Genomic DNA, 135962 nt, shown 5'->3' with positions numbered 1-135962 from the left:
GCTTATTCATACTGCATGACTCCGAAGACCCAATCCTGTTCTTATTGAAGCTAGAGAGACATTTGCCACACATTTCAGAGAGAACAAAACCAGCCCTTCAGTCACAGCACCTCTACCAGACACTGTTTCACACCCTGCCAAAAATGTCAGAGCTTGAATCACTTCAGTAGCTTGAGCCATTTAAAACTGGACTGAACAAAGCCCTGGAGAATGAACTGCACAGCAAAACCTTCCCCTGTTCCTTTCCTTATCTCTGCTTCTGTCTCACTGGGTTACATGGGTAGCAACCAAAAACTGCAGAGCACTGACAGACATGGAGTTGGTGGATGATCCGTAGCGATGCTTCATAAGGAAGCTGTGAAAATATGAAAGTAACATTCTCCATTCCTACCTATTTGCATAATGTCCAAGAGGAATTAAGTGAATCGTAACACAAAGATTATAGAGCAGCTGCCTGAAATGTTTAGGAAAAAATATGCAGAGTTTTGAACTATTTCATGCCAGCTTTGAACAACAGTGCATTTAAAGTACAAAGTTAAAGGTCTTCAGCAACATAATTTGTGTAGGTGTGCAGTAAAATTAGATCACCAAGAATGCTGAGCTGGAATGCCCATTTTGAGAGCTGCTTCCATAGTTAATCCAACAGAGGGAGCTGCAAAAGCTAAGGGGAGGTTTGGCTGGGTACTGTGATGCTGGTAATTCAATTATACTGGTTGGTCACACTAAAACCAAAGTTACTCTGGAGATACAGATCACACTGAGCCTGCCAAGAGAGCTGGCCCTGCAGAATTCCTTTGGTATGATGTACGTCTCAGTGCTCTCCAAACCACCGATGAGTTGCAGATTGGGCTGCAGGACCCAGGAAAACTTCATAAATTGATTGTATTGCATGATGTGGTAAATATAACACATGGAACCAGATATGTTGTCTTAAGTGAGGGAAGTGCAAGTTGTGTAAGTTTTGTCTGTCTTTACATACACATTCCTACACTACCTTTCCACATACTTTTCCTACACTACCTACAGGACTTGCAAAATAACATCACAGCAGCACATGAGCCTTTTCACTGGGCACCATAATCCAAGATAAAACTGAGATTTTAGCCTAAATTTACGGTCAAATACTCTCTGAAATCAGAGAAGAATCACATCACACTTGCTAGGGAAGGATAACTTCAACTAGGATCTCTATTTTAGACAAAATTCACCATTGTAACTGCACCACTTTCTGTGATGAGGTTTCTTGTCCTGAGTCTCAACATCTTGTCTGGTTTGTTAATTAGCAGTTTTGGGGCTGGCTGTTCTGCTTCTCTTTTTGCCACATTTTTCTGGGATATGTTGCAGTTCTTATCAAAGTATTCAATTCTTACCAAGTAATTAAATTCATCAGCATAAATTAATCACCGAAGTACCCTTTGAGCAGTATTACAGATGGGGAAAATGAGATAAGAGCTCACTCAACCAGTAGCCTGAGGCCATGCAGCAAAAAATGACAGCAATTATGCTCCTTGAATTCAGGAGTTGCTGTCTCCCAGCTCTGTTCTCAGACTAGATCATTCCTTTAGACTGTATTTGCGATATGAAAGACAAATCTAATCGAACAGACCTGGCTTAGTATAGACATAGAGATCTAATCTTCAGCAGGCAGGTGAACTACAGGGGAGATCAAACCAGACATGCTGCATATTGCTGTTTGCATCAGGCTGGCAGCCTCTGTCCAAATGCTTTGTATTAAGGGACAGCAATCCCGCATGAAGACATGACACCAAATCTTACTCTGCTGGTAGTGGCCTCGTCCCATCCAGGCTGTACGATGCAAAGGGCTGCATAGAGAAAAAAGGCCTAGAGATGTAAGGTAAGTCATTTTCAAAGGGCTGTTGCAGAAATTGAGCCAACTGCTGATGTATGTGGATTGTGTGAGAAAGTGTGGGGAAGCTCCTTGCTCGCAGGGAATTGCAGTTGGAAACATTCAGGTTAAGCAGCGGACAATGTTGTGTTGTGCAATCTCTGCATGGAGGATTTTTTGTTTAGAGCACACATGCCTAGATTTCTGGGAAGAGCACATCTAAGAAAATCATATTCAGGAGGACCAAGCTAAAGCAAGTGCTTTTCCCCTTTAATTTTTAAGTGGTTACAAAACAATGAAGCCCTCAGTTCTTTACACTTCACAGGGAAGAATGTACAAAGAGCTACTTAATGTCTTTCAGTTCAGCTCTTTCATTCTCAAGAGTATCCAGTTGCAAGGTATCTGTATCAGTCTCCCAACTCTCCACCAATCCCTGAAGCAAAGTCTGCCCAACTGTAAGCTCTTGTTCTAACACGCTGTTTCAGACTGACCAGGTTTCAGCATGCAAGGCTTGTTCTGCTTGAACCTGTTCGACATTGGCAGACAAGTGGGATCACAAAATCCAGCAGTACTCCTTCTACACTGAAACCTCGAGTAAGCACTTTCACAGTGCCAAGCTAATCTTATCCCTGATGTCTAAGATCTAGACGGAAACAAGCAACACAACTAAAGAAGTCCACGTCACCAAGGAAAATTTGAATGCTTCCTGATTGGTCTTCCAAATAATTATTTCATGTGCTTCTAACAGAAACCGGCTTGCAGTTCAAGCATTATACAGTTTTCTTCATCACTGCAAACTGCAATTAAGGAATCAGATGGCAAGATATAAATCACATCACAGGATCAGCTTGGAAACAATAGTGAAAGCAGACAGTGCTGGGGATTCTATTTTTGTTGCCCGATTATTGCTAGGCAGTCTCAAATACAAATAGATATAAAAAAAGAAGAAAATAAACATATTTATAGCTAAGGTAATAACACCTGTACACTAAATTAACTAGTGAAACGTGCAAAATTAAAATGCCACATTTAGCTCAGTCACTTAGCAACAGCTGCTTCAGTTTAAGATGCAATCATTCTGCAGCTGTTAGCTGTCACCTAGGGCTGGGGCTCCCATCCCTCTAGCAAAGTCAGCAGGAGAAAATGTGTCCCTGCATTTTAGCTGCTCCTCTTCACAATCCAATGTCTTGACTCAAACATGTTGATATCCACCATCTGCAAGCTGGGCTTTGTTGTCAGGCAGGAGCCCAGCACACTGACACTCACTCTGACAGCTCCCCTGTGAGGTAGTTACCCACATCAGAGAGGCAATGCAAACAGTGATGTCTTAAACTGCCCCAGCAGCACACACTACAGTGTATCCACTGATACCTTAAGGTCAGGCAAGATCAGAATTGTGAGTAAATACTACAGTGTCCAAGAAAATTAGAGTGAGAAAAGTTCTACTGAGTTTTTACCACAGTGTAGTAAAACATTTAGGGATTATTAGGCCAAAATGAAGACTGAGACAACATAGCCTAAGGGCTAGGGCACAGCCCAGGGAAAGGGAGCTGAGTAGTTTTGGGCTAAGCAATCTGACTACTTACATGCAATGCTGCTCCACACCCTGGGTTATTTTCTTGTTTCCTGATGCATAACTGTGTTTGTTGGGCGTGTGTTCAAATCAGCTCTATCCTTTGTAGGGCAGGTGTGCTTGGGGCAGGAGCCTTCAGTGGATGCAGACAAAGGAACATCTGCTCCAGTCTCCTGAGTTAAGAGCAATACAGGAGCCAGAGCTGCTTGCACTTGCTGAGAAAGCATCCAGCCCAATGTGCAGAAGGAAAGCCTGGAGTGCACACATGTGGTCTTTTCCAACCTTGATAATTCTGTGATTCTGTGATTCTATGTAAAGACCGAGATCAAGGCTCTCATCTGAAGATTTTAACCAGTACTCAAAGTGGCACCATTATAGCTCATAGGTACCACCAGCACACTTAATTACAGAGGCCTGATTATCTTCTGCCCTTCATAATCATTTATGACACAGAGTAGAATGTCAAGAGTTCATCACCTTTTTACTTAATCTCTATTTTGTTCTGCACCAAATGCACACATGCGTTTCAGAGGAATTAAAATCATTTGCAGATTACATGCCACCATATTCAAACCACTAGTGAGAACACTTAAGCTTTCACGAGCCGAAAAAAGAAATGTGTGTGGTTCACCCCCATCTACAGGAGGTAAATTTCCTTCAGCAGACAGTTTTCATACATAGTAAGTAGATGCAGAACAGAATATTTGTGGGGGAAAATGAAAAAGGAAAGAGGATGCTCAGATCAGAGATTGCCAGTGGCTACACATTTTCCTTTTTTTTTCCTCCCCAAACCCTGTGAGGTAAGATTATGACTAATAAGATCACAATCATGAGCTGTAAGGCCCACTTAGTAAGGCAAAATACATTTAAAAGCATAAACCTAAATGGCTTGAAAATAAATTGGGTCACAAAGCAACCCCAACCCTCAGAAACTGCATGGGAAATGTTCCTTTTCAAGCTGTTCTCCTTTTTTTTAGCCTTCTGGGTTTTTGTTTTGTTTTGTTTAATTAACTGAAATTTCACAGGTGTTCAAGGTGAACAAAAACACAGATGAAATTACTTCTTTGCAAGAGGTGAGGGACACTGCTAGCAGATTCCTGCTATAGAACAAGTCTCCTTGCTGGTCAGTCACTGTCAAATGAAAACCTGGTTTTGTCTGGTAAACTTCATTGAACTGCTGCCAAAATTTAGTTCTCTTCTTGGCAAAGGCTGCTCAGGGAAGTGATGGAGTCATCATTCCTGGAGGTGCTCAAGAAACGTGTAGATGTGGCCCTCAGGAACATGGTTAGTGAGCTCGGTGGGGATAGGTCAATAGGAATAGGTTATCTTAGTGGTCTTTTCCAACCTGAATGATTCCATGATTCTTAACATACTGAACCTTTCCCTTTTGACTGTCCCAGCCTACCTGTCTGATTTTTAACACACTCCAAAGACTGGAAGGGAACCCACACAGTCCAAACAAGGAACTTGTATTTTCTGTCTATATCCCAGGGTATTTTAAAAATATATCTATCTAGTGGTATATAAACTCAGTAGATAAATCCAAACCTGACAGAAAAACTTCTCTCTTCAATCCATTACACAAAGTATTCCCAAACAAACTCATGAAGTCTTACTCTACTTGTAATAGAAAACTGACCTTTTGTAGGCATTATATAGGCAGTGCAATTTGCATTTGCCAAAGACCATATTCAGCAGACACTGAGCAAGTACTCATTCACTTATTCAATCACAGTCAATTCTGCACATCCAAACAACACAGATCTGCAAAGCCATGCAGAACCTACATGTGCACAGTGACTATATCCCTGCACCTTCAAGTCAGCAGCCTGGATGGAGCTTGGCAATCCCAGGATATGGTACAGCATCTTTGCTATTTAGCTATGTTTTTTCCATATGTCTCTCCTTTTCAACCTGTTAGTTTGACCTTGGTAACATGTGGCACACAATTAGCAGTTTAATAGGGACACAGTCATGAAAAATCCCCAAAAAGTAGGGAAATTAGAACTTGTTTTTGTCACTATTCTTGATGTAATCCTCACTAAAAGCTGACTCAGTTTTCTTTCTGGCAGTGTATCAACTATTACACTGAAGGCCTGAAAGACTCAGTTCTTGTAAAAAAATTAGTTACTTTGTAAAATAAATATACTCCCTTGTGCTGATATTATCTATCTTGGTTTCTTCCTTTTACTTTTTGCCTGATCACCTGACCCTAAATTGCCCAGATTTGCCATAATCCTTCCACTCCCATCAAGGTCAGATTAGTGGGTCTGAGAGGCTTACTCACAAAACTGCAGCTTGCTCTGCAGAGCATCAAAGAAATAACGTGTTTGAGATTTCCACTCCACAGAGAATCAGGTTTTCTTGGAAGTAATTTTCCATTTTGCTTGCAATGTAGTCCCAAATAAAGCGTTATATAACAGTGAGATCACAGCACTGAAGTGTTATTTGCACTTTGCTTGCAAGACAACATTTTTGCTAGCTATGCCCACTGTGTTTGTTTGCTGTGGTGTCACCTACAGCAGGGGGAAGTCATTTCAAACACCAACTCTTGCATTTCTCCTTTGTGTAACTAAGTAATGATTTAAAGTGTGATCACTGGTTCTTAACCGCTGATCAAAAGGCTGCTGACTAAACCGAAGTTTGTCAGAGCGCGTGAGATGACTTGTCTGGTTATTTCAATTGGAATGGAAAGTTTTGATCCTGCAGTTCATCCACATGCCTGCATGCTGGGCCAAATTCCCCTGTCAGTCACAAGCTCACATACATATTCAATCCATCACCCCAGGTGTCATTCTACAACCTTCCACGCAAGCACACGAACCTACCATTATTTTTATTTTAACTCATTTCTTATCCAGGCTTTTAGGATATAGTACTAAACTAAGTGGACATCACAGCCTCTTTATATCAACCACACCAAATAACTTAGGAGGAGAAGGCAGAGCCAGAGCTACTAAGAAATGCACTGACTTTGAAGAGCTGCACCCAGAGACCCAAAGACAGCTATAGCAGAATGATGGCAGGCATCCTCAGGGAGCGAACTCCTCAGACAAGTTCCCTGACCTGAGAAAAACCCTGTTCCCCTAGTTCAATCAGTTGGGACTGCAGCACGAAGAACAAGACAGCCAGACTGTCCTTGACTGCCTGCCTCCCTGACAAGATGAGTGCTGGTCACTCAAGCGTTTTCAAAGGAGATGATTCGAGCTGTTTTCTGTTATAAAACCAGGCAGCTTATCTAATACTGTAAGAAATGCATAGAAGCCAGAAATGTTCACGGTCACTACTGCACGCCCAAATCACTTCAAGCTCTGTGGGAAGAAGAAAGAATGAACGTCTCCAAAACCACAGACATTTAGAATGAAACAAAATGACAATCCCCATTGTCCATTAGCAATAGTCTGCCTGTAGCATCCAGCTGGGGAGCTCTGACTCGAACTGATGGGCCTTAGGGAGTTCAAAAGGTTTTCTATTACAAATTACTACTAACTATCTTTATCACTACAAAGTTTAGAGTCCGAAGGTCATAACACAGCAAAGTACAAAGACAATACGTCTCCTGTTCTGAAAAGCACAGACACGGACAAGTGAGGGGTTACCACCTACTGCTATCAGTGTTCTGAAAACAATGATCACACATCCCAGCCTTTTTCTTTGCTCAACCAAAGACAGTAGTAACTCTGACAGATACTCAGTGTTGTGACTACACAGCCTTACAGTCCTTGCCTAGAGGTTCCGGATTCTGCCACTGTACGCACTGTATCCAACATTAATTAAACGCACAAGAAGAACATTAATGAAATTTGCAAATCTAAGTATTCAAAAGGCAGGAAATGCCAAAGTGAATGTCAGCTGCACCACTTCAATTAGTACTCTTTGCAGATGCCTTATAATGGATTTTAATTATGTGATTTAGTGCTAGTTTTCCACAGAACCCTGCTTCACCTAGTTTACAAAACAACATCACTCACTTAAGGGGATAGGTGCCATTTGTATTCATGCACTGAATTTAGGAGATCTGAACCCTTAGCAAGGTGAATCTCCTTTTGAAATACAAATCTTGCCATGGTGAATGTACAAAATATTAATTTAGGTACCTCAGATGTGGCAGTAATCTGCACTTAATGGAATTAGCAGCTCGAATTCTTTTTCCTCCTTGTTTTTCATGCATATTCCAATGCCTTTTTCATTGTAAGTTGGCCAAACCTGAAGACAGAAAACATTTATTCATTCTACAGCTTTCTACTCTTTACATTATAACCGAACATCAGCATTTCTTAATTTGTTGTAACAACGTGGAAGCAAAAGTGAAATCTCCAGCCCCAGAGGAAACTGCTTTTACTCGGCCTTGATTTCTCACTTCCCATACATCCTGTCATCTCTTTTCTGTTTATCCCATACATTTATCTCCACACACACCAGACTGTTTAGGTAAATGTCTCCACTCCCCCACAGCCATTCCAACACCTTCGTAAGGCCAGTCCCAGTTTCCTGCTTCATGTCCCCTTCCTCCCACTACCTTCTCATCCAGTCTCCATCACTCTCCCACCCACTGTTTTATTTTGCTGTTGAAGTTCAGTACATCTCCCCAGAAGAGAAGAAGTGAGATTCTTTTTCAGAGTCCTGTGACTTGGTCAAATTTGGGTCAACTTTCACAGGCACAAGAGGTACATTCCTGACTCATCGTCTATCCTCTTGCCAAGCTGAAAAAGCATAAAAGCATCTAAGCTTCTCAGATAAGTTGCTGACAGTATTTTAAAGCTAAAAACAACCTATTCACTTTTCATACTGGGAGAGAAATGAACAGCTCTGTTTGAAATTTAAGGAGAAAGTAGGGAGGAAAGAGTCATCTAAGACAAGTATTTGGCTGAAAAACTTCACTGTTAACTAAAACTAAACAAGTGGCCTCAAATGGAGGCCACATTACAACTGGCTAAGGGAAAACAATTAGTATTAGAATACTCTTAGCTTGTAATCAAAGAGAGGGAACTACCTTTTCATGGGTGCTTGCTGAATAACTTGCCCAAAGGGCTCCACTGGTTTATTCAGTATGTTTTGAATACATTGCATCCTTCAGCACCCAAAGGGTACCAGCAGCAGACACTTTCCATGTAGTATCACCAAGGTTCATTTTAAACCTGAATCTTGGAATTTAAAGTCTTTATTATCCTTGTTACTGGTTTGAGACTTCAGAATTAGGTTGGAGCTGAGACTTTTGCAAACACTGCCACAGAACCCTACAGCACCAAGACTTTCTGATGTTCTAGCTGACAAAAACCAGCTCAGATTCTGTCTCATTAACATACACTAAACTTACAGAAGAAAGCACACAACCTTCTGCCTTGGCTGAACTTCATTTCAGTTTTGCTCAACACACAAGCTAGTTCTCTTATATCATTGGACAGTCTCATTGTACCTTTGGGGAGCTGGGCTGAAGATTCTGCCTAGAGCAGACTAACAGACGTTGCACTTCAGAAATCCTCTGGTTGAAATCATCCATAGTAGCCTCATTAAGACTCGGTCTTTCCATTTCTATTTATTGCTTAGGGAAGTCACGCAGGGTTGCACTGGCACAACCCAGAGAACTGAACTAACTGGTAATTTCACTTTAACATTGTTCTCAGATTTCTTGGAGGATGTTACATTTCAGCAGGGAAAAGTATTACTCACAGCAAGTGAGCCTGCAAATATTTTAACTATGATTCTGGAAACATAACTGATAATACGGTGGGAAATGACGCCTTGATTGATGCATTCATGTTCTCTGCTACTACAAGCAAGGGAATCCAAGCTTCAAATAGATGTGTTTGGTTTTTGCTTGGTGATCTGCTTGCATGCCATAGTTCTACTGAGCACTAGCTTCCTCCTTGTTCTTCAAAACAGCAACTAGAGATATAACACTTGATTTGTCTTCATACAGGACATACTTAACTGCTGGCCTCCAGTACACAAGCTGCTGGCAACCATACCCAAATGGTTTCTCTCTACCCTTTCAAAACTCCTCTAACCAACATCTTTTCTTAGTCCACTACACAACTTTGCAATTTGTAACACCAAACTTCACTTGATTCTTATTACTCCAGTCTTTAAGGTTATTTGGTACTTCCTATACAGTGTTCCAGTCTTCCTGTGTCCAAATCCTCAAAGAAATTCCAGTTAAAACGAAGTGACTTTGTTTGTTAAGTTCGAAAATACTGCCTACTGAGAAGAAATGTACCTGTTGTTTATCAGAACTATTTTCCTAAGATTGCTGAAGACTCAATTCAGCACCATAGTGAATCGTTTTTTGAAGTCCTGAGGGGTAGAAATCAGAGCAGGTAGGAGAAATGTGTGTGTAACAGAAGCTTCAGTTCCAGGGAACTTGTGGCATTACAGGAAATTAGCAATTGTCTGTAGTTAGGCTCTGGCTGAATCTGACCCCGGACCAACCTTCAATTAAAGGTGACACGGAAGTTCAGGCTTCAGAGACTTTAACATGGCACCTCTCAACAGGCTGGAACTCATGAAGTAGAAACAGAATAATTGAGAAGTGGCGGGCTTGGCATAGAAAGCTGTTTCAAAGATCCGGTGTCTTAATGTCATCCTTCAAGTTACCTCTTATTATTTGTATTGAAAGTTGATGCCTGGATTTTTAGTGAGGAAAGAAAAATCTCCTGATAGTCAGTGCCCTCAGCTTACCCTCGTGAAAACTTTCAAAGCTCCACTTGGCTCAGATGGAGCTCTGGTCCAGAGCAAACAGCAAAGCTATTGCTCAATTTTAAGGCCAAGAATAGCCGTGCAGCAGCAGATGAACAACAAATTCACACCCACAGCAATGACTGCACTCTCCATTCTTGAGATGGGTTACATCTTCTGATATCACAGCTTTTGGATTGAAGTGGCTGGAGGAAGTATCCGGGGACAAACTTGGGAGCCTGGAGGTTTAGCTGCTGCTTAGTTCCTCCACATAATCCACAGCCTTCCTGTCATCTCAGGCAAAGCAGTTAGTTGTCTGTTGATTTAATAACCAGTAAAACAAGTGATTTTCCGCTGTGTATCATAACAGAGCTGCAAAACATAGTTCTACTGTTTGTGCAATGTTCTAAGATTGCTGTTATTAACAATCATTTGCATTCTACCAGGCTTAGTGATCTTGTCTGAGACCTAACTGTGTCAGATAATCACACTGCAATGATGATCCACACATCCAAATGTTTACACTGCAAACAGACAAGCAGAAGGATAGACATTCAGAGAAGAGATCACATTAAGACAACAACAAAACAGTGCAGAAAAGGACTAGATCACACCTCTGTTGGCTACTTTTGATGCCAATGCTTTTCCACCAGCTTAATTCACCTTTCATATTAAGTTATTCTTTTACATAGAAGTTCTCCATTTGGCAAATCTTCTCGCACTGGAAAAAAATTGATAGTAAAGTATAAAGCAAAAGACATAGTAATCCTAGTAATACTAGTAATAACTCGATGATCTCTAAGGTCCCTTCCAACCCGCACAAGACTGTGATACTGTGATACTGTGATCCCCCACGGATAAATATTGTATCTGGCTGAAATGAAAGAAACGCAGTTGTGTTAATAAAGCTTTAATATTATTAAGCTTTCAAAGCAATTGTGTGAGCAGAATGATAAACAGGCATGATATGCCTCAGTGCTAAGAGCAGCATCGGCATTCACATAATCTTCTGCCACAGGGAGCTACTCACTCAAACTGATCCTCCTGCTTAATGCTGAAGGTTTCCTTTTCTTCAGTTTCACAGCTTCACAAAGAACAAATGTGCCTGATCAGCAGGGAAACCAGAAAAGACGAGCTTACAAAATGCTCTCCCTGAAGGAAACCACAGAGGACATGGTAAAGCTTGAACAGAATATGTAAACACTAACCAGGCATCAAATAAGTCATGTTCCTTTTTCCAAATCTTTCCTTTGGCATCAGCTAAAGACAACATCAGAGCCAACTAAAAGTTGTGATCATTCCCTTTACACGTGTGTCTTCACTCACCCTTGGTCAAACTTGCTGTTGCAGTTGTCTGATTCAAATCCTAAGATGTGTTGTCTCCTCATTTTCTCTTAAAGTCCTCATCTGTTCATAAAGAAAACAGAGTTCCCAGTTGCTTTTTGATCTATTGCTATTGTTTTTGGGAAGGTATAAGCAACACATGAGTCATTAACAATCGGGAGAAGGAGAACAAACGAGTTCACTTCTTTCCCACAAAGCTTTTGCTGCCACGCTTGCTATCACACTGTTTTGGATACATTCTTTCATACTTGTCAAGTGGCCGTGATGTCTGATAGCAGGTTCAGACCGGCACTTGGCAGGTATAGGCTTACATCAGTGAGATAAGTTCTACTAATATAAACAGTTTACCTGTAATTAAACCTTAACTGAAGAACTGCTTTGGCTAAACGAAAACATTACTTTGGTACCAAGAGCACAAGGGAATGCTAATACAAGCCCTGCTGCTCACAGCCCTGACCCACAAAGAAAAAACCCAAACATGGGTATGAATCAGTCTGAAAAGTTCTCACAGGACTTAAGAGCTCTGCTAAAGGACAGCTGGGCTCCAAGTTTTAATTAAGCTCAGAAAACAAAAAAAAAAACAAACAACCAAACCAAACAGAACAAAACCAAAACAAAACAAAAAACACAACAAATGTATATTTAAATATATTTGTACAAAAATACTAATTTAAGCCTCTCTAAATACCAATGGCAATTTATTTGTTGGTTTTGTTCCCGCACACTTTACAGAGTCAGAGAAAGGTAATCATCACTCCTAGCAACTGGAAGTCAATATTGTTTCTATCCCAGTTCAGCAGAATGCTGCATTTCACTTCTACGTATTTATTCCCAGAAACACCCACAGATAAAAATACAACACAGTGATGGCTATTTTGGTTGCTCTGTGGCACTGTGCACGATAAACAGCGGCAGAGAATTCAGCCCAAATGTTGTCTGAGAGATTTTTTTTCCAAACACACTCGAAATTTAATCATTTTGCCTCCGGGCCTTCTACTGGTTCTTCAGCATTTGCAGTTCTTAGAAATGTGTTTCCACGTTATCTTACGTCACTGAGTATGACTGAGTATGAGTACTGACACACTGGAACAGGTTGTCCAAGGAGGCTGTGGATGCCCCATCCCTGCAGGCATTCAAGGCCAGGCTGGATGTGGCTTTGTGCAGCCCAGGCTGGTGGCTGGTGACCCTGCACATAGCAAAGGGTTGAAACAAGATGATCATTGTGGTCCCATAGCAAAGGATTTGTTCCCTCTTATTTCAAATGAAGAAAATCTGGCAAAATAACACATTGCCTCTTGAGAAATGGTCAGCAGTAAGTCCAAGAAATGTAGATTCGTTTAACAGAAGTTCCTATAGAAGCAAAAGCACTGATGTGACAGACATCCCAAATATAACAAGGACACGTACTGTACCTTTTAAGAATGCAGACTTCAGCTAGAACAGGTGTTGGTCTCATTGCATTCCAGAAATAAAACGACCTTCCAAGAGGTCCCAAAATCCTTCCTAGCCTTTGTTAGCAGATATTTCACCCAAACATCCACACTTACAAGTGGGACTCCAAAGAAAGAAGAGAACAAAAGGAAGAAAGAAAAGAAAGCATAAATGGGCTTTAAAAAAACAGCCTTTGCAAAATGTGCCTTCAGCTTTTTGCCTGTTTATTTTCCAGCCTTCTGGCTTCCCAGCTTGTCTTCAAACCCAGGGATGTTAGATCCTTCTGTTCTTAAATGAAACCTGAAAGATACAACCACATTGAATTAGAATCATACAATGGCCTGGGTTGAAAAGGACCACGATGATCATCCAGTTTCAACCTCCCTGCTATGTGCAGGGTCGCCAACCACCAGACCAGGCTGCCTAGAGCCACATCCAGCCTGGCCTTGAATACTTCCAGGGATGGGGCATCCAAAGCCTCCTTGGACAACCTGTTTGTATTTTTCTTGCTGCATCAGAGATTATGAAGACAAGATCAGGGATACTCTTCCTTTCTCACCTAATCTTTCAAATAACATCACGTGTTTTATACTTTCAAGGGCAAAGTGTTTCTCTTCAAAGCAAACAGCACGATCAGAAAACAAAAGCCGCTGGTAGCTCTCATTTATTGAGCAGAGTGGCCAGAAAGGACTGAGGAGCAAATAAACCTTCTGACCCTTTGGTAGGAGGCAGGAACCTCTGGTAGCAGAGGGGAACAGATGGGGATAACAACCCATCAGGTGCTGCTGCCTAAACAACAAGGTTTGCAGAACAGAGAACGCAGGGCACACAAATTCCCCACTGTCTACTTAGCTGAAACACGCATTCAACTCCTCTGCAGTTGTTTATTGGCATTAAAGTGTCTGGGAGACACTTTCTCAGTGTCTGTCAACAATTTCCTGCATTCTAGTGATTTTGCCCTGCAAAACCCATCCAAGAATTTCTGCCATGTCTGTGCCCTGAATGACTCAGCCTCCCATAGGAAAAGGAAGCAGATCAGGGAGTTTTAGGAAGGAAGGGAGCTGACCATACACAGAGCTAAGAACAGTTAATTGCATTACAGCTACAGAAAAAGCAGAAAATGAGGGGAGTTGGGCAGAGAAATAGGGATATGAACAAGGAAAACACAAGCAGGAGAGGAGAGGAGAGGAGAGGAGAGGAGAGGAGAGGAGAGGAGAGGAGAGGAGAGGAGAGGAGAGGAGAGGAGAGGAGAGGAGAGGAGAGGAGAGGAGAGGAGAGGAGAGGAGAGGAGAGGAGAGGAGAGGAGAGGAGAGGAGAGGAGAAGGAATGAGGAAGATCTGGAATGAGATATGGAGCCAGCAGTGCTACAGAGAAGAAGAAACCAATGAGTTCAACTCATTCAGTTTACAGAAATTAAAAGAGAAGTTATAAAATGATCTTTAAAAGATATTCCAGGTGTGAACATGCATTCTTACAGATTATAAACTGAAGGGCTTGCACCTGGTACCTAGAAGGTCCAGATTCTCACCTATCAGTTTCAAGAACGCAAAAGAAAATCGCCATAGGACACCAAAATAACGTTGTTTGGAATGACACCACCATCTGGTGGCCAAACTAAACTCACTGTTCCAGGAGGGTGGAGTACTCCAAGGCTTGTTTGAGAGCAGGCTGTAGATACACGAGGATCTGTAATGACTGGGGGGTGCAGCACCATAGAGTACAGAAGTGAGGGGCTGCAGGGAAGTGACAACAGATAACACAGCTCTTTGCAGCAGTGACATCCATAGGAAACAGAAGCTAGAATAAAGACAACAATTACTGATGTTGCACACAAAGCTACAGAAGACCAAGAGTCACGAATCCTGCACAGAACTTCCCACAGAAGTGTGTCTGAAGCATAAGGAAAGAGGCATTTCAAAGCTGCAGGGGGATGTTTTGATACAGGCTGTCAAAATACATGATTTTCAGATGTTGATACTGCTCAGTATTTGTAGCACAATCATTTTTTTAAGCCTTGAGAATTAATTCCTTCAATAACCACCATTTAGAAACGAGTCCTTGTCTCCCAAAGCTGCATCTGCCACCTCCAAAACAATCACTTTATTATACTGATCCTCTATTCTAATATAGCATTGCTTAATTTCTTCCAAAATCTTGGATATCACTGATTTTTTTCCCCTCTACTACCATTGCAGAGCAGAGAAAGCCATTACTGCAAAAAGCAATTGCTTTTCACAGAAGTGCTTATCAAAGACTTATTGCTGTTGCTATGTCTCCTGCCTTGCTTCATGTTTGTTGACGTCTAATCTCATACAAGTAATAAAAGCCAAACATTAACCACTTATTCCTTTCCCTTCTTTACATTATCACTGCTCAAATGTTGCGGAGATTTTTACCCCTATGGTTTAAAACATACCCATTTCTCATAGCCAAATGATCACCTTGGAAGGTGAGCCCTCTAAATACTCTTTTATCCAAATCTATAAGATGAGATGTCTCAACAGTCTTACATTACATAAACAAGAGTTTGTCATGTGATAATCGACATGACAAACGATACTACATTTTGCAGCTTTGACCTTTATGGTAGACTGACCTTCAACTAAAATTAAGCGTTTGCTTTTGCTGCTTTGAAGCAATTTATCTATGTATTGCTTACCAGAAAGAAATACACTGTGCAGATCTTGGTCAACAGTGATGCCTGTGAGGTGCGCTGAGAGTCCATCTTTGGTGCCACCTTGTGGTAAGAATCATGAAAATACTCCACACTTGCCTCTTCTTGCAGGTCAAAGAATCATCTTCAGAAGGATTCGGATTCAGAAGGATTCAGATTCAGAAGGAACCCTCAAAGGTCATCTGCTCCAACTCCCCTGCAATGAACAGTGACACCTCCAGTTAGACCAGGTGCTCCTCTCTGGACAAACAGTTCCAGTGCCCTATCAATTTTATAGTAAAAACCCTTTCCCTTACATTCAATCTAAATCTCCCCTCTTTTAGTTTGAAACCATGCCCCCTTGTCCTGTCACAATAGATTCTGTTAAAGAATCTACCTTATTTCTTACAGCCCCCCCTTCATATACTGAAAGGCTGCTCTCAGGTCACCTCACAGCCTCCTTCAGCCTTCACAACCTCAGCTCTCAGCCTGTCCTCATAGGAGAGATGTTCCATCCCTTGGATCATTTCTGTGGCCCTTCTCTGGATACACTCCAACAGCTCCATGTCACTCCTGTATTGAGGACTCTACATCTGGATGCAGTGCTCCAGGTGAGGCCTCCCAGTACAGAGCAGAGTGGCAGGATCATCTCCCTCGCCCTACTGGCCACACTGCTTTGGATGCAGCCCAGCATACAGTTGGCTTTCTGGGCTGTGAGGGCACAGTGCTGGTTCATATCCAGCTACCATCCACCAACACTCCCAAGTCATTTCCAGCAGGGCTGTGCTCCATCCTTACATCCCCCAGCTTGTACTGATACTAGATGCAGACCTTGTACTTGGCTTTGTTGAACCTCATGAAGTTCTCCTCACTTGCTCAGTCTGTCTGGGTCTCCTTGCACAGCATCTCATCCCCCAGACATGTCGACTTCACCACACAGCTTGGGGTCATCTGTGAGCTTGTGGTCCATTTAAAGCACTTCTATTCTTTCCACATTGCTGAAAAGTCCTTGTAATTAAAAGCAAACAGCATCTGACATTTGGGTGTTGTGATTCCCTTTGGCCCACAAGAGATCACACTAAAACCTTAAGAATAATTCTGCTAGGTGCAAGAGTCCAGTCAAGAAACTTCTGTGATTATTTTCTTCTCTATTAAGGATGTAAGGACTAAATTTGAGGATGAAACAACAAAGTAAATGAGGCATGCACAGGAGCCCAGCCAACACGCGCTGCATAGAGCAGGAGCTGGCCTTGATGATCCCTATGGATCCTTTCCAACCTGGGATACTATGTTTCTATGATTCTATGACACAAAAACACATCCTAAAGGAGGAAATCTCAACTTCTGGAAAAGCAAATGGGACCCTGGGCTCCGTCAGGAGAGGGGTGGTCAGCAGGGATAGGGAGGTGATTGTCCCTCTCTACTCTGCTCTTGTGAGGCCCCATCTGTCGTACCGTGTCCAGGTGTGGAGCCCTCAGTACAAAATAAGACATGGAGATTTTGGAAAGGGTCCAGAGGAGGGACAGGAAGATGATCAGGGGGCTGGAGCACCTCCCCTATGAGGACAGGCTGAGGGAGTTGGGTTTGTTCAGCCTGGAGAAGAGAAGGTTGCGGGGTGACCTCATTGCAGCCTTTCAATACCTGAAGGGAACTTACTCCCAGGAGGGGAGTAAACTCTTGGAAAGGGCTGACAATAGCAGGACACGGAGAAATGGTTTTAAGTTAAAAGAGGGAAGATTTAGGTTGGATGTTAGGGGGAAATTCTTCACTAGGAGAGTGGTTAGGCCCTGGAACAGGCTGCCCAGGGAGGTTGTGGAAGCCCCGTCCTTGGAGGTGTTCAAGACCAGGTTGGACGGGGCCATGGGCAACCTGATCTATGGGGTCTCTATGGGGATCTATGGGGTCTATGGGGTCTCTATGGGGATCTATGGGGTCAATGGGGTCTCTATGGGGTCAGTGGGGTCTCTATGGGGTCAGTGGGGTCTCTACGGGGATCTATGGGGTCTCTATGGGGATCTATGTGGTCTCCTGGGCAACCTGATGTAGTAAATGTGTATGTTTGGTGGCCCTGCTAGGCAGGGGGGTTGGAATTACATGATCCTTGAGGTCCCTTCCAACCCGGGTCATTCTGTGATTCTGTGGCAAGCAGCGGAGCTGAGTTCGCGCATGCGCAGCACCGCCGGGGGCCGCGGCCGCCCAGCTGAGAGGAGGGCGGGCGGTGTGGAGCGCTGAGGCGGGCGTTGGGTTATTCAGTGATTTATTTACGCTTCCAGACCGGCTGCATAAGGAATCGGCTACATAAGGAATCGGCTTGTCTCTTCTTGTGCTGGTGGCTTTCTCTGAGCGGGTCCTCGCCTCAGAGAGGGCACCCCCCTTCCCCCTTAAACTGAGGGGAGAGAGGTCCTCCTTCCCCCGCCGCTGTGGGGACGGGAGCTCCGTGCCCGCTCCCCTGTCAGGCTGAGCCGAGCTGAGGGCAGAGAACAGCTGGAAGCAGGTGGGGAAAGAAGCCCGTCTTCTACCTCGTAAGGCCAAGTGTTGCTATTTTACCTCCCTCTTTCTTTTTTTCCCTACAGGCTGGAGCAGAGCAAAGTCCTCTTTCGAGTCACTCAGTTAGCAGGACTGTGGCCATGGCTGCTGGTGGCATCTGGACGTCGCTGGGGCTGATGGCGGCTGTAGTGATGGCCGTGGGCCTGTGCCGGAGTTTGGCTCGCCGCCGCTTGCACACCCACCCACAGCTTTGCTCGTTCCTCCTGGAGCTGCTGAGCACTTTCCAGGTGTGCGCCTGCACCAACGAGCTCAGCCTGCTGGGCAACACGGAGCCCAGGCCGCACACCGCCCTCACCCTCACCTATGGCTTCACCGTCTTGCATGGACTAACATTGCCTGGCAGCACATGTAACCCCTGCGGCACCCTGCAACCCCTGTGGGGCAAACAGACCTCGCTCAGGGCAGGGGGAATGAAGATCGGTGCTCAGTTTGCTGCTGCGGTATTGGCCAGGGTCTTTATGCACTTTATCTGGAGGTTGGAGATGGCAGAATCCCATTCGGGAGCGCTGGCTCAGGGTTGTGGCAACCCCATGCAGACGACGGAGGTGCAGGCGTTCTGCATAGAGCTGCTGTTCTCTGTCGTTTTCCAGCTGACCATCCTGCAAGTGGAAAACATTAAGCCCAGCTACAGAGTCCACGCGGTTGCTCTCCTCATCACCATGCTGGTGTTTGCAGGTTAGTCTTTTTTTTTTTTCGCTGTTATTGCAATCAGGTGCTTTAAAGGAAATTTAAGTATCGCAGGATCGAAGGGGTTGAAGATCATCTAGTCCAACTTCCCTATTAAAGCATGAAATCAAGACACAACATTCGTTTTCTTCAATTAGAAAAGAGAAGCATCATAGAAACAGACTTAGGTAGGGGTGCTGGTGGATGGCAACTAGACATGAGCCAGCACTGTGTCCTGGGCTGCATCCAAAGCAGTGTGGCCACTGGGTGAGGGGGTGATACTACCCCTCTACTCTGCACTGTGAGACCTCACCTGGAGTACTGCATCTAGATGTGGAGTCCTCAATACAGGAGAGACATGGAGCTGTTGGAGTGCGTCCAGGGAAGGGCCACAAAGTGATCCAAGGGATGGAACACCTCTCCTATGAGGCTGAGAGCTGAGGCTGTGCAGGCTGGAGAAGAGAAGGCTGTGAGGTGACCTGAGAGCAGCCTGTCAGTATATGAAGGGGGACTAAGAAAGAAGGGGACATACTGGCAGGGTTTGTGGTGATAAGACAAGGAGAAATGGTTTCAAACTAGAAGAGGGTAGATTTAGATTGGATTTGAGGAAGAGGTTTTGTTGTGATAAGAGTTGTGAAGTGATGGCATAGATTACCCAGAGAGGTGATGTCTGCCCCATTCTTGGAGACATTCAAGGTCAGGCTGGATGGGGTTCTGAGCTGTACACGTCCCTCTTGATCATTGCAGGGGAGCTGGACTAGATGGCCTTTACTGATCCCTTCCAACTCAAACGGTTCTGTGATTCTATGAAATGGCCCTACAAATTCTAAGTTCATCTGGAGTTTATATACAAAGTTTAAGTCCTATGGCATGTGTTAAGAATGAAACGAGTCGTGCATGCAAAACATCTAATCCACAAGCAGGTAGTGCTCTGTGAAGCTCTTAACCCTTTGCTAAAATATCTCAGTGAAGGTTTGTTTCATAACCTGACATTATACAGTCTGAGGGTTCCATGTATACAGCACTACTCAGATTTTGAAGAGGCACTGCAGGACAGCACCAGTCAGCAGAAGGGAAAGATGCTGAGCCTGCAGGCCTGCAGAATAGAGGTTCTGCATTAAAATACTGCATAATTCATAACAGTGCAGTGGTTAACTGTTAGAAGGTGTTGGGAGCAGGCATGGTTATTTGTACAGTGTGTGCACAGTTCAAAGTACTTGTGAAACCACATGCCTGTGGTATCATAGCACCTACAGATCTCATGTCCCTGCGGTGCCCTCTGTGTCCCTGTCCTTACTTTAGCTTCTCCCAGCGCTGGGGTTAACCCTTGCACTGTGGGTCAGGGGAAGGAACAGCTGTGGAGTCAGTCAGTCTTTGTGTTCTCCCCAGTGAGATGTCAGAGTTGTGTCACTGGTCACTTGTTTTACAGGGAGATTCTGGGAAGGAGATGCTGTACTTTGGGGCATGGGGAGATGAGACAGAGGTGGTTATGGAGTTCCTCATGCTCACTTTGGCTACAGCCTCCACAGAGGAAGTCATAGAATCACAGAATCATTGGGTTGGAAGAGATATTAAAGCATTAAAGCCCAACCAGTTCCACCCCCTGCCATGAGCTGATTGCCCCCTACCAGAAAGGGGGGGAAAGAAGCCTTACTCATTATGCTGAGCTGAAATTAGCTAATATCTGAAAAATTAAAACCCCGTGGAGAATTTCATTAATTAGCAACTTGAACTACTTCCTAAAATTACTTTTTCAACGTAGAAGCAAAGTGTAGCTGTGTGTTAGCATACTAAGAACGTCCCTGAAATGGAAGGTGAAAGTGCAGCCAAGGATTGTGCTACCTCTTCTCCAGGCATAGAAAGCTGGATTCTTGATTCTTAACATTCCTTTGCCGCTGAGCAAATATACTTGTAAAACAATACGTGCCGCACAGCTTTCTCTTAGCTCATTCAAAGACTTTATGCCCAGTGTTCTGGGCCTGGCTCCTTACAGGTTCTCAGGCCATTCTTCCTGCCCCCTTCCCTCTGCTCATATATACATACAGACATACACATAGATTCACCCCACTCTCCTGCACTGATGGCACACCAAGCAGTAACAGCAGCAATAGCACCTCGGAGACATCCACACTCAGTTTGCCTCTCTGCGTGGCCCCAGCCACCATCTGTCCACCTCTCCTCTCTCCTACGTGATGTGCTAAGTGGACCACGCTTCATTACAGCTCACTGGTGCTGCTTTTTCCCTTTCCCAGGTTAGAATCAGAATACCATTTCTATATATTTCTGTGCCAAATATGGGGCTTCATGCTTTGCGTTGACAACTGTTGCCACCATGGGATGATACGTTCATCCCAGCTCTGCTAAGGAAAGATTTCCTTTCCCCAGTTGGAGGAGCAGTGCTTTGAATGAATGAACCCCTTGTAGATAAGGCCTGCAGCAGGCCAGCTTCTGGTACCCATACTTTGAAGGACAGATACTTAACTTACCTGGATGGGATTATTCTTAGGAAATCTGTGCCTCTCCATTAACTGTGCATAAAGAAGTGAGGGCTTCTTCAAGAGGAGCAGCTCTTTCTTGCTCACCCATCACCAAAGGGCTGGGCAGCCAGCACTGATTTAGACAACCTGCTCCCCAACACCATTTTCCCTGCAAAAAACATCACTTAGTTTAGAATATTGTATGAATGATGATTCTCTAAGACTCCAGTTGGAAAGATGGAGTGATTTAGCTGGGAACTATGAAAGGTGTGTTAAACTTAGTCCAAAATCTCCGTGTTCATGGTTCTTTTTACACTGATTGTGCCCTGAGGACGTGTACACAGCAGTCAGGCATGAATCAGAAATGTTACAAAATGCATCTGGTTGTATTGTATCACATTTCCATGCATGATTTATCTTCTACTGTGAGTCTAAAAGCTGTGTGGATGACTGCTGTCTAAAAAGGGACTGTAAGAAGGAATATCTCTGGCTCTATGTCAGCTTTGGTTTGGATGAAGTATTAAAGTACAGCCATATTTCTCTTGTTTATACCCATCTAAACTAATACACGTGAAGGGCTCCAAAACATGAGCATGTCCTTTTTTTTCCACAAGGGACTGAGTTTTAACTCAGTGGAAATAAGTGTTTGTACATCACTGAGTACACATCTTAGTTACTTAAGCATATCATGCAACTTAATCCAACAAATAACATAAGATTCTATAGTATTTTTGATGACTTAGATGAGGGGATTGAGTGTACCCTCACTAAGTTTGCAGATGACACCAAGTTGGGAAGGTAGTGTTGATCTGCCTGAGGATATAGAGGCCCTCCAGAGGGATCTAGATAAGCTGGATTGCTGGGCTGAGGAGAATGGGATGGTGTTCAACAAGGCCAAGAGCTGGGTCCTGCACTTTGGCCGCAATAACCCCATGAAGCACTATAGGTTTGGGACAGAGTAGCTGGATGACTGTGAAGAGTAAAGGGACCTTGGGGTGTTGGTCGATGCTCGGATGAATGTGAGCCAACAGTGTGCCCAGGTGGCCAAGAGGACCAATGCCATCCTGGCCTGTATAAGAAATAGTGTGGCCAGTAGGAGCAGAGATGCTTCGCTTCCTGCATCACTTAAACATATACAGTAAAAATCTATGGAAGAGTTCATCAGTTCAAATGGTTTCTGCTAATGTATTTTATTGCATTTCTTGTAGTACTGTGCACACGTGTTTCAGTATTTCATTTAGAATAGATAATAAGATTGTTTGACTTCATGTTATTCCTGTTTTGTTTCAGGTGGAAATCTTACAGGAGCAATATTTAACCCAGCGTTGGCTTTTTCATTACATCCACACTGTTTCTATGACAGCTTTCTTACTTATGCACTAGTATACTGGGTAGCACCATGCTTAGGTAAGTTCTTAAAACTTCACGTATTTAAGAAAGTGTTACTTAGGATGTGGTTGAAAAGAGTATTAAAAAAGAGAAGAGGCAACCTGGAAGTAATTCTTAGCCTGATAAGCTCAAGAGAGACAAATGGTTTAGTATTCAGTTTCTGTCTTACTTTGTATACAAGAACATGAGGGCGATTAAATTAAAGATAAATCATACTGGGGCAATATGCTACCTCAGTTATTATCATCAAGCGTCAAATCTTTTTCATCTCCATCATGTCAAAGCTTTACATTTCCCATTTTATGGTTCTCTCCCAGTCACTGTTAGAAACCATCTGTTCTTAGTTTAATAATAAGGAATAGCCATGAGTAACTGGAGCTTTGCTTACTTACATTCTGATTCATCTGGTGCGGATGAGTGTCTCGTGCTGTTGATTGTTTACAGTTTCTCCCTCCAAATCTTGAGCTTTCTGCTTAGGGAATATATAAAGAGACACTCAGCTAATCCCAGGTGCTTTTGTGACTGTTAATCCTATTACAAGGGGCCACTGTGGTACTAAAAACAGGGTGAGTAGTACAATGTGGACTGAAAACATCACAAAAGGCTTCAGTTGTAACAAATAACATGCACAAAGATGGGAAAAAAAGTTATTTTGTGGTGACTTTCAAAAACTGAGGAAGAATATTTTAATTAAGTCTTAACTAAAATGCAGGTTTGTTGTTAAAATTACACATTCAAACAGGATAGCTGCACAACAGAGTAAGCTTGACAACAGCTGTTGCAGTTAATACAGCTAATGAAATGTCCTAGGCAAAGCTGATGAACATCACCTGGTTCTTAGCGGAAGATTCATGAGCAGCAGCTTATTGTCAGCGACATATAGAGAACACATACAGATAATGTCAGATACTGACTCTAGTTTATCAGGGGAAAGAAGTCCAGACCAAGTAGCTGTAAGGATGTGAATCCTGGGGACAAATCACAAAGGTGATTCTTCAGTAGCATTAAAGCAGCTAATGATTGTAGTGAATATCGATATTCGCATACAGGTATTCAAAATATTTACAACTTGAATAGGTACCGTGAATGTAAAAGTACTAGTGGAACAAAGACAGTTGCTGTTTCACTGCCAATGGAATTCATGCCGGTTGACCAGGCATGATTGCACCATTAGAGATGATTGTGACTGAGTTAATGCTCATCTTTCAGTACTAGGGAGATGGCAGGAAGAGCTGGTGACAAGGTACTGGACATGAGAGCAATGAAACAGGGCTCTCTACCCTGCTGAATTTCTAATGCTGTAAGAGAAATGAATCACCTCCACGATCATACTGTCCAGCTGTCCCCCTGCCACCACTATTTCCCCACTAAACCACGTCCCTTAGTACAACAACATCTAAACATTTCTGGAACACAAAGAAATGTGCTCCATCTGTGCACGCTACCCCACTGTGATTCTGTGATTCATGGGCAGGGAAGGGAAACAGGGAGCTGTGCCCTATGCTATCAAGATCCTTGACCATGGGGAAAGAACTCCAGTGCAAGACCAGGGATGAGCCTGTCTGCAAGCTGCTGTATTTAGGTCAGAGGGGAAGTAGTGGGATGTTTTGGTGAAGGACTGTTGTAGACCATATGGACAAGTATAGGTAGCAAATGAGGCTTTCAGCAAACAAGTAGCAGAAGTCTTTTCCCTGATTCCTGTGTCCCCAGGAGTTTTCAGCTATGGAGGCATCACCTGAGAGAGCAGAACTCAAGCATTTGAGTGAGTGCAATCCGGGAGGTGCCTAGAAAACTCATTTGAAGTCTTAATTCAAAACCACATGGGTCAGTGAGTGATTTTGCTCGCAAATTGGGAAGAAGCGGTGGTGAATGTGGCTGTGTGGGCTTGAAGTCCTTACAAGAGTTCAGGGTTCAGATGGCTGGATAGGTAAATAGTGAAGTGGTTTGGACTTCAGAACCAAATTGTGCTTACTTAAGTAATTGTTAGGTAGAATTCCCTGGGAAGCTGCCACAAAGGGATGAAAAGCTTTTTTTTTTCCCCCAAAAAAGCTTGCCGAGAGCTTAGTACCATTCAGATGTGCAGGAACAATCCATCACACAGCCTGAATGTTCTGATAGAAAGCCTTTCCTTGTTGATAAGACACCTCCCTCTGAGCAAAGGAGAGCAGATAAGGCATAGAAACAGGGATAGGCAGCAAAAGAAGCATACACAAGCTTTGCACAGGCACTTTGGAACAGAATCGGGAAGGTCAAAGCTCAACTGAAATATGACTTCGCTGGAACTAAGACACAGCACAGATTATCAAGGGCACAACTGTTTGTTCTGTCTGCAAGTAAGACAAACTACCTGATTTGGATAAGTGGGATATTGCTAACTCCCTCTATTCAAATCTAGAACATGTCTGAGTTGAAATCTGAATCAGAACATACAGATTTTGTCAAGAGAGATAGAAAGGAATCATTCTGTTCTTTTGTATTCAGGTGCCTTTCTTATGAAGAACTTAGAATCTCACTTCTACCAGCTTTCAGCTTCAGAATAAACCCTACTTTGTGACTTTAAAAAAGAAGCCAATCAACCTGTGTCCACATGTAGTGCCCATAGACTCCGCCTTAACCTATCCGCTGAGACTGGGATATTTGTGTATCCTTACTGATCTAGAAAGGGGTCGTGCATGCTTGGACTTCACTTGGCCAACTTGTTCCATCTTTGGTTCATGATCCCACAAACACTGCACTGTTAGCTCCTAAGGGTCACTGGTGTGACCGATAGAAGCTTTCTTTGCAAACAAAGTTTGTGTTTGCAGAAACTGTTGACCGTCTTTTAGCCCTTTCAGCTGAGAATTCCATTCTGCAGCAACCCTTATTTTATGCTGGATGCTCAGATACTTCAACTTAAAATGCTTATTATTCAACTTAATGCTTATTATTAACAACTGTGAAGAACTACATCATCCTCAAAATACATTCAAATAAATGTTGGTTTTGCATTCTGTCTTTTCAGGGACAATACTTGTGGCTTTTGTATGGAAATCCCTTCTCGGCCATCAGAAGACACTAAAATCTGAATTATAGTAGGACTACAGTGAAGGAAGTATTGTCAAAGAAGTTAAGTTAACTTGCAGCCACCCCCAGATGAAACGAGGCTTTCAGAAAAAGCATTGACATCGACTGCCACACCTCTTTGCAACTGTATTTCCAGATTCCATGTATTGAAATTGCACTTTGCTACATACAAATTGCTACAATTGCTTTGTAGTCAAAAACTTCCTTTGTAACACTGGATCAGAGAATATCTACCAGCATTTTCGGTTAAGCCATATGAATGCTAAGGACTGTTAAAACACTGAAACTTTGTCACTTTAGCCATAAGTGCCATTTGCAGACCTGAATTACAGTGACACATAAAACTAAAGTTTAGATAAATACCAGGCCTTTGGGGTTTGATTTTATTGGATTTCTTCCTGTAGATGGCAGCTGCAGAAACAAAACTGAAGCTCTCTCTCTATAGTGACCTCAGCAATCTCTTACGTGCCATGTAGAAACCTCCGAGAGGAAAAAAAGCTGATTTGTTTTCTGATCCCTAGAAGAACTGACACAGCTCTATTCTAGAAGTGACCTACAGCAAAAGTACGAACCTGTAGGACCAGCAGTGTTTTAAAAGTGAAGCGCAGGTAAGTAACCAACCCTTCTCTTCCTTTCAAGAAGGATCTGCCCCACCTTATCTCACTGCAGTCTATTGAATGTTTACCTTGATTGGGAAGAGCAATAATAAAGCAGCAAGTTATGCAGTCACACAGCTAAAAGCACATTTTAAGTAAAAAAATACTTCATCCCAGGTTGTCTTTTGCACACATAGAAACAGAAACTGTGTAGACATGGAATTTGATGCGTCCTTGATGTTATGCAACTGTGAGAAGATGTTCTTGAAATAAATACATTTGCAGTATAGTAAGATAGTAAATAAAAGAGCTAAAATGAAGCTAACTGCTGAATTGGCACAAACATTTCCTTTGTAGCTGAAGAGCACCGGGTAGTACCAGCCTTAAAGCTCTTTTCCAGTGTGAAGCTGCTTCTGGATGCTTCATTTCCGTAGTTGTGAGAGGCAAAATGGTCAACAGGTTGTACAAAGATTCCAGTTCTAAGCCCCTCTGTTCTCTTTGTGTTTGCTTTAGGCATTTGTTTTTTCAGGCTTTGAACATGGTGAACAAAAGAGAACAGAGGGAAGCAGATGAGGTTTTTGCACTGCAGTTGTGAACCAAGTCTTGAGCAGCTGCTGCTGTCAGGTATCTTTTTTGCAAGAGTTTGAGTAGTTTCATTTCATACTTCTTGCAATGACGTTTTTTTCCTTGCTTTAATTTTCCAGGGTTCATTTAGATGACGTTACAAAATTAAATCAACTATTTGGACATGGATTTCTTATAACAGAGTCTTAATCCATATTTCATGTTGGTTTCTCTGTCCTGGGTTTGCCTCTGCTGCTGCACTTAAGCCCAGTTTGTAGCTTCATTTCTTAAGGAAATGGGCCTTACATCATGAATTCATCTGCATGTCTCCTTTGAGCCCATAGGGCCCATAGGATAAAGGTCTCAGAATTAAGACTCAAAAAGTATAAAAGTGAGCAGGAAAAACAGAAAGCAGTGATGCAGACTTAGAAGCAGCCAAATTCTGACAGATTAGAGCCCCTACTTCCACATCATTTTTGAAGGCCTGCAGTCAGAGTCCATAAAGCCAAGATGACAGACCTGTACACCTGTATTATTTTGGCACAGCATATAGTTTAAAAGCAATTAAATTTTGTACAGATGCGAGCAATTAACAAGTGGTTGCTCCGTTTAAAGCCACTGGATTATTTTAAGTTGCATGTATAAGTCATGTGTATCTACACTTCTGTATATGAAGGTGCTAGTAAGGCAGTATGATTAGGAGAATGCAGGTAAGGCCTACATGTACCTTATGCTACATTTTTACTTCAACCAGAATGATTGTTGGACTTGATGATCTTTAAAGCCTTTTCCAACCTGAGCAGTTTTGTTCTATGATTCAGTTCCAGAGCTAAGCTGATGTTGGTCTCTGTTCCATTCAATGCTATTTCTTCTCTGAAAGTCAGCCAAACAGATGCTTGGCCTCATGGCTCCAGTGCACTTAGCTCATCTTTGAGAGGCTCAGCAAAGAACAAAAGATTAAGTGCTAACTGCACAGAACGAAATTTCATTTCCCTTTCAGGTCAGAGTAAAACAGTAGGAAGTGGTAGATGGTATTTCTGCTGCCTCTGTTGATCCCATGCACTGCTGTAACCCAAAGTACAGAGTACAGGTTGCACGTAACAGTGCTGATGACTTTAAAGCTCTGCCGGTCCACGCTGGCTCTACAGGATTGTGACTGTTTACTTTACCCTCAGCCAACATTTCTTCTTTGGACTGCGCAGTCTGGAGTGCTGAACTGCTCACTGCCAGGAGTTCAAAGTATTCCTTCTGTGCTGGAACGCACTACAAAGTATTAAAGTCTACAGAACGTTTGTTCCTCCACATTAAAAAGCAGGAGTAACTGCAGACAAATCAGAATGGCTTGGTTTAGAAGGGACCTCAAGGATCATGAAGCTTCAACACCCCGCCTCAGGCAGGGCCACCAACCTCCACATTTAATACCAGGCCAGGCTGCCCAGGGCCCCATCCAACCTGGCCTTGAACACCTCTAGGGATGGATGGGGCATTCACAGCCTCTCTGGGCAGCTGTTCCAGCATCTCATCACTCTCATAGTAAAGAACTTTCCCTGACATCCAACCTAAACCTTCCTTTAGCTTCAATCCATTTCCCCTTGCCCTGACCATGTTTGTAATGCTTACTGTGCTTTGAATTTCAAAGCTGACTACAGAGTTCTGTGAAGAATGTCTTGTTGCATAACATGCTAAATGTTAGTCAGCAACGTTAAGAGTTCACTTTTCAATCATCAAAAACTGAAATAATCAGCAAATTTTCATCATTGTGGTTGTCATTTTCACATACCTTGAAACCAAATCCAACGTATTGGGCAGGGCAGGACTGCTCAGTGACACCCATAGAGCACAGGACAGGGAAGGAAAACTCTTCATATACCAACTTCGTTATACTGAAAACTACTTTTTAAGTCAGTCAGCTTCAAATCAAAGCAGACAATGTTTAGTATCAAACTTCCATTTGATAATCAAAGAAAATAAATTTGCTGCCGTTGCCCCAGCACAAAAACATCAACAAGCAGAGAGAAGTGAAAACATAAAAGCAGAATGAAGCTCTCAGCACTGTATGAACATTCGGCCCTTATATTCTCACATGTGGGTAAATACTGGAAATGGCTTCACTGATTTCTTTTTCATTATTATTTTAGAGTGCCAACGAGTCAATGGATGCTGATGTCAGAGCTGCCAGAATCTTGCTGAAGCAAAGGACTGAGAACGGCAACGCAGAGTTGACTGTGAGATACAAAAATCTTAAGTTTATTTAACAATGTTGTTAACATTTAATACAAAGACAAAACAGTTCTCATCTGAAGGACTCGAGAGATTTCATTCCATTTCCACTCTGCTACCCAGACTTTGCTCCCAGAGAATTTAGAGGGACAGCAGCGAACCAATAAAACCAGTTACTCGAGGGGGCATTAACTTTAGCTTTGCTTTCAATTCTTGGCTGACCTTATTTCCTCCTGGTCTCACATGGTAACATTGCCATTCTATTCCACATAATGAAGAAAGGTACAAAAATATGGATAATTCCAGGACAAACTACAACTCTGTTCTACTTATACTCTTCTTTCAGAAGTCCCAGAATTCCTACAAAGGCTTCTTTGAAATGAGCCCTGGTTACCCCCCATTCAAGTGTTAGATGGGAGAGAATTCATTTGCTTTGCTTTTTTCTTTGTTTTAAATAACCCCATAGTGGTCACAAATGTCAAACCCTTTTTAAACCATATATAAAAGCGTTTATAGACCTCGATGTCTGAGCTTGAGTCATTAGAGATTAACTGCCAACAGTCACTGCAACGTCTTCAGTTTTGCAGCTTATCCTGGAAGTGCCACATGAAGAATCTGAAAGATAGTAGACACCAGGGTTTATATAATTGGTGTTAAAATAAGAGATTAATAACCTTTACAGTAGAGCAGCAGCTACGCATTGGTTGTAGCCACAGAGGGCATCACTTCACATCAAAATGCATTACTTGTTGGAATGGTTGGGCATCACCTTTGCCTTTGACAGCATCTAAACTCAGGTCAGCTCAGGACAGCGAGCACTTGGGGTCAAGCTGCTGTGTGCCCATGCCCGGGAAGCCCCTCACAGCACAAAGAAACACCACTTGGCTCAGAACAACAGCAACAGCCTCGTGATGTGACAGACAAAACACCTCTTGTTACATGAACTCTGCCCATGTCTCGCATCAGCAAGTCTTCCAGGACCTTCTGCAGGCACTGTCACGTCTCATTTGGGTTACAAGCAGCGACGTGCACCAGGAGCATCCCAGAAGGACACTGCTCTCCAAAGGATCGCCAGCAGGATGTTCTTGCTGATTGTTTCTGCAGTTCAGGAAGCTGAAAGGACTGAGCTGCTCCACAGATTACTGCAAGTAACAGCAGACTCTGCCTGTGTTTTCAGGAGGTAGAACTGAGCAGCTTTCATGCTCAAGCTTGTTAGGATGATGAGCACAGGCCTAGAGCTGTTCCTACGTCACACCTTCTGTTAGTTCTTGCGGCAGTACAGCCTCCAGTTTTGAGCTTCCTTAAATTACACTGCCACAGTGAGGTGGGTGGTTGCATTTAAAAGGCTGTTCAGCTCCTCAGCTGCTGCCTCGTTGTAACACCTGACACAACACATGCAGATCTTGATCCGTCCTGATGGGGATCAGCTCCATCATGAGGTCAGCAGCAGCTTAGCAGCGAGACAAAGAACTCTCCACCCATCCACCTCTGGCAGCGCTGATCTGCAGCCAGCCACCACTCAGGGTAAGCAGCAGGGAGAGTCCCATTGCCCACAGCTACTTGTGACAGTGAACTGTGTGCTCTGCCAGGAGACCAATCCCAACCGCTTCTACCTACGCTGTCAGGCTCCTTAGAGATCTGCTCCCAGCCACAATCCTGAATCTGTTTAACTTTAAACCAGCACAACAAGCACTCAGCTCTGAATTTAAAACAGATGGGTGTTTTTATTTTTAGCTTGAAAAACCTTGGGCAGAAATCATCTTGGAGACAGCCATCGAAACTAAGATTCCCATTCAGTATCTAAGAGTCACAACAACCATAGCTGAAGAGTTCCCTTTATTGAATAAGATAACAGCTCACAGGTAGGGCACCCAGAACTTAGACTTTATTTAGAAGAGCCCCTACACCAAAGAATAAATACTAAATGAGGACCAATGGCAAGGCCTGAGATAAGTGGGTACTAAGAGCCTTTCAGAACCTCATGAGTCCATCAACAAATTAAAATAAGGAACGCAGGAGAGGAGCAGATGCTCAGTCTCCCCACAACAAGCCTTTCAGAGCTGCAGCCTCTTCCTCAGTGCCACTATAATCTCCAACTACTTCTGCCCCATTTTCACTGACCTTTTCCAGCTTCCTGTCTGTGCCCTTTCCTCCTCTACCCCTTTCCTCCTCCCCCCACAGCTTTTCACTGTCTGCCCCACACGTTCTTTCTGGCTATTGAAAGCCCTGGGAAATCTCATAAACTAAGGGTGAAAAGAGGGATACTGAGGACAGTAACTTCCCAGTACTACCTCCAGAATTCATATATCAGCAAAACCACTCAAGATGAGACAAATGTTAAGAGCTGACCCATCTTCCAGACACACATGCCCACAGGGGGTGATGGTTTATACAGGCAGTTTTGGACACCTACGTGACAGATCACTGAGCATCTTCCCATACCTGCAACAACTACAGCCACCTCTTCCTTATCTAAATCCTTCCGATATCACAAGGCATTTCCTGCAGATCTGCAATCACTTGCATTACACAAATTAGAGATGGAACGCTCTGCAAGGATGAAAAGTTTTGCTGTCAGAAGACAGAAGAACTTACAGCAGCATACGTCCTCCTCAGTGATCAACTTCTGCATCTTCAAACTGCCCTGCAACTGTTGGTGCAATGTCCACCTCCATCCCATCTGGAAAGACAACACAGAACGTTACACAAACTGCAGACAGGACAGCAGGTGTTATCACACAGAAGGGAGTGAGTGCCCTCTGCTGACAAGAGATGATCAAAGCATGAATTTGCCAACAAATTCATCAGTTTATGTTTGCAACACCGTTTTCAGTTGATATAAATGCATTACCTGCCAACTGTCAAATGGAACGTATCAAGTTGCAATCAGATGATCAACTCATGCCTCTTCATCAGACTTTCCTAAGACCTATCTTACCACAGTACAATATCCTTTGCTTCAAGCCACGCCAAATTCATGCCATGGCTTTTTGGCAGTGAGCACACAAGGATGAAATACAGCAACCCTCACTGCCCTCAAACAGGCAACGTGCTGCATGTAGGACCACTGCCATCTTTGTAAGACATGGTTGTGAACAACAATAAAACCACTGCTGAGACATCCAGCATGGTTTGCCATCACCCATAGACACAGTAATTCCTCAGTCCTGGTGTTTCTGGACACCAGGGTGGAGAACCACTGCTCTCATGTATTCTTTAGGAAGAGAAAAGAATGTCTTACCTTCAAACTCCCTTATGGAGTCTTCTGTTCTCACACCGGCCATGTTGTACTGACTGCTGACGGACTGGGCCAACATACCCTCTAACCTCTCCAGAGTGGCCTGACCTTCTGCCGTTAGATGCGACAATCCTTCCTCGTATGTGTAAAAGGTCGGGATGTCACCTTGTTCCAGCTCTGTAGGACAAGGGTACGTTTATCAGACCTACACTGAGGAGTCTGGCTCAACAGGACAACGGACACTTGTGCTGGGATGTTCACTGCAAACAGCTTATGAGAATCTGAACTTTTGCTGAATTCCAGCATTAGGCCACAGCTTGATTAGTGATTTTCTGTGGATTTCCATGTTTTATATCGTGCCTGTTGCATTAGAAACGCTTAGGCAAGATGAGTTAATACACAAGGAACAACTCAGGAGATCCAAACATTCTCCTAACAGATAGCGCAGAAGTTGTACCAGGTACACAAGGTGTTTAGAAAGAAACAACTCTTACGAACCACGGGCCTCCACATCATACTCGTCGCCTTCGTAGTCATTGTCTGAATCCTCATCTTCTGGGTCTGGGTGCAGAGCTTGGCATTCACACATTGCTGAAAACATGGCTTCCACTGTACGAACAAAACAGAATCATCTCAGCAAGCAGCCCAAAGGAAAGACACCAGGAGTTATCTTTCAGTTGGCAGCTGTGAAGTGCAAGTGCTCAGTAGGGCTGGCGCCTCTCAGCTGGCGAGCAGGGAACCTGCAGTTCCACCCAGCAGCTGGAAGCACAGCTGGACTTCCAGGAACCACACCTGCAAAATCAGGCTCCCTCCTCAGCTAGGAAGTGGCAACTTCAGCTAAGATGCTGTTAGAAGCAGCTTTTGCACTGTATTTTAATAGTTGCTCTACTTGCAAGGGTTGAAAATCAGAAGTCTGATCTGACATTAGGGCTTGGCACACTTCAAGGTTAGGAAGTCACAACAGGTGGCAACCAGATGTGGCATGACCAGACTCTCCAGATTAACATCAGATTTAATCCAACCTAGTTCTCCACGCATGCTTCCATCATGTCACTGATGACAAAGGTTCAACAGAGGCAACAGCAGCAACTCAGTCAGTGGTTACCCACCTCAGGAGTCCTTGCAGTATCTAATGTGTCAGATGCTTAGAAATTGGATCCAACTGGAAGCTCCCCACAAGACAGGGTATGATTGTTTTCCAGTGGTAGCATCTGAACATTAGCATGTTCCTAATTAAATGCTAAGAAGACACTGAAGGCCTGTGCCATTCACATCAGGTACAGCACCCCTTCCCCATCACTTACAGGCTGATTTGTCGCTAGGCACAAATCTGAACTCTGCAATTGGTTCGATGTCATCATCGCTGTCTTCCTCCTCCCCTTCAGCCATGGGGGCCTCCTTTGTCTCCTCCTCTTCAGGAAATTCAGATTAAAAGAGAAAAATGATTATTTTATCCAAAAAAAGAGACAGCTTTAGCACCTTTAGAACCATAAGCAAATCAGAAACCCGGACAGAGCCTGCAACAAACAAACCTGCTCCCATCCATCTGCAGACACACAGGGTCCTCTCACAGCACCCTGGAGAAGCTTGCAATGCACACAAGAACTCTGCTTTCAATTTGAGGAGCCAAGTTTTCTATAGCATTCATGTAATCCACAATCCTTACTGCTTAACCGCAGAGCGGTTGAGCTACGTATACAATCGTTAACTTAAGAATCTTAGGTATTAGGGATCCCTTGCACTGCTGCCCTGAGATCAGCCAGTTTCCAGTCTGGCCTCCCACATAGGACTGACGTTGACAGGAGGCCATACTCAATTTCTTGTGTTCTTAGCAAACCACTAAAGCAATGAAGCAAAAAGTCTCCCCACAGCCCATGTCAGCTGCGGGTAAAACTTTGCTTCCTGACTACTGTGTACCACATAATTGAATAAGTGAGCAAGAACACGATGTTCTACTTCCGTAAAAACAAAATCCACGCAGGATACAGCTTACAGCTCATCCCTTTGTGGCTGGGGAGGTTGAACTGACAGCTTCAAAACTGCATGGTTACTTTCTACAGCAAAAGAGGACTAGAGTAAAGCTGTATTCACAAAGAGTGGCTTTTATTATGAACAGAACTGGCAACGAGAAGAACACGAAGATGCCAAGAAGCTGCCAGCCAAACAATGATACATCCAAGGAATTCACCCAGTCCCTTTGGAATTGACCTCCCCATGCTCAGTTTGCTGCTGCTGCTACATCCAGCTCTTTGTTTTCAACCAAGTCAACCCCTGCCTGCCTTCCTCTAAAGAAGGCTGAAAATGAGGCAAATATACACACAGAGCACTACTAAAACATCCAAAGAAGAACAAGATGTACTGTGCCCAACTGAAAATCAAGACTCCTGCAGCCAGCAAAGCAGTGATGTTTCCATATAACACTGTTTTAAACAGTTAAAACCATGGGTCGGTCAGGGACAGACATGAGAGCTGAACACTCAGACTCACCCTTAGCTGGGCACCTACTGTGGCCAGAATTCTTTTATGTCGATCTATCGAGGTTTTGAATTCTTTTATGTCAACTCATTGAGGTTTTATTGACTGGAATTATCACAGGAAAGATTTTCAAGTATCACTGTAACAATTAGAAGCTGGAAATAACATCTTTCTTCAAGGCTTAGCACTCACTGCTCTTCAAATGATACAATACAGCAGAGTTGATGAGACTTAAAAGCATTAAAGGGTCTGGCAGGAGTGGGAATGCTATGAATATCTATTAAGCTCAATAACACGAATCACTGTCTTTTAATGAAACTTCAGCCCTACTGTAATTATCCTTCACGGAGATGAAAAGATACTGCTTGAATTAAGGGTTTAGGCTTTAAAAAGCAAAACTAATTCCCTTTTTGAGGGAGGGATGGTGGGCCTTACCTTCAAACCTGGCGTTCACCATGACATACAGGTGCTCCCAGGGGTACGCGTTCAGGTCCCTGGAGACAGCATGTAAACTTATGGTGGGATAATCCAAGGAGAAGCCAACTCCTGAGTTTTCCAGCCATGACAGGCGGCTAAAAAGGGGGTTAAAGAGAAACACACGTAAGAGAGAAGTTAGAAATTAGTACCTGAACCTGGAGAGAAGCAAATCAAATCCAATCGTTCCCCTCAGCGCACCCCCCGCGGCCTACAGCGCACCCACAGCCCTCATAACCGCCCCCATAGACCCCGCTCACCTCTCTGCTATGTAGAGCGTCCCGGCACCCAGACTGCGGCCCGACAGCACCGCCTCCGTGTCGGGCTGCCGGTGCCGGACACCATCGGCCGGCGGCGGGAACCGCTTCAGGAAACTCATGGCGCAGCCAACACCGCCTCCCCCTCCTCCTCCTCCTCTTCCTCCCTCCCACCGCCGCCGGAAAAGGAAATGGCGGCGTTGTCGGGCCGCTCTGGATCCGACTCTATGGTGCGAAACGACCGTGCATCAGCGCTGCCATCTTGTGGCGGGTAGGGTAGGGTAGGGTAGGGTAGAATAGAAGGTGTTAATTGGTAGGGTAGGGTGAGGTAGGGTAGGGTAGGGTAGGAGGTGTTAGGGTAGGGTAGGGTTAGGGTGGGGTAGAGTAGGGTAGGTTGTAGGGTAGGGTAGGTTGTAGGGTAGGGTAGAAGGTGTTAATTGGTAGGGTAGGGTAGGTTGTAGGTAGGGTAGAGTTGGGTAGGGTGGGGTGGGATAGGGTAGGTTGTAGGTAGGGTAGAGTTGGGTAGGGTGGGGTGGGGTAGGGTAGGTTGTAGGTAGGGTAGAGTTGGGTAGGGTGGGGTGGGATAGGGTAGGTTGTAGGTAGGGTAGAGTTGGGTAGGGTGGGGTGGGGTAGGGTAGGGTAGAAGGTGTTAATTGGTTTAGTAGGGTAGGGTGGGGTAGGGTAGGAGGGTAGGGTAGGGTAAGGTAGGTTGTAGGGTAGGGTAGAGTGGGTTGTAGGTAGGGTAGGTTGTAGGTAGGGTAGGAGGGTGGGGTAGGGTAGGGTGGGGTAGGGTAGGGTAGAATGTGTTAATTGGTAGGGTAGGGTAGGGTAGGGTGGTGTGGGGTAGGGGTGGTGTGGGGTAGGGTAGGGTGGGGTAGGGTAGGGTAGAAGGTGTTAATTGGTAGGGTAGGGTGGGGTAGGGAAGGGAAGGGAAGGGAAGGGAAGGGAAGGGAAGGGAAGGGAAGGGAAGGGAAGGGAAGGGAAGGGAAGGGAAGGGAAGGGAAGGGAAAGGTGTTAATTGGAAGGGACCTTCAGGTAGGGAAGGGAAGGCAAGGCAAGGTGTTAATTTGGAAGGGACCTTCAAAGATCAGGGTATGGTAGGGAAGGGAAAGGAAGGGAGGGAAGGGAAAGGTGTTAATTGGAAGGGACCTTCAGGAAGGAAAGGGAAGGCAAGGCAAGGTGTTAATTTGGAAGGAACCTTCAGGTAGAGAAGGGAAGGCAAGGCAAGGTGTTAATTTGGAAGGGACCTTCAAAGATCAGGGTATGGTGGGTAGGGTAGGGAAGGGAAGGCAAGGCAAATTTGGAAGGGACCTTCAAAGCTCATCTATTCCAACAGCCTGGCCCCTTCAAGGCTGATGTAAGTTGAAGCATCCCAGTGAGGGCATTATCCACACACCTCTTGAACACTGACAGAGTTTTCCATCAAAATACCCAACAATTTTCCTTCTCTGGATTTTAGTGGTTGTCATCCTGGATAGAAAAAGGCCTCAGCAGCATAATCTGGGAGAAGGAAATGTTCGAAGAAGCCACGAGCAATGAGGACATAGATTCTGAGTGCTCTGCCACCCCTACCCATTTAGGATTCTAATTAAGCAGATCATTACTCCTCATACAAATAATGACCTTGGCAGAAATCAAAGCAACTTCCACAATGAAGTGATATTTAAACATTGTGAGAATTGAGATGGTAAGAGATGAGGAAGCTGATGCTTCTCAACTGCCTTTATGTCCCAAGACAACACAGAAGTGCTCACCCAGAAACAAAAGGGTACAGTTTGTCCCTGAGTACAGAGCAGACAGCAGAGCTGGTGGGGTGAGATGCAGGTGTATGAAATACCTACACACCACACTTAGTGGTTAGAAATCAGCACTTCTGACCCCTTGTACCCCAACACAGCAAGCCATGTCTGTAGGAGATCTGTAGCTCTTCTGCAGCCAGCTGGAAACTCCTATGGCTCCTTCCCGTGGTTATACATTAACCCTTCTGAATTGCTGCAGCTGAATGAAGCTCCTGTGATGGAGTAACACAGAGTTCATTTCTCCTCCTGCACACAGATGAGTTCTTCATGTGTCTCAGACCACCCTTCCAGAAGAGGGCAGATAAAAGCGTGGTTTAAGCCCAGGTTGGGACTTTGCTTTTGAGGCTAAGGAGGAGAAAGCCACATTCTCCTGGTTTACAAGATCCATCTACTTCATGCCACAGTACTGAGTCTTGAATCTGACAGGAGTCAATGTAAAATTATGGCATTTCGTTTGGAGGATGGAGCTCTTGTCACTACAGGAACTGGGAAAAGAAAAAGGATATACAGCCTTCAGTGGTCAACACTGAGAGAAGTCACACTTTGCCCAGTTCACGCTTCTCTCCCTGATTTCTTCCTGTTGTCTGATGTTGTCAGCGTTCACCGTGTCAGAACGCCTGCATTTTTAGAGCTGCTCTGCATACGTACCGTTAGTCTAAATAAAAGAACCTTGCTCCTCTTCTGGGTACCGCGTGGAAACCTCAGGGATGTCTCCTGGCAAAGCACAGCAGAGGATTCCACTGGCCTTGGAGGGAAGCACTGATAAGTGGTGGATGAGCCCCCACCTGCAAGAATTCACCTCTGCATTCCTATAATAACGCAAGTAAAAAATGTTGTAGTCTCAATCCCATCCTCACTGCTGGCTTTGGTCAACTGGCTGCAACATCACCCTGAAGCCAGATGTTAAATAAAAAACACGCGTTAAAAATCATTAACAACTGCGAAAATAATTCCATCAGGTCTTCGTCGTTGTCAGAGCTGGTCAAGGAGAGGAAAACTCAACCAAATTAATGCCAAATGTGAATTCTCCATTCCCACGGCAGCCATTGAGCTGCTGATGGAAAAACACAGCAGGCATTTCTTGGTGCGTATGGCGAAAGAAATCCCTCCTGGACGGGTGACCGCCACTGAAGAGCACTCGTTGCTTCAACACACATTATACGTTGTACATCAAATTATTTCAGGTTTTTGTTTTTGTTTTTATTATGACAATTTACATGTCATATTTATATGAAAGAAATGACAGTAGATATTATAACAAAAAAACATTATGAAAGAAAAGTTACACAATTAGGCCTACAAGCTATAAAATGGCTTCAGGCCCAGCTTATACACAAAGAGTTCTGACCAGACTGTAGTGAGACAACGCTGAACAATTCATTAACAAAAATATTGGCACCAGCCTTAACATTTGTTTTGTTTTTTTTAACTTCATTTACAAGGAATACAGTATTTAAACAGTTGTGTACTGCAAATCTAAAAACATGAACTGTTATTAAACTGCAGTTAACCCTTTGAGCACTGAGGCCACCGTGACTTCCATTTGCAAAGGTTTTAATGCATCGTGGTTCACATGCACGCGGTATTTCTGGCAAGGGGGGGAAGGACAGTGAAAGCACCACCCCATTTATGTGCAACAATGACAATTCCAGTTTATTCAGCGTCTCTCTCCCCACCTCCCACACACACAGTGTGCGTCCCCTCGCTCCTTTCCCTTTCATATTGTAGCAAGTCACAATGGAAGAGATTTAAAAATCAAGGTTCAGGACTTGGAAATGCACGGGTTCAGCTCTGCAAAGAGCTCGGCTTGCGGGACGTCTAGAGAAGGAAAAGAAAAACGAGGCCAACTGTGAACGAGACTGATGTTCAGGAGCTCCAGATTTCTTTGTGAAGATACAGACAGCACACAGGGGTTAAGACAAGACTGTATTTCATGTACACATATCTGGGATTTTAACCTATCCGGCAGTTTCGATCTAATTGTCACAAAAATTGGAGGGCAGCCATTCTGCTAGCAGTTACCTGGTCCTATGCTATTTGGGGCAGTGAATACACCCAGTGCTTGTCTAGCATCTGACTAAAACCCTGCACCTATCTGAATGCACCATTGTGCATACTGACAACGGTGACATCAAGCGCTTGAATCAGTTGAATGCCATCTCATGGCTGCTGCAGATCTACGAAGCAGGGCAACCAGCAGCCTGACTGGCATGAAAAACAAATTGTTTTCATGCAGGTTAGGGGGAGGAGTACCATGTTAATGGGTATAGCATAGGAATCAGATACTGTACAAGATTTTAGAGTCCGTATGATGAATATGAAATGAAAAACTAAACAAGGTATATTGCTGTATGGTATGGTTTGATTTCCTTTTCTACCACTAACTTGAGTAGCAGATTAGTATCTGTTAAGGACTTTTAACTAATAAATGGCGCACTGGTAACAAGGCCTGTTGTATGTTTTAGAAGAAGGACTTTATCATTTAAGTCAAGTTCTGACAGACTAATCTAAGTATCACTAATCAGTTTAGTCCTGTGGGACATAAAAAGAGGAACAAAGGAACCTGGGTGGACTCCAACCAACATCCCCAAAGGCAAACATAGTCACAGTACTGCACAGACTGATCCTAACCTTCTCCGTGCCCATGCTGTGCTGGTGGAACCGCTCCCTCAAGGAAAGAGACCGTGAACAGCTTTTCCTGTTGCTCTGAAGGTCACGATGAGAAAAGGAGGGTGTCAAGATGATTCTCTTACACGGAGACCTTCCGTTTGAAACACAGTCTTTAAAGGGCAAATCAGAAGCAGTTTTTAGGCCTGTCCAAGACCCATCTTGCAAATTGCATGTGCTTGCATCCACATTTTTCCATTCCGCTTCCCTCTACCCACTCCCCATCTCCTGTTAGTGGAAAGAACATTCCGACAGCAGGAGAAACCAACTCGGTCTGCACCTGGGGAACCAGTGAGACTGACTATACACAAAGTGCTGCCAAGTGCACAAAGTAAACCAACTGAAGGAATAGAAAAGCTCTACCTTTCAGTTTTCCTTAGTAACCTTTGGGGTTATATGTAGCAATAGTAGATCTATTTGCAGACACACCTGCCTTCATTAAGCATGTGTCCTCTCTACCTGCTGTATCATCCCCTGATATCATCATCCTGTGGGGTGCCAGCATTTACAAAATGATAGTCAAAAACCCAAGCTGTAGGACTTGCTTTTAGTCGCAGTTATACCCGGGGCCTTTACACCACATCCTCAACTATAAAAACGTCTCATCTACTCAAGAGTGTCCTATTCTTTCCCCCAGAAGCTGTACACATTTTTAAGTGTCACACTAAGCAATATACATCTTCTGCAATATACAAAATAAGTTAAATTATTCCAAAGCATTGGGACAGACAGCTCCCAGGCACACGCTTTTGCTGTTTGGGACTACCTCATGTAGTTACACCTAACCTAAAATAAGAGCTTGGTAAGTGATGCACATTTTCAGAAGGGACCATTAATCCTCAGCACCCTGAATGCTGCGTATCCAGCTTCAGGTTATAAGTATTTCTGGAGTCAAAGTGTCCCACGAGGTCCCCAACTCACAGCATCACAAAGTGGTCACTGAGAACTGTAATTACTTCAGTATATGCTGGATAATAAGTACTGTTTCTGTTGGTTTTGTTCATTTTCTGTCTTCTGACTTATGAAAGGATACAGCCCCAATCCCTCTCGTTATAGAAGGGGAGGAAGAAAAGTAAGATCCCGGGAAACATGGGCTTCATCCCACACGTCCTCAAAGCTGTGCTCCTTTTGCATGGATTGCTGGAGATTTCCCCACCACATTCAACAGATTTTGTTTTCCAGAAAGGTACAATTTGAAGTTATTTGATATTTTTACATATATTTATACATGAAAGGATTTTATATACCCAGTGAACTGAAAGCAAATGTAAATATGTATCTAGGGTGCACGCTGCACGTTGGATGCTAAACACAAGCCTGTGGATAGCATTCAGTGTGCATGTACCCAATCCAATTCTCCAGGCCTACATGTTGCCATTTGGAATTAGATGATACAAACCCCTTGCCACCAAAATTCCTCATTTACTTTTCAATTATACATATATATACTTATATATATAGAGGTGAAAATAAGTAATTTAAAACAACTTGCTTAAAGTTTCTTAATTCCCCACCCTTCTGGTTGGATTAATGCTCCGCATTCTGTAGTACAGAGTGGCCGTACTTGGCACATCACTCATACTCATGGCAAAGAGACAATCCTTTATCTTTGTGGCACCCAAAACATCCATTCCCCAACTCAGTTTATAGTTCCTTCCCTCCTCCAGCGCTTCTGAAGACTCACACACCCCACAGAAATCAGCTCACTTTCTTCCTCATGTTATACTCTGAAGGATCTGAAGTTAAAGAAGACACAGCTTTTGGTGTCAACCTCTGTGCAAAGAGCAGGAGATGGCCAAATAAACTGCCTCCGTGCTCAGCCAACAGGTGTTCTATTCTGCTGCTTCCATTCAGTCCATCGTGTGATAAACCCCTGGCTGAATGCATTCTGCTCCTTACACACCCTGAATTCCTGTTAGCCCAAAGCCACACCTGAAGATGAGCAGTCAAAGGCATTGTGACTTCTGATCTCACGATGCATACAGTAGAGCTGCTAAGGACACCGCAACACCTGGAGGACATTCCCACTCTGGGATCACATACACATGACACAACAACATGAGCCCCACGTGGCAGCCAGCCAGCCTTGTGTCTGAAAACATCTTTCCAAACAGATTAACATTTCCCACCATGTTGGAAGCCTTAGACAGGAGAAAAAATGGAAGTTTTAAAATCCTGGGTTCTGTAGAACATCTAGGCAGATTTTCCATGCACATTATTCCTACTGGTCTAATGGGACCTTGGGATCCAAGGGATGAAGCCATCCCAGCTACCAGATATGACTCCTGACCAACAGAAAGTAACAACCTCTCTGTCTACATCAGTTAAACTTGATGCTCTTGACATAAAATTCAATGCTCCATTCCTGCTTTCTGGTCTTCTGTTTCACTCCAAAACACAGTGCTCAATTTCTTCCTGGTTGGTGCATTCACTATTTTAACTGCTTTGTATTTTCCTACATTCACAATCGCTCACCCGCCACATCTCCAGCATTTGGGGCAGTCTACAAGCAAGAACGTTTTCTACGGCACTGATCAGACAGGAAAAGGCTCCATCTGGCAGCAAAAAACAGATGATGGCACTGCCAACATAAATGAGAAGTCACTTGTTGCACAGTGTTGCTGCACGGCAATCAAGACAGTTTGCACTGCAAATATTAAAAACGCTTAGCAACTATTAACATTAGAAAGGGGAAGCCAAATGTTCTTGTTTCAAAACACGAGTGTATTAGTAATGTAGTAGCACTACATTTATGCATCACCCAGGCAAATTAAAACAGTGTGGTAGCTAAAATGCTACACACGCTTTTAAGAACGTTCTAAACCCTGTTTTAATACCTGCTCGTGAAATCTGTTAGCAGTTAACATTGATAAGGTGGAAAGATATTTAATATTTAATGGCGTTCAATTCTCATTTAGAAAGAGCATGATTTCTGCTTTTTCTTAATCGCAAGCTTGCTTAGCACAGCAGATAATGAACGAGTTCTATCCTTGCAGCTGTGACGATTCTAGTTCTGGATGTGCACTGCTAGAACCCAATCGAGTAACAGTCACGGAGTGGTTCTGATAGAACTCGTGGAGAGAGGTGGGGGAAACAAAACCAAGACTTGCCAGGCCAGAAGTAGGTATTTTTTTGGATCTAGGTTTTCTAGAGAGGTATTTAGTAAAGGCCTAATGCCGGTTTTAGTATAAGAAAACAGAAGTGCTTCATGACTGACTAGTAAATACAACATAATGGAAGGGAATCAGGTGGGGCAGGAAAGGAGAACTCACTCCTCAGTGGCAGCAGCAGTTTTGGTGCATCCATTGCCGGCAATGGACATCAACACCAGTCAAAAATCCAAATCTCAGAGCAAAAGGAGTAACAAGGTGACCTTTTTGGATTTCAACGTTTGGCAGATCTTTGTCAGCTGTGTGCTACAACACGTACAAACGCTACAGCCTGCATCTTAATTCCAAATGAAGAGAAAACTCAACGCTTCCCAAAGCAAATCTCAGCTCTGCTCTTTCTTATGTGCCCACGTTTGTTGGTTTTGTTTGTAGTCTCCATTTGTTTTAACGACAGCACATATCACTTCAGGCCCTCTCCAAAGTCGATGGGACGTCTTGGAGCCGAGCGTTTTCTCTCAGAAACACTGCCTTCTTGAAATCAGTTTTGGTCACGGGACAATTATTAAAATGTATTTTAAGAAAACTCTAATGGCCAAAGGCCAACACTACATTCAAAACCTGCTAATACATCCAGGCAGATAAGTAAAATCAAAACAAAAAACACACACAAACCCCAAACAGAAAACCTCCAAAAGGAAAACTGTTCCATTTGTTTACTTCAATTTGAAGTAGATACTAAGGACATGAATGGACCAGTCACGGCTTATTGGAAAATCCCTCAATCCTTCGATGCGCTGTAATTCGGCGGTCAGTGCAGTTTGTACAGACACGTTCCATTCAGATACTCCGACAGAAGGTGGAACCCAAGTGGCCAGGCAGATACTGCAGGATTCTTTTGTCTGTATGAGTTTGCAGCACGTCAAGATGCCATCCCGCTTACAGACCAACTTCACATCACTGCGTCCTCCCAGTGGACACCGTGCACAGAAGACCATCTGATGAACTACGCATGAGATAGCTTTGTGTATTCATCACTAGCATGTTTCAACTGTCAAAAACTTCATTACAGTACACTTTACTGTACAAACACTTTAAAGGATGTTTATTAGGAAAGTCTGCAAGTCATAATGGATAGTAGAGTTCTTGTTTATGGTACCTTCTTGGCCTCTAGTAATTCTGTTTGCCTCCGATATTAAAATGAAACTGCTTCCATGAAGGTGATTACTAATGAGCTATGGCATGTTAACCTACAACTCACAAAATGCGACAGTACAGACGTTAAATTGGAGACTGTCTGTTAAGTTGTAATCTAAGTTGTGAACATTTAAATATAATATATATCTCATATGAAAAAGCTAAAGCACAAGTGCTTCTGCACCCCGCCCACCCCTTGAGCCAAACCCACCCCAAATTCCGGTTTGGGCCCTGACCGATTTGGAATGCTTTCTTAGGCCACCCATTTCCACAAATTTGTATGCACTCAGGAAATATAAAGCCAAAAATATACAAATCTCTTGTTGTGATAAGGTTTTTTGTGAGTGAAATTACCCAGGACCGTGGACTTGGAAGGAGAAAGGGGGGTAAGAGAGGGGAATTTACAGCAATTCTTCTTCAAAGTTCAAAACTGGTCACTTCACAGAAAGACTGCAGGACTGGTGAAATTCTTGCTTCTAAAAAGTGATACTGTAGTGGAGAATTTTCTAGGAAAAATAAAACAGCTTTTAATAACTGGCCCGCTGGTATGAGCTACCGTGGAATAAATTAGCACAAAAACGGAAGTCTTATAACTGTTCACTGTTACAGACGTAATCAACAAGGTCAGTCACTCTCAAAAGTTCATCTTCATCTTCCTCTGGCCCTACTGCTTCCTGCCCGCTCCCCGTCCCGTTGGGCGCCAGGCTGGCGCTGGCTGTGCTGTCCTTGGGGGCTTGGGTCTTCTCACTAGGTTTGCCAATCAAGTTCTCAATGGTTTTACCTGGGCTCTGTCCGTTGGTGGAAGGCAAATCCACCAGGCTGTAGTCCAAAGGGCTCTCTACTTTCCCTACGTTATCAAAGTCATCTTCGTCGTCACTCTCTATCCGGTAGCAGTGCTTCTTGATGTTGTCTGGAGGAGCCTGTGGTGCTGGTAGCTTATTTGCAGGGTTTTCTGCCTCCTCGTTAGCATTTTCGCAGTTATCTTCGTCGTCTGTTTCAATTCTGTTGAGCCGTTTGCGGACAGGCCTCTCCTCATCTTCCTCATCCTCTCCTTCCTCAGAGTAGTCGTCCGTACTTCGCCGACGTTTTCGAATCAGCCGCTTCGACTCTTTTGTGGAATCATCATCTTCGGAGTTCTTGGACGCGTAGCTCTCTGGAATAAGCAGCAGACTTAAAGCCGTTAGCAAATGTGAGTGCATGCAAAATAGTTACACTCCTATTTTTTAATGATTTACACTCATCAAAACACCATCTCTCTCTCTGTCTCTCAGCACACACATTTCAGTCTCCTTCCTCAGTCCCCCAACCACGTCAACACACTTGCATACTTCTCCCATTCTAAAGAAGCTGCTGAAACAGCAAAGTGCAGCTATCTGTTGGTATTCTGGTATTTTCAATGTAATTACATTTCCAGTAACTGTTACATACTTTTTACACTGGAAACATGGTAAACTACTAGAATGGTACTAAAAAGTCAGTACCAAAAATGCCTGAGGAAATGGGTTTTCATGTACAAAAGACACCATCAATCCGGCACTGTTTAAAGTCACAAGTGCAGGAAGCAAGGAAAAAGTCTGCCACCATCTAGCAGATCGTGAGCAGGCAGCCTATATATCCTATTTCTGAGAACAGACTGTATATTGAAGAATGAGGTCACATTTTCAAGATACCACATGGCTGTATTACATACTTGTTTCCCTTCATGGAAGAGGATCTTGTAACACTCTACAGACTCAGGCCAGCACTTCCAAAACTTACCTAAAGGTGCCCTGGCACCCAATGCAACCTGTAAAGCTCAGCACATCTCAGTGCCAAACTGACGGTTCTCGTGAGCTGGGCATCAGAATTAAAAGGACCCAAAGCCAGTGGCTGTTTGTACAAGCTGATTTTGTATCTAAATACACATTGATGGCTCATGGAGTGACTGGCATTACTGCGAGCAGGTTTTCTGCAACATCATACACAGCTGCACTGATTGCAGCACCTTCAAACAGGAGACTGCATAGGGACTAGAAAAGGCTGAATGACCACAGAGGAAGGTAGGGCGGAATACCGACCTACACAAAAACAATCACGGCAACAGAAGGCAAAAATAATCTTTGAGCATTTGTGGAAAAGGCTTTGTGGCCTTTTAACCAGAGAAGTGGCAAAACAGTGACATTAATTATAGCTTTGAAATGCCACCACTCATTGCCAGACACAGTCAAGTCAGACCTGTGAGGCCAGAGCAGGGACAGTGACTGAGAGGTAATCACACATCACACAGTACCTGTGGGCTGCTTCACAAGGAAACAGCTTTTGAGAAACATCAAGGAACTCCACAAAGAAAATTTTCTGGGCATCTCTGAATTATATGCACTTTTTTTCCTTAGGCTAATGCAGAAAAGAAACCAGCTCCAGCAAATCAGACTGTGTATTTTACCTTCACTATCTGAAGTGGAGAGCCTGCGTTTATGAACTCTTCTTAACTCCTTTCCATATCGGACACTTTTCTGAGAGCCTTCACTTTCTGAATCCTCCTTGTAGTTAACTTGCCTCTTCTGATTCCTTCTTGATCTTCTCCTCCTGGTTTCCAGGTAATCATCATCACTGTAATCTGTGTAATCACCACTCTCTGTACAGAAGGAAACAGCCGTGTCTGTTATTCCATTGAGACAAAACTACACTATTTAGCTTAGCTTCAGACCAGCACAGATAAAACCAGGCACATTTCCAGCAGAGGAGAGTCTCAGCCATCACACTTCATTAGCCTGACCTACCCCAGGCTCACATATCAGTTCTCCCTTTCACTGCCAGCAGCTTATTGCTTACTTTTAAATAACCTTCTCTCAAATCTTCCTCCATCCAACTCCCCCAGAGCAGGTTTTCTTCACGTGTTTTTGTTCCCTCATATCTACTGGTGCCAAAGATGCTTCCTCTGCACTTCCTGACGGTTGAAGCAACCCGAGTCAATGATGCATACATTACCACTTCCATTGGGAAGCCCCTTCTTTTATTTTTTTTTCAATTTAAATGCATTGCACTCTGCTCAAATAACTCTCAGAACACACAGATGAACAGAAACAACGAAATGAGAATCCAGGTAAGATCTGACTTTGGAGTATTAAATCATTTACAGCAAATCTAGGCTTAAAAGTTCACTTACAGCAGCAACTATGGAGAAGAAACTTACCATCATTCAGGTTCTTCTTGCACCGGACTACTGCACCTATTGGCTTTAAGAATTGGATGTATTTACATTTTCAACAGTTAACGTCAGCTCTGAGTCAACTTCTGCTGCTTTTTCACTGAGCTGTGCCAGAGCGATCATCCTGAGATCACACTGCACTTCTATATGCAACACACATTGTTCTTAACTTACTGACTGACACCAGTGACAGATCAAAGCAGCAATCCTCTTTACCTCCTAAAATGTTACAGAAAGGGTCACAGCCAGGCAACAAAACACTGCCTTCAGAAAAAACACCCATCTCTGGAAACTGAAGACAAAGCTGCTCACAGGGAACGTTACTTCTTTAACTCAGAGCTCAGGCAGGATCCTGAGGACAGCAACAGTTATATATCTAAGGAATAATGCTGGAGTCAGTGGGGCAAGGCTCTACCTTGCTCAGCAGCAGTTTCCTTTAGAACAATCACAACAGAACAAGCAGCAAACAGCTTTACAGACAGGAACCAAGGATGACATTCACTTGACCAAAGGAGCCAAAGCCAGTGGTGTCAATGTCATGACACTAAATTGAGACTTCCACTGTTCTCCCCTCCAGCACAAAATATTCCATACATTAACAAGACCACTTATACTCACCAGATTCTCTGCTTGAATTGTCCTCGGAATCTTCATCTTCATCATCTTCAGAGTATTTTTTCTTGACTGTTTTCCTCCGTAACCGCCTGCTTTGCCTCATGGGCCTGGCGAGGTGCCGCCTGGATATGCGGGCACAGAACTCGGAATCGCTGTCCTCGTTTGATGGTGGATCATCTTCACTCTCGTCCAGATTTTCCTCTGATATAACAAACTCATCCTGAGATCTGTTCAGAGAGAGACCACAGACAACAGACAGATCTGAAACAAAGGATCGAAACATTACCTCCACTTCATGAGCAAGAAATACACGCAAAGCAAGGTACTTAACAAAGCTGCACAAATCTGATAGAAAGGATGTGTACTAAAGATGTGTTACTAAAGGGTAACATTCAGAAGGAATTCAGCAGAGAAACGAGTTGAAAGTGCTTGAGCACATTTTAACAGACCAATGTGCTATTAATTCCATGAGACTTCCAAAAGCTCCCATCACGGGTTGGATATTTTCAACACATTTTGCTCAACTATTCAGTGTGTCACTGAGAATTCCTTAACGTGGTCATATGTAAAAAGCAAAGCTCAAGAGATGTTTCGTATGCTGGACAAATGGAGAAATTTTACTTTTCTGATTTCTAAATAGCAACCAGGCCAAACAAAGATCCCACAGAACAGGACCTATTTTCAGAAGAACCACCCGCCTCACTTTAGCTACACCTTTGTTAAGGTTTTGCTTAAAATGGAGGTTGGGTGACTGCAGCATGTGGATCTGAAGTAGTTTTTCTCCAGCACATCTAAATTGAACTGAATTTTTGCTGGCACTGTGCAGTGGTTGTTCCAGATTCGGACACATTCTCCCAGCGACCATTTTATAAGCACTGCAGAGTCACAGAAACCCAAAGCAGGCAGTGACTTGAGGTAGAAGATAAACTGGAGACCTACCCATCACTGATCTTAAACTCATCCTCACTCTCTTCCTCATCCAGATTACTGTCACTATCCAGGTCGTTTAGTCGCCGTCGTTTCTTGCGCCGTGCTGCAGCTGCCCTTTGGGGTCGCTTATTTTCTTTCCTTTCTTCCTCTAGGATTGTGGAAATGTCTTTTCCACGATGTCCTGTGATGTTAGACATGTCTTTGCCTCTGCCAATGCCTGAATTCAATGATAAAAAAAGGAAAATAAGAACAAGATTATTTTTGCTTAACTTTGCTCAGAAAATACATCTTCTTCCTAAGGCCTTCTTGGGAATTTTGGCAGCGTTTAAGCTGCTGTTGGGCCAATAAGTAGACTTTAAGAAAAGTTGGTTTTACTGTTGAGGATTTAAGTTATATTTATTAATATCTCGTATAACACACCCACAGACACCTGAGTTTCAGATTGCCTGTGTACATCTGCTGGCCTTCTGAAAACTGCTGTCTGTATAGAGATGTCAGAAGTTATATAAGGAATTAATGGTGAATTAATCTTTAAAGATGTCCTGTCATGATTATTTACTGCATTCATGCGTTAAAACATGTACAAGTTGAATTTAACTATCAACACCAAATGCTTTTTGGCATCTTCTGGCAGACTGGCATGGTCATTTCCAAGGGAAATTACTTAGTGTGAGCCTAAAAGTGCAATAATAAGAACTGTAAATTACACTGTGTGAGCAAGAGGACTCCATTCATTGCCTGTTATACCAGAATAGATTCTCAGTCTTCATACCACCATTGGAATGAAGAACAAATATGAGAAACATACCTCCTCCATCTGCTTCCTTGATGTCATCTTCAATTGCCTCGTCAATTGCCTCATCAAATTCATCAAACCTAAAAGCAACAGTTTTCATTTATGATTTTATATGATGTTACAGAAACATACCCCCAAATACAAAGATGCTGTAACCAACCACACTGCATAGGTAAGGCACTGCATAAATGACAAAATGACACAGAAAAAGGGGCAGATACTTGAGAAAACAGGCATTTTCTAAAAGATCCGTTTATTATTTCTATTTGCAAGCAAAGTGTTTATCACTGCCAGACCTCTTGGTACTGAGTTACACGAACAGAAAGGCAGGTTTGTTTTACATGACACATCACTGAATTTAACGATATATAATGTGAAAATATATAAAATATATAATGTGATTTGCAGTGGTATCAGTGGCACTTTTCACACAAGACATAAGCAATTCCTTCACACCTTCTATAGGGATGACATACACACTGCCAATTTGCAAAGCAGGCTTCCTCGAAAGCACCTATTAAAGCCAAGGGATAATTATTCACCCTGTCGAAATTTGCCTTGAGAATTTGTTTCACGTAGCTTCACTTCTGCTTGCAGTAATTACACCTTGCAGACTGGCAGCACTCTAAGCTGAACACATACTGTACAGAGCTCATCGGAGTGACACGCAAATAAACCATAAGGTAACATTACATAACTAAATTAATAAATAAATGTCACATTTAATGCAGCTTTACACAGTAAGGAAGTTACTCTGAAGTTACTCCATCAGTAAGACTTGTCCCACATTACTCAAACACTATTCTCCATCTAGAGCGCTAAGAAAACCCTTTAAAACGGGAGAAATCATTTTAACGCTCTCAAGTCACAACCTGAAATCCAACGTGGGCTGACAACTGCTTGTCAATTAGCTCTAATGGCACATCATTTCTGCTGCTGCTTTATTCAGAAAGCAGGTTGTTGCTAACCTCACAAAAGGAAAGCACAGACAACAAGAAAAGGAACTAACCTGTCTTCAGAGAACAAGAATGCTACACAATACAGATTTGTCTGTAAGCAGAATGAGACGTTTAGCATTTATTTTCCTCCTTGGAAGGAAAGCATGCACAGTTCTCACTGACACTAATAGGACTTCACTGCAGACATACAGATTTGAGGTGACACACTGACGTGTGCAGTACTTTCACCAGCTCAAAGTTATGTGCGTGATGCAGTCTGTGAGACAGACTGTCATTTCCTATCAAAGACTGATTTTCAGGAGCAACATTACAGGAAACATTATTTCCAACAACAGTTATTGCCCCTCTATACCATGTGTCCTGGACATAGCAGCATATCTATATAATTGTGCCTCTGGCGTTGTGTTCCTTATAGAAATACTTAATTTCACAAGCCAGAAATGACATTTTTGTTAGTGTGGCTTCCGCTGTTAACTTTAAAAGTTACAGAAACTCAACATCTAAGTGAGGTCAGCATGAGTTTGCTGAGCAGGCTGAAAACCCAACCCAACACAGACACTTTAATTTGGCCTCTCTTTTAAATGTAGAAATGTGCATGAGAAGCAGGAGGTTGACTGAGAAGGAGAATGATGGTATACTTTGTTTTTGCTTTATAGGCTGTTTAAACAAGCTGCCTACCTGTAGCTTATGCATTTCCGGGTTCTGGTCGACCTCCTTTCAAGCAGCTTTGATTTGTGCTTTTTGGAATCTTTCTTTTTTTCTTCTTGACCTTCAGGGATTTCCGGCTCCTGTCAACATAAGACAGAAGTGTCAAGAAATTCTCTTCACTCCCTCCAGATTTCTCATGCCTGTGCTCACTCCACACAATAACACATGGCTCAAAGGCTGAGGTTCCACTGGACCACTGTGTTAATGCTACAGCAGCCAGGTGATGCTCTCAGCACCTGTAAAAGCAGCAAGCTGAACAAACTGATCAGGAAAGTCTATGTGTATAGTGACTCTGCCCTTGAGCATCTACACTGATCTTTCTTTCTAAGATACTCCCAGCCCTTCTAACACACCATTCAGAACCTCCTTCCTTGAGAAGTGTAGAAAATAAAGAATAATACAACACAGACACAGTAACTCACCTGAGGTGGAATGATGTTCTCAATGCTGATACCAACGTACACCAGTCGCTCTTTTCTTTAGGAGAGAAAAAAGAAAATAAGCTCACAGAAAGACTGGATATCCAAAATAACACTGCAAGCAGCACCATAACCATCCCAGGAGGATGCACCAATTGGAAAGTTATTACTGTTGGAATCACATACTAAATCCCATGTGATTACATTTTCCTGCATGAACAGCATGATTTCCAATGAGTTCTCACAAACAGTGGGGTCTGAAGATGCAGGGTGGCTGAAGAATGTGTGGACAAGAGAACAGCCTGCAGGATAATGAAGACATCCTATGACTAAGCTGATAGGAATTACTGGAGTGCAGGAATAGCTAAGGAAAAGCTGGGACATCTGGTCCCGAGAACCAGGAGAGAGAACAGTGCCCAAATATAGGAAAAACTACTGTAAGGGCAAGTAAGCTTCCCTTATGGTCCACAGCAGGTAAAAGGATTCAATACATTTTATGCATATAGTTCTGGAGAACTATATGCTGAAAGCATCAAGCATCATATTTTTGTATTAAATAACATGAATGTATATAGTTCCTAAAATTATACTGACAGAGAGTACAAATGGATTTTAGGTTATTTTGAAGCCAAAAAGACCATAAGCCTTGACAACTCTGTATTGTATCTGAATAGAAAATACTGGTTTTCTATTAAAGTGAATTGTCTGTGCCTCCTAAAATCAGCTCTCCAAACTGACAAACCAAAAGAAATGGTCTCTCACCATGAGACTGGTTGGATGAGGAGGCAATTCTACCCTTTGCAAAGTCACTATGTTCTATAAATACAACTAAGTAGCATCTTAAAGCAAGGAATACAACTCCTAAAATCAGAAAGGAACTAGAAATAAAAACAGTTTAATACACAGTGAATGTCTTTGATGGTCTCTTCCATTTCTCATTTCTTTTACTGCAAAACATGAACATCTGAGGCACTTAGGGGGTGTGTAAGAACACAGCACTCACTCCTCTCTTTTTAAAGGAAACCTTTCATGGTGTACATCAGAAAACATCAGGTTAATTTGGAATGAGAATCATATTGCAAAATGGTTGTGAAGCATCTGTTTCAGACACCAAAGACTGCTACTGTATTGACTGTGTGCTCTCCTTTAACATTAGAAAGCCATATTCCCATGCAATAACACTGACTGAATGGAAAAAAAACTGCATTCCAAGTAATGGTTGCCAGTATTTACCGAAGTAGGACCAAAAATATTGTTCAATAGCAATGAGACTTCCCAGCATTAAACAGAGCAGCAGACATGGCTCTTCTGTGTCCCACATTCCTGCACAGATGGAGGCTGTGCGTAAGCTCAGCTCACTCACAAAAACAACTAATTGCTTTGTTCCCACAGCTACAAATTCACTAATTGGCAAACCAAGGGTAATGTTACTATAGTGTGATCTAGATCCACACTGAGCAGAAGCTGAGAACAGCTGGTACCTGATCTGCCACTATCACTCATGCTGCTACAACAGCAATCACAAACAGGAGGACTGACAGAGGCTGAACACAAACATGGATGCTGTTCCACTCCCCTGAGCACCAAACCACTGCATCCCATGTGGTGTCAGTGCCATGTTACAAACACAAACCTGCCCAATTACTGTATTTAAAGGGGTCTCATCTTCAGGAGAATTTTGCCTTTTAAGATATAATTCATGCAAAGTTGTGTTTAATAATGCATATAGATGCCTTTAAATGTTGCAGAGCGCTCAACGTACATTCTAACAAGCTGTATATTACACAAACTCTGTTTCACATCCCTCTTTCCCAGATCTGAAAACTGCAGATAAGATGTTCCAAGCAGTAAGGATGCTGCCCACAAACACAGCAGACTCATTTGCACTAAGCCTTTGGAAATGGCTGGAGTGAATGCAAAATGTCAGCCAAAGCTGTGACTCAGATGCACTACAGCAATTGCATCATCTTGCAAAACAGGTGAAGTTTAACAGGATCTAAAGCAACAAGACTCAGAAACCACATTAATCTGGATTACCTTTATACCAAAGGCAGGGGTTAATCTTGCTGTCAGCAGGATATTTACATGTGGATGACAGTATTAATAACATGCAGCTGAACCAGTGCTGAAAATTATTTGAGTACAGCTGTGGGAAAGCCAAAATCACCTCCTGACACCTTGACCCAAGTTCAACGCAAATTTATTTATCTATCTTTTCTAACTATTGGACTTTTTCATCCCTCTTCCAAGCCCTCCCAGCACTGCACCACCAATAACCACTAATTGGTGTGAAGACAAAACTGGGCTCTCAATGTCCCCGGTCTCCAGTTTCCTTGAATGCATGTACAGTCACACTGAGCTGTGAACACAGCCATACAGCAGTACCTGCGTTCTGCACGCTCCTTCTTTTTTAAGACGACATCCAGGTCTTGTAATTGTTCTTCTAATTTCTCACAGAGTAATTTCTAAGGGAATGAAACACAGCATTAGTTTCTTTCGGAACTGTTTCCATCTCCTGTTCAGACACTTCATGCACTATTTCTATACATGTCAACATATGTAACACAAAGCTTTGTTAACAGGGCTATCTGGTATTTATCTTAACCTCTGGAGAGATGTCTATGGACACCACAGCTGAAAGGTATAGGCACGTTCCAGCACCATTTTTAACCCAATATTCCATATCTTAGAACGCCATTCAATGACTCAGGAGCCATGTGTAACAATGACTTTTTATGGACAAGCTGTGCCTTGTTTCATGTCCATGTCCTCATCACACTATTTCCAAGGTTGATCATCACACTTTCACAAATCTGTTGTTTTTCACGTTGAAAATTACTAAACAACAACCAAGCAAGGAGATGCTTTAACTGCAAGAAGCAATATAGAACCGTTTAAGGAAGAAAACATTCTTGTGATTCAAGATCATGACTACTTAACCCAAACTACTTCTCAGAAGATAACTGAAAATCAATGCACAATGCAGCCATGTCACGCCGTGCTCAAGGCAGCAGGCAGTTTGCAGAGCAACAGCCATTTTGACATAGGGTTTTTCTAAAGGAAAGGAAGACCAGAGATCTTCAGGCAGACATGCAAAGGATGGTTCCCCATTCATTTAACAGAAACAGCACTGCACTCTGTCTTAACCTTCCGAGCATCATCGTTGCAATTCCTCTATTTAGATATGCTTAAAATTAAACCAGACGTATGCACAACATTTTTAAGTTGCTCATACTTGTCTGCTACTCAGCAGGGAAAACACTGGGTTTTCTAGGAGATGCTAACCAGAAATGGCAGCTTTTTCTACCAGCTTCTGAGCAAAATGTCTCTGAAGGTGGAACAGTACTTCAGAAACAGCTGCGTGCTTTGGTTCCTCATTATTCCTTGCTGGATGTGATCCTTAAGGCTCCCTTCCAACTTGGGAGAGTCTATGATTCTATGTTTCCCCCACCTAGATACCAATGTGATGCTTCTTTGGGAAAAATTATGGTATTGTACTCTTAACACTATGTTATTCTTGACGTTGTTTAACAAATATAAGAAAAAAACAGCCAGATGTAGTATTCATCACTAACATAAGAAAGAAGGGGAAAGGAAAACCACCTCATAAAGCAGTTTTACTAATGGCTAAGGGGAAAGATCAGCATCCCTACAATGCATCACAGTCTGCTTTGTAACAGAAAAAAATAAGATGAAAGAAAGAAACTGTTAAACTCCCAACAAATCATCACAACCGCAACGTTGAAAGTGAAGTGGAATAGGAACCATACGTGCTGGCAAGGTGGGCAGAACCATTCTCCATCAGGGATTATCATCAAAGGAGGGCGAAGGCAAGCTGTATGGTATCCGCTGTCACAGGAGTCACATAACAAAATCTGTTGAAACAAAACAAATCATGAATATCTTTTGGCATTCGTAATGTGGAACAAGCTCCAGAACTATTTTCCCTGCCAACACAGAAGCGCTTCATAAATACTTTGGACTGTGCCAAAACCAAAAAAATCCTGTATCACTTATCACTGGATGTTTCCAAGGCCAGGGGTGGTTTTTATGAGCAAGTTTATGTATCACAGTTTTCCACTTTAGCACCAGATCTCATCTTGTGTTGTACTCTCAGGCAACTCAGCACTACTGGATTACACAGACTGAGTACATGTACTATGAAATCCTGTAATGCTTTCCAGACCCTGAACTAAGTAGAAAACTACATCTGGACAAGATGTGGTGGGAACTGTTTTCCCTGTGCATTCACATCCACATGAGGGAAAGTTGGCCATGCAGGCCAGAAGGGAAGGAACCACAGCAATCTTAGGCATGATTCTATGATTTTAGGAAAGTTTCCTCAGCTGGGGTGTTCTGTCGAGGGTGGAAGAGATGAACAATCACAGACTAAATGGGGTATACAGAACCAGGCAACTATTGGGATTCCTCCTTAGCTGGGTAAAGCTCTTTCCATTTAAAATAAGCAATAAACTTTGTGAAATAAACTCACATAAACTTTGTGAGCATATTCTGGAATACCCATCTCTAGCATCCTAACATTCAAACTGTCTCAACCATGCTGGGATATCTTTCACACATCTGAGAATATGCTCATTTTGTGGGCTCACAGCAAGGTCGAACATTCCGATTTCTCACCTAATCAGAGGAATCTATGACAGTATGTACTACTGATGAACCAGGACCATGGAATCATAGAATCATAGAATTAACCAGGTTGGAAAAGACCTTGAAGATCATCAAGTCCAACCGCAGCCTAACCATAGTACCCTAACTCTAAAAACCATAAACATTAGAAGTGCTGAAAGCTTGTTGGGCTTCTACACACAGCCACCCCAAAGCATGGTGTACCTTCAGACACTCCTCTGAGCTACCAGAACTGCCCAAATCACTCAAAAGAAGCTTTCCCCCAAAGCCTACCAGCTCAGGGTGGTTGGGAAGGCCACACTTCTTGCATGGTTCATCATCATCAGCTGGTGCAGCTTCTTCTTCCTCCTCTTCTTCTTCTTCCTCCTCTTCATCAGAGTTTTTTTCACTCTCTGAGTCTTCACTATCTTCATTGCTTGAGTATTTCCACCTGCCACGTGTTCGTGTACCCGTCCACCGAACTTTGCTTCTCTGAGTGATACCATTTCAAAGAGAAAACACAAAGGAAACTTACAGTTTCTTCCCAGATCCTACAAGACATTTCTCTCTATAGCAAAGTGATTCATCTCAATCAGAACAGCTGCAATGATTTCACAAGAGAACAGACACCTTCAGTGAGCCCTGAGGTTCAAATGGATACTAAAGGGAGAAAAGACATATCAGTGACTGAGACCCTTCCGCTGTGGAAAAGTAACCTTGTTTGTGAACGTGGAAAATCCCACATTTCACGTTTTTTTATGACGGTTCTCCTCAATCCCAACTGAATAGATGTATATATACAGTTGGCTTTCTTTTCTTTTTTTTATCATACACTAAATCTGTTTCGTTTCGCTTTAGGAAACACATTTACACTCTTAACAAGTACATTAAATCCAGTATTTTCAAAGCTCTCTTCTATGACAGGCACAGTATTCTGAAAGAAAACCAGTGCACCATGTGAGGGCACAGTCTGCTTTCACATTTATACTTCTCCATTCTTTTTCTTAAGTAAAAAAATGATTCATTAGATGCTAACCGGAAAGGGCATTCACCCCTTTATATCATTTCCACCTTAATAAAATAACCACATGTCTTACCAGTGACTTATTTGGACACTTATTTATGTTAAAGAATGGAAAAATGACTTATCTACTACACCAAGTGTTAAGTTTTATCAGAGATTTGTTTAAGATATATTCTGGATGAAAAAGAGAATTCAAATACAACTCAGAATCCCATTTTGTATGACTTAAAACTACTCCCTACAATCAGGATATTTTAACTTCACAATAATACACCAATAATTCACCTTCTCACAAATATTTTTTACCCCCCAAGACACTGAAAAAGGAAAATACCCTTCCTAGGTTTTTCAGCTGAAAACAGTTTCCATTTATGACAAGGTAAATTGCTGATCTGAACCAGCTAAATAAACCAAAATGTACAAAATATTCTGCAGGACACACTCATGCAACAGCAACACGACATACTGGGAAAATTTCATTTCAGGTTCTTATCATCAACTTCTTTCTCTTTAGTGATGTCATTATTCACTAAACCTTAGTGGAAAACTGTTCTTTAAATCCATGAGAGAATTGGTTTAATTTGAGGCTTTCTCATATGTTATTCACTAAACCTTAGTAGAAACTGTACTTTAAATCCATGAGAGAACTGATTTAATTTGAGGCTTCATCATATGCCATCATTATTTCTAATCTGTTTTTAAAGACCCTTCTCAAAAAGAGAACAAATACAAAACACTCAGTAAAACTGTCTGTTTTATGAAGGTTATTCAGAACTTGCTGAATACGTGAGAGCGTTGATAAAACTACAGGACCAATGAGGAAATGCACAGTAGTGAAAAGTGAACAGGATTTCAAGTCGATAGAAAGGAGTGTACTTAAAAACACAGCCTGCTTTTTCCTCCTTGCTTTTCTTTGGCACTGCACATCCAGAAACATAAGGAAGTCAAATGAATAAAGTTGTTTATAATTACATTAATTTACAAGCACTATACAGATGCACATTTAACTTCTGTATTATTTTTACCTTGCATGCTTATAAGATCTACGCTCCATAATCACAAGTTCACACAAAAAAGACACCTCCGCCCAGAGCAAATTGTGTGTCCCATACATATGAAGTTGTAAGATTTGTTTCTTTGCTTATGCTCATTCTCGAATACCCACCTCGAAAACCTACAGGAGACAGAAGTCTCCATTCAGCCACATGGTCAGACTGACTCAGGTCTGATCATGTCATGTTTTAAAGAACTCTTTTGGGTTGATTTGGTCTCCTTTGGTTGGCTTACATGAAAGATGTTAGAAGCTGCAAAGTCAACAGCTATTAGCAGTGTCTTAGGGGGTGCTTTTAATGTGGCTGAGTACACTAACCAGACTGCAAATCTAGCTCCATGCAAAGGCTGACCAAAGGGAATTGAATTAAAAGAATATTAATCCTTAATATTCTTCTGTAAATGCATATACTCCTATTAGGAAAGACTGTGGCAGCCCCAAACAGTAAAACCACATTACCTTATTAACCTTAGAATTTGACTCCTTCTCTTGTTTTTTTGTGTCTTCTTTTCTTTCCTGCTTATGTGCAGTTTTCTCCTCTTCCTCTTCAGTTCGTTTTTTATCAGATTTCTGATCCCGAGTCTCCACAATTTTGGGGGTAGGCTTAGATATTCTTGGGGATCTCCTTAACGTGCGGCCAGCAGTGACATCTTCTGGGGGTGTTTCTGCCTTTCTCTTCCTACTGGAGATCCGGATAGTTAATTTAATCCCTTCCTTCTGTCTTTCAGAAGTTATTTCCTTATTATCTGTTGTGCAGCTTTCTTCTTCAGAAACTAGTTTATACTTAAATTTGCTTTTAGGTGTTGGGGAATCCTTTTTACTCTCGGAGGAGTTCTCTAGATTGGACGCATGGGCATCATCTAATCCCTCTGGCTCTGGCTTGGAAGCTTCAGGCTCTTCCTCTGGTTTTTCAGGGCTGGATTTTTCTTCTATTTGGCTTTCCTCAGGGAGTGCAGGTTTAGCATCAGAACCTTCTGTTTCCAAAACAGGCTTCTCTAAAGTAACAGGAGAAGAAGATGGAGGGGGTGTCTCAGCAGCTTTGGGAGAATCAGGTTTCTCCTCGGGCTCACTTCTGCTTTTCAAGGTCTCTTCCTCAGACGGTGCAGGCTTGGGCAGTTCTGCAGGAGCAGATGTGTCTGTGGGCTTCTCCAGCTTCTCTACACATTCTTTGGGCGGTGGCAGTCTGTCCTTTTTGATTATCGTGGCTAGTTTCTCTTCGGGTTTTTTGGCACAGTCTTCAGAGTTTAAAGATTCTTCCACTACCATTTCAGTAGCCGGACTGTCAAGGTTCTCTTTTTCCACAGGACTAGATTCCTCCTTTAAAGGCACTTTCTGATTGGAAACCTCAGAGACCACAGCCCCTAGCTCTTTCACCACAGTTACTGCATTTCTCTCAACCTCGCATGCTTTTACAATCTTACTAACAGAATTTAGGGAGTCTGATACTTTTTCCCCACTTTTCCCATTTTTCTCTTTTAATGAGCTGCTGTCTTCCTTCGTACTGACAATGTGCTCCGACCTATTATTCTGTATGACACTTGGAGTTATTTTTTCACTGCTAACCTCTCCATTTACCAGCACTTTTCCATCAGGACATAAAGCAGTAATTGTAGGGACTCTCTTAAATGTTTCCTCTTCTGGTTTCCCCTCTTCCTTCAAGACATCCTTTGTTGGAGTCACGCATTTACACAGGGACCCCTTTATAGGACTGTCATAATCATCTGTCAGCTTGATCTCTCGTTTTTTAAGAGGTATTTTTGCCTGCTGGTCATTTTTAAGTTTCTCACTTTCTTCTACAGATTTCTCCACAATTTCCTGGGGCGTTTTGACATTAACACAAAATTCTAACCTCTCAGGCTCATGAACTGCTATTTTGTCAGTCGAACTTTTTACTTCTTTTAAGTCCTTTGGTTCTATTTTGTTTTCCTTCGCCTCTGCTTTAACAGGCTTGACATTTTCTTTAAAGGAGTCACTTTCTTCTTTGACAGTTTGTTTCTCTTCGTTGTATTCCGAAGGCTTCTCTAACTTTACTATTACTGGCAATTTAATAATTTCTTTTTCTTCAACCTTCTCTATTTTTGTCATGTTTTCATCCTCTTTGACCACGGGAAGAGGAAGACTTTCCAATTCCTTTGACTGTTCCTCCACCTCATCTTTTTCTTCTTTGATTTTTAATTGGTTTTCTGTTGACAGAGAAAAACAATGATGAAACAACCAGGGGACCTATAGGATTACAAACAGCATCCATCAAAACGAAGGCGTATCTAAAATATCAACAACCCAAAGCTCCCTGCAAATAAATATTCTCTCCTGGATTTATTAGGAGTCTGGCTTGTCTCAAGCTCTCATTAAACAAGGAGGTTGCCAGTTTTTAGCTACAGAATCACCATTTGGCTTAATCACATACCAAGATAAACCTAAATTTCAGAATCTTTTCGCAGACTTCTATACTTAACTTCCTTTAAACACTTCACCTTCCTCTTCAGCTGTAATACAATACCTTCAAAGAACAGATACAGAAAACCTGAGCACAGCGTGCAAAGAGCATCAGCTTTCAAGAAATCTCACTCGAGTGTCTGATTTTCTTTTTCACAAACCAGACCATGCTGTAAGATCCCACGTTCTTCAAGTCAAATCCCACACACCGAATCATAGGATGGCTTAAGTTGGAAGGGACCGTAAAGATCACAGAGTTCCAACCCCCCGCCATGGGCAGGGTTGCCACACACTATGTCAGGCTGCCCAGGAGACTCAGAGCTCTTCTAGTGCTCACATGAATCAGTTCCCTCTTTATGTACGTTTTTATTTCAAGAAACATCTGACTGTTGTATTTCAACATTTTTTGGGGGGGGGACAACCAGCAGAAATTTCACCTGGATTCTCTATTTCTGTGCAGTGACTACATCTATGTAGAATCAAAATGCATCTAACTAGATCATATTCTACATTCAGTTAATTTGCCATTTCTAAGACAAACACACCAGAAAATCCCGCAGAGCTTAAAAGATCAGATCACGCCTGCTTTGCTTAAGCATTTTTGCATCGATGGGGCTCAAAGTACAAGTTTAAGCATTCAGAAGAAACCATCCATTTATTCTGTTGCTGTGTATTTCAGACAATTGTTTATCATTATTGAAGCTATTTAACATCTCAGGTGTGTTTTCTTTTGCCATGCTTTCTGAGTCAGGTAGGGACAGAGCTAATTAGAAAAAGCAAACATGATATAGTACAGAGAGTGTAACGGCATCTTCTACCATCTGGAAGATGTTACAGAACAGGTGTGATAACACACAACAAAGCCATGTTTTCTTTCTTCTACCTCAGCCCTCTCCCTCCACACTGGTGTGATTCTTTTCCAAGCTGAGAGCTTCCCAAAGTGATTACCAACACGCAGGGCAAGTATGTGAATTAATTACATTTAGAGTAAATAAACATTTTACAAAAGAAAAGAGTGGTGATGAAGTAGCCCTATATTTTAGAACGTTCCTAAATAAGCCTCAGCAAGTAGAAAAGGGTGCAAGATGCATCTCCAGATGCACCAGAAGCAATAACAGCTTGATGGCTGAAGGATGCTTGTTTCTCCCTTCATAGAGGTAATCACTACTCTGAGCTCCTGTAACATTAAAGCCACCTCTCTAAAGACATCTGTCAGTAATTGATAGTGACACATTCAATGTGCACTTATCCTTCCTCCCTCTCTTCCCTTTTTCCTGGATTGACTTAGTTGAACCATTTCTTCCCACCACCAACTGCTTTCTCCCCAACTAACATCACCAGAATCCCCAACACCTCTCCCTGCACTAATAGAACAATGGTTGTTCTAAGATCTACTTTTTTAACTCTCCCTGATGCTAAAAAAGCACTTTGTGTGCCACAATGACTCAGCAGATGCACAAATTATCTTAATGCTTTCTGAGTCAAGCAGATTTGGTTAAAAGCAAGGACTGGATCCATTTATTTTTGAATGAATGACTTTAATGCTATCTGGAAAGCTGTCAAAGCAGCTTCCAGTCCTTCCGATAGATTTTAGTAGTACCTTTGAAGGGCTTTAATATATCCCTAGAATTTGAGGATAGTTTGATGACTAACAGGAAGAATTATTAAACTCAACTGAAATGACTGAAGTGCTGCTCTGTGAGTACATTGGCTGTTAGTAAATCACAGCACATATAAATAGCGACATTAATCATTAGGTCTGTGGGACCAGTGCCTAGAAGTGACCCCAAATGGCAGCAGTGACTTTGTTGACACTGGAGTGTGCAATTGTCCTCAGTGGAGACTTTAGTTAAGATGTTATAAAATGAATTATTTTGATTTCAATAAAATCTCATTCAAAGCGGAGGTCTCAATTACATTATTTAAGCTGACCTGACTAATTCTTAGTGAGACAAAGGCAAGATCAGTACTCTATAAATGAACTCTGCAGTATCAGTAGCTACACAGATTGTGTTGTCACTTACATGCAAAGGCAGATATTGGAAATGTCTTAGATGGAGACAATTCTCCCAGTGTTTGTCACAATCTATTGCAATTTCTGCACTTCTAACACTTCCAAACCCAACTTAATATTGATCTAAATGTTTCATTTATTTCTTCCATTCTACAATGTTTGTTGCATAGAATAGGAATGAGAAGCAAGCGTTTCTCTTTGACACTCAGAACCAGGACAGGTCTTGCTAATTTTGTATATGCAGTTAAACCACAGAATGTAACAGGTTGGAAGGGACCTCAAGAGTTCATTGAGTCCAAGCCCCTACTAAAGCAAGTTCCCTACAACAGCTGGCACAGGCAGGTGTCCAGGTGGGTCTTGAATATCTCCATAGATGGAAACTCCACCACCTCTCTGGACAATCTGCTCCAGGGCTCCATCACCCTCACCGTAAAGTTCTTCCACATGTTAGTATGAAACTCCCTATGTTCAAGTTTTAGGCCCTTACTCCTTGTCCTATTGCTACATACCACCAAGAAGAGGCTGACCTCACCTACTTACCTCCCACCTCCCTTAAGATATTTATAAACATTTATCCGATCTCCTCTCAGTTGTCTTCTGAACAGACCCACATTATTCAGGCTTTCCTCATACGGGAGATGCTCCAGGCCCTGTATTGTCTTTGTGGCCCTCCTTCGGACTCCTTTCCAGTAGATCCCTGACTTTTGAACTGGAAGGCCAGAACTGGACACCATAGTCTAAATCTGGCCTCAGCAAAGCAGAGTAGAGGGGGAAGATCACCTCCTGGTGACCTGCTGGCCACATTCTCTTTAATGCACCCCAGGATCTCATTGGCATTCTTGGCCACAAAGGGTACAATGATGGCTCATGGCCAAGGTCCTCTCCAGCAGGTAACAGATTAATTAAACAGATTTAAAGAAACACACATTAACACACTGGAATCTTAAATCTTGTTTCTGATTGAGCAACACCTTTCCTGTAGTTTAACCAAATGTTAATGTTAGGTAGTAACCAGGGTAAGATTACTTGGGATAACAAGCTTTCAGCTTCCCATAACCTAAGCAAAATCTCATAACAAAACATTTCAGGCTGATACTAAGTAAAACCAATGCACAAACCACCAAGTCAGGCAAGATATTTAATCTGTGCAATGACATGATACTAAGGAAGGAAAATGGGTTCTTTACTAGCAAAAATAATATGGCGGAGGCAGCTCACGACCACTTCACGTATAAATATTTTTGTTATTTCAAATTGCTTCAGCATAAGCTCATGCCTTCTTCAAGATTGTGAGGAAAAAGCCTGTATTTTTGATTCAAACTTAAAAGTAAAAATAAATAACAGACACATATTGTACTGACTTCAATCATGGCATTGCACGAAGAGATATATATTTTTTCTTTTTGAAATTTTAATGTTATTAGAACAGGAATAGTTGGGCAACAGTTGGATACTCCACAAAAACATACAACGACATATTTACAATACTATACAATATGTACAGCATAAATAAAAGGAACTGAAAAACAATTTATACATCTTTCTCTTTTTATAAATATCTCTTGCATCTAAATATGCACTAAAAAAAATCAGTAATATTTATCGGCGTTAACTTGATCTACTATGAACAGAAATGGTCTTTTGTTTGTTTTAAAGAGTCCTAATCTAAAACGAATTTAATCAAGTTGAAAATTCTGACACTGCCACAGCACAACATTTAAAATGTGAGAAAAGGCAGAAAACCTTGTGTAGATGCTTCTTCACCCTTCTTGGTCTCTTCATCTTCTATACTTGGGCTTTCACGTGATGAATTCTCTTGCTGAGAACTGTTGTTTTTCAGCAGGGCAGGATCAATTTGTGCTTTCAAGAGCTCAAGGGTCTCAGCAAGCTCATTTCGGTTTCTGGATGACGGAAGAAAAAACATATTGTCTGATAAGCCACTTACTCACTCACCCCAGAGGGATTCATTAAAAATAAACAAACACCATCTGTTTAAATGAACACTGTCCTGAAAACCTTATACACGAGCATAGTGAAATGCCTGTCCTACTAGAGCGGCTGCAATTCAGCATTCAGAAATCTTCCAACTTAGCCATACCACAATAAAATCACTTTGTTTTGAAGGGCTTTATCTACCCAGACTCAAGTTCTGTTGGTCTGGATCCAAGCTGCTACTATTTATTATTCTTTTATTCATCCTCCTTTTACCAGTTCTCACTGGCTTCTCTTTGCGATTTCTTCTTAACGCATTTAGAAAACAATATCAAGATGTTTAGAGGGCTCTGGCTATTTGTGTATCTCTACGTGCTTGAACATCAGTGCACTTTAACTTCTTACACTGGATATCTAACTAGAAAAACCAAAACCTTAATAGATAAGGAATTTAAGTTGTTGATTAAACAGGTTCTTTATTTTCAAAACAGACTAGAATCGCAAGACACATTTCCTTTTCCAAAGTCAACATTCAACAACAAGATTCAAGGAGTTTTACAGGAAAAAAAAAAAGGCTGGAAGTGCATCAAGCCTGACACAGAGAATGACACAGCTTTAAAAGGATTTCAGATGTCATCATGTATTACTGCGTTTTTCTACAGCAAGTATGAGTGTCAGAACTTGCCCAGAGGAAGTCCCATTTCCTCTGCTTTTGGCATCGATCCCCGGAGTCCAGAACGTAGGAAAAGGATAAATGCTGTACAGCAATTGGTTGGCTTGTTTAGATGCATTTCCTTTATTCACTCTCAACAGCTGTTTCAATTTCATTGGCTTATCACTTTATGGTCTATTGACAGTGGTTTAAAACATTCTGTAGAACTACCCTGATTTACTGAGGTTTGGATATTTAAGTAAGCTACGCAAACGATACGTTATTTATAAACATAAAAATAAAAAAATTGTATTAAAATTACAGAAATTAAAATGTACAAACAGAAAAATAAAAATAATATACATTATTTAACTTCTTAAGATCTATTCTTACATCACTATGTATTAATTTAGATAGAGCTGATGCTGCTGGGCCTAGTTTAAAATCCTCTTGCACTTAATCAGCCAAAAGAAAGATACGTTTACATGGAAATGAACTAAAAACAAATAACTGCTAGATAAGAAAAAATGCGTATATGTAGAACTAATTATTTTTCCATTAAGGTCCATATATCCTGTGCATAAAGAGGGATAGGACAAAGCATGTAACCAAAATCACAAAAATCTGTAATTCTGAGGTTAAAATATCACTAAAATATTATCAGACCAAATATGAAGCAACAGAGACCCAGGGGCACTGAGTCATGCACATGTCACTCTGTATCACCATCATGTACCTCAGCTTCACCTATCTACGAGTTGAATTCTGCTCCAGAAAGGGCTCTGTACCCATCTGGATGATCAGCAATGCTTTTAGGTTCATGCAATGCTTTTAGTTTCATGAGTTCAAATTGCAATGTAATCCTCATAAGAACAAAACTGTCCATTTATAACTGTCTTCTCAGGGCAGAAGTTAAAGAAGGAACAGTTCCCCTCCATCTCCAAAAGGAATAAGCATGTCAGGAGACAACATGGAGGCACAGTCCTCCAGACAGTTTTCTCTTGGTACCCTTTCCATACATCCTTTATAGCCTAATTGAGCATAAAAGTCATTAGCTATCATGGATAAATCTGTGAGATATTTCTGAACTATCACAAATGTGCAGGCAGAAAATCCCACTGTAAGATATCTGTGAGATATGGAGATTGAGCGAAATGAATCCCCAGACCCCTGTCACACATGGCCACAAGAATCCCACCCTATAAAACCTGGGGAAAAAAAGGGGAGAAAAACAAAAGAAGGAATACCTAACAATGCACTTCCATGTGGATCCATCCTGGTCATCCTGTTCTTCTATGTACATCCTGACATTATGCTCTTGATCCAGCTGATACCAATACATCAGTCCATCCTTGTCTCGACCAATAGGCTGAAGGCGCATGGCATCAGCATCCTCCTCGTTAATTATATTTTTGAACTTCAGATTGTCATCAAATTGACATTCACAGAGATACTGGAAAAAAAAAAGAGCAAGTGGAAAGAATGTTAAAACATGAAAACATAAGGAGAAACAATATGTGGAAGTATAAGTAAGAAAAGTATGCATGTAGAGCATGACATTGTTTGGGCCTGTCCCATGACAAAGAACATCCCTGTTCCAAGATCAGCTCTAGATGTAATACATCCAGGTATGGGTCAGCCAAGTGAATGATGCTTCAGTGAGTGACAAAGTCAAATCTCTAGGATATTCAAGCGAGTAAGGAAAAAGACAATTAGAAACTCAGTTGAATGCATACCTTCAGAATCCCCAGTTTGCATTCGACACTCATTTCTAAGTATCCTTTTTTTTCCATCTCCCAAGCCCAAGTGCTGTTGAATTCTTGGCATATCTGTCACAAAGAAAACACTGAGATTAGTACAGTTAGTGGATAAAGGTAACTTTAAACTTTTATATTAATAGTACCTTATTGCACTAAAATTATAATGTGATGTTGTCAGGATTGTAAGTCAGAAAGTCTTGAACAAAAATAAAGGTCAGAGAGAACTGACAAAACTCCATAGAAGAATATATCACTAAGACCCTGATGCCAGCTACCTTATACCTATTACATCTGGCAGCACAACTCTGAATTGTGAAGTTATTCTCATCTTTGCTATGTAAAAACATTCATTTTTCTGTGTATTTAGAAAACAAATTCTCTTGAGTAGATGCGATATCTTAGCGTATCTTTGTAGCACTTAGCACATCAGCTGCTGAGCTCCCTTGGGATCCTGCTGTCCTACAACTGTACTGCAGATAAATTAGACTTACACTCTGTGTCGTGGAGTTATTGGGCATAATAGCTTGGCCCTCGAGTCCTTTGATAAATATTTAAAAATATTTTAAGTACAGCCAGCCTCACTTTACTAAAAGCAAATAAATTCAATGCCTTCAGGAGGAAAAAGAGCACAGAACATGAAAAAAAAGCAGCAAGAAAGGATGAAGACTGAATTGCAGGAACCTACAATAACAGCAGTGCAGAAGGAATTCCCTCTCCTCCCTAAAGAAGTCAAATGTGCTTAAAGAACTCCTAAAAAGGGAAGCATCACAAGCAAAAACACAGCAGAAGCTCTCCATCAAAGCTGCAGCAACTCTAGCCTATTCAGGTGGGAACACCCATTAGAAGCAGGAGTTTAGCACATCTCCAGTTGAGAGTATTTTGAAGAGCCACCCCTCAATCACAGCTGTCCAAATCAGTGCACCCCTGCACTGCAGTCCACAAGGAGCCAAAGCTCTGCTGAACAAACTCAATCAGAACCAGGTAGTGCCCCAGTCACTGAATTATCAAATGCATGATGTTATCATTAAGCTATTGAACAATTTGGAAATCACAAATGAAAGCAGCTTTCTCTGGAAACAGAAGTAACAATGACACTAAATTTCCCCACTATATGTACTGTACTCAATGTGGGCTACAAACTTCTCCCTCCTCTGTCCCCATGGCCATACTACCCCCAGTACTGATGCTGGTTCTTAACTAGCTTACACTTGGGTCAGTGCAGGTAGGTAAAATAGCAGAAAGCTACTTTTTGTTCTGTAGAGCTGCTTTACTGCTGGCTTTGTTGCCTAAACTGGCTCACTCTGAAGTCAGGTTAGGTTCAAGATCACCAAGAAAGGGAGATTTGGGACCATGCTTGTTGGCATCAGCTTGCAATTAGGTTGGCTCAGCCATACTATAAATCACACTCCGACTTTGTGACCTATGGGAATGGAGAAGACGTGCTCCGATAACGAGGAATTCTGCTGAGGAACAGTTTTTCCTGCTCTGAGTCTAGGGCATTAACACAGGTTCTCCTCTGGCACAAAGCTCACAGCAAGAGAAGCAATTGTTCCCCAAGCATTAAATGAGCTTATTCTGCTTTCTCCTTCATTTTCAATACTGGAACACAAAGAACTCTGGGAAACTACATCAAACTCCTGCTCAGGGCAGGTGCCAGTCACTGTTCATTGCTTGCTCATTAAGTATGAAAGCAGTAATGAGAAGTTTCACGTGCTTCAGAAGCATGTGATTGTCAAAGCAACAACTCAAGAGACACCAGAGCTGATAAAGCATCTGTTCAGACTGAAATTTTGACAATCAAAAACCAGATGATCGCGCTTTCTCCTGACAAACGCTGTCACAGCCCTGAACTACAGATGCCACCGACATGGGCTCTATCTCAATATCACTCTCTGACTTCACAGAAAGGACGTTTCACACCAAACAAAAGCCTGCTGCTCGTGGGAACAGCTGCTTTCTGCACACTGGAGAGCAGTCAGTAGCTCCCTACCCTGTGAAAAAGATGTCAGAACGTCTCTCAAACATTTGTAAAGCAGCTACAGTGGCATCCAACACTTCCTATAACCACACTCCACATATCACTTAAGCCAGTGAAGAGAGGAAGGTGACAAACACAGCAGAGGAATCTGCCTGGGTGGGACTACTGAGCCCTTAACTCTAACAACAGGGGCAGAATGGCGTGGTTGGGGCTGAAGGTTCCGGATTCACCAGCCCAGAGAAATTCTATCTATATAAAAACACAAAATACATTTAACAAGAGTCAGTGAAGGTATTTTGTTAGGAGACAGAGCAGTCTGAAAGAATTCAGCTATGTTTCCCAAAGCAGCTAAGCTGGTCAGCTCCTCTCAGCTGTTAAAGACATGCACGACAAACCCCTTCACTCATACACAACCATATAAGTGATTCGTACAGGAAAAATTCACATCTCGGAGCCCTACAGCCATTTGCTTCCAATACTGTGTAGGTTGGTGAGGCAAAATGGGGTGGTTCAGAACAAGTATCAACCAGGATCTCCCAATGGTTCCACATGCTTTCCATTATTCCTGGCTTTCAGGACATTCCCCAGCACTCTTCCTTCTTTTTCTAAACTAATTATACCCTTTTGAAACGGGGGCAATATTAGCATACTTCACTCATTAGTTATATTCAAATTCCTTTGTTCTCAAGATTCCTTTGAACCACTGGCTAGAATAAGTATCAAGTTAAATGAAGTAGAAGTTATTACTGCTTGCTTGGTCTTAACAGGGGCAGGTGGGAAGGTTTCCTTAAGGGCTCTCCTTCCTTGCTGAAGGAAGACTTTCCAGACTATTCCCTCATACACTTGTTTTCTCCCTGTGTTCTTCTTACCATTCAACTGCTTCAGTGGGATTTATACGCCCTCTGCTCAGGGTTAGGTTTCCTCAGCTTGTTGGAACGGCTTTTGGGTATGTGAATGGATTTAATATAATGCAGTAATCACAGTACTTGGCGATACACGAACACACAGAAGGTGCATACATTACATTATTAGCTCAAAACAGCATCGTAAATGCTTTACAGCTGGTGAAGAGGTCAGATCTAACCTTGGGCCCTTCAGCAGGCAATTTCCTGACACAGCCTGATGGTCTCACACACATCATTATCTTAAGACTATACAAACCTCAAGGCAGATTCCTACCTCTGTAAATTTGGTAGATAGCACCGAGGAGGGCAAACTGTGACTGGATCTGCTAACATCATTATTTGTTTTGCTGCTACAATGCTGTATTTCTAAGTAAGATGTAATCATGGCTGTACAGTCAATACTGAGGCCAGGTTGGATGGGGTCCTAGGCAACCTGGCCTAACAGCTGGCAACACTGCCCACGGCAGCAGGGTTGGAACCAGATCATCTCAGAGCTCTTTTCCATCCCAAACCATTCCATGGTTCTGTGATGTTATGTTTTGGCATGTGAAATAAGGTATCTATAGGTGAAACGCCAGACTCCAGATTTTGAGCATTTGTCTGGTTTTATTTTATTTGGTACTTATTTCTCATTTAATATTAGCACATGGTACAAGAGTTCTGTATGGTTACCCCCAACCGACTTATTTTAAAATGAATAGTTACCGTGTTAATTTCTCTGTTCGATGTGGCCTGTTTGCAGGCTACTAAATCTGCTTCTATACCGCAAGTCTTAAAGCTCAAAAAGTTTTTTTCTAGCAAGTTTGGATGTTGTGTTGATGAATATGATTTAGCTGGGAAGAATTGGTAATGGTTGGACTAGATGATCTTGTATGTCTTTTCCAACCTTGATAATTCTGTGATTCTGTGATTCTGTATTTAAGTATGAAGGTGTACACTCTTATATGTGCAAGAGATAACATTTATTTTTAGAGATTTTTGTACAAGTCTAGGCAGCCTGAAAGTTAAGCTGGGATCTTATGCAACCAAAGTCTGGGCACGCACATCAGTGTTGGCCACAGCAGAGCCCAAGGCTCACTATAATTCATACCAGGGATTGCTGACACAACAGCTCATCATAAGCATATTCCAGCAGTGCAGAATAATACAACATGCATATTGTACCTTGATCAAATATTTTTCCCATCTGTCTGCTGTGACAGACTTCCCAATCTTTCTCATCAGTTTCAAGTGAAGCTCCACCAATTCTTTTGGAACTGCAGCATTGAGAGAGAGAGAAAAAAAAGAAGTTATGAAGCCTGGTGTAAATACACTTCAATGCTAAACACTGATAAAACTGTGAAAAAACAGAAATTGTAATAAAACACAGTAACTTCAGGTCTGCTAAGAGCAGCTCTGTAGCTAAAATAACAGCAGCAAGATGAAAACAGTTGCATGGTTCTTTTTGTTTACATGTACATCTACAATGATCATTGACCTTCCTGTGCCCTCCTTTGAAGCAGGAATTACATCTCAGTAATAAGTACCCCAAACTCTTGGTAGTGTAAAGCTATAAACTGCATAGGATCAATGCCAGTCAAACACCTACGGACTCAACACCTCCTGACTGCCAGCAGCACATCTGCAGCTGCTTCCAGAAGTCCAGAAGGTATCTGTGCCATGCCTGGAACATCACTGAATCCCAACTATTTTGGGCTGGGTGCACACTATGGGAGAAGTCTAGATACTTAATCTTCACAGATACAACTTCACTATCTGCTTAAACACTTTTGTGTTGGATGGATGGAGAAAGGGACCCAAGGATGGAGGCCAGAAGTGCTTCTGAGCACAGCTGGATAAGTACAGGCACAAAAGCAATGTTTCCCACCTGAAATTATAGCTTACTACACATTCCCCAAACACAGCTTTGACACCTCGCCTCACATCCGTGATTTGTAAATCAATCTGGCACCACCAAGTGGCAAATCTGCAGAACATCAATTTGATCAGTGGGAAATTTCTCTAACCTGAAAAAAATAGGTAAATGATAATTATGAATGCAACTACACGTACCCAGTGGAGACAGCTGTCTCACAGTCTGTTGAGAAGGGCTTAGAGAAATGAATTTTTTACTCCTTTTATTTAGATACTGTTTGCATACAACTTTATTTTCTGAAAGCGTTTTCATTCGGCTCTGTATACACACCTAAAAAGTTGAATTAAAACCTCTTATGATCGTTATTTATGTTTTTCTGCTCATTCAATAGCACTATTTGACACATGATAAATAGCTGGGACATGAAACTCCTCTGTTCTAAACCAGATATTACTGAGCTACTATTCCTTCTCCTGGTCTATGTGTGGAGTCCCTTTGTGAGTCATTCCATCATTTGACTTGATTTCACCTCAATGATGTCTGCCTTTCAAATGCCTGTTTTCAGGTGAATGTGAGTTGGTAAAACACCAGATTGTTTAAGATGCTTGCTTTATTTCAGATCATCATCACTGCTGGTTCATAGCCAGCAAGTTAACACACAACCACAGTTCCCATTTAAATACAGAAAGAATCAGCCTGGTAGCCACAAAGAGACCTCCTTTAAATCCAAGCAATTCTTAGGCAACAGCTCCAGGCCAGCTCAGACCTCCCCTCTTTCACTCAGTTTCTATTGTTCCCATTACCACTGTATATTGAAGAAACTTCACACATCTCCTCCTTGGTTCTCCCCAAAATTGGTGCATTTAAACCACCACCATGTATCTTAAAAGGAATGAGATCAAAAAGTCTTAACCCCAATAGATGCCGAGCACTTGGAACCAACAAAATTAAGCCCAAAGCACTTTATACACATGAGCAATTCTATCAAAGGCAACTCACACAATTAAACCTCAGCTTGTGTTTGTGTAACATGGAGCTGAGCCAGAATATTCAAACCTCACTGGATCAAAGCTTCTGTTCTCCTTTTTTTCCCCTCTTATTTTTTCTTTTTTTTTTCAATCAAATCTCTCTTCATAGGTATGTACTGATTGGAATCCCGGTGTACTGATTGGAATCCCGGTTTAGAGAATCGCAACTGATTTGTTCTGAATAATCAAATTCCTGGTCACTAAAAAGTCTTTGCTGGATTGTCAGCCTTAGAAGAAATGGGGAATGTTAAAAATTCAGACCCTGGAAAGTGATGTGGCACACTCACCCTTGGGCAGCACTCACACCCATGTGGCAGCACCTACTGACACTTCACTTATTTTCCCAAGGTTGTAGCATTTCAGGTCCTGCACTTCTGGGATATTGGAGATGTACACAGATATTTTCACAAAGAAACTTAACAGCATTTTGAACCCTTTCTACATTTATTTATCATTGCTTTTGTGTGTATTTTGTTTTTAATGCATTGTGACAGTCTTCATGGAGAGATGAGGTGGTAGGAAGGCTGAGCACCCAGCTGGCAATGAGTTGAATCACACCAGCAAACCAGACCCCAATGTCAGTCAGCTCAGCAATGCACTGGACCTGCATAACTTTAAAGCTGCTTCCCCCTGCTTAGAATATGAAGTTCTACGGAGTGAGACATTGATAAGAATCATCCTACTTGGAACAGGTTCAAAATAACAAACATAAGATGCAATTACTCCTCGGCAATCACTCATTCACTTTTCTTAAGTTTCACAGAAGGGAAGGAAAAATTCAGGCAATCTTCCTTGAATAAGTCATTTTTGATAAAGCCATTGATAAAATAGAGTGACAACATTCATCAAAATGTGAATGACATACCCAAATATTCAAGAAGCATTGGTTTCTCTGCAAAGCAATATAGTAGCTCCCTAAAACCACGAGGCCCAACTTCATAGAGTACACTTCAGTGGTGGAAAAGACTTCAGGACTCCATGTGCAAGGCTAAGGAAAAACTGACTTTGCTATTTTAAAAATGGGAAAAAAAAGCCTTTTTTAGGAAAACTAGTAAAATTAAGCTACGGCCATCTGGTAGATATTCAAAAATATAGATTTATCATGGGAAGAAGAAATGAGTCAGAAAAAATGAGTCACTGGGTATAGAATTTTTTGGGCTTCTGGTACAGTTCAGGCAATTCTGTAGATTCCTGGAGGGTTTGCCCCTGTCTGGGTGTCAGCAAACATCCTCTGAACAACATCCACCCCAGCAGTTCAGGGAGTGTTCTTTCCATCTGTTATTGCCAATATATTTGGAAAAGACAAAAGATCTCAGTGGAGAAGAAATAGGAACATATGTAAGACCCGTCACCTGGTTAGAAAAGCCTCAGCTAACTGCACAAAGCTGTGGCTACCCATCAGCACCTTCCCATACACCCAGAACCTCACCTGACCTCCTGTCATTTTCCCTGCCAAAATTAACCTGCTCTTAACTGAACAAAACCAGACAAAATAATGGAGGAAAAAAGAAAAAGCAGCACAAAGCCCTGGGCCTGGAGGAAAGATGATTACAAATAACAACCCTGGCATTAGAGCAGATCTACAATGCAGAGAGGAAGAAGGGAATAATGGTGCACTCAGAGCCCATAGCTCTGAATTCAATTGCAAAGCCTGTGCCTCTGTCAAGGAGGAAAGGAAAAGCACAAGGAACCCCTTGCACTGAGGGGACAGGGGGAAGGGAGCAAGAAGCAACATTTTGGGATGCAAAAGCAGCTGGCAGTTTGCATGCTTTGCAAATACAAACAGGTCCTCCCAGTTACACTAGTAAACCCTTTTACTATGCTAACTTGCTGTGGTATGTGAAGGAAAAGTGAATCCAAAGATAAACTGTGCAAGTATTTCCATTAACAGTTTGCTCCTTTTCATCTTTCTCCTTTGATTGATTTCAGATGACGTGACCACTGTGACCTCAGCCTGGTAGGACTTCCCTGTCAAATTAAACCATGCTAAGCATGTGGGCAGTTGAGATCAATGGGATCATTAATACTTCCCACCTCCTCTTCTACTAGCTCACCCTATTCAACCACTTAGAACCAATACGTGTTATCTACTGGCACCCTATGCTAGGAATTCAATGGCAAGCAAACATCACACAGCTTTCACCATGTTCCAATTTCCTCCATTGCCGCTGCTGGAGGGAGCGGAACCAGAGCCCCCAGAAGAAACTTCTAACAACTTCAATATTTTCTATTTTGTGCACAAATCTGAAGGTCCAATAGCAGTTGGATGTCACAAACACCATGACTTCTATGTTATTTGCAACCAAAGATAAGTTCTCTGTTGGGTTGGCTGGATATTAGGAAAAAAAGTGTTATCAGAAGGAGTGGTGATGCATTGGTAAAGGCTGCTCAGGGAGGTGGTGGAGTCACCATCACTGGAGGTGTTCAAGAAGAGGGTTAATGTGGACATGGACTGAGGGATATGGTTAGTGGGCATGGTGAGGATGGGTCGACGGTTGAACTGGATGATCTCAGGGGCCTTCTCCAACCTTAAGGTTTCTATGAGTCTATGGGAAGAAAAACACTGAGAAGAAGAAAGGGGCTGGGATCTTCAGCAGCAGCACTGGTTTATGCCAAAATAACTATACCTCCCTAGGAACTACTTCACTTGTTTATCAACCCAGCTCTTAGAAGAAGCACACAGGATCCCTGCGGTTGGGATGAGTTATTAAGAACTTCAAGGATGAGACAGAAAAATGATGGTTCTGGTATGAACGTGCAATGCTAAGTAACAGGAAGAACAGAAAACCTCTCCTATGAACCAGGCAAGGAGTTAGTGAGCATCTAAAAAATGGCTACGATAATAGGATTCATTGGGCTCCATTCATGTGCTCATTCAAGCCTGGAATAATAATGAAAAGAAAAAAGATGTATTGGATGCCTGTATCATTTCCCAAGATAAAAAGCAGTAGTTTCTGTTCCAAAGGAGAACCTAAATATCTTATCTTCCAGCTGAGTCACTTGATGAGTACTCCCATCCTACCTCCAAGCTGTGTGCCCATAGAAAAAGAGATGCAGGAAAGGGGGGAAAAAACGTACTCCATCTTCCTAGTGAGAACAAAAGAGCAATCAAACATGCTGTAATTAAACTGAAAATCCAAACAGAAAGAACAAGTCACCAAGTAGATTTTTTTTTTTATATCCTGTTCCTAGAAAGATTTTGGCAGGCATGAACAACAAACCAACCACGCTCACATTTAAATGACACTGCTATCCTAGTGAAGCACTTTGAAATGTGGGTACTCAGCAGCTTTCATACACATAGGAAATAACTTTCTATCTCTTGTCTGTACAAACACCTATTGAAGAAGTCTTTGCTCTCTGGGCTATATAATATGTGCTATTCCGACACCTGCTGACTCCCACCCACCCCACAGATCCCAGGACACACAGTCTCTTTCACCACCACACACAGATGAATCACAACCCACAGGGCCAGTGCTCAGAACATAGACACAGAAGCCTTTCCCCCCTCCCAAGACCTTTGACTAAGCTGTGTCACCAGCCTACAAGGCCTTGCTGTCACAGCCAACCAGGCTATGACCTTAAAATTCAACTCTACATTTAGCAAGGAGATTATTTTCAAATACTTAGAATGTACGACCCATTTGTTACTAGGCACCTTTCCCTCATGTTTTTCTTCCTACCTTCTACTACCCCCTGCAAAGCAATCTCTTGTGCTCTCCAATGCCCACAATACCATCAGTCATGCATCAGGAGTGACATAACTCTGAGAGGTGAAGAAGTGGATTCAGTTCTCACCCACGAGCTGGAACTATCAGAGAACACAGGATTAAGGAAGAAAAGCACATTGCACTATGCAAAGAAAATGACATGGGGATAGAAAAAAAAAAGAAGAAAGGAAAATGACTTTGAAAGCAACGCAAGAAAACGCAGCACACAGTTTATTTTAGAAACTGGAAATTGCCCAGGAAAGGAAAGACAGCAAATAAAAGCCCAGCTTACTGTATCAAAAAGTGTACAAAAAATGGGCCCAAGCCCACACACTGGATACAAGAGGAGAGCTGACAGCATGTAAGCTGACCACACAAAAACACAGGTACTGAAAGCAAATGGAAATTACAACAAATTGCTGTTGTTCAATGGGAAATCATTCCCAATGACCACATCGTGCACTTGAGCAAGTCAAGTGGTCTTGATTTTAAATAACTGATTGTTAATTCATGCACAGGCGAGCACTTGACTCTCTGAAGCTGCTGGGAGCACAGCCTGTAAACGTGAAGACATGGCAAAACAAGCAACTTTCCTTCTGGGTAGTGAAAATCAGCAGGTAAAGGCCTCTCTGGGAGGATATTCCCTGCTGAGGCATCTGGGTCTGTATTGTAAGAGTAGTAACTATCCAAGACTTTCAGACCATGAACAAAAATACCTCCTCATTTCCCTCCTCACCACTCAATACTTCTACAATAAAGAGAACCCACGATAAATGTGAAAGGAAAAACAATGCTGTGCACAAGAACCGCAAGGAACCAGCCTTGGGGGTTACAAGAGGGCTACCAGCTACTAGGATGGATTAATCTCTGTCAGCTGAAATCTCACACTCTCCTTCAGACACAAAATTATCACTGCAAACGTGGCCTTAGTTCATGAGGTTTATCTATGCACAGAAAATTCTGGTAGACAAAAATCAATTCCCTAAGCATGGCAGCATTTAACTTTCAGAATAAGACCACATACCCTGTTATATTAAAATGGAATTGCAGTATTCTCAGTGCAAGGAAGGAAAGCAGGATGAAACAAAATTGTATATTCAGAAGCTGAGAAGCCTCTGGTTTTGTTTTAGAGTCCCCTTTACGCACATAACAAACGTAATAAGTTTGTTTATATACATACTGTTAGAGAAAAAGTCGAATGCAAGTCATTTTTTAGTTCAATATAAGAAAATAAGGACAATCCATACTTTGTTTAGTTACTAGAAATATCTGTCTGGTGTCATTGTAGCTGAATTTCTTAGGTACTGGCCGACAGTTTGCTTCACCATTAACAGAAGGATGCTGATTACAATATAGTCTCACCTTTGCAAACACCTCTTGCTTTAATAACAAGGCAATGTTAAGAGATGCAGAGCAGGCTGAATAAAACCACGTTCCTACATCAAATTCCATGTCCCAGGTTATGTTACCACTCCTCAGTCTTCAGTGGACAACACAGAAAACATTCAGAACTTCCTAGTCAGTTATTCCATATACCCAATGACTTCTACTAAAAAGCTATTTCTGCCCTTTTGAGGGTTCAAAATGGAGGTGTTCAAGAACCACGTCTATGTGGCACTTGAGGGGATGGGCTGATTATTGGACTAGATGACATTAGAGGTCTTGGCAACCTCAATGATTCCATGATTTAGATAAGCAAGTCTTTTCTCTAGTCGTTCTTAATCTCACCTGTATTTATAAGAGTATTTATACACCAGGGGTCACTTAGGCTTAATTTTTCTGTATTGCAGTTCCTGTTAAGCCTTGTTGATTAGAAAACTTGCACCATCTCATCCTTCAATTACACAGCAACGTTATGGAATGATGCTAACAGGTGTAGAGTTTCTTAGCAGGTTCAACGTTTTGAAAAGGTAGATTATAGCAGGACAAGGAGAAATGGTTTTAAGTTGAGGGAGGGAAGATTTAGGTTGGATGTCAGGGGAAGTTCTTTACTATGAGAGTGATGAGGTGCTGGAACAGCTGCCCAGAGAGGCTGTGGATGCCCCATCCATCCCTGGAGGTGTTCAAGGCCAGGTTGGATGGGGCCCTGGGCATCCTGGTCTAGGATTAAATGTGAAGGTTTGCAGCCCTGTTTGATTCTCTGTAACTATCAAATACTGCAGATACCATTTCTGGCAAACTCAGGTGTCACAGCACATAAAACATTGTCAATTGACTGGATCTTAAAGGAATACCGTAATATAACCCATGCCATGAATTTATGATGAATATGTGATAAATACATGTGATGGATTTATGTAGGAAAAGGGAGCACTGCCACTAAGCATTTGGTATTTTACAAACAGCATCATGTGAGACTTCTTTAAGGATGTGCAGAAGCAAACCACGAGGGTGAAACCAACACAAGTTATCCTGCTGCACAGAACACACTTCCCCGTCAGCTGGCAGGGAGCAACTGCACATTTGTTCTGCTTTAAGGTAATGTCAGCTCATGACTTTATCAGCACTTCAAGTGGAGATTTGTAATGTTTTAAAGGAACACAGAGGTCCAGAAAAAGACGAAGCACATGTTGGAACACAAAACACTCACAGAAGTGCAATGTTTGCAGCAGCTGACAAGGAAGGCAGCCATAAAGCTGGATGAAAGTCATCCTGCAGATGAAATCACAAGCATAACATTTTATGAGTTTTATCCAATTAACAAAGAATTTGAGGCTTTTTTAACAATTCTTTCACAGCAAGCAGCAACTTTTCTCCATTATTTCTTAGGAAACCTAGGGAGCAAGTGAGAAGAGAAATGTTTAGAAGTAAAACTGAGATAATTGCCTGACAAAGTGTTAGGAGTAAATAGAAAACAGGTGTGGGGTTTGACCAGCTTTTTAAGCTTAGGTCTAAAGAAAAGGCAATTATTCTACATCTGATAACGTGACTATTTGCAAGGAGCAATTATAAGTTTGGGGCTGTGGCAGCTTCACACGGGGCTGCCTGATTTGGGGTCAGCGTTATCTCTGTTTAGGCAGACCTGAAGCTCACAAAGCTAGAAGGAAAGATGGTTACAGGCTGAAGGGATGCTGGACCTCTAGCTGCTTCATTCTAACATACTGCCATCACTCAGAAGTTGGGTTTGAGATACAAAGCTGTAACACAGCCAAGCACATGGAGGCACTAACAGGAATCGGGAAGAGCTGGGCAGGCTGTGCTGAAGCTCCAAAGAAGGTGTTGCAGTGTAACAGCCACCCTAAATCTTCCCTTCCTACACAGGTAGGCAGTGAGGAGAACAAGCCTTGGCAGTGGAAGTTGTGTTTATACGCAGCACTTGGAACAGAGAATGATGAAACACATCAGAGCCATCATGCACATAACGCAGGTCTTGGTTGGACAGTGACTGCCATCTGCAGCTTCATAATGTGGGCAAAGAAAGCATGTGGCTGAGACTGCCTATTCCCAAGCACCTTTAAATACTCCTTTTATACAAAGTTTGGTTTAACTTAGAAGCAAGAAACTCCATATTCTTGCTTTATTTTTTTCAATATTTGTTACTATTCAGTATCTCTTCTCACCTAAATCTCGCTTGCTCTAACCTCAGTAATAACTTGCAACAATTAACTGCAATTATGCCACATGTGAAAGACATTTCCATTTTAATCAGTTAAATGTTATTCAATATACCACTATGCTGCTTCTACAAGGTGAGAGGGACACCAATCTCTGAGAGCCTTAGTGTACATCTCTGAAGCCATCAGCATCCACTCACCTCATCCCCTGTTTTCTTAGGGAGTAAGGTTAAGTGCCCACGCCACAGAAAATGATAATAATAAAAATATTAAATTCCTCTTTACTTCTACCACAATAAGAACTTCCTTTTCTCCAGCCTGCTTCCCGTTGCTTACTTAGTTTGTGCTCGTGTGATTACCACTTTGAATGCTGATAAGGTTCAGTGCTTGCTGGCTACAAGGGCTGAGTGCCCCACCACATCCCTTCCTCTGCCACGGAGGGTTATCAGCGAGGTGGAGAAAGCACAGATCACTGGCAACACCAGCGTGTGTCACCACGTCAGGCTGCAAACTGTGTGGGCTGACTTTATGCTCCACAGCTCACCTGATTCCTCCTGCCACAAGGAATTGCATCAAGGGTGGGCATGATAGTTCCTATTTTGGATGCATCAGGTAAAGCTGCGGTGGAACACATGTCAAACAGCATAAGCAGTGACCTCCTCGAAAGACTTTCTGCATATATACCCAAGTATTCCATCATCTGTAACCCATATATCCATGCTTAAAAGAAGTCAGGAAAAAACAAAAGTATAATATCTTTTTCCTCAGAGAAGAACTGATGTTACATCAGAAGTATGAAACTACAACTTCATAAAGTTGTATCTTTATGTATCAAAAACAGATGGTAAAGCTTCTTGTGTTTGATCCCCCCCAATCTTTGTTAGGCTCCTTGTTTTCCACTTCTGCATTCTGATTTCAAGCCTGTATATATTTTTACCAGTTGTAGTTCTAAACTCTTGCAGAAATCCAGGCGAGTATCTGAGCCTGGCAAAGCAGTACGCTTTCATACTATTAGCATGTACATCATTTCCTAACACATCAGTTTTATCGTATTTCATCTTCATTGCCAGAAACACAGCAGAACTAGAACGAGGAGATCACAAATTAGCCTAATAATACATTATGCAAATAGGTTACTTAAGTTCTCAGCAGTGTCCTTCTTTTAATTATTGTAGCTAATGATTTCAGACATCCGTTTCCCAGCCTGCTTTCTTTTTCTCTATGCCTTTTCTCTCCAAACCCACCTCAGACTTGCTAGTTTCCTTCTCATCACTGCCAGCTCCCAGTACATCCTCCTGGGCTTTGTCAGGGTTCGATCTGCACCCCCAAAACAGCTTCTGCTTGGCATCAAAACACCCCGCTCTGAAGCTTATCTTCCCTTATCCTGCTTCCATTTTGGCACACACAAATTCAGAGACCTCCTTTAGCTTTGCAAGCAGGCTGCTCCTAGGACACGTTCACCATTTTTCCTCCTTGACTTCCAACCCCTTCGGGGCTCCCTTACCCTACTGTATCAGTATTTCCTACCCACTGTAACCTTTCTGAACCAAAGCAAATTGCTGCTGCATCACTGAGTGGGTCAGAAGTTCACTGCTGAACATCTAAGTCTAAAAACACTTTTTAAAGCACAGCTTCGCCCCTCAATAGCAGCTCCTTCCAATTGCCAGCTCCCTTCCAACAAGCCCTGTAGACAGCCTTGCTCCTCTCCCAGTGCAGGGGAAGCTTTCCAGGTGAGCAACCAATATGCAGTTCTCCACCTTGGATGCCTTCTTGGGGTGTGTTAATAGCATCACACCACAAGCTCTGAGGCCAAACTTGGATTTATACACTTCTACCATCCACTAATTAATATGGCTTTTGTGAACCATCGCCATTTGTTCTCAGGAGGAAACCATTATAATCCTGGTAGTCATTAACACTAAAAGGCAATGAACGTGCCCTGGCACTTCTGTTTATCAGATAGCTGTAGATGAGCTGGAGAGTCGCCAGGTGTACCAGAGGGACACACAGAATGGAGGAGGAAATGAAGTGATTATTCACGTACAAATTCTGTTTAATAACCAACTTCATTCAATACAGCCCTGATTTAGGACTTGGCCAACTAGGACTGACTCCACGGTGAGACAAGTGGCACAGCCTAAGACAACCAAAAGGCAAAAGATTTTTTCTCTAAGGCACTATAAGGCCTCACTGATCATGATGTAAAGGAATCTCACGCTATGGTGCAGCTGCAGAAGCATAAAAACCTTTAGAAATGGGTCCTCCCTTGCTTTGAGAAATGGTTTGTTTTTCCCCCCGACTATTATAGGCCTCAGTAGGGTCATAATTCCTCTTGAAGTCCTCCAGCATCCCAGCTGTAAGAGCTCTGTGTTAATCCTGGGGAGATGACTGCATTATTCTGATGGTAAACTGCAAATGGGAGACTGACATATACTACAGGCTAATAAGTGCTGTAAGGTCCTGAACAGATTTTCAGGTTGAAATGGATCCTTCCATAGAACCCCAAGACAGCTGGCTTTGAGGAACCAATGAGCACACTGACCCAATACTCTTTAGGACCATATATATTCCTCATCCCATCACTTCTTGCCAGCTCAATGGCTCTGGTCCCTCCCTTGCACCACCAACAGGAAGCCTTGCTGTCCATCCAGCCTTCTGCCTCTTATTACCAAGTCACAAAGCACTGAGACCTGCCAAGGTACTCAGGAATATTCTGGGCTACAAACTACTGGGTGCAGGAAAAATACTTGGAGAAACTCTTACAGCTCTTGTCAATGTCTTCAGTTGACCAGTGCCAAGGACACAAGACTGATTGATGGCTTATTCCATCTGGAAGGGTTTTCCTGTTGCTGTCAAAACACATTCTGTAGCTGTTTTCCCACAACACACCCAACTGGGACCATCAGCACCTACCTCTAACAGACTGTACAAACCGTGTGCCAAACATGATATAGTCTGTATTCCTGAAGATTAAGATGAAGTAGTACTCAGTATATTCGGACATGAAAGAACCCTGCTCAAGGTTAAGTTTTCCAGTGGGGATGCTATTTTGAACATGTCAAAATAAGGCCAAGGGTTGGACAATATGTAACTCCTAGCTCCCTTGTGATGGTGTAACTAGAAACTCAGTCTGATGTTTGTGAAGCTCTTTCATGCACGTATCCGACAACAGAGCCCATGAGGCTTCTTTCAGTAAACAATTTCACACTGGCCAGAACTTGCAGTCCTGAATCTCATATATTTGCTTAGAAATAAGCAATCCTTGAGATTCTATGGCTTAGGAGTATCATCACCTTTTCAGAACAGCTTTCCTCCAGCTCTGCACCATCTGAAGCGTGTCTGAATTGAATAAATCCGCCCACCAGAAGCACACCACCCTTCCTCAAGGGAGTCACAGGGCCCAGCAGAACCTGGTCCTCGTAGGGCTGAGTTTTAGCAGGGGGACTCCAGTGTTCTGTCAGGGCAGAAATCAGTGCTCTGAGCTCTTTTTATTCATTCAGTGTGGTATTTTGTGCCCTTCCAATGAGCAATTGGAAGCAATGTGGATGCCCCGTCCTTGGAGGTGTTCAAGACCAGGTTGGACGGGGCCCTGGGCAACCTGATCTAGTAAATGTGTATGTTTGGTGGCCCTGCTAGGCAGGGGGGTTGGAACTACATGATCCTTGAGATCCCTTCCAACCCAGGTCATTCTGTGATTTACCCACAAGTACTGTGCTTGCCCATCTTCCATATGGGATCTGGAGAAACATGGAGCCCAGCTAGAACTCACAGTGGTGCTCCCAGCTGAAGTTCGAGGTGAGATGATGTGCCAGATCAATCTACAGTAATGATAGGACAATTCCCATGGACAACTAGCAGAACAGGAGTAGTTAAAACAATGACAGGCATCCATAGTCTGTTACAAAGCAACCAGGATAAACTTAATTCATAAAGGAAGAAATTAAAAGTGCATGTTGGTAAGACATGTTAATCTTGAAGTCATGCTAACCCAAAATGACTGAAATGTAGATAAGAAAAGTTTATTATATAATAGGTAATAGAGAACAATTATTCTTAGTTCCTACTGCATGCAAGTTTGACCTGTGTTTACATTATAGCTAACTGATTTAAAGTAGCAATTACATGTATTGTTCATATAGGGCATGATAAGGTACAAGCAGAGCTCCACAAAGCTGATAAGAGTAACTTCTGACTACTTGACAGATCCTTACAGCAACAGCAACCCTAAGATATTGTTCTACCCACAATTAACACGTGTGATGATGAATATCCAGCACTACCTGATGTGTGAACAAACTCCTCCCACCCAGCAGAATGAACATCAGCAACAGTAGATGCCAGAACTTCGCCCTCTACATGAGAGGACAGTATATGAATAAATCTTTCTGCATTGAAGCCAGACATAAAGTTTTAAGCACAATATTAGTCACTCAATTAGCATTTGACTACTTCCATACCATGTTTCTTTTCTCCTTTTAACACTAAACAGTTTACCATGGATTCTGAAGGCTATGCAATCTGTCATGACTGACCTGAAGTCACACTGAACCTCATAACTTCTGATCAGCACTGTACAAACAGGCTTGGTCTCAACTATTAAAAGCAAATAGAAACAATCAATCACACCAATGGAACAACATGTTTTCTTCTTCACAATGAACATCCCTGCTCTTGAGCTTGTAAGTCTGTCAGACTCCTTGTCATCAGGTCTTGTTGGCTTTTGTTTGCTGCATTAAACAGCCACAGAGCACCAGGTATGATCCTCCCATACAGGTAATCAACAGCCATATACATCATCATTAATTGTTAATTTCTTCAGAGGATGGTAAGAACCCTTAAGCTTTCCAAAGGTATTGGGATGACAACAGGAAAACTGATATAATCCACTGAAATAAAGAGCTTCAGCCTCCAATGTCCTTAGAAAATAGAAAAGATGTGAGGTGTCTAGAAGACATAGAAAAATAAAGCAGCTTATAAAACTTATTGATCTGAAGTGTGGTAGCTCCAAAGAAAACATACTTTGAGTTCTACAACGTGGTATCAGGTATAAGTTAAAGAATTTAAAGAAACCATAAATGACTTGCATGGGTTTCCCACTGCCTCCAACCTCAGCTCCCATTACAAAGCTAAAAAGGGGGAGGAGAGATTTACTAGAAAGAACCTACTACAGGCCACTTGCATCTCATTGCACTTCTCATTACACCACTGAAATCTGAGCCAGCACATCAAGAGTGCTGTTATTATCGAACTCCAATCTCAACACATTCAGTTGGTAACGGAGAGACAAACATAGAGGCTGGCTCACTCTGTCAGGAGGAGACTGTCAAGGATCTAAGGAGATTCAAGACAACCTCTTGTTGTTCTTGAGATCACCTTTAGGTTGATCATTGCTGGGAAGACCCTGATGAACCTGTTGACTGGAACAGGTTGCCTGTGGATGCCCCATCCCTGGAGGCATTCAAGGTCAGGCTGGATGTGGCTTTGTGCAGCTTGGTCTGGTAGCTGGCAACCCTGCACATAGGGTTGGAACGACATGATCACTGTGGTCCTTTTCAACCCAGGCCATTCTATGATTGTTACCATTTCTATCAAGAACAACTGAAAGCCCACAGTGCTGAGAAGAGCCTGCAAGAAGTGGGGAGCTAACAGAGCCTAACACGCTTTGGGAAAAGCCATTCACCTCAGTGAGAAGTTCTCCCATTCATGCACTAGGGAACCTGGCAAACCAACAAGCCTTCTGAGTAGTCATGTGTAAAATTACATCTCTGTTGTGCAAGCTAACGTTCGACTAATATTTCCATTCACAAGAGACTAAGTGCTTAATTAACATTTATACCAATTCTCAAGCTATTTACAAACACAAAGGAGGTGCTGATTTGATATCATGGTTCCTTAAACACAGCCCTAAATGCAGATATAGCTCTTACTCCCGTCCGTTCATCATATATGTGAGGATATTAAACTGGTAACTGTTCTTCTGTTACAAGTTAAGCCCTTTGAAAAACATCCTAAGTATGTTCATGAGAACAAGGATTGTTTTACTGTGATTATTTGCTCCAAAGTGCAGTTTTGCCCCTGCAAGCAAGCAGATGCAACAGAGATAAGGTACTACTCCGCATCATAGGATGCCCTGTGTTAGTTTTGCATCTAAAAACACAGTAAGGTGGGGGGGATGGGGGAGGGGGGGGGGGGGGTACAACCCTCTGAAAGCTGCTTCCACATTTACCCCATTCCATATGACCACTCAATGATGACCAGCAAAATCAACACCGCGTTAACATGGTGCTAATCAGGCACAATTTACGTTGCCCACCAGATCTCAAAGCACATCTTCTAAGTTGGTTTTGACAAGACCACACCTCCATCCACATAGTTAATACCCAAGCAAGCCAAACAAGTGAGGAAAGATATTCATCCTCCAGCACTGCTGTCACTGTAGCAGAGATGATATGGCACGGTTCAAACACTGAGCATGAATGAAATCTCAAAGTCCTCTATGAAATAGCTGCTGTAATGCCACCTCTGCATCCACGCAGCATCCCTTCCTGCTGGTTATACCTTGTTTCTTTAGGAATTAGAACAAAGAGCTTGTTCATTATTAACAGGAAAATGTAAGGCTGTTATACAACTAATGAACAGTGTTCAAACACGAGCTCCTTGAGGTGCATGGTTGTAAGCTATATGGACATCTTCCAGCATTAAATCTATAGATATGAACTAAAAGAGAATCAAACACAAAGCTATGGAGCAGCTGCCCACCAGAAAACCACAAGCCCTGACCAACACACACCCCAAACTATTCAATTCTCTCCTCCATCACAAAATGAACATGGATAGAAGCTCCACGGAGATGCTGCCCATCAGTTGGGATTTAAAACCCATTCAAGATTCTAAGCTCAGAAGAAAAAACACTCTCAAGTTTTGTGGCTGTTCATGAAGGTTTTTCAATACATATATTTCATTCAGTGTAAGTGCTCTGCCCACTTGGTATCAAAGTGAAACCGTATATAACTGAAACACAAACCTCTTTTGTTCTCCAAAGAAAAACTACATACAGCTGGGAAGCAACGGATGCTCAGAAGAACGTTCCTTCAGTTTTCAAACAACTCTTAGCAACTTTCTGACTTAAACACATAAGAGAAAAGCACTTGGAGAACTAATATATGTCAGAATCACATAGAGAAGTGGAGCCTCCACAACTGTTTGTCCCAAAGCTTAAAATACCGTGGCCAGAAGTTACTGGCCCCGCATCCCTTCCCCATGTTCCCAGCAAGGCAAAGAGTTTAAAGCACCCATAACATCTATAACTCACCCCCCTACCACAAAGTCCATTCAATAGAATAAGCAGAGAAGAGCTGTGTTGTTTTTCTATTGATACCCCACCAAACCCATCAGAAATCATAATATTTGGATTTAATACATACACTTGGAACACAGCTCACTACCTCTGATATAATAATATACCTTTAATATTACTTTATTCTGCAGTCCACACACAAGAAAAATACATGATAATTGACATTTTTTCCATGCACTGAGCTTAGTTATCTTCACAGACATTACTTAACATTAATATTTTCATTGCAAATGCAATTGCAAATATTGAAGCATGTCAATAGCTTTTCTTCATAAGGTCAGCAAAACTTGAACAATACTTCTATGATTTACCTTTTATATAATGTAACAGGTAGAGGAACGCAAGGGAAATGTAAAATAAACGCCTGTGTTTCCATGAGTTAACCCTATTTTTTGGAAGTTAGTGGATCTCATTTTCCCTTTTCATATTCATTATGTATTGGACAGCGTAAGGAGCAGTAAATGAACCGTATTACGTTTTGGCTGGGGTGAACTCACAGATAAAAGCAATCTCATTCCATGGCAAAGCTCCCCCCACACCCATTTATCCCCAAACCCCTACAATGAGGGTGGTATGATGGGGAAGGAGTCAAATCTGGGGGGAATGCTGTGCTATATGGCCCCAAAGCAGCCCTGGGCTGGGATTCTCCAGCAGCAGGAAGTTTCTATGGGGCCTACCGAGCATGCGCTGTGAGCCCAGCAGTCTCCCTATGTGGCAAGAGTGCAGAGGCAACAAGCAAACCAATAATCGAGGCAGAGAGCAACAAGCACCTTCCCCCTCTGGATCCCTGCTGGCATCACTCTCCTAGGCCCCGTGCTGCTGCCCAAGGCCTTCCTGCAGCCATCAGAGGGAGATCGGGGTCTGGCATCCTAAACCTTGCTATGCCGAAGGGAGAGCAGAGGAGGAGCAGACAAGGCATCCTCTGCCTCTACCAGCTCATAGGGTGTCATGGGGGTGAGCGAGGAAGAAGCTCAGAGCCCCCCATCCCAGTTGTGAGAGGAGGAAGGGGGGGAGGAAAGGATGGAGCACAGCACAATGGATTGGGGGGGGGGGGGGGGGGGGGCGAGGGAGGAGGAGATCGCCCACAATAGCAGCGCTTTGGGGTGGGGGGTTGGGGGGGGGGGGGGGAAGGCTTCTGTGTGCCCCCCCAGCACATACACAGAGCGGGGAGGAGACCCCTTTTCTTTCCTCACCCCACATAGAGGAGGAGGGGAGAGGGAGGGGAGAAGGGGAGAGGTAGAAGGCACTGCCCTGTACCCCTCCCCACTCTTTTTGGTTTAGGGAAGAAGTAGAAAGGGACGCAGTCTGGGGGGGGGAGGGGGGGGTGAGGGGAGGGGCACAGCGGCAACCCCCAGGCAGTGGGGAAGAGAGAGAGGGGGGGGAAGAGACCTAATGCAACCATTGGCCTAAACAAACAAACAAAAAAAAATTATTTAAGATAAGCTTAAATAACAGAGAGCTGATGTTGGGGGGGGGGGGGGGAGGCAGAGCACTGAGGGGGGTCACCACCACCTTCCAGCTCCTCAATGAAGGGGTTGGGGGACAGAAAGGCATCACCCCAACCCCTTCAACAACTACCCCTGTATGAGAGGGTATGAGAGGGTAAAAGAGGTTCAATCCTTCCCCCCCCAGCCCCCCCCAGGGCTTCACTCCGGGAATCCCAGGCCCCTCCTCTCCCTCATCGCGCTCCACCCCCGGGGCTGGGAGGAGGCGGGGGGGGAACAGCCCCGGCCCCCCCCTCATACACACAACCCCAGCGCCCCTCACAGCGCGGCCTGCCCCTTCCCTAAAGCGCTGAGACGAAGGAAAGAAGGGAAAAATGAGAGGGAAAAGCTGAAGGAAGGGACCCCCCAGGCCGCTCACCCTGATCTCCAGGTTCCTGTGGAGGCTGCAAGACTCGTTCCAGATCGGGGAAAGGCAACTCGGGGAGATCCAACAAAGCACCGTAACGTTCGAGGAATGAACAAACGACGGCGAAGTTAGGCCAAGAACCCGGACAACACGGGCCGGCTGGAGGAGGGGGAGGCGGCGATGGAGCCGGAGGAGCCGCCGCCGCCATCTTGGAGCCGGGGATGGAGAAGGAGCTGGGGAGGGGGCGGGGAGGGAGGGGGCGCTGCCGAGCTGCGCGCCGCCACGATCCCACAATACACCGCGACACGGGGGGCGGCGGCCAGAGCGAGTCCGGGCGGCTCCGCGTGCGGCACGGGAATGAAAACAAGGCGGGGCGACAGGGGGTATTTATAAGGGGGCGGGGCCTCGGTGTGACGCGACCAATGGGAGGAGGCGTATGAGGTGAGGGGGTGGAGCCTAGAGGCGACGCTGGCCAATGAGGGAGGAGGTGGGCGGGGCTTCGCGCTCTCCCGGCTGTGGTGGTGGTTGCCGGGTTGGGGTCGCGCGGGTGGCGGGTGAGTGAGGCGGGTAACGGTCGTAACGGCTCCACAGAGCTGAGGGGACGGGCGGGAACGGGCGGCAATGAGGGGAGACTATGGGGTGAGAACATGGGGTGAGTAGGGCTGACCGCCGAGCTATGCGAGTTTAGGCCTTGCCTGACTTGTGGAAACAAACTCTATACTTCAGTTCGTGTTCCCGTGGGGTCTCAGCAGCTCTTTTTCCCCGTTTAAGTTGTCTTTCTTCACACCTTTCGCTCTTTTTCCCCGTTTAAGACGCCTTTCTTCACACCTTTCTGGTTCTCTTTATCAGTGTTAAAGAAATACTTTGCTCTCTGGGTCATATGGCTTTGAGGTTTGTGTCAGCTCCTGCCGCTTCTGAATGGTCTGTTGTGCCTTTCCCCTTTGGTTTTGTGGGTTCTAATGGATGTTTATGTGAACCTGTTGCATTGCAGATATGTGAGGAGCAATGTATTAACCCAGGCAAATAGTGCTTCCCTGTTGTAGCTGCGTGCCTGGCTTCCTATTTAGTAAAGCACTTGTACCTGTATTAATTCACAAAGCAGCAAAGAAATAATTGCCCTGTTATTCTCTGGGCAGCCTGTGCTGAATCCAAAGTGATGCTGCTCTTCCTTCATGTGGTGTTAGAAGCAGAGCACTGAGATGGAGGTCACATCGTGCTGCTGTTTGTTTGCATAGGAAGACAGTCCGAAGATCGTCTTTAGAAGAGGTTAAAGCTGAAGGGCTCTTCCTTTAATGGGTGCCACTGGGAGTCTAGATCTGCTGCTGAGGGTTTCTGGGTGAGCCATGAGCACAGCTGCAGAAATAACCTTTCTATCTTTGTAATGCAGGTTTCACACCATCTTCTTCGGCTCTTAGAAGGTCATTACCTTTGTGACGCAGCAGCTGGCAGCCGTGCTAATCTAAAGCATTTCCAAGGTACCTCTGATTTGTGTCTTGCCATCCAGTGCCAGAATCCCATCAGCAACCAGACTGCGGCTCCTTGAAGGGCTGAGAAAAGGGTGTTAACTCCCATAGTGCAGCCAGGGAATGCTTTCCGAGGCATAGTCTCTGCCCTGCTGTGACTGTGATAGCTGGTCTGAAAATGACTGTGGTTAATACCAAAAAGCAGTTGCTCTATAGCACCACTGATAAGGCCTCAGCTGGAGCACTCTAACTGGTTTTAGGAAGCACTTCAAAGGAAGATGCAGAGGGGGAAAATGAGAAAATAAGCAGAGATTTAGAAAATATGACTGATGGAAAGGCCAAGAGGAACAGAGATTTATTTAACCTCAAAGAGAGAAACAAAGACTCAAGGGTGGGTACCTTAAGTCTTCAGGAAAGCAAAAGATGGTGGAGGGGATAAAGACTAAGCTGTTTTCCTTGTCTACAACCAAAATGTTTGGAAATGATAGCTTTAATCTGAAACAGTGAGGACTGAGATCTGAGAGAAGATGTTATTTGTGTGCTTATCTGTCCTGAGAAATGACATAGGGAGGCTTAGTGTCTGAAAGGAATGTCTAAGGAGAGGAGGCTTGGCCCCTTTGGTTGTGTGAAAGTCCAGCATCTGGATAGGGAGCAAGGAAATATGGTTTAGTGGGTTTCTGTAGGTATGTTAAAGGGAGGATGGTTGGACTAGATGATCATGTAGGTCCTTTCCAACCTTGTGATTCTATGATTCTCAGCTGCTTGATGCGAGGACATACTTACAGTTCTTTATTAACGCACTGTGTACGTTGGCCTGATGTTATGCATTTAAATATCTGTTTTTCAGACTTTGGTTCAACTCAGCAATGTCTTCCCCTGAAATTGCTTCGCTGTCTTGGGGGCAGATGAAGGTGAAAGGCTGCTCTACAACATACAAGGACTGCAAAGTGTGGCCGGGAGGAAGTCGGACTTGGGATTGGAGAGAAACTGGGACTAATGTAAGTTTGCTGTTTCTGTCCATCCCACGCTTTACACTGTGAGAGTAGTAAATAAAGATTGTCTTATGGGATAGAGAGGAGTTTATGTGAATAATCAGAAATCCACAGGAACTGAGCTTACATGTTTGGAAGAGAACAACACATGCAGTTTAATCACTTTCTTTGAGGTTCTTCTTACTGATTTTTAAGTGATAGTGTTTAGATACGGTGTCGTATGTGCTCGTTTCTCCATGGAAAGCTCAGAGCATGGCTTAACCACACAAAGACTTTCCTTCATAACCCTATACCAAGTGAATACCCTTACAGTTTTTGTATCCCTTAAGCTTTATTTGTAAATGCTATCAGAATGTACACAAGTAAGGCAATAATATTGATGTTTCGGACTTAGAAGCAGCGTGATAACTACTGTGTTAGGAATTAAATGTTGATAAGTTCATCCTATATCGGGGCTTACACAAAGATAGTTGTATTGGCTAAAAAGATAAACCTAATCCACATTTTCTAAGCAAGGGTCAAAGCAAAAAAGACCTGCAAATGGATCAGGTCTTGGAGTCAGCTGTACCCATGTAGGCCCTTCTAGACACTGCTGTATTCATTTTAATAGAACTTTAGTTTTGGTTTTGGAATTCCAATATAATCTTTAGGGAATAGGATTTGTTAAGCTGTTGGAGTTCAGTCTATAAAGAGTATATAATGCTGTAGCTTTTTTGTTTTTCAAGAGGAATCCATGTTTTAACAGTAATGATTCCCCTGGTTTAAATACATACATGGCTGGAGATACAGAACAAATGTAGCAGCTGAAACGTTCCTGATGGTTTCAACTTAATCCCATTTTTATTTCCTTCCAACCATCTGAAAACAGTTTCAGATCACAGCCACCTACTAACATTCAGGGGGGTGTGTTTTCCTTTTAAAGTATCAGACAGAAGGTGTCAGGTGATAGGGACGACTTTAACTCTGGGGAAGTTATTGGATAAATCCTCCATTGAAACAGGAGAGTTGAACTTGTTAAATGAAAATAAACTAGTTGGGTTATTCAGAGAAGCGGATATTGTGCATCATCATTAAGCAGAAAAAAAAAAATCAAAACCCATTACTTTAAGTTTTTCCATAGAGGCCACTTGTAAAGCTTCTTCCTGAGGACAGTTCCATCACTCTTACAGCTATGGCAGCCACAGAGTTTGGTGATTCAGTTTAAAACTGAATAGCAAGCAACAAATACAGAGCTGGAATGATGTTTTTCAAGGCTGCAGCTCTGAGTCTAGAAAAATTACAAAGGATTTAATTCGATCATTACTGGAAACAGAATTCACTGGATTCATTTTCTGCACATTTCCTCATGGTAGACTGCAGTGCATCTGCATTTGCTGGGTATGTTTTACCTGGGGCTAGGTGGAGCTGCTCCCTGTGTTTGGTAAGAGGGCAGTGTTCCTCGTGTCCTCCACTCCAGCTAGAAGTAAATCCTTTCCTTCTCTGCTATCAAACCAATGCCTGGTAGGCAATTATTTCATCAGGAAGAACTGTACAACTTGCTGTGCGAGATTCTGTAACTAAGCACTAATAAATAGCTCATATGACCTTAACCCTTGGGGATAAAAGGCAGCCTCCCTCACTGGCTGTGTTTCAGTGCCATCTGCTAATGGGAGAAAAACAGTCCTGACAAGAAGACCAGGGAGCAAAACAGGCAAGAAATTCTGCTGCCCTCTCTCCTTCCCTCCTGCTGGCACAGGAATTATCTGCAGTGACACAGTTATTCCATCATGTTGCATGTTTTCTCTAATGATCAGTTTTCCTACTGGTGGAAGCCCTCTGATCAGAGTGCCTTGTATAGGAAGTTCAAATCCTTTTGTTCCATGGCTTTCATGGCTCAGCAGTACTTACTGTGTGATAGCAAACCTTCCCCAGCAATCTAATTGCAGTCAACTATCCTTGTTTTGTCTAAACTTTGAGTCTACCTTAAAAACCCTAAAGGGAAATCATTACCTATTCTGTCGTAAACGCATACGTGCAATGATTTGGCCTGATAAAGCTCTGCAGCTGAAGTGGCAGTTTAGGTATGGATATCAAATCTCAATGCACTTAAAGAGAATGAAGCTTGGAGAACCAGAAAAGCGACTCATCTCTTGCTGAAATTCCAGACATCTTGATGTTAATTCATTGAAATCATGTAGTGGTGAGTATAGGATAGGATAGGGGATAAAGATTTATGGGCATCTCCATTCAAATAATGTTTGGCAGAAGTCTGCTATGGCATTACCCACTTAATGGGAGAAAACAGACTCAGTCCTCTCAGAAAATACTTAAGAATCGTATTTGAGAAGATACAGAATACATTAAAATTGAAGCTAAGGGGAGAGTTAGTGTGACATCATAATGATATCATTTAATATCACGTGTCTATTTCTGGATTTGCATGCTGGAAGTGTATTAGTACTATAGTGAATGTGCAATCAAAGTGCTGTTACAGATCATTTTTCTTTCTTTAGAAAGAGTTTGGTTTCAGAGTTTCTTTCTCAAAATTAAGAATAGAACAGAAATTGAAGATCTGAAGTACAATGAAGCCAAGCGGCATTAAAGTCCTCTTCAGTAAATGAGATTTACAAAGTAAACAAGAAAGGAATTTAATCATTTTAGTTGTAATTAAAGTGAGTAAACTTGAGCTTGCCACAGTCTGTATTAAAAACAGGTTCTGTTCACTTTGAAAACAAACAGCAGTGCATTGTGTTTTATTGATCTCAGCGTTAATGCTGATAAAATGCCAGTTGTTAGACATAGATGTTATGTTGTAGGTCCGTACCATGTATCATTTCATTTTTAACTACTTAAGAAAAACATCTTCATTGCCAACCATTGATTTACTGTCATCCTTCATCTGAGGGTAAAATACCTTTTAAAATTGCCACTGTTAGTGTGCACACAGGAGCTGGTTTACACCTTGGGATTGCTCCTTTATCCTGCTAATCTAAGGACTGATCCAAACGCAGAGTAGCCTTCCAGGCTGGTGCTGTCAGTACATGGACTATGTCTTTCTTTCCCTCGCACTTAGCATTCTCCAGGAGTGCAGCCAGCTGACCTTGAAGAAGTTGTCAAGAAGGGTGTTAAAACTCTCGTCATTGGCCGTGGCATGAGTGAGGCTCTGCAGGTAGGTTTTTGTTCCCCAATAAGCCTAAACTAGAGTTGTTTGTTTGCTTTCCTCTTCTGGAGGGTGGGTTAAAAATCCACAATGCTTTACTAAAAGCAAAGAACTTGGGGTTGCTGAATTAACTGGACTGAACTGCTGCCAGGAGTGATTCTCTTCCTGAAAGAAGCAGCATTTGAGCTCCTCTGTCTTGGTGTCAGTGTCAAACAGAAAATAGACTTACATTCTGCTGCAAAAGCAATTTAAACAAGGAGATTATTTTTAACAATGTCATTAGTCCCTGCTCTTAGAACAGGTTGTGAACTGGCGTTAGCCTGCTGTAAATACCCCGATAATTAAGGCCTTTTTGTCACTGGTGTTGGCTGTTGTGCTTGCAGCAGGTTAGCCAGGTCCAGAAGGCTGAGAAGGGCTGAGCTTCCCTTCAGGAGAAACAATTCTTCAGGTTTCTATTAATTTCTATTAATTACCTTCAGCTCAAATTCTGTCCCCTCCTTATAAGAAGCTGCACTTTAAACTGCATTCAGGAAGAGTGGGAAGTTTGCTTATAGTGGCTTTATTGAAAAGAAAATATGGTGTTTATCTTGAAGATACACTATTAGTTTGTCTACTACCAATGGACCTACAAACAGATGGCATCAGTACTAAGAAATGCCAGCAGCCTCATGCTGCAGAGGGGAGAATTACCTAATGGCTGCTTTTTCCTTTCCTCTTCTCAGGTTCCTCCATCTACTGTGGATTATCTTAAGAAAAATGGGATTGATGTGTTGGTGTTGCAGACGGAGAAGGCAGTGTTAGAGTACAACGCCCTGGCTGCTCAGGGTGTCAAAGTGGGGGGAGTCTTCCACTCAACGTGCTGAAGCGCTGCCGCTCTGCAGCCTGCCCTGACCTCAGCCAAGCGCTGGGCATGCCTTGGCTGCATCAAATTACACTCAGCACAGTGGGGAGGTGCGTGCCAATGCATTAATGTGTGCTGCAAAGCTAAAATGCAAGGGCAGCTTATGAGTTCAGGGTTTAAACAGAGTGCTGTTAATGAAATCTTTAAACTGCACAACGATTTGCATACGTTGCTTGGGATTGAGCTAATCTTCCTCTGAAGACTGTCTGCATTCTGGTTACTTTTCGGCTAAATTAATGAACTCTGGTTAATTTTTGGCTAAATTAAGACACTAAGTTGTGAATGCTTTGATTAGGAAACAGTGCAGAGTTACATTATTAGCTACTGCAGCATAGCCATAAAATATCTGATGATGACAGTCAAGTGATAAGTATGAAGTGGCGGCAAAGGATCACTTTATAAATGAGTTTAATAAAGAAATAAAACATAAGGGAGACCCAGAGCAACAGCTCTGCCTCCTGCTGGTGAACTCTCTCAGGGTATAACCTAACACTCTGCTTTACGCAGGGCATACAAAAAGCTGCCTAGAGGGAGTGAACAGAAGCTGTGCCTTAACCATTTTTATCATTCATTGAAATTGAGTTGTGGAATATGTTTCTATGTGAAAGTACCTGATTAAAATGAAAGTAAGTCCCTACCTGCTTAAAATGATCAGGAAGATCTGACACAGAACTGCTTGTAGGAAATCAGTCTAGGTTGCTACTAGCAAGCTGGGGATGGAGATAGAATTCTTACCCAGCAGTAGCTGCTGATTTAAACGTGACAAGTGTGTTACACTGAAGAAATTAAAAGTTCTTCCAGTTGCTGTTCTCCTTTTGTTTTGCCTACTTCTATTAACATTACAAGTTACTTATTGTAGGTTCCTTTCTCTTCCACCAGACTCGCTCAGTTCTTCATTGGCACAGATCAAGTCTGAGCCTATTAGCAAAAGAACAGAGATGCTGAGAAAAGCCCTGAGGCACTCGGAGCTGTCCAGGGGGCAGCAGAGAAGCTCGGATGGGTGTGAGAAGTAGATTGCTTTCCCAAGCCCCAAGAATAACCCTTTACAAATGACTCCACTCTCTTACTATTTGTTCTAGTAATCATTTTATCTGATAAAAACACAGTGTGGCATAAAAGCGAAGGAAAGCTCTGTGCTTGTAAGTTTTATCTTGCCATCTCCTAATTGCAGCAGTACTTTTTAATAGCGTGGCCATATTTGAGGCACAACCCTGACCTGAACCAGCAAGAACTGCCTTTTCAGCTGCATCTCTTTGCAAACATTGTGATATTTTCCTGAATAACCGAGGCCCAGAAACCTGCAGCCTCATGAGAATGCCAGAAACCACCTCTGCCTCTGCACTGTGTGCAGACCTGTATTCATTACTGTTAGCTGATAGTGGAAAGCAGCTGCTTCTTGATCACAGTTTGATATTTGTGTTACTTCATCATCTTTTGGGCCTTGAACAGGAAGAGGCTTTCATTAAGGGGATAATTCCTGTTTCTTTAATGCTGTTTCTCTTCTTGGAAACACCTTATTTTTCCCTTCAGTTTTTGTTTGCTGGGTTGTTTTCTACTGTTGTCTGGTACTGAAATAGTTTATTTGAATGGAGCCCCCTTCAGAAGGAGGAGAAAGACACTGAGATCAGCACCACAGGCTCCTGTACTGCTGCTACACGTTGTGTTCTTCCATGGAGCAGCACAGCCTGCTTTGCACTGCCAGGTGACTCTTAGAGGTGTGTCCTGCCCAGCTTTGAGGTGCAGGCTCTTCACTGTTCCTTCCATTTGGTAACCAGTAGGAGACAGAAGATTCCACTTCTATCACAGGGTGCTGCAGCCTGCAGAGGAAGGGAAACCGCTAAGTTGTGGTTCCCCTATTTCAGGGTAAATTGTGAAGTCTCACTGCTGTCAGTACCAGATTTCCAGGAGATAACCTGCTGCTGGTCTTCTCCAGCTTTACCTTCTGTCACTGCTTTCTGAGTCAGCTTTGTCGCCACACAAGTCGGCTCTGCTTGGGCTGCTCTGCTTACCCAAAGCCCCCTTTCCTCCTCGGTGCACAGTGTAAACAGCTGGGACTGATTCATCAAAATTCAACCCAAGCTCAAAATGCTCTATTACGTCTCTGCTTTCAGCTACAGCCATCAGTCATTCGTTAGACAATTCGTACAATCTCATTGCCCAAATCATGGGAACATGGTTTATATAGGGCAGGGCTTCTTCCATTGCTTCTCTGCTTCCCCCAGAAAGCAATCTCCCACCCCAGCACCCTCGTTACACAGAGCAGGGCTGGGCTGGCAGCCAGTGAGCTTCCACCCAGCTGTTCTACCATCCACAGGCCTTATCTGTGTGGAGCAGCATGCCTGAGCTGGCAGCAGAGAGATACAGGCCATAAAAAGGCTCCAACAAACCAAATGCATCATGAGCAGCATTTACAAGCCTTCAGACTTGAGCATGAGGCTTCAGTAATACTGCAAGAGTGAACTGCAGGCTAACCCCAACCCAGTACCTGCTGCAGGGACTAAACAAGCACGAGTGACATGAGGTAAAAATGGTGATTCTATCTCTGACTTTGTCAAAAGATTTGAGAACACCAGAGGAAACCCATCTCCCTGCTCTGGAACCCAAGAAGAGGCCCATATGGTCATATCTGAATGCATGTCCCACTCTTCTTTCTTTGGGGTGATCTTTTTTTGCACTCTTTGCAGTGTGCAGTTATAACAGCACATAATTAAGATATATGAAAGTATGATTCTATGAAAGCCATGCTGCATCTGAGTTGATACCCCAACCACCAGCTCTGTCCTTAATGCAAAGATGTATTAAGCATTCCTGATAACTGATAATTTACTTTCTAAGTTCTATGGAATTGACCTAATTAATTCCAGTGGACTTAAGTGACCTGGTAATGAAGCTCCCATTAAAGGCATACAAAGCTAGGCCATGTTTAACTAAGGTTAAGTATGGATTTCTCATATAAGAAATATATATATATATACACATATATGACTATTTGTATGCGCACATATATATATGTACACAGTCACAAGTATCACAAAAGCCTCACAGTAATCTATTAGACCATGCAGGCTGGCATGTTTACTTGTGCAATAAACATATTAGCATCAGTTTTCCAGTTTTATTGTGGGAAAGTACATAATGAGTTTTGCATAAGTATTTATACTCATCTCTGTGCGACTGAAAAGTACTTTGCTGCTTTGTTGAGCCACTCACCCTCCTTCCCCCAGAACCTCTGTGCTTCCAACATAAGGGGCAGAAGTGTTGTGTGTCCTGCTCACTAAGTTCTGCTTGTACCAACTCCCAGCATTAACAACCTGTGCCCTCTCCCAGCTGTCCAAGCTCCAGCACAGCTGTACAGGGCACACGTCAGGATGCAGCCTGCAGTTCCACTTGGAGATTAATTTCCTTTGCCAGCACAACTGAATTATTTTTGCTAAGAAAATAGATGCCAATGCACAAGTTTCAGAGAATTACCAAAGCACAGATTGATGTGCCTTAGCATTTATGTAGTAAATAGCTTCAGCAGAAAACCCAGAGGCCTGGAAGAGACTTCAGCCCAATGCAGTTATTGCTGGAATGCTGACTGAGAACTGTCTTCATTTGTTGATTCAACATAGAAAAAACTGTGTTTTCATGAAGCTGTCCTGAATTATTTGAGTAACTCCTTATCAGTCTATCACTGTGTGGCAGAGGAGCCCAACTGTTCTTCATCAGCCTTACTCTTATGGATGACAGCTGGATTCAGTACCTTGGGACACAGAATACTGTTTTCAGTTTTATCCAACAATCCCATAAAGGTATTTCTTGTAGAGGTATTTCTTCACCGCCTTGCAGGTTTGGGCATTATGTACACCTTGACAGGTTTGCTGAAGGGGATGGTCCCCTCGATGCCATTCTCTGGCTGTGGCAGAGCCTCCAGGCTCTCGTTCCAGGTGGATTTGGCAATCTTGGCGGCTGCTTTGCTCCTGTTGGAATTGTAGGCCAGCAGCAGCCTCACTTCAATCTGACACGGCTCTGATGGGAAAGAACAGAACAAACCAAACATGGAATCATACAGGTTGAAAAAGACCACTGAGATCGAGTCCAACCATCATCCCATCACCGCCATGCCCACCGACCACGTCCATAAGTGCTGCCGTCACCAACAAGCAGTGCTGAGCGTCTGATCACACCAGATGGAGCACAATAGATAACCATTTCCCACAGTTGTACTGCAGGCTCAGCCAACAACTCCCTAAAATCCATCATTTTGCCACAGCATCAGCTTTCAGTCACCTCCTTCTGCTTCTACTACTACTACTGCTTCTACTTAACCTGTACTTTGTGCTTGGACGTCCTCCTTTGTAAGCACATGCTTTCCTCTATGGTTTTAATTACCTCAATTCATAAAAAAGAAACTAATTTGTCCACTTTGTCAACTGAGCGTGTCCTCTCAGCCCCCCCCCCCAGCTTGATGTCCTCACCACCTGTGTAATGCTTAAGCACCAATGTTAGAGTTCTTAACTTAAATAACTGCTAATGGGGAGACACCAGAACAGAATCCCATAGGCCCCATTTGAAACACCCTTTCAGCACATGCTGCAAAAGCAGAAATAAGGACCTAATTCAGCTCCTGCTACAGAATCCACTTTGAAATCTCGATACTCCTGAGTGTAGGAACAATACCATTTTTCTTCTCCAGAACTAAAAAGATAAGCAGTTTGAACGAATTCATTACAGAAATGCAACGTAAAATGGAGTAACTAAAAGGGAAAACTGCACTGAACAAAATAAATCCACTAATTAAAAATATAGATTGCCAAATCCTATTTAGCAGAAAAAAGTGCTCAAAAATATACATACCCCACTCTCGAATTATGTGAAGGGTTTAAAAGAAAATGGGAGAGAGGAGTTGCAAAACTATATATTCTTTGCTTTTGTTGTCTGAAGCCCACAAACCGATTACGGCAGCGCATTCGTTGAGAGGTGTGAATGCTGTCTATGATTGAACGTGGATGTGGGAGTCACCAGGGATATGGGGTGTTTTTTTAGGACATTCAAAGGGTGAAAGTTTAATCAGCAGTGAAATTACGCTGTTGAGTACACACGGTTCCAAAGGTTCTCTGCCGTGCTCAACTACCTGTCAGATCCAAAACAATGAACTACAATGAATCAGTCTGCCATGACTCCTTGCCTTTAAATGAGGATGCAAGGCCTGACTCCAGCAACGAATCTTACCCTGCACTGCTATGAGTAAAATGCTCCAGATCAACACCCCCTATACAGCCTGTGATCCTCAGAGCTTCTAGGACTGTGGGCACATAAGAGATGGGAATCACACACTCCCATGAACCTGTATTGATAACATTACCTGTCCAGGCTGTGTGAGAGAGGTAGACCTGAGTTATCAGTCTGTGCCTTCCAGGACCAGGATTTCTGAAGTCAGCTGGCTTGGGATGGATTAACTGTGCCTGCCCATCTGGATACAATACCTATAAAAATAAGCAGAACCAAAATAGATGTATGGTAACTGGACTGGGCTTTTGTACATTGCGCACTAATTCTGGTGCTTTCTGTTCAAGCTCCGACTGCAGGAAGGTGTGCTTTAGCTCAGAGCCAGGAGCCCAGCTGATCTATATTTAAAGGCCACGCAATTCTGCATTGACCATTTAAACCCACGACATGAAGGAAAAGGTATCACCTTCTTCCTCTGCACTGTCAAGATCTTAGTTACTCTGCTTGAATCATACCATACCCTTCTTAACTGCAGCTTAGTTGATGGTAATGATTCAACAGCAGGAAGAAAACTGAGTGTTAAATACGGAGAGCCAAAGGCATGCCAACTGCTGCAGTGCTCAGAACACCTCCTTTTGCTCCTCCTTCCAATATACAAGCAGGTGGATGTTCACCCCCACGTTTGTACTTCAGTCCATAATGTGCTGGGCATATGAGTGAAAGCAGCATAGCACACACAGAGCACAGAATGCTTTCAAAGGGCTCAGAGCAAACTCCCAGAACAACAGAAGTGATCCCAGTGCACTACGCACAAGACAGTTTTGCATGTGAGGTTACACCACAGAAATCCAAGAGCGTTAAGGTGTGAAACTGTTGGCAGTCAGGAAGTATTGACTTCCTCATGAAAGCTCCCCCCAAAACAAAATCATATTTGCATTTGTGGCTGCTTACCTGAACTTTAACAGTTCCTTGGGGATCCTGCACGTGTTCCAGGGTTGCATCCACATCCAGTGCCACCACTAACCCCGACGTAAACCTCAGGGGGTTATCGGATTCACCGGTTGGCTCGATGATGTTTGCACTAGCTCTATGGAGCTGGCAGAGGCAAAGTTGTTGGTGAAAATAAAGGAGAGGAAAAAGAAAAAAGAAAAGGAGTATTGAATCACTGTTGTTCTTAAGAGGAATTTTGCATGAGCTACACATCACTTGACATACTGCCAAGAATTAACCCTGAATTTCAGCCATAATCCCAGAGATAATAGGTATTGAGAAGCAATCGCCTGAAGAACTGATATGCTCCAGCTTTCTGCTCAGTTGCAAATAAGAGCTTTGTGGTCTATCAGGGACTACATGGCAGCCAAAGACACTCTGCAAGGCTACTGCATTCCAAACTGACCTGCTCTGGAAGAGGAAGGTGGAGGAAGGTACTTTGTCGTAGCGTTGTCTGAAGAATCTTGACCACTTCTGAAGGCTTGGATGTCACCAGCCTGGGCATTAAGTCCAGCAGTTTATCTACAAAACTGCCCTGCATTTGTGGGAGCTCTGAGATGAAACATCTGTATTTAAAAAAAAAAAAATAAGAAAAAAATGAAGTACTTATTTCAACATTTTGAGTGGTTTCATTATCTTTAGCCAAGCTATTTAATCTTTATAATGAGTTACAATGACAAAATAAGATATGGAGATTCCACTCCCAATGCACGTCTCATATTAAGATAATTTTGGCTTCTGGTTTTCAAGTTGACAACACCAAGGGCTTTGGAGGACACATCTCTAAGTCCTGCCTCAATAAAGAGCCAAGAAGGGAAGGTTTGCACAGAAAGAGCTGGAAACATTGAGGTAAATAAAAACCTATAAAAACACACCCATGGGAGCTAAGTGCTGTAAGGATTTATCTACAGAGATTGCACATGCAGCTGTAACACTGTTTTGATAGCAAGAGTGCTAATTAAGTGAAGTGACGGGTCACAGGCAATTCCAACACCCAGCATTCCATCTCTACGCCTCAAGAGAGAAACAGTCGGGTGAATAATGCCACTCCTATTACTGCTGCCTTGTATAACTCCAGAGATGGGTACTTCTCAAGGATGACATGTATCCGCCTCATCCTTTATGCTGTGCGCTTTCATCCTGCTAAGCAAACAGCTGACTCACTCCAGAACGTAACGTAACCCCATACAGCCATGTGAATCGTCTGACCTCCCTGCAGAACGATTTTGCTCTACCAGTATTTCTAAGATAGTATTAATTCTTACATTTGCATAGTGAAATATTAACAGTAAACTGGAATCAGATAAAAAAACTATGCTAGCTCCAGAGGTGAAGAATAGAATGTAGAATTCATTTTATACCACGGGACAAGAGCCTTAAAAGATCATTTCAGTGGCATTATTCATTATCAGGTTACATGTGGAAGAACTATCATTAGGTTCAATACAAAAAGACGCAGAAAGAAGCAATGGGGTTTCTCACCTCTGAAAGGAATCTACTTCCTGAAGGAACTTCTCACACATCCCAAAAAGGGGTTCCACTCTGCAATGAGATCACATTGCTTGATGCAAAAATAACATAAGAAAAGTGGCTCTACAGCCGCAAGCATTTCAGTTTTGAAATCCAGTTCAAGCTCCTAGAAACTGTAAGACCTTAAAGACAATCTGAGACCACAAATGGATTTCCCACAGGAGAAAGACAAAATGGATTGTCATCATCTTCTCCACACCTGTAACCCCCTCCACAATATATCCCTTGCATTTGCACAAGGCATTAAGTTCCCAGAGCCACTGGTAGAAAACATTAAGCTTTCCACCTATAAAAACAGAACAGGCAAATCTTATGGAGCTCTATGAAAACACAGCAAATCAATGGCAACAAACATACTTATGTTCTCCTATATGTACTGAAGAAAGAACGCAGCTTTGTTCTTCAGATGGTTATCATCGTGGTGTTTTAAGTGCCTAATTTAGCCTTGCTGCTTCTTAAAACACAGCTGGAGGATACGAAGATTGCAGGTAACCCTTGGCATCACCCTTACCCTCTGGTGGTGCGTGCAGTCACGATGAGCTGTAAGGCTTTTGCTTGCAGTCTCATGTGGTGAATGATGACCACTTGTCTGCTTTCCACACCGCTGTACATGAACTCCATTTTGTACGTTTCTTCCAAGATCTGTCAGACAAACAACACGTGGGTAACAAACCATTCTGGGCTGGAGCGCTCACCGACTCCTGCTGGCTGCTCTGGAATACAAACCAAGCAGCACAGCAGAGCAGCCCCAGTGGCTCTGCTCAGGTTGTTTCAGAGCTACACTAGACAGAAACAACTTCACATTCAACAGTGCTTCATATGCTGCAGATAGAGATGGGAACCATCACAAGGTGAGCAACCTCCTGCGTTATTTTCACAGTTAAAAGCTTAGACAGCACGCTGCAGTTTTACTTATTATAGCACTGTATCTGCTGAATAGATGGGCTTAAGTAGACAAGAAAAATGCTGAAATGAACACTGCTGCATTCAGTGTAACCACACAGAAGGAAGGACTCTATTTAATAAAGATCCCCTCACCTTACTCTGATGGAAAGTGTTCTACATTCACAATCAAAACAGATAAGCCTTCCCAGCGGGCTCACATACTACTAAGAAAGGCACCCAAGAAAGACAGTTCAATTAGAGAAGATTTAAGAAGCTGATAGGCTTTTGTATCTACTCGTCTCTAGGGACAAGATGTCAACAGCAGAGAAGGGTTTGATGCACAGCAGTAGCTGCCTCTTAATACATTTTAATTAACTGGAGGCTCAAAATGTCAGCATGGCTTCCCAGCAGATCCACAAACTTGCTTTCACCCTAAATCCAGATTATTTAAAGCTTGCTTTTTCTTTTCTTTATTTAAAAAAAGGAAGTGTTTAGCTTTGTTTTTCCAGGATCAGTCAATCAAATGTTAGAGAGTAAGAATAACCTGGATTGAGTGGGACTTGTGGAGCTCATCTACCACAGTCCCTCCTCAAGGCAGGCCTAATTAGCCCAGTTAGCCACGTGTTCTGTGAACAATCCCAAAGATGAAGATTCCCCACTAACAGTCTGGGAAATCCATTTTAGTGCTTACCAATAATCACGGCAATTTTTGCTACATTACATCTACTCAGAATTTCTCGTATTCCAATTTGTATCCATCACTTCTTGTCCCACAGCAGCACATCTAAGAGTCTGTCTTTATGTGATCTATATCCTCAGATAAGGAAGTGGCATAGAGCAGTAAATCAGAACCTTCTCCAGGCTGAATAAGCCCAGAACCCTCAGCTTCTCCTTGCAGGAGAAGTGCTCCACTCCTCAGCCATCCTGAGGGTCCCCTGCTCAATTCACTGCAGTTCAGCAGTACCTTCCTTGCACAGAGACAAGCACAACTCCCCTCCAGATGTGATCTCCCCTACTGACCAGCTCCTCAACTGTTTTATCCACAGGGTTGTGGAGGGCACTCTGGTCTCTGTGCCAGTATTTCCAATTCTTTTAAGCCAGGCAGTCTGGCCAATCTTCCATCCATGTTATGATCCACTTACAGATGTGGGATCTTGCCATTTTGGTAATAAGTAATGGGAGGTTGTGTTCAAGGGTTTGAGAAAGTCAGGCTTTGTGACATCTAATGTCTTATGTCTGCAACACCAGTGCCCTCACTGTGGAAAGCAGTAAGGTTGGTCAGGCATAATTCACCCTTCGAAATGCATTTTGGCTGATCTCAATCACTTCCTTGACCTTCATTTGCTCAAAAATGGCTTTTAAGAGGACTTACTCCATAGAGTTCCCCAGAGGCCAACAGTCCACTGTTCTCCAATCTCCTTTCTTATTATTCTGGAAGATACATGGGATGTTTGCCTTTTTCCTGCAGTCCTAAATCTCCCTCAATCTCCACTTCATTTGATCTTTTGAAGCTGAAAGAAATTGCTTCACTTTGGGGAACTAAGATTTGCTTGGACAGGCTACAGCAGAAAGTCAGAAACACATCAGTACTGCAAGGCCACAGAAACTGGAATCCAAGGACTCGCCTTCAGGTGCTTCAGCCTCACCTGTTTTGCTGCAGCAGATGCTAACGCGTTCTGTTTCAGGTACAAAGGAGCTGCCACGTTCCACAGCTTCTCCTGCAAGGCCTGCAGAAGGAAACCATTAAAAAAAAGGGATGATAAATAACCATTTCAGTCTGAGCGCTCTAACACTGTGCAAGATAAACAGGGCTTGGGAGCATGCCCTCTCTGTTATATGCCAACAGGTTGCCTGAGAGAGCAGGCCAAAGGTTTCTACTTGCTTTTTAAACAGTATGGGAAACCACAGCTTGCGAACTACACACTGCTATATAAACATCCTACACAGCATTGGCAATAATGTTAACAAAGCTATGAATGAGAGACTGGCTAAGCTGCAAATTCTTCAGTATTTAAGGATAACTGTATGCAGAATATAGTCAGTGATCAGAGAAATTATAACCAATCATCACATCCTCGAGGCTAAGAGCAGGGCATCCTCAGACTGCAGCCATGGAACTGGAATACTGGAAACAATAACTGTCCTCAGAAACAAACCCACACAGTCAGTATTCCTCAGCCTTCCTGCTGACAGCTTCCACTCCCTGCTCCCCCAGAAAGATCCTGGAGTTACTGAGTGCAACACAGCTGCTGGCATTTGTACAAAAGAAACTCTATTTTCTCTTTGGTTTATGTTAAAAAGGAATTAAGAAAGCTTGACTGGAAAGAAATCTACTGAGAAGGGTGTTCTGGCATTGGTGTTCTCTCTGTCATACTGAAATTTCTATCTGTGCTATTAGAAGTTGCTTTTAATTTCAGCCACATTACTTACTTTACATCACTGATGTATTGATGACTGCTCTGCAGCTCAAGCAAAGAATGTTTGGTGCCGTGTTTATCCACTTCTCCCCATCTTTACCAGAAATACAAGAGCTCACATTCTCTTAGCTAAGGCAGGATGGCTCAGTCCAGTCAAGCTTGGAGTGAGGCAACAAAAACACTTCCAATTGCCAGCCCTCTGTATGGACTGCACCTTGTGTTGACAAAAGCTCTGGATTTCATAGGATCATAGACCAGTATGGCTTGAAAAGGACCTTAAAGACCATCCAGTTCAAACTCCTGTGATGGGCACAGCAATCAGGCTGCTCAAAGTCTATTAACACCTATCTAAAATGCCTTCTTTGGGTTATAAATGTATTCCAAGGATTTGAGAGCTGCTGTAATGCATTCCAACTGGCAGCTTCACCTTTAGCTAAGAAACTCAAATCACTTTCAGTTTTAGACAACAAAGCTTCTACCGTCTCCTTCTGGAAACTCATTTGTGATGTCCTGCCTTACCTACCTGTAGGTTACATTTTGGTGGTCACCAGCAGAGGGAAAAGCACTCTCTTAATGTGAAAGTTGCAGAGCAGTTGTCTACACTGCAACTCTATCTGAAAACAAGTTCTGCTCTGGCAAAGAAGTGTGATAGTGTATTCATTTACTTCAGTTACTTCATCAATTGTTTGCCCCAGGAGTGAAGCAGGGCTGCCTGAAATCCCCCTGATCTCCACTTCCACCAGGGATCAGCTCTCAGCACTGCCACCAGAACTGACTGGGGACGTTGTGAAGCACAGCCCACGACACCCCGCTGAATCAGACCTTAATGAGGAGCAGCTGACACTGAAGGTACGTTGCAGTGAAATCCGCCATCCCTGCCAGCTCTGACTGCAGCTCTCCAAGCCTCTGAAGATCACTGAAATAAGCAAAAGGGAGGGAGGGGGGAGGAAAAATAAAAGCATTGAGACAGCAAGTAGGTTAATCTAAATGCACTTAGAATGCAGCAGCAGTGCTGAGGCCAGCCATTCCCACATCTTGTTTTTCCTTATCCTTAGTATAAGCACCAGAAAGAGCAGGAAAGCATGCACTACAAAACAGCTTGCGCCCTGGGACTTGGCAGCTCCTTTTTTTTCCTAGAGGCTGACACGAGCACTGCAGTGGAAGCAGTAAGTCTGTCAACCCACATTGCTCTGCAGCCCTGTGGGAACCACACAGCACAGCAGTTCCTGATTTAACGTTAAAAAAAACCCTCCAGGTTTCTACAGCAGCTAATGACCCATTTGTGTTCCACTGCTGGGAAATCCAGCTACTCACATTGGATAGGAAAGGAACTGTTTGGAACATGCTTGATTGCATGAACCCACCATGTTTGAGGTATAGCTAGCACTGTAAGACAAGCTTAAACCTGATGAACAGATACTTGCCCAATGGGCTGTTGTGTGTGGCCTGGTATCGACAAGCCCTTTGGTGCTTAATTCCCACATCTCACAACACACTAATAGGGAACAATAACAATTTCCATCAGCTCCAAATACTGCTCTCCTGTGCAGCATGTAGCTATGCATATGGCCATCTCAGACAGAACTGCTGTGCAGAACAAAAGGCACTCACAGCCTCTCAAGATGCCCAGAGTTTCACTGTGCCCTGTCAGATCGCGGATGCTCTGCCAGGAGAGAACCCGTTAAAAGCATTTTGTGCACTGGATGCTCTGAGATCGTGTTCTGGGCTGTGCGTTGTAGCTCTAAAAACAGCTGAGGATAAAGCACGTTGTGTTCATGGTCAGGATTTCCACTACAGGTGGATGTGGAAGCAATTTACAGCTACACGATCAGAAAAGGTGGATATGTAGGGAAAAAGGAAAAAGGCTTTGTGGAGTTCTGTGTTCCAAACAAGGGATTAGTGACTGTTTTTCTGACTCAATAATAATTCTCTCATCCTCTCTCCAACAATCCTTTTTCAAGTGTTTTGTTTTCGTATATCAGCTGAGATAAAATGGAAAAGGCAGAATAAGCCCCTTGTGCAATAATACAGCCTATTTCAGGAAAACCTCTGAATTCCCAACTCATGAAGAATACCCGACTCCTTTATAAGCTTGGCTGATAAAAGGAACCCAACAGAGCAACAGAAGCAGCTTCTCTCCCACAGCATCAAAGGCCACAGGTTCTAAAACTGGAAGACGAAGGGAGAAAACCTTCTCCATCTAAAACAAAAATGTGCACACATTACAAATAACCTGACCACAATTAGAGGTGTGCAGGGACAGGACTAAGAATGACGCTGATCCTCAGAATGGACTTTGGAGAAGCTGCAAATCTTAACTCCTCTTCTGCCGAGCAGCCTTACCGAATGGTGAACTCCAGCAGCTCCTGGATGCCCTGCGGGTCGAGGTGCTGCAGGTTGTACACCCTCTCCAGGCTCTGGTGCAAGAACTGCTGGGAAGGGTCCTCGTGTGGTGTAATGCTGGGAGACACTGGGGAGGAGACCAACTTCCTACCCGGCAGCTACACATAGAGAAACACACACACGAAGACTAACATCAGTAACAGCACTGCAAAACGCTGCTGTGTTATTTAACAACTACCAGCTGAGAGCTACGACTGTTTCTCAGAGTCAACGTTTATACCAAGGCACTGTTGGTTAATTCTATTTAAAACCCACTTGTAGCTAGAGATCTTCAGATTAAACATCAGTGTGTCTCTGAGGTAACCAATCTCCTCCTCTATTCACTGCAAGACAGCGGAATCAGGGGAAGACCACATGCAATTGAATTTATGAACTTCACTAAGACTTTCAACCACCTGCGTGGGCAGGAAAAGCACGCTCTAAAGGAGCACAGAACACACCTCACCCCCAAATAAACTGCTTAGGTAAGATCTAAGTCAAATCATAGAACCCTTAAGAGTCGGAAGGGACCTCCGAAGGCCATCTAGTCCAACTCCCCTGCAATGAACAGGCACACTGCAGCTAGATCTGTAATATGCTAATTGCTGTTAATTGTTAAATGTGCTAAATGTTGTAATATTGACAAAGGCTGAGCTCCCACTCCCCATGCAGTGACAGCCCCTGGGAATCCTGCCTCCCAGCATTCTTTTCTAACCAGCAGAGCGTGTACGAATCTCGTTTGAGAGCAATAACATTTATCTTCAACAAAAATATTACAAAATCCATATCATAACCATTTAGTATCTGGCTCTCCCTACTTAACGTACATCTCAATATTCACTCACTGATGCTGAGGGGAAGAAGAAACCCAGGATCAAATTATTACAGATTGGCAGACATGGAAGAAAATAACAGGACTCCCAGCAAAGCACAAGCCTTGGTGGTTCAACTTACTCTTAGTGGAGGGACCAGATGAGAGAGACTGTCCCGAAGATAGGCATAATGTCTGAATGTGTGATCAGAAAACAGCGCTGGCATTGTTGGGCAACTTTTAGCAGCATTGAAAATCAGAACCAGAACAGCAATGTCTATTGAAATGGATTGTCAAAGAAAAATAAACAAGGACCAGAAGAGTTCTTTAGGGATGGCAAGTTAATAGCAGTAACTCAACAACCCTTTCTTTGCTGGAGGTTCTTCAGTATGTTGGAGAATGCTGAGTAAAACCCCAAAGAGGCAGCTGTCTGAGCAGATGCAGATGAAGCACAGAGTGCAAACACTACAGGCTGGGCCATATTGGAGAAGGGCTGCTGCTGCCAACGGGGGATGGATCAGAGGCAACAGACAGGATTGGAGCCAAGGATCATAAATGCAGAACTCAGTAGGTGGAGCTTTCTCTAAGGCTCACATTGTGCCTACCAGTTTGGCACCCAAACACTTACAATTAAGCAATTCCCTCTGAGTTCTTGAAAATTGCTGCAATTCCTCCCATGTCAGCACCCCAAAAAACACCAGAGTATCACAGAATCGTTTGAGTTGGAAAGGAGCTCTGAAGGTCACCAAGTTCAGCTCCCATGCAGTGAACAGTGAACAGGCACATCCACAGCTTGATTAGGTTGCTCAGAGCCCAGTCCAGCCTGGCTGGCAGAATTAAAATGAACCAAAGAAACACCAAAGAAAGAAGATTCTGGAACAGGAAAACCTTTTCCATGGTCTAAGAACCAGAAAATACAGAGGACAGCTAAAAGCTTTAATCAACAAGTCCAAAGACCTGCAACAGCATGCCCCAAAACACAACATCTCTAACAGGAGTAAAAGGATTCCAATGCAAACCAGACAAGGTCAGGACACTTATTTGACTGCATGGAGAAGAAACAGGTTCAGATGCAATCCTAAGCACTGTAGAGATGTGAACACCATTTCTCATTTCCTGAATATATGCTATATCCATGGGCTATCAAGTCCCTACCAAGACTTCAACTTGCCAAACTAGTTTCTCTCCTTTGCCCAAAATCCCTTCCATGTTTTCAGGTGAAGCTATTCAACTACTTAGAGATCCTTCCCAACCTCAGTGATTCTATGATCTTAAGGTGCACTGAGGCAAACTAGAGCTTTTCACCCCCCAAATTCCTTAAATCCTGAACTCATGGGACAAATGCACTCAAATTATGACACAGCCACCTGATTGAAGATTAAGCTCCTCTCCACCTGATCCCAGCCCTTCTCGATTCTCACAAGGTATTCATTTAATCTGTTAGCTGATGGCCTCGAAATGGAGAGAAAAAACAAGGAGCAGCGCGACAGTTCAACTGAGCTGTTTCAGCCTAACATCTCTCAGCACACACCATAAATAACAGCGCATTCTGCAGCTGCACAGAAGGAAAGTGAGGAGAACGAACAATAGAAAAATGGTATTTCACATTTCTGAGGCATCTCCCATTGTTAAGGGTAACGGTACAAAAATTGTGGCTTGCATTCTAAAGCACGAGAAGTGCTGAATTTAATATAAGGATTTCTGACTGACTTATTTCAGAAAGCTAAATTCATAGCATTATGGGAATTCAGCCACTGCCGTATAGAACCGCAATAAGTGACAGTGCTGCTCTATACACTGCACAGGTAGGAGATGTATCACCAAAAAGCAGAAAAACACTCTTATTTAAAAGCTAAAGCATCCACCAGATTAGTGCAAGCTAGACAAATATTTTCCCATCAAATGACTCATCTGCAAAACCTCAACCTTGACCAATTGCTTGATAACCACATCATTCATCACAGCATGAAAAAGCTAATTATACCACTCTGGTATTTATAAAGATGATTCTGGATCATAGAATGGCCTGGGCTGAAAAGGACCACAATGACCATCTGGTTTCAACCCCCTGCTATGTGCAGGGTCACCATCCACCAGACCAGGCTGCCCAGAGCCACATCCAGCCTGGCCTTGAATGCCTGCAGGGATGGGGCATCCACAGCCTCCTTGGGCAACCTGTTCCAGTGCGTCACCACCCTCTGCATGAAAACCTTCCCCCTAAGATCCAACCTAAACCTCCCGTCTCACTTTAAAACCATTCCCCCTTGTCCTGTCACTCCCCACCCTCATAAACAGATGTTCCCCCTCCTGTTTATAAGCTCGCTTCAAGTACTGGAAGGCCACAATGAGGTCTCCTTGCAGCCTTCCCTTCTCCAAGCTAGACAAGCCCAGTTCCCTCAAGCTGTCTTCATAAGATAACAGTTATTCCATTGCTTGCTGAGTAATTAAATTGCAAAGGGATAGCGACAGGACTGTCTGCTAACAGCTCAACAAATCCAAGCACTGGGAAACCACCACTGAATGTCTGACTGTGAAACAGATCAGCTGGCTTCGTCACAAGGATACAAGCTGGGTCATCCATGTCTGGTTCTGGGGTGTCAAAGAATGGGTGTGTGCTCAGCAGCTCTGGGACCAGTGGGAGCACCAGAGTGGGATGCCGGCTCCCCAGGAACTTTAAGCACCTGAAAACAGATGGATCAAAATATTTCTTAGTAAACACATACACTGCAAAATACAACATTTTAAAGCATCATTGCTTTGTATTACAGTGGCACTTTGATGTGTTGGTCAGCATCAGAATCCTGCTGTTAAGTCTATGTGCAAACTCACAGCAATGCTGCCTCTTCAGGATTTGCAGCAGTGTTTGAGATGATCACAGATAACAGAACAGCTTGAAAAGAAAACCAAACAACAATAGAAACTATTCATTTAAGCTATCCAAGAGACAGTTAACACCTGCAGTTACACAACCTAAGGAAAACCTGCATTTTAAACGCTAGCAAGAACATGCATTTTTTTTCTTCATTAAGGCTAGAAGATCAAGGAGGTAAAAGGCCAAGAAAATAAGATCCAAAACCCAAACTCCACAGCAATGTACAAGAAAAAGAAGACTAAAATAAGAGCTTCCAATAATAACCAAGAATTCCATCTCAAACCATGTGTGTGGAAGCACTGCTTCCTTTACTGCCTCCATAAACAACCAAAAACCCCAAAACGTTCATTATTTCCACTCATAGAAGAAAAGAATCCCTCCAAGAGCACAATCCTCTTATCCAGCCAGCCCACTTTTCACCATCAGTACAAGAATATTGCCATGTCACAGAGCACAAAACATTAGTTATGTGGAACAGATGATGTTTCCAACTAAAAGTTGAAACTACCTTTCTAGAAACTCTGTGAATGCTTTGACTGTTTTCAATAGGGGGGTCTTCCATGCACGGTCATCAGTTCTGGATGACCACCAGCAGTACCAACAAGCAAGAACAATGCAATGTCTCTGTGTCAGTCAGGAACACGTACAACATACACACACCTGCTATTCCAGGTATTCACAGGATAACACAATAACCTTAGTGCTGTTACCTCCTCAGCTAGTTCAAAGTTTGGTTAATGCCCCAATTTACAACAAAGCAGAAAAGCAAGCAGACAAGGACATTGATCGCACTCACTTCCATATGGATTCTCTGTCTGTGGGATACTTGGTCAGGTTTTTCAGCAACTCCACCAGTGCAAGATGGATGCCTTCTTTAGTTGAGACATTGGTACAACACAACAGCTCATGAAGAGCTTCTCGAATGTCCCTTGAAGAATCCTAAAAAATAAAAGCAAAAACCCTCCAATCAGAACCTCTGAATGCTCAGAGAGAAAGACAGACAGAAAGACAGAGAGAGAGAAGCTTGGACATATATTTATTTTAAAGGCAGAAGATCCTGTTCTTTGGCTGTATTCATCCTAGAAGCATCAGCGACCATTTAGGAAATAGGAAGAACTTGACCCAACTGTTGGTTTACAGGTGTACACTAAAAGAATAAGTGTAACACAAGCTACAAGTCAAGCAATCAACTCTGATGCAACAGTATGGGATCCCTAATGCATCACTTCTACAGTCACACTGCACCTACGTTGCACTTCAGGCCAGAGTGAGACCACAGAGAGAAGCTCACGCAGTCATCAAGCTGTATTTTTGGAAGCAGTGTGGCTGAACTCCAGCTTAATTAGTTACTTGCCTCCTGCCAAACACCACCTTGCAGTTCCAAAACAGTACAATAGACTTCCTTGCTGTCATTTTTGTGGCATTGGCAGATAGGACGTGAAAATTTGACAGGATACAAATACGAGATGCTTTTCAATAGAGGATTTTTTCAAAAAGCCTAATTTGCTAAATATCAACAGCACATCCATTAACATCTTACACAAAAGAAAGAACAGTCCCCTTGTAGAGGATCTTCAACAACAGCCAACACACACAAACAAAGGAGGGAAACACAGTGGGTACGCTCATCTGGTCCTTATTTTGGTGCTGTGAGGCAGACAGTCACTGAATAAGACTATGTACTCTGAAGACTGATGCAATGAGTGGGGAAATAAAACAATCCAGGTGTGTTGCTTGGATTGGTGGGAGGACAAAATAGAGACAAGTAAGGCTGAAGAATAAAAAGGGCCAAAGAGGTGTACAACGTGGCAGCAAGTGAGAACGAAAACACCATGGCACGCAGAATGCAATGCCTGGTGTGAAAAGCAAGGAGCAGTTGATAGAGTCATTTAGATCAAGAAAAAGCAGTTGAATGAAAACAGAAGTTACATTAACACCATTAACAATTCAGGCACTGAAGTTCACACTGTTCTCCTAAGTCCTCTATTTTGGTGTCCAAAGCTGGATTTTACTGCTGAAAGAGATAAGCGAGTAAGTAAGGACCCTCCTGTACAAAATGAAAATGTGGTAGTTCTCATATTTCAGCTATCGTAATATAGACCACAAATCATAACAAAAGCAGAACAAGGAACACCAGCGTAACTAGTCTACACGTTTATACTGCAACATACAGGTCTCCAAATGGAACAAATGTGAAATAGATGCCCAAATACCAGAGGCACCTCACACTCATTGCTGTGTTTGCAAGTCCAGCTCATACTGCACAGCACTTGTTACAGACAGATAAGCAGGCTATCATAGAATGGCTTGAGTTGGAAGGGATCATCAAACTCCAACCCCCTTGCTGCAGGCAGGGCTGCCAGACTCCATATCTAACACTAGACCAGGCTGCCCAGGGCACCTTCCAACCTGGCCTTAGGTTAATTCACTTTATCCTGGAGCACAACTGAAGGATGGCACTGTGGCCTTGGGTCAAGCAAATAGTGGGTAAAGAGACATATAGATTACATCTTCAGCATCATCCCAGGCTGAGAGACTGTCCCAGTGAAGCAGAGATTTGTCTGCCAGGTGCAGCTGAGAACTGACCGGGACAGTGATGATTAGGAAAGGCCAAAACTATTCCAAGGAGTGCACAAGAAGTCACTGGAAGAGTAGAGAAAGAACCTGTGTCCTGGCTCTGTTTGGTGAACAAAAGGTACAACTAAAGTGGTAGAAGAAATAACGTTAAGTTGTATTCAACATGAAATGTCACAAAGTGATGGACCAGAAAAGGAGACAGAAGGAAATGCACGTGATGCAGCAGCAGTTACCAAGGGCAGCGAGCCTTTAATCTGAATATCATTTATTTAAAATGGAAATAAGACAAGAATGTCATGTTATCCCTTGGTGGGAAGGCCTTACCTCCAGAACAGCTAACACAGTATCCAGCTGGTCCTCCCGCAGCGTGATATTGTTGGAAATTTTTCTCATCGTGTGTATTGACTGCAACCTCACCTCCTCAATTTCATCATTAAACATGTCCACCAAAAAATCCAGGCACTTCTCAGCAAAAGAAGGTGAGGACTGAGCCAACATGCAGAGCGCCTCCACCGCAGCAATCCGCACTTCTGTATGGAGAGGGGGACATCAGTCATTAGTGCTGTTTAAGAGGGTATGCCACCAACAGACAGGCCTGGTATTACTGGAGCACTTGGCTAAGGATGAGAGCTCATAGAATGGCCTGGGTTGAAAAGGACCACAATGATCATCTGGTTTCACCCCCCCCTGCAATGTATAGGGCCGCCAACCACCAGACCAGGCTGCCCAGAGCAACAAGCAGCTAATAAATGTTATGTATTTCATGGCATGTTTTGCAAGAGTAGCTATAACCATGGTACCTTAAGCAAGCTAATTTAGGTAATTAAACTGCTCGCTTCGTTCTTCCAGACATTTTAATTGCTAAGAGCATTCACTGCATTTTTAAGTAGCCACGTAGCACTTCATGAATTGCTGAAAAGCATGAGAGTAGCAGCGTGTCACCAGCACAGAATGAGCTTTCCCTGCTCCCTGACCTCAGATACCTCAAAATAAAGGAAAAAGGTGCCCCCTAATTATCAGAATGACTCATAATTCAAGCAAAAGTAAAAATAAATGGAGGTGTCCAGAGAATCTCTCTGCTGGAAAATAGAGTAGGAATAGAAAGAAGACCCAAATATAACAGACATGTATGAAGATTCTTCTCCCCTGCAGCCATTTTCCCATTGGCTTCCATAACATTAATGTACTGGGATCATAATAGGATTAATTAGCTGTCTTGCAAACATTGTTTAAAACATACTTCTACTTCTCACTCAAATTAGCTCATCTTGAAAACATTCATTTAAAGTTGCGTCTAACGTTTAGGCCTATTGTTCTTAAAGAACATTTTGATTCCTGATGATTCCGATTAAGCAGAGTAATGCAAACACAGTGAGCCCTCCACTCACACAGAACAAAGCCCGTGTCACAACGCTGAGTCTCCACGATCATTAAGACCACAGTGGTATTAGAGGCATTAGAGAAGGAAAAAAAACCCAAGAAAATATTTGCCAATATTACATTCATGAGCTGACACATTCATTTAGATTTAAGTTACAGGATGGAATTGAAAACAAACGAAGCAGCGCTGTGGGTAAGGCAGAATACAGCTCAGCAGTATTTAAAATGCCACTGTGGAGACATACACTCTTCAGAGATCTGGTTATTTTCCACATCTGCCCATTTTAATGACATCCCCCAGTAATCAAACTGGAGATGCTTCACAGACAATGGATTGAGCCATACTGTCAGTCAGGGAAAAGAACAAGGCTTCGTGCTGGAGCTTCAGGGAGAGTTCAGCTGTTAAGAAAACATGGCTTAATTTGTAGAACACTCAGAAAAAGAAGTCAAATTTTACACCACAGTTTACAGGGATATTTTTGTCACAGTGTTCTTCTGCTTACTGATTTACTTCCATCCTTCCAGCAGGGTTTAAAACTGAATTCAGGAATGACATTCAAAGCTGCACCTTTTCATGGCTCTCAAGAGCCTTTGCAAACCTTTGCTCTACCTACAGGAAAGTCGGGCTAGAAAAGACTAAGCACAGACATCCCTGAGGCCATCAGCACAGCCATGCTCAGAAGCTGAAGGACATTTGTGTTCCAGTATGACATTCATAATTTACCCTGTTTAAAAGAGCAGGACAGATATAATCTGCTGGAACGAGCGAGATGAAGGGCTCCATGTCCATAACAGCAAGTCTATGAGACTCTGGTGGAAAGGCACCACAGAGCAAGGTAAATGTGATGGTAAAATGTGGGCATTTCTAATCAAGAAACAGAATTACAATAACATGACAAAAGACGTAAACGAGACCTCACCTGAAATCTAAGTAACTGAAAACACATGAATCCAGTCACTAATTTATAATAATAATATATATAACACATAAAATATAATACGTATAACACATTCCAACTGTCCAAGAACACTCATGCCTGTACAGACCAAGAGGAGCTCGGCCTGTGTAGCCTCCTGCAAAGATGAAACTTGTCTACTACTTCATTAGGAAAGCCAGACCTGGCGAGAAGCAACAACTACTTAATCCAAAAGCTACCACCAGCAAGGAAGAAATGAGCATTAGTTGGCCAGGCTAAATCCTGGATTGGGATTTAGAAGAAAACTTGTGTTCATTGGATCCTGAAACATTTTAAAGGACACCTCCTCACCCCCAAACAAACAGAAAGCCCCTCCATACATCCCAAGCAATTCAATCACTGCATTAACACTCACCATACATTTCATCTTCCAGGCCGTGAACAAAGGCTCCACAAGCTCCTGATTCAATCAGGTTCACAGCACCTGTATCGATTTCTTCTTTGGGAGCATCATCTCCCCATTTTCTGCCACTTGAGAACTCCCCAGAGCTGTAGAGCTCCTTGGCTCGTTCATGCGCTGTGCGTTTCCTCTGCCCAAACACATTTCTCAGTTACAACCATGGGAAACATTAAAGGTGACTGAACAAAACAGTAAATGGTTTTCTGGATTTGAAAACAGGCATAGCTGGAAGCTCACACTTCCCTATTGTTTTGTAGGCCAGAGAACTGAATGTAATACTTTCTGAAAGTTGCTTTAGGAAGGAGTTTTACTGAAAAGCCTTTTGCTCAAGGGTCCCATTCTCCAGCTACTCACTGCTCCCAAGATGTCTATGACTACCAGACAGCTCTTGCAAGATGCTGCCATAAGTTTGTTCCCAAAACCAGGATGCCAACTTTCTGTACACAATAAAGCTTGGAGCTTAATGGCCATCAGAGGGACACAAACGTTTACCTCTCATCCACAAAGCTGGATAGCCTCAAGCTCTTTATTACATGGCTCAGTTAATGAAATCTAAAACTGGCAATTGCTTCACTGACTTCAATCTAAAAGAAAACCTGCCATCATCAATTAACTCTCAGCGGCCCTGAGGCAAGGACACGCTAAGCAAACAGGCTCTACATTTCCACACCTGTTGTGTGGTTTGAGTACTCCACACACAGTAAAAACAAACTCAAGCATTAAGAGTTTACGTACCCGCAGATCTGACATGAGCTTCTTGTCAAGGGTCTGCTCTAAGAAATGGGAGCTCACTTGTTGCATAGAACCCTAAAGGAAAGAAGGAGAAATAAAACAAAAGGAATCAAGAGGATTACTCTCAATTTCACCAGTTTCTGGATATATCCCAATGCAGGGGCTGATAAAATTTGTCCTTTTTAGTAGTTTTCTATGGAGTTCAAAACTCAAACCATACATCAGAGTTCGCTGAGGATGATCAGAACAGCTTATTTGCTCACTGAATCTAATACAGTTGCTTAAATGCGCTGGGGGGGCAGTCATTCCAAGCACTTGTTTTTATTGGATACCAACCCTTCAACCTCAAGGAGGGAATCATTGCAGAGCTCAGCTGAGAGAACCAAAGCCAACACCTCACACTCAGCTTTTCCCCTTCTCCGAATTCTGCTACGAATTTATTTGAGCAGTTTCTAAACTTCTCCCCGTTTCTTTTCAAATAATAAAATAATGAGACTTACCAATAATTTAGCAGCTTGTACTCTCACCACCCAGGAACCATCGCTGACCATATGACATATTTTTCCAAATGCATCATCAACCAATCGAATCTCTTCATTAGAAGAAGGAATGGGGACAATGCTAGCACAGAGAAAAGACAGTCAGTCTGCTGGCTTAATCCAGCATGCTATAAAACTAAGAGCTATGCTGAATTCCTATCAACATCAGGAACAAAAGCTTCAATCGAACCAATGCAGTCTCATCATTAGTTGGCACACATTATTCTTCTAACTGCTTCTGCTGAGACTTTCTGGCACATAACATCTGGGATTAGGATACTGCTGTGGCACCATTTGGAGTCACTTTGTGTGCAGCACATACCTTTCAGGGTACAGTTGACTGAGGACCCAAATTAGCTGAACTGCAGCACTGCGCACTTGTTCGTAATCGTCTGCCAACAGCTTGCAGGCCTGAAAGAAGATTTGCAGCCAATATATTCACTTCCCACTGATTTGTGATCCTTACCATAAATCAGTTCAGATTATAAATAAGGACGAATTAAATCTTTCCTTCTACTAAGAAGTACTTCCAAGTTTGATCAGGTAGAGCAGTCCTAATGAAGTCTATTAATCACATGAGGTATAGCTCTAAAACTGCCTGCACTCTGCCAGAAGCAAAAAGAATGAATATTTCCTAAGACTAATCTGGTACAGCCTGCAGCTCTGCAACCTTTTCTGCCAGGACAAAGGGCAAAAATTTAAAACAAAAAAGCAGAGATTGAGATTAGATACAAGGAAGAAATTCTTCACTGTGAGGGTGGTGAAGCAGTGACACAGGCTGCCCAGAGAAGTTGGGGATGCCCCATCCTTAGTGTTCAAGGCCAGGTTGGATGAGACTTAGAGCAATCTGATTAGCAAAAGCCATTCTGGTCCATGACAAGGGATGCAGTGAGATGATGGTCTCTTAAGTTTCCTTCCAGCCTGCACCTACACTCCATGATTCTGTAACAAACACAGCCACAGAATCCATAGAATCATTAAGGTTGGAAAAGGACAGTGAGGTCCTCAAGTCCAACCCCAACCCATCCCACCATGCCCACTGACCACATCCCTCAGTGCCACATCTCCAAGGTTCTTGAATATCTCCAGGGGTGGTGACTCCACCACCTCCCTGGCCAGCTGTGCCAGTGCCTGAATACTCCGTCAGAGAAAAGATACCTCCTAATACGCAACCTGAACCTCCCCTGGCACAACTTATGTCCATTCCCTCTCACATATCACATATACCCTCCAATGTACAAAGATTTAACACTGAGACTGCAAGGTGACAGTAAGAATTATGCAATGCCCTCCCTCTGTTCAGCGACTTCCACCTCTAGAAGCACAATGCCCCAGAATCCTGAAAAGCAAAGCACGCAAACCAATACAAAACAAATAGAAACAAAGATGAGGTTTTACCTGACCATAAATGGCCTGCTGCAGTTTCAGTCCTCTCTCGTGAAGCTGAAGCTAAGTGTGAAAACAAGAACAACATAAGAAACGACAATGAAATCAAACTATGGTTTTAAATAACACACACTAAGTTTTCATCACTGCTTTGCATAAAATTAATTGCTTGCATTAACCAACTGTTACTGTAATTCAGCTGTTTCTCAATCCCTGTACTCAGCACTGGTGAGGCTGCACCTCGAGTACTGTGTCCAGTTTTGGGCCCCTCACTGCAAGAAAGACATTGAGACTCTGGTTCAGAGGAGGGCAACAAAGCTGGTGAGGGGTCTGGAGCACAGGCCTTATGAGGAGAGGCTGAAGGAGCTGGGAATGTTCAGCCTGGAGAAGAGGAGGCTCAGGGGAGACCTTATTGCTCTCTATAACTTCCTGAAGGGAGGTTGTAGTGAGCTGGGGGTCAGCCTACTCTCTCGTGTCATTAGTGACCCAAAAGCAGCAGTGACAGTGCATTTTAAAGGCCAGAGGAACAGCAAAACCTGCCCTACTAAACAGTGTCTCCTAACACAACATGTGACGTATTAGCAAGGAAAACTGCGATTAAGAACCCTAGGAACAATCAGGGACCCTGAATTCATTCAGGATGCTTCCAAGCTCCAGACTAAAGCAAAACAACTGACACTGTACTGAAACTATTAAATTGAAGGGCATCAATCTTGATATGGATTTGATTCAATAGTATTGCAGAAGTCATGGCAAGGTGTAAAAAGTCCTATGAAAAAAAGAAAGAAACAAAACAGAACGAAAATGAAGGATGAGAGTAACCTTCAGCAGATGGAGATCCCAGGCAGATCCACATGCAGTCTGATCCTCCCAAATGCATCTTGTTTCCTTCTTCACAGTTTAACAGTATTAATTCAAATGTCTTTCATAGAATCACAAGGTTGGAAAGGACCCACAAGATCATCGAGTCCAACCATCCTCCCATTACCGTTGCTATCACAAGCCATTAAACCAGATCTCATAGCTCCTCATCCAGACACCTCTTGAACATTGCCAGGGATGGCAACTCCACCACCTCCCTGGGCAGCCATTTCAGTGCCTGACCACTCTCTGAGAGAAGTTTCTCCTTATGTTTCTAAATATCCTCTGGCACAACTTGAAGCCATTTCCTTGGGTCCTGTTTGTTGATTGGGAGAAGAGGCGAAACCCTCCTCATCACAACCTCCCTCTGTTCACCATCAGGTTAAGATAGAGTAACACTATAAACCTTAAGGGTTAGCAGAGGAAGTGCTGCAAACCCACACAGTCACAGGAATCCCCACTGATCAAAGTTCTCACTGCACAGTCTATGCTTCTACTGCTGCAAAGCTAAAAGAGTTCTGAATTTGCTCAATCCCACATGAAAATCAGTAACCAAAACATAGTTTAAAAAAAAAAAAACCACAAGTTTTCAGGTTTAAACACGCAAGGTTTCCTGTCACAAGCAGTGTTCTATTACATGCTGGAGTAATAGGGGCTTATTATTGTGGCAGCCAATCCTGAATCAGGAAATACAGACTTCTCACTAAAAGAAAGAGCTTTACCTATAACAATACCACGATATCCCAAATGAAAAAGCTTCTTCCCCTACAGCAGAAGCAGGTCTCATGGAACCATTGAATTGCTCTGGTTGAAAAAGACCATCAGGATCGTCAAAGCCCAACCGCAACCTAACCATACTACCCTAATATATCATTGTGAACCACTAAAATACCCTCTGAGATTTCATAAAGTTCTTCTATTTCATAACATATCTCATTTTTCCAGGTAATTTTGATACGTTAAACTGGCACTTGGTGAGTTAATTAAATAACTCCTGTCCAAACCTCTCTGGATTCATTTGCAGATCCTTACCAGCTTTCTTATCAATCCCCCCCAGACAATTTCTTCCACCACACCAGCACTCCTTACCATGGCTTTTATAGCTGCTGTCCTAACACGAGGATCCTGGTCGTTAAAATGATCTCCTATTATCTTCTGGACATCTTTGGCAGCCTGGCTTTCAGCTTCTTTCGCAACACCTTTTTCCACTGGTCCAAGGCAGCCAATTAACTGAAGACACTTATTTCTTACACCATGGGAAGAATCTGTCAGATGCTACGGGACACAAAAATAGATTTATTTTAAATGCTCTTTTGTCTCTGTAAACAGCTGATCAGAGTAAAATTCCCAGCAGTTACAAAATGTTAATATTTTAGTAAGAAAAAACATTAAGGAATACTGATAACATATTTTTACCTCTGGCAGAGATGAGTATTTGAACAGATCATAAATACTTTTGCTTAACATTAATGCTTTCCATCAGTAACTTCTTAACAGGGAATAGTGTTTCTAAATAACAGCTACAAAAAAGCAGACATGCATCCAAAAGCATATGAAGCAACAGGCAATAACTGAAAGAGCAGTGAATCCAGTGTTGTTTGCAGACTTGTTAGCTGCATTCAGAGCTGTGCTCACATCACATTCGGTTTTAAGTTGGTCTTGCTTAAAATTTAGTACATTGAGCTCTCCCCCAAAACAGACTGAATCCAAATGCAGCACGCAAGAGCAGAGCTTTGCCCTTCAGCAGTATTTACATCCTCAGGGAGGCAGCCTTACCTTGCAAGCTACCTCTACCAGCCTCATCCTGACAGATGGGTTCTCTGTGAGCTTTGTGCCAATCACCAGCAGCGTATCCAACAGCTGAGCAAGGACTTGGTGAGACTCTGCAAAACAAAGCAGGGAAAGGTTATGCACTTCTTTGCTAAGCTCCTGAACCAAAGCATCACTCCGGTTGGAAAGTCCTCCTAGAGCCTTCTCCTTTAGAAGTCAGAAGAAGCCCAGCTCCCCTGGCTTCTCCTTGCAGGTAACATACTACAGCCACCTTGATGGTCCTCTGCTTAACTCAGCCAACCTTATCAGCATTTCTCTGGCACTGGGGAGTGAAAACTTGAGACAGTATTCCAGGTGTGGGCTCTCTAGCATTGACTAAATGGAATAACCATTTTCCTCAAGCCCCTGTTGAGAGCTTTCACTGCACACTCAACAACTTAACCTTACATTCACCTGACACTAAATGATACTAAAATAAAACTAAACTTCATCAAGCACATACAAGCAGTGAATATAACACAGAAAAATGGACTTAAATGAAGGCACCGATGAGCTGCTTTGCAGTACACTAAGGAAAAACAACGTGCTTCTAACAAGATTCCACTTCAAGCAAGGCCTTAAAGGCGTCTGAAAAATGTGACTTACTCTCATTCTGAAGTGTGTTAATTGCATCATCCATAATGCAGTCTGGGGAAAATCCTGCAGTCTTTGATAACAAACCCAGCAAGGAAGCAATCTTCAATCTTACAGAAGCATCATTCTCCTGGAAGGAAACAACAGATATTAGGAGGAAGCTTTTCACTCAGAGGGCGGTGACACACTGGAACAGGTTGCCCAAGGAGGCTGTGGATGCCCCATCACTGCAGGCATTCAAGGCCAGGCTGGATGTGGCTCTGGGCAGCCTGGGCTGCTGGTTGGTGACCCTGCACATAGCAGGGGGAATTGAAACTGGATGATCAGTGTGGTCCTCTTCAAGCCAGGCCATTCTATGATCCTCTCATTTTTCATCTGGGAGAGCAAAACACTTCGCAGGGAAGAAGGATCCAGACATTTACAACTCAGCACAAGGGACCAAACTTTACCATAATGTTAGTTCCTCAACTATGCGCACATTGCAGTAAGTGAACCACAACAGAACGCTCCTCTTGCAGCTCTACAAATACCCTACAAATTAACTCTTCAACCCCTAATTTCTGAGTAATTACTCCACAGGTGGAAATAAGCTTCACAAATTATCATCAATTTTAAATTCTTTAAGAGTTCACATATTTCAAAGGGCTGTTAATATAAGTATTCTGCAAACCTGCACACCTAGTCCTAACTGGGAGCCTTCTTCTATCTTCACATTGCCAAGGATATCCAGCATAAGACAGAAGGAGACAAAGGAGTCTGGATTTTAAACTAAACTCTCTCCAAGCAACTATGCACCACAATTCTGCACCTTTTACCACACCAATGATGTGATCCTCTGGGATCTCTTCAGGCACTGTCTGATAACACACCACTTCTGCCAGCAACAACCAGCTCATTCTGCACCACCTGCACAGACACACTGATCCGACTGTCAGCAAAGCAAAGTGAAAAGCGTAGGGGAAAAGGAAATAGTAGGTTATCTTTCTGATGTGCTTCAGAGGGTGGTCACCAAACTATCCTATTTGCCTATCATATTGTAAAGGAATGAAGGAACTAAAAGAAAAGTCAAACAGTCACACTCCAAAAACAAATACAGTACAGAGACTGATAACATCCTTACAGCTTCAGCATCAATTCAAAGCTTTTTGGCACCTAAGGGGAACCTACAAACAGGAGAGGAGTTAATGCTTTGAAACAGTAGACGATAGCAGGACCAGAGGAAATGGTTATAAGCTAAAGGAGGGAAGATTTAGGTTGGATGACAAAGGGAAGTTCTTTACTATGAGAGTGGTGAGGTGCTGGAACAGCTGCCCAGAGAGGCTGCGGATGCCCCATCCATCCCTGGAGGTTGGCTCACTTCCCTGTCACTGAGTCCTGAAACTGCTAACACCAAGTGACATGAGCTTTGGGTAAAGGACTACAACCATTCACCCTCCTCATACAGTACAGGAAACAGCAGCTTCCCATCCTACCTCCAACCCCACCCCAAGATGACTCCCGGCTTTATTACCTTGTAATAATGCTCCAGCAGGATCCGAACGACCCCTTCCACACTCTCCACTTCCACAGGCTTCCTGGCAAACTGCAGCAGGTACTGCAAGGCATCTGCAGGCGAGGTGGCTTTACACAGGTCAACGTGGAGCGCTGCAGACTTGCTGGGCTTGGTCAGCCGCAGTTTCTTAGCAGACAGGTCCTCATGCTGTTGCTGTGGGTGAGGGACAGAGCAATATGACTCAGAAACACCACGCAAATCCTTCCCAGAGCAAACTGCTTCCCACCAAGGCAGCCTGGGGGAGCTCCTGCACCTCAAGGCAGACACTGCTCTTTCCCTTGCCAGTCAAAGTGGAAGCACATTCTATAGAATAGCTTGGGTTGGGAGGGATCTCAAGGATCATCAAGCTCCAACCTTCCTGCACGGCTGCCAACTTCCATATCTAATACTACACCAGGCTGCCCAAGGCACCATCCAACCTGGCCTTGAACACCTCCAGGGATGGATGGGGCATCCACAACCTCTCTAGGCAGCCTGTTCCAGCACCTCATTGTTCTCATAGTAAAGAGCTTCCCACTGATATCCAACCTAATTCTTCCCTCCTTTCGCTTATGACCATTTCCCCTCATCCTGCCATTATCTACCCTTTCAAAGAGCTCCTGTTTATAGGCTCCCTTTAGGTACTGAAAGGCTGCAATGAGGTCACCATGCAGCCTTCTCCATGCTCAACAAGCCCAGCTCCCTCAGCCTGTCTTCACAGGAGAGGTGCTCCAGCCCCCTGATCATCTCTGGACCCTCCCCAACAGCTCCCTGAGTTTCTTGCCCTGGGGGTCCCAGTACTGCAAATGGGGCTTCAAAAGGGCAGAGCAGAGGGACAATCCCCTCCCTGTCCCTGCTGGAGCCCAGATACCATTTGCTTTCTGAGCTCCAAACACACACCGCTGGTTCACGTTCAGTTTTTCACCCACCAGGACCCCCAGGTCCTTCTCTACAGGTCTAACTTTCCCACCGGGGCAGCTCCCAGCCTCAGACGAGCAGTACATCTCCTCACGTTACTCTTCCCCTTCCAACCCTTCTCCTACACCTCCCAGCCCTAAAAGAATCGCTGTTCTCCCACATACCCCCTATATCTCCCCCAGGGCCTGCAATAACCCGCCCCAACCCTGAGGCAGCTCCAACACTCCCCCTTCCCGAGAAGCCACCCCTAGGCTCGGTAGGCCCCAGGCTGCTGCTACCACGGCCCTTCCCACACTCACCGAGGTCACCCTACCGAGCTCGGAGCTCTCGGCGCTCACCTGGACCACCTTGGTGAACTCCTCGTACACCCGCTTCTTCAGGTGAGCCGCCATCTTGCGCGCCTCCCCTCGCCGCCAAACCATAGAGTCGCCCTCTCGTGACGTAGAGAGAGTACTCTCTTCCCAGCTGGAGGTTCCGCTCTATGGTTAGGAGGTCTGGGCTGGGAGGCCTCGTGTTGCTATGGGAACGCGCAATGCGTTCAAGATGGCGGCTGCGGCCTGCTCCGCCTGATGTCGTCACCCAGCGCAAGGGCTCGGTCTTCCTCACCAGCACTCGCCGTATGGAGCCGAGTGTCAGCAGCTCCATCACACATACCGCAGCGAGTCTGCTCAGCTGTGGTTTTATTATCTATTATTTGTGCAAAGTGTTGGTGTTTCCCTCAGGTTTTTCTTAGTGTCCACTAAACGATAATGCAAAACCTTGCAGGCACATAAAGAGCCATCCCTCCTCTTCTCTGTTGCAACAAAATTCTTCATCATGTCATAGAATCATAGAATTAACCCAGGTTGGAAAAGATCTTGAAGATCATCGAGTCCAACCGCAGCCTAACTATAGTACCCTAACTCTAAAAACTCTGCTAAATCATATCCCTGAGCACCACAAGAACCATTAAGGATAAAAAAGACCTCTTAAGATCCCACCCTCAACCCACCCTCCCATGCCCAGTGGCCATATCCCTCAGTGCCACATCCCCACAGCAAAAATTACCCTTCATATGCTCCCAACATCATCTAAAGATCATCTGGTCCAACTCCCCTGCAACGAACAGGGACACCTACAGCTCCATCAGGTTACTCAAAGCCCCATCAAAGAACCATAGAATATTACAAGTTGGAAGGGACCCATAAGGATCATTGGGTCCAACTCCTGGCTCCACCCAAAGATCAGACCATTTGTCTGAGAGCATTGTCCAGATACTTCTTGGACTCTAACAAGTTCTGTGCCGCTTCCCTGGGGAGCTGGATATTGCTGTTCCAGCCTGTCCTGAGCTGAGCATATTCAGATCATCCTTGACAAAAGAATTAGACTCTTTAAAGGCAGCAGTTTGATAGCCATAAGAGCCTGGTTGCTTGAGTCTTTAACTTTACTATAAGTATTTTTTTTCTAATAACTAATCTTTGTTGCAACTTATGCCTGCTAGTCCTTCTTCTACCCTTAGTATATGCCAAGAGTAACTGATCTCCCTCTCCTTAAAGCACTGTTTCCTGATATCCAACCTAAGCCTCCCCTGGTTCAACCTGAGGCCATTTCCCCCATCCTGTCACCTCTCACCAGTGAGGAGAGACCTTTTGGCCTTTTCAGATGCTGATTCTGTCAGTTTGGATCAAGGTTATAAAAGTGAGAGTTCCCTCACACCTATGACAGAACCACACCGAGGTCAGTGGCTTCTACTGCTGAGAAATTTGTGTTAGGATGAGCACTTATGAAAGCCAGCTGAATTAGGAATAATTCAAATCTATTATCATGAAGATAAAGCTTTTGAATCCAGGGTTTTTTCTTGGAGGGTGTCAGTAAAAACACTTCTGTATCATTCAGAGAGCTTTTCAAATATATTTATCATCGCAGAGACTATAATTATATATTATTATATACCTCTTGTTCATACAATTGTAGAATCATAGGATATCCCAAAGTGGAAGGGGCCTATAAAAGATATTGTCATAAGATCATTAAAGATCTAAAACTAAGTTGAGCAAGTATTTACACAGCTTTCAGGGACTCCACTTGAAATGGTGCACATAAGATTTTTTCATCAGAGAAGGTCATGCCTGTCAATATATCAGAAACAGTGAAATATTAATCAGAAGATTAAATGTATTCCCCTCCTTTCACTCAACAATACTTCAAAACCTCATCTGTTGCTTTCCAAAGATGATTCTTTTTGTTCAGCATTACAGATGCGAGCATTTAGAGGTTAGTCTGTGTCCTTTATAGTCACCACTGTCTGTCTTTACCTGGAATAAACCTGTGGACCAGACTGCTGTACTCCATACAACAGATCCTAGCTTATGAGGAGCATTCACAGTGAGGAGAAGGCTCTGAGGACAGCACGTTGGGGTGAATGGGCTCTGTAGCTCTCAGTATTTATGACTCAAAATAAGGCAGAGTAGTGTCCATGTGATGCTACTAACCCTAGTAGCAAGTCTGGATTCAGAGGTAGTAATTTGTTCCTGTTTCTAGTGAAGGACAAGTTTCCACAAGACATATTTGGGCATGATCATTTCTCTTTGGTTGAGTGCAGTTTGCTCAACTTCAGACCTGGCTCCCATTTCAAAACACATACCTTGAAAACTGTACAGCTTACTGTTAATGCCCAACAATACAGTGGCTCTCAAGTGTTCTTTAATTTGGCAAACAACCGAACAAGAGACTTTTATGGGCCCACACATCACTTCCTATCCCCCCAGTAGTCCAGGACTTAGTCTCCAAAGCCCAAGTTCATTTGTTTTAATAACTGGTTTCTTCCATTCTCCATCAAGAAAGGTGCTTTGCTACCACCAGGTGAACTGGATTATATGGAAGAAATCCTGGGGTTTGAAGCGAAACCCTTTTTCAGCAACGTGAGCCCGTAAGGAGATTTTGTACCCTCTGTCTTTCACGTCCATTTCAATGCAGTCCAGTAGATCATATATATCTGGAGCTGCCTTCCAGGGGCCGAATTTCACCACAGACTTTTTATCCATATCCAAGCTGTTCAAGGCATCCTGACACCTGGCTGCGTCTTCCTCTGTTCTGACAACACATATGATGACTTTGGAGTAGCGGGATGCGACCGCTTCGGCCCGCGCGATGCGGATCATCAGTTCAATGTTCTCGCTGTAGTTGGGTACACGGGCCAGGAACTGCTTCCTTGCCACATGTTCCCCAAAAATCTGAGGGGATTCCTCCAGCTGCTTGATTAAGGGTTCGATGTCGTAGAACAAAGCCTCCTTGTAGACATCCTGGATGCACTGGGTGGGCACCTGGTTACTGCGCAGATACTCCAGGATGTATTTGAAGTAGGTCCCCGGCCTGTCAATGAAGATCCTCCCTTTCGAGTCTGTCCTGAGTTTGTGCTGGCCGGTGAACATCTCTGCCAGCTTGGAGCCAGGGTGTTTTTTCAAGGTGCTCAGCGTTGTCGTGTACATCTCCCCACCGACATTCAGCTCCACGACTGGTGGCAACTACAGATGTCACAAGGGGAGAAAAATCACACACGTAAGCCATTGGAGGCTGCCAACATGGAAGCATCAAGGAAAAGGGAAAAGGTACAATCACAGCTGGGATCTCTCATGGCAGCATACAGATCAGAATGAGTCATAGAATCATGAAATCATAGAATCATCAAGGTTGGAAAAGACCATATAAGATCATCCAGTCCCACCACCCACCAATAGTTCTCACTAAATCACATCCCTCAACACAACATCTAAATGTTCCTTGAATGCCTCCAAGATGGGTGACTCCACCACCTCCCTGGGCAGCCCATTCCAGCACCTGACCACCCTCCCATGGAGGACATATGGGAACATCCACACCAAGCATTGCTAAAAGCAGATGCAGGATATTTATATTTGGCCCTTGTATCCAGATCAGAAGCATGGATGTTCCTAAAGGGATTCACCCTCAACACACCTTTAAGACATAGGAAGGAGTCATTTTGCTGGTGTCTGAGGAGAAGCACAAAGTCTGTTTATCTGTGCATTTGATAGGAGGAAAAGAAAATCATAGAATCATAGAATGCTTGGGCTGGAAGGGACCTCGAAGGTCATTGTGTGCCAACTCCTCTTGCTGCAGGCAGTGCTTGTTGCCAGTCAAGCACTAGATCACATTGCCCAGGACCCTACCTAGCCTGGCCTTCAACACCTTCAGGGACGGGACAAAATAGTTTATGCAACTGATGTGGATTTAAGAACTAAGATTTAATGTTTGGCTTTTTATCTCTATTTTATTTCACTGTGCATTAATGCCATTGCTATTTGAAACACGAGAGACCTGAATGCCCAGAGAGCTGGATCTGGTGTCACTTCTGATGACACTCCTGACTCAGTTCAACGCTGAAGAGTTTTAACATCCTCCTTTGCATTTTTTGTAGCACTTGGTAGAGCAGGAGGAGAAGGAAGAAATGAGGCAGTTCTTTCCCTCACGCTGCCAGTCCTGTAATGCAAGTCATACGCCTGGCCAGGACCACACCTGCCACTAGGAAGGCTTGAGTCAATAAACAACCATTTTCTCCAGGAGCTCACCTGTTCTTTCTTGGACCTGATCACACAATGATCTGCTTCAGTGCTACCAGTCACATGCTTCAGTATGTACCAAAGAGCTTAGCTGGATCCAGCCTGTGGTGCCCTATGGGTTGAGATGACGTGAGCTGATCTCACTGTTTCACCAGGACAAAGGGGAGGCTCCTGCTGCACTCTCCACTTCTTACCTTGTGCCAGCTCTACTTCTCCTTCATTTTAGCAAGCTGAAGTGGCTCACAGAGGATTTAACTAGCATCAGAGCAAGCAAAATGAGGGGATAGGAGCAGAGCAGAGGGAGATTATGTCTTTTAAATGACTGCAAGCTGTAAGTTTTAGCAGCCGTGAGCTCAAAATGTAGGGAAGCCAGGGACACAACAGGAGATTCAGGCCAAAGACCCAGATGGAATATTGCTTTGTTCTAATGTAGGTGGCTTCATCTCCAGGGCAGTTATTTGCACCAGGGCCAAGAGAACATAAAATGTTTCTGTCTGACAGTATCTAGTGATCTCTACCCATTAAAGAGCATGGCCCAAAGCTGTTTCTATAGCAAAGCCTCTCAGTTAGGAAATCTGCCATTAGTCCAAGTGATAGCAACAGCTTTCCCTGTTAGGTATCATTTGTCAGGAGGGTCTTATCCTCTTGAGCCTCTTGTTTTTAAGATGGAAGGTCAAGGGAAACCAGTTACTAATAGAACCAGGGGAGGAAAAGTAAAACATTACCACCTGATTTCTGATTTCTCCTCAGTAACAGGTCCCTTGTTTTGTGGTTGACACTAATTTTCCTTAAAGCTAGAAAAACTACCGTTCCCAGCTGGTAATTCTGCACACCTTAAACACAGAGCAAGTTACTCATCGTTGGAGACCACTGAAAAACCCCTGAGCTCACAACAGGCTTTTATTTAAGGATATGGCAAATTAAACTTAACATCAAATTCATTTCATAGTCTGCAAAGGAGAAACCAGCGAGGTTGTTTGCTGTAGCTCTGTGTGCCTCCAAAGGACACAGTCTTGCTGGAACCAGGCTGGTGCGAACAGGTCAGAGTCAGACACAGCTTTTCACCTAGAAAAGCACCTTGCTCACACACCTGGCAAGCCCCTGTGCCTTCAAAGTATCAGATGGGTGAGAAATAACTGCTGTAACTAACCCAAAGGGGATGCTCTGATCCCAGAAGAAGGAGCCATGCCCCCAAGCCTGCACCGTACTCACCATATGCAGGCTGCCAGTGACCTGTTTCCTGAGGGGTTTGTGCTCCGAGGAAATGCTCATCTCCCCTCGCTGTGCTCCAGTCCTCTTCCACCAGATTCTCCTTGGGTGAGTCAGGCTCCTGCCCAGCTGCTGCCCCACAAACTCTGGATTGCCCCAAGCACAGTGCAGCCTGCAGGTCTGACCAGAGGGGAGGGAGCAGCACGGAAGCGGAACTGTTTGCTCGTTAGTTTTCCAGCAATCAGCAAAGCAGCAGGGCGGATTTGGGCTGGCTGCCGTCACACACTCACCTGCAGATATCTGAGAGCTGAATCAGCCCTTCCAAAGGAGACCCACAACCTCTGTCTGGGTTGGATGAAAACCTGTAAACACCTTCAGTGCTTGTTGGTGTCTGCAGGCTGCTCTTTTAGTCACACAGCATCCCAAACCATCTCACTGATCCCACTGTTGTGCCTGGCAGTGTCAGAGCAGGTTTGGAATAAAGCTGGAAGATTTGAGTGTTCTTAGCCTTTAATTCCTGCAAATCCCATTCATTCGTCTTCCTCATCCAAAACTATCCTGCACGTGACTGACAGAAGTGGAACCCAGACTCTTTTGACACAGCACGTCTTGAGTGCTGGAGGTGACAACCTTCCCTTTTGCAGCTACAGAACGGGATGGATGGATGGAGTGTGGACAATTGCCCTCTACCACAAACCAAAGGTGGTTGATAACAAACCTTCAGTGCTGTGCAATGCAGATCCTTACATCAGCACAAGAAAGAGCTGCTAGCTGTCATCTACAGCTCTTCCACCCTACAAGGCCCACCACAGCCCTTTCTTCACTCTGATGGACATACTGGTCAGGTTCCCCCACTCTCTCACTCCTTTTTTTTCACATCCTGGACGCTTTTGTTGGCACACTATAGAAAAAAAGAATTGGTATTTTGAGATATTTGGCTGGAAGTCGCCATCTGATTGTTATTATTCAGGCTTCTTCTGGGATTTCTTGATCCCACTTGCTTGAAAATGGCATTTTTTCAGTCCTGCTATGCAAATTACTCCCAGTTGGAATTTTTTTTTTCTCTTTTTGTTAGGAGTTTCATTTAAAATGTCATCTGATCTAAGAAGGGACCTTTGGAAAAGCATTCTCACAGCCCAAGCCATTGGCATACCACTACCTACCCACGGGGATTTTATGCCTTTCTTCTTGGCAGTCACACTAGAGATGGCAGCCTGGATTACTGGGACCACACATCTGATCTGTATGGTGTCCCAGCCATGGAAAGTTTTGCAGGGAAGTCATCCCTCTCTGCATCAAAGCCCTCTGGGCCTGCACTAAGTGGAAATAATCACGCTTGTAGTTCATCTCTCCTCCTTTTACCCCAGGGTCAGAGTGATGCTGAGGAAACCAGTGGGTGGGAAGCAAACACTGAAAGGCAAAAGTGAGATCACAGCTCTGGAGGGGGCTGGAGGGCTCACAGCACTCTATGCTGCTGCTATCAGCTAACTCAGGCTGGTTCAAATTCCATTCTTCCCTTGGGAGAGAAGTGAAAAGCCAAGAGCATGGATGTCTCCATAGCCTTGGGCGACCCTGTCCTGGGATTCCTACAGCCCCATTGTGGCTCTTGCTCTGCACTCCCTAGGAGGCCTTGGCCACCACTGTGCTGTTTCTGGGAGGTTAGTTGGCTTTCTCCCCTAGGGGAATGAAATCTACTTTGTATTAAGCTAGAATTTCTACCCAGGATCTCTGTTGGGCTTTATTGTTACCACTTGACTCAGATCCCTGAAATCCCTCATCTTTGAGGCCTCCAAAAGCTGTCTCTGATGCACTGATGGTCTTTTGGGGACCAACCTGTTTGCTGCTGGGCAGGACAGAAGATCTATGAGCGCTCTGGGAATCTGATGATTGGCCAAGTGGGAAACAAGATGTGGTGGTGCGTAAATGTTCTGGTGTTTGTTTTCTGTAGTTGCCATTGCCTTTCATCTAGAAGGACTCTGGTGCTTTTCCTGTCATTGGGATACCCTATGAATGAGGAGAGATTAGCTGGTAAGCTGGCAAGAAGCCTGAAATGCTGCTATGTCACCTTCACAGATCCCTTTCTCTGCTCGAAGAGAAGGTCACTGTGACCTACTGGAAAGTCTGGTTGCCAAAATGGGCCATGGAACCTGAGGAGGATGAACAACAGGGGCCATTAGATGTTCTCCATTCCTCTACTGGCTCCATTGACACAATAATGCTTCAAGCCTCTGGCCTACTCTTGGGGTGGCTGCTTTCTATGACATTGCTTTTATAGACATTTCAAAAACAGGTCTCATTCTGTCCCCTTCTCCAAGGGCATTTCCAAGAGTGTGATCTCTTACAGGCAGGGACCATCCTTCTATTGCTTAAAAGGATTACCCTGCACCCCAGCCATGAGCAAACATCCATGATATGAGTCACAAGAATAGCTTTATTACGAGCAGAGAACTTTGTGTCTGCTGAAGAACGAGTAACTTGACAATGGCTTTGTGGGGAATCAATTTGCGTTGCTGCAAATTGTATAAATATGGAGATAACAATGGACTGGAACAGATTTATGCTGGGAAATGCATCAGATTGGAAAACAACATTGTCCATACAAGCATTTTTAACAGATTTGTTGACACATTGGATTGGCAGCTTCTGTTTGTGAGAGTCAGATCAAAAACATTCATATTTGAGTTCTGTGCCCCAGTACAAGTAAATACACCAAATCCAATGGGGGAAATAATAATAATAATAATAAAGAAATTTAAATTTACTATCGTCACACCACTTCTCCTTTGAGAAAAGCTCCTGTGTACAGCCGATGTTAAAGGGTTTCTGAAACAGATCCCAGCATTGGAGCAGCATTTCCTACCAAGGTTCCTGTCCAGACATCTTGCCCCAGAGCTCGACTTCCTTTCCCATCTCTTCACATTCTTCCCTTCTCCATGAGTTTGATGTGGCTCTACCATATTCATTAGACCCACTGCACTGCTGTAGCTGGGCAGGAGGCTCTACACACTTCAAGAGCCACTCCAAAGTCAAACAGCCATCCGCTGTGCAAACACCACAAACACTTCCACCCATGGCTTTCCAGCCATTTAGCTGCTCCACCCAGCTCCGTGTGCCTGGGTGGCTTCATCACGTGTCTTTGGACAGGCCTCAGGACACCAAAAGCCAAGACAGCTGAGCACCTCCATTCATTGCCAGTGAATTAATTTCTCTCTGTCCTCAGGTCCTTAATGTGCCTTCATGGAGGCTGTGGGCAGAGCTGAATGCTCCCAGCTCCTTCTCACCCAGTGACCCT

The 135962-nt window shown here is 43.2% G+C and overlaps 6 protein-coding genes across 12 annotated transcripts; 2 read left to right on the top strand and 4 right to left on the bottom strand.

The window, feature by feature from the left end:
• The first annotated feature begins 17703 nt into the window (after positions 1–17703).
• AQP11 (aquaporin 11) lies at positions 17704–26024 on the top strand. Its single transcript, XM_015852506.3, has 4 exons — positions 17704–18016; positions 18096–18744; positions 22503–22619; positions 25603–26024. The coding sequence occupies exons 2-4, from the start codon at positions 18150–18152 to the stop codon at positions 25671–25673; spliced, it is 783 nt and encodes a 260-aa protein (XP_015707992.1). The 5' UTR covers positions 17704–18016; positions 18096–18149; the 3' UTR covers positions 25674–26024.
• Positions 26025–29043: 3019 nt separating this feature from the next.
• CLNS1A (chloride nucleotide-sensitive channel 1A) lies at positions 29044–35652 on the bottom strand. The gene is made up of 7 exons (XM_015852507.3): positions 35492–35652; positions 35193–35329; positions 33587–33694; positions 32781–32891; positions 32286–32459; positions 31640–31724; positions 29044–29659 (listed from the first exon to the last, which is right to left on the bottom strand). Exons 1-6 carry the CDS (start codon positions 35608–35610, stop codon positions 31657–31659), a joined length of 717 nt encoding a protein of 238 aa, XP_015707993.1. The 5' UTR covers positions 35611–35652; the 3' UTR covers positions 29044–29659; positions 31640–31656.
• Positions 35653–38465: 2813 nt separating this feature from the next.
• RSF1 (remodeling and spacing factor 1) lies at positions 38466–89835 on the bottom strand. Its single transcript, XM_015852508.2, has 16 exons — positions 89621–89835; positions 71415–71506; positions 67344–67436; positions 66855–67060; positions 64767–64924; positions 59033–60756; positions 56793–56990; positions 55643–55747; positions 54258–54337; positions 51876–51930; positions 51424–51533; positions 49799–49866; positions 49000–49207; positions 48064–48287; positions 46681–46872; positions 38466–45411 (listed from the first exon to the last, which is right to left on the bottom strand). The coding sequence occupies exons 1-16, from the start codon at positions 89814–89816 to the stop codon at positions 44846–44848; spliced, it is 4275 nt and encodes a 1424-aa protein (XP_015707994.1). The 5' UTR covers positions 89817–89835; the 3' UTR covers positions 38466–44845.
• A 99-nt stretch (positions 89836–89934) lies between these two features.
• Positions 89935–99215, top strand: AAMDC (adipogenesis associated Mth938 domain containing). 5 transcript variants are annotated; one of them, XR_014932115.1, is made up of 6 exons: positions 90102–90162; positions 90996–91083; positions 91919–92069; positions 95116–95211; positions 95925–96153; positions 96983–99215. XR_014932115.1 is itself a non-coding variant. In XM_085509775.1 (5 exons), exons 3-5 carry the CDS (start codon positions 91938–91940, stop codon positions 96063–96065), a joined length of 369 nt encoding a protein of 122 aa, XP_085365901.1. In that variant the 5' UTR covers positions 89935–90049; positions 90996–91083; positions 91919–91937; the 3' UTR covers positions 96066–96913. The 5 variants fall into 5 exon arrangements, 3 of the variants coding, with proteins under 3 accessions (XP_085365901.1, XP_015707998.1, XP_032298172.1); XM_085509775.1 differs by lacking the exons at positions 90102–90162; positions 96983–99215 and adding an exon at positions 89935–90049 and having other exon boundaries at positions 95925–96913; XR_014932113.1 differs by lacking the exon at positions 90996–91083 and having other exon boundaries at positions 96983–97235.
• Positions 97173–127320, bottom strand: INTS4 (integrator complex subunit 4). Of its 3 annotated transcripts, none has more exons than XM_015852510.2 (23): positions 127244–127320; positions 125967–126161; positions 124469–124586; positions 123830–123936; positions 123143–123328; positions 121205–121255; positions 120129–120217; positions 119768–119888; positions 119271–119342; positions 118491–118665; positions 116103–116308; positions 113998–114140; positions 112895–113010; positions 110473–110606; positions 109480–109637; positions 107959–108052; positions 106366–106446; positions 104346–104476; positions 103787–103846; positions 102711–102870; positions 102266–102409; positions 101451–101571; positions 97173–100114 (listed from the first exon to the last, which is right to left on the bottom strand). In XM_015852510.2, the coding sequence occupies exons 1-23, from the start codon at positions 127295–127297 to the stop codon at positions 99921–99923; spliced, it is 2910 nt and encodes a 969-aa protein (XP_015707996.2). In that variant the 5' UTR covers positions 127298–127320; the 3' UTR covers positions 97173–99920. The 3 variants fall into 3 exon arrangements, with proteins under 3 accessions (XP_015707996.2, XP_015707995.2, XP_085365862.1); XM_015852509.3 differs by having other exon boundaries at positions 99205–100114; positions 127205–127320; XM_085509736.1 differs by lacking the exons at positions 97173–100114; positions 101451–101571; positions 102266–102409; ... (6 more) ...; positions 110473–110606; positions 112895–113010 and having other exon boundaries at positions 113994–114140.
• A 1450-nt stretch (positions 127321–128770) lies between these two features.
• Positions 128771–132908, bottom strand: KCTD14 (potassium channel tetramerization domain containing 14). Its single transcript, XM_015852521.3, has 2 exons — positions 132674–132908; positions 128771–130408 (listed from the first exon to the last, which is right to left on the bottom strand). Exons 1-2 carry the CDS (start codon positions 132731–132733, stop codon positions 129737–129739), a joined length of 732 nt encoding a protein of 243 aa, XP_015708007.1. The 5' UTR covers positions 132734–132908; the 3' UTR covers positions 128771–129736.
• Between the last annotated feature and the right edge of the window lie 3054 nt (positions 132909–135962).

Source organism: Coturnix japonica, chromosome 1 (genome assembly GCF_054131305.1).
Source record: "Coturnix japonica strain WE chromosome 1, WE-NBRP24, whole genome shotgun sequence".
Classification (NCBI taxonomy): Eukaryota; Metazoa; Chordata; class Aves; order Galliformes; family Phasianidae; genus Coturnix; species Coturnix japonica.
This window is presented reverse-complemented; position numbering and strand designations above follow the sequence as displayed.

Bases quoted from the DNA above. Each gene is read 5' to 3' on its own strand.
- AQP11 (XM_015852506.3), top strand. From the start codon at position 18,150: ATGGCTGCTGGTGGCATCTGGACGTCGCTGGGGCTGATGGCGGCTGTA. The intron at 18,745-22,502 runs GTTAGTCTTTTT...GTTTTGTTTCAG, and splicing joins CACCATGCTGGTGTTTGCAG to GTGGAAATCTTACAGGAGCA. The intron at 22,620-25,602 runs GTAAGTTCTTAA...CTGTCTTTTCAG, and splicing joins CTGGGTAGCACCATGCTTAG to GGACAATACTTGTGGCTTTT.
- CLNS1A (XM_015852507.3), bottom strand. From the start codon at position 35,610: ATGAGTTTCCTGAAGCGGTTCCCGCCGCCGGCCGATGGTGTCCGGCAC. The intron at 35,330-35,491 runs GTGAGCGGGGTC...CCCCCTTTTTAG, and splicing joins ACGCTCTACATAGCAGAGAG to CCGCCTGTCATGGCTGGAAA. The intron at 33,695-35,192 runs GTAAGGCCCACC...AATTTCCTGAAG, and splicing joins GGTGAACGCCAGGTTTGAAG to AGGAGGAGACAAAGGAGGCC.
- RSF1 (XM_015852508.2), bottom strand. From the start codon at position 89,816: ATGGCGGCGGCGGCTCCTCCGGCTCCATCGCCGCCTCCCCCTCCTCCA. The intron at 60,757-64,766 runs GTTTTCTGCCTT...CTCTGTCAACAG, and splicing joins TGAAGAAGCATCTACACAAG to AAAACCAATTAAAAATCAAA. The intron at 51,931-54,257 runs GTACTGCTGTAT...TCTCTCCTAAAG, and splicing joins AAGGAGCGTGCAGAACGCAG to AAAAGAGCGACTGGTGTACG.
- AAMDC (XM_085509775.1), top strand. From the start codon at position 91,938: ATGTCTTCCCCTGAAATTGCTTCGCTGTCTTGGGGGCAGATGAAGGTG. The intron at 92,070-95,115 runs GTAAGTTTGCTG...CCTCGCACTTAG, and splicing joins GGAGAGAAACTGGGACTAAT to CATTCTCCAGGAGTGCAGCC. The intron at 95,212-95,924 runs GTAGGTTTTTGT...TCCTCTTCTCAG, and splicing joins GCATGAGTGAGGCTCTGCAG to GTTCCTCCATCTACTGTGGA.
- INTS4 (XM_015852509.3), bottom strand. From the start codon at position 127,297: ATGGCGGCTCACCTGAAGAAGCGGGTGTACGAGGAGTTCACCAAGGTG. The intron at 109,638-110,472 runs GTAAGTTGAACC...CTCTATGTGTAG, and splicing joins ATCTGGTCCCTCCACTAAGA to CTGCCGGGTAGGAAGTTGGT. The intron at 100,115-101,450 runs GTAATGTTATCA...CTTTCCCATCAG, and splicing joins CTCTCACACAGCCTGGACAG to AGCCGTGTCAGATTGAAGTG.
- KCTD14 (XM_015852521.3), bottom strand. From the start codon at position 132,733: ATGAGCATTTCCTCGGAGCACAAACCCCTCAGGAAACAGGTCACTGGC. The intron at 130,409-132,673 runs GTGAGTACGGTG...TGACATCTGTAG, and splicing joins TCACTGGCAGCCTGCATATG to TTGCCACCAGTCGTGGAGCT.